This window comes from Drosophila miranda, chromosome XL, assembly GCF_003369915.1.
Source record: "Drosophila miranda strain MSH22 chromosome XL, D.miranda_PacBio2.1, whole genome shotgun sequence".
NCBI classification, from domain to species: Eukaryota; Metazoa; Arthropoda; class Insecta; order Diptera; family Drosophilidae; genus Drosophila; species Drosophila miranda.
Genome location: NC_046673.1, coordinates 1,857,497 through 1,994,561, shown reverse-complemented (window position 1 = coordinate 1,994,561; position 137,065 = coordinate 1,857,497). Strand labels below are relative to the sequence as shown.

Below are 137,065 nucleotides of genomic sequence, written 5' to 3'. Positions count from 1 at the left end.
TGCTACAAGAATGACTGTTGTATTATTGCAAGCAGTTAAAAACGCCGCCGCAGTCACCAGATCTGAGCCCCATAGATCATATTTGGGATTTGCTGGAAAAAAAAATTAGGAAGCATAAAATTTCCTCCAAGGAAACCCTTAAAACGGCTCTGATGACGGAATGGGAGAAACTTAATCCCAATGAAACCAATAATTTGTTGAAAAGTATGTCCCGACGTCTACAAGCTGCTTTTTAAGCTAAGGGCGGCCCCACCAAATATTGAAAGCAGAAAAATAAGTTTTTTTCGTATAAACTAAAATGTGTCCGAATAATTGTTGTGCTTAAAAAAGTGGCCTTTTTTTGTCTGGCACACACCTATTCCGCAACACACAATCTTTTATCAATCTTTTATTTCCTATGACGGACGGTTTAACTAATATGTTGCTATTTGCGCAATGTTTTTGTAACCACTGTAACGCTTGGATCAGCCGAGAGAGCTAGTTCGCAGCGCCATCTAGTGGTCGGCACCGTAATGGCCGTGGCAGAGCATACACCCTCTATGGGCTAGGTTTGGGAGGTCACGAAAAGGGGCATAGGAAAGGGTGATAGATTTAACAGCCCAGATTGTCAACTTTCTCTGGCATTTCCCTTGTTCTATGAGAGGGCCCGAAGGTTCTAGCATGTTGAGGGGCTTGGCTTCGGTCTCTTCCCGTTTTGGCGCTCGACCCGAGCATTCGTTTTCTTTTATCAGAAAAAAAAAATATATTTTTTATCTAAGTGCTTCAGAAACGAGAAAGTCTCGAGTTAATCCGGCGTTAGTTTTTCCAAGCTAGGTAAGATGGAGAAGGGGAGAAAGTAATTGGTCAAACTAGTTAGATGATTTCATCCACATAGGACCGGCTATTGGCGCAGTTTATACGGCAGAAGAGGAACGCCGTGTCGCCGCATTTTCATTACAATACCGACCCGGTTCAGCTTCACGGATCCAAAGACGCCGAGGCGTCGAGTAGATCGAGAGGCCGAGGGACGCAAAAGAGGTCCAGAGGAGCAGCCGAAGCTGCGGTGGAAAATTTACAGGCCCAAGTACCCGGGCACCAACGACGCTAGCGGGAGTTGAGTGGTTTTTGGAAGAAAAAAAAAACTCCATTTTCTGGTTGGAGAGCGAGCCAAGGAAGGGCTACATAGCGCAGACTGAGCGCGATCAAGAACAGTCTGAGATTTCGAGGGGCGGCGCGAGTGGTCGTCGAAAACAGCCCGATTGCGGAAGGTCGGGAAGGCAGAAATTTGAAAAGAATTAATATGTGTATTGTCGAGTGTTTTATGTTAATTTAAATAATTTTTTTTTGTTAGTTTTTTTTGAGAAAGACATCGGCAGTCGGCAAGGGGCGGCGCGAACGAGAAAAAGAAAAGGGGCGAGAAAGTTTTTTTTTAATGTAATGAGTCGCTCAAAGTAAGTGTGGAGAGAGGAAAGTGGGGAATTTGTGAGTGAGTTTTTGTTGTGCTTTATGCCACTCCCTATCGGAGTTCTCGTTCCAGGTCCGATTCTCCTCCGGAAAGCGCTTTCGTCGGTGGACATGCGGATCTGCGGGTGAGTGTGAAAGAGAAATGTAAAAGACTCAACTCGAACGATTTGACTCGAGTCCCACTGAAAAAGTAAAGAGGAGAGGGACAAATACTTTATATGCTTCCCCCCTTACTGTTTCTATTTCTTCCCCCCTTTTGGTTTGGCCGTTGTTAATCTTTTTTATATGTGAAATAATTATTCATTTTGTTTATCACTATTATTAAGTCATTTTGAAATTCCATCTATTTTATCTGTTTTATGCGTACCTATTTTTGGGTTAGGTTTAGTTTTAGTTTAGAAATTTGTTTATGTAGGGTTCAATAAATTTTAGAATGTTCTAGAATATAGTTTTTGTTTGCCTTCGGCTAGCCAGATGCCCCTGAGAGCCCCATGAGAACGCAGAGGGGTCATTCCGTGAAAATTGCGACCTAGGGATGGCCAAGGAAGGGAGGGTCAATCCGCTTCAACGAGATCGGAGGCGAGGAAAAGCGTTCGGGAACAGGTAGAAGAAAGAGCCAATTATGTGTTCAGTCGAATTTTAGGTCCAAATTAACTCTCGTCGTAGCACGCACAGATTATAACCTTGTAATAATGAGAATAGGCATTAAGTGAGAGGAGGGAAAGATCACCACCCCACCTAGCCGACGAGCCTCCCAGCCGGGAATATCTGCGTGCCCCCTTCTCTCACTCCCCGACACCTGCCAAGTTCGTTACAGTTATAAGTAATTATTAATTTCATTATTATAAAGTTAGTGGCGCCCAACAATGGGACCCAAAATAATTGGTAGAACCGCATCTCGATGTGGTCAACAATATCGCAGGAACACACATCAAAAACACTTTCGATTTTTCTGGCAAACTAGATACTATGTAGTGAGCTTGAGAAGAGAAGCATATACGTTGGTCCGCTTTTATTCTCAAACTACGGTTGCTGCAGCATCTGGGCCAGAATAACGAGCCTCACAGTCAGCTAAATTTTGCAAATCAGTCGCATAGGAGTTATTGTTGAGAAGTTGCTAGCAGCGATCGACAAGCCACGGCTGAAGACGTAGAGCTTAGTAGGCGATTAAATACCCTACAGTAATGGAGTCCGTAGCCCAACTAGTTAGACGTTTGGAAAAGCAGGGAAGAAGTCTTTAGATAAGTCTACCCTGACCACGGATAACAAGTTTTGGCAAAGACCCATCCACTTTCAGCAATAGTATGCGGCAGAGCTAGCCATCAAACGCTTGGAAAGACAGAACAATCTCTTTATAAAGAGTTTGCCTGGCCACGGGTGATGGAAAACCAGCATACCTGTCCGCAGAAGCAAGAGTGCGAAGGAGAGTAAAGAAGACGAAACTGATTAGCTTCGATTTACTCGCACTTTAGCTTGCAGTCGTTGTTTTTGTCTTGCGGATCGGCGCGCCAAAGCAACAAAACGTTTGGTTGTTGCGAGGGCTGATTAGCACGGCACAAGTAGCGGTAAATTATGTTTGTTCTTTCTTCTCACACCAGTTCCAATAAGATTTTTTTTCAGGGGAACTAAGCTATGCTTGAAGGCAAATAAATGTTTTTGTATTTCTTTATATATTGCGGTTTTTACAAAATATTATTTTTATTTATAATTTGTTTTATGTTTTGTTTTCAACAATAAACGCGTCTCAATTCCTCAAGCGGCAAACAAAAAAAAAAAAGTGTCACAAACGAAGGTGTTAGGAGAGAAAAAGGGTGATAAAACGCGGAACAGCTGGTTCAGTTGAGATAGGTCATTGACCGGCAGAGAGTTGTGAGCGCTGAAGAAGGAAAGGCTAGTTGAAGTACCGAAGGGAATTGAGCGGGTCAGCTGTTTTGAATCTCGAATCGTTGAATCTCGTTGATAGTGAGTGACAGAGTAAGCGGAAGTTAGCAGATGGAGATAAAGGGAACGTATTAATAATGGAGGGAGAACCTGTAGATCCGTCCGTCTGCATTCTGTGTGGAGAAGAGTTTGGATCTCAGCAGTTATACAAGACCAGGTGTGGCCACGAATTTCATAAAGCTTGCATAGTGCCATATTCGAGGGAAAATGCCAAATGTCCTAGGTGTGGAAGAGTCACTTTTGACTTGCAAGGCGGCGCATCGGGCTCGGGCATGCAAACCGCCAAACAGCAGGCAGGAGGCAAAGAAAAAGCTTCAGGCACCCCAGCGGCGGGAGCACCCGTTAATAACCCAGGGTCGGCTCCAGTGGATAGCGGGAATATAGGGATCATGATTACCCAAGCAGTGCGGGCCATGCAAAACGACCTTTTATCCCAGTTGTCGGAGCAGATGGCGCAAATAATACAAACCAATGTCGCTGCTCATCTTCAACTGACTGGCCGAGATCATCATACTTGAAACTTAGCTCAGGACCATAGTTCGCAGGGTCAGGAAGCAGGCGGAGGCCGAGAATCGACAGGATTTTACAGAGAGGGCAGAGACACTCCTAGAAGTATAGCTTCCGACCTGTCCCAAAGGCCGGACAAGGTCGTACACATTATGAATGGTTGGAAGCTACGATTTAGCGGGAATGCGGAAGGAATTAGCGTTGATAATTTTATCTATAGAGTAGAAGCTCTTACCCATTCAACGCTGGAAAGCAACTTCGCGGTGCTATGTAGCAACGCTAGCATCCTCTTTGACGGAAAGGCTCGTGAATTCTTTTGGAGGTTTCATAAGTCAGTGGTAGTTGTACGATGGGACTTGCTTTGTCAGGCATTAAGGAAACAGTTCCGAGACACTCGCACGGACGTGGACATTCGAGAAGCGATCAGGGACCGGAAGCAAAAAGAAAAGGAAGGGTTCGATGCTTTTTATGACGCCATAGTTCAGCTAATGGATAGTTTAGAGTCTCCCTTGTCAGAAAAGTCTGTGGTAGACATACTGCGAAGGAATTTGAGGCCCGAAGTAAGGCACGAGTTGCTTAATATAAACATAACTTCGGTTGGGGAGCTCAGGGAAATATGCAGACGAAGAGAGAGTTTCCTGGATGACGTGAGACGGAATTATGGTTATCAAAAGAGTGTCCCTTTCCGTAGGCAAGTGGCTGAGTTGGTGGAGGAGCACATGTCTGATGACGCAACGGAGTTTTCCGAAGGGGAGGGCGAAGGCGAAATAGGAGCGTTGGCCTTGGTATGTTGGAACTGCCATAAGGAAGGACATCGGTACCAGGATTGCGAATCCAAACGCAAGATCTTTTGCTATGGGTGTGGCATTCCAAACATTTACAAACCAGCTTGTGAAAAATGTCAGAAAAAAAACGGCAGGGCGAGCACACAGCCTCGTCAGCTTCAAAGTGTGCTTCGCCAAAAATCCGCGAACCCAGACGCCAGCCAGTAGGAAAGCAACACCAGGCAGTTATAGATACAACCATTCCAGTCCAGTCCGTCAGTAGTGTAGCAACAAATTTATGGCACAATTTCATTAATTCTCATTCAGATGCAGAGGCTGCAGAAACACTGTTCCGTCGTAAATCCAATTCAAGACACTCCAAACGGATGAGATCATTTTGGAAGGCAGCTAAATCAATAAATGCGATTAGGTACAAAGAGCTAGATAAACGTCCGTACGCAGAGGTAAACATTTTTGAGCGGCCAGTGCTTGGGTTGTTAGATACGGGGGCAGCGATGAGTGTAGTTGGTGGGAATTTGGCTAAACAAATAATCACCAGTAGGATTCCATTTAAACGGGGAATCTCAGTTGCTCATACTGCAGATGGCAAGCGGCAGGAGGTTCTGGGGCGATTGAGAACTCCAGTCACCTATGATAAGGTTGTGAAGGACTTGGAACTACATATCATTCCGTCGCTTAGCCAGGACTTATATCTAGGAATCGATTTTTGGTCCACGTTCAATTTATTACCTCCGGAGATGCAGGTAGCAGAAATTTGTCAGGAATCGCATGAACTAACTCTAAGCCAGAAAGAGGATTTGCAGAAGGTTGTGTCGGGATTTCCATCCTTTGCAGTCTCTGGTTTGGGTAGAACATCGGTTTTGTCGCACTCGATCGATGCAGGAGATGCCAAGCCCGTAAAACAACGGCATTTTCCCGTGTCACCAGCAGTGGAGAAATTGCTGTATTCTGAAGTGGACAGGATGCTCAAATTAGGAGTTATTGAGGAATCTGATAGCGCCTGGTCCTCTCCAGTTGTGATAGTCCAGAAACCGGGAAAGGTTAGACTTTGCCTAGACAGCCGGAAGGTCAATGCCGTTACACGAAAGGATGCCTATCCGTTGCCGCAAATAGACGGTATACTAAGTCGCCTCCCCAGAGCAATGTTCATCTCAAGTCTGGATCTCAAGGATGCTTATTGGCAGATACCCTTGGATCCGGAGTCTCGGGACAAAACTGCTTTCACAATTCCGGGTAAACCTCTATATCAGTTCAAGGTCATGCCGTTCGGTCTCACCAACGCGTCGCAAACCATGACCAGATTGATGGACAAGGTGATCCCGGCGGAACTTCGCAATGAAGTCTTCGTCTACTTGGATGACTTGTTAATCGTTTCCGATAGCTTTGAGTCGCATCTAAAGGTATTGAGAGTTGTAGCGCAGCATGTTCGATTGGCCGGATTAACGCTTAACGTGGAAAAGAGCAAATTCTGTATGCGTTCGGTGAAGTATCTTGGTCATATCGTCGGGGAGGGTGTCATTCGAACGGATCCCGGGAAAATTTCGGCCATGATGGACTTTCCAGTACCGAACTCTCTGAAAGCCTTACGGAGATTCCTTGGAATGGTTGGATGGTATCGTAAATTTATAGCAAATTTTGCGTCGATAGCTTCCCCTCTCACTGACTTGCTGAAACCTAAGTGCAGATTTGTCATGACACCAGAAGGACGTACAGCGTTCGAGGTACTTAAAAAATTGTTGTGCTCTGCGCCAGTTCTTCGCAGTCCGGATTTCAACCAGCCGTTCTTTGTGCATTGCGATGCCAGCAAATCAGGAGTTGGAGGCGTCTTGGTTCAAAAGACTCCAGAGGGAGACGAATTTCCGATAGCTTTTGTGTCGAAAAAACTTAATAAGGCGCAAAGAAATTATTCTGTGACCGAGCAAGAGTATCTGGCGGCAATCGTTTGCATCAACCGTTTCAGAGCCTACATTGAAGGGCATGATTTTACGGTTATCACCGATCATGCATCTCTGAAATGGCTCATGACTCAGACGGATCTACATTCGCGGCTAGCCCGATGGGCATTAAAGTTACAGGGCTTTAACTTCAAAATTGAACACCGGAGTGGTCGTTTAAATGTTGTACCCGATGCCTTGTCCAGAGTCAATGAAGAAGATTTGGCGGCCGTGGATGTTGGTTATGGTCAAGCAGTTGATCTCGAGTCCCCAGCTTTTAAGTCCGCCGAGTATGTAGAACTGGCAAGCAGAATAAAAGCCAATGACGTTAACCTGCCGGATCTGAGGGTGGTCGAAGGTCTTGTGTACAGGAAGTGTGATTTCGCCACAGGGAGTACTCTTCATGATAATTTTATCTGGAAGTTATGGATCCCACAGAGTCTTATTCCAGAGGTATTAGCCAATGCTCACGACCATCCCTTAGCATCGCATGGGGGAGTTCATAAGACTTTAGAGCGAGTGCGACAGTTTCTCTATTGGCCAAGTTTAGTCAAAGATGTAAAAGCATATGTACTCGCGTGCGACACGTGCAAATCTACTAAAGCACCGAACTCTGTCCATCGACCCCCGATGGGAGTGGCACCTGAGTCGCAGAGGTTTTTCCAAAAGCTATACGTCGACTTTCTAGGCCCGTATCCACGCTCAAAAAGCGGTAACATTGGTATATTTATAGTGTTAGATCACTATTCAAAGTTCGTCTTTCTGAAAGCTGTTAAAAAACTAACGGCTGATCTTGTGATCAAGTATCTGCAGCAAGATCTGTTTCATACTTTTGGCTTTCCGGAGATCATTGTATCGGACAATGGCTCTCAATTTAAGTCGGAAGTTTTCCAGAAGTTTCTCAAGGCGCACAAGATATCACATACGGCCACAGCAGTATACTCTCCGCAGTCGAATGCGTCAGAGCGAGTAAACCGGTCGGTAATTGCCGCCATTCGCTCATACGTGAGGGCAGATCAGAAAAATTGGGACGAGGAGCTGAGCAGTATCTGTTGCGCATTGCGAACCGCGGTCCATTCCAGCCTCGGAACTTCGCCGTATTATATGGTATTTGGGCAACAGTTCGTTAGCTCCGGGGAAACATACAAAATTCTGAGAGCTCTTCGATTGTTGGAGGATAAAGCCCTAGTGTTTTCCAAGGAGGATTCGTTAGAGTTGGTACGTAGCAAGGCTTTAACGATAATGGAGAAGCAAAGGGCGAAAAACGAACGGATTTACAATTTGAGATCAAGGGAGATTTCGTATCAAGTGGGCCAAGAGGTGTTCAGAAAGAACTTCAAGCAGAGTAACTTCCAGGCTGGCTATAGTGCCAAACTGGGCCCAGCATATGTGAAGGCCAGAATACGCAAGAAAATAGGGAATGCTTACTATGAATTGGAGGATCTGCAAGGACGGTCTATTGGTCGATACCACGCGAAAGACTTAAAACAATAGCTGATCCGCGCAGTTTGGGATCCGACTTGTGTGATACCACTAAGTCAGATCTTCGGCGGGGGGTATTTGTAACGCTTGGATCAGCCGAGAGAGCTAGTTCGCAGCGCCATCTAGTGGTCGGCACCGTAATGGCCGTGGCAGAGCATACACCCTCTATGGGCTAGGTTTGGGAGGTCACGAAAAGGGGCATAGGAAAGGGTGATAGATTTAACAGCCCAGATTGTCAACTTTCTCTGGCATTTCCCTTGTTCTATGAGAGGGCCCGAAGGTTCTAGCATGTTGAGGGGCTTGGCTTCGGTCTCTTCCCGTTTTGGCGCTCGACCCGAGCATTCGTTTTCTTTTATCAGAAAAAAAAAAATATATTTTTTATCTAAGTGCTTCAGAAACGAGAAAGTCTCGAGTTAATCCGGCGTTAGTTTTTCCAAGCTAGGTAAGATGGAGAAGGGGAGAAAGTAATTGGTCAAACTAGTTAGATGATTTCATCCACATAGGACCGGCTATTGGCGCAGTTTATACGGCAGAAGAGGAACGCCGTGTCGCCGCATTTTCATTACAATACCGACCCGGTTCAGCTTCACGGATCCAAAGACGCCGAGGCGTCGAGTAGATCGAGTGACCGAGGGACGCAAAAGAGGTCCAGAGGAGCAGCCGAAGCTGCGGTGGAAAATTTACAGGCCCAAGTACCCGGGCACCAACGACGCTAGCGGGAGTTGAGTGGTTTTTGGAAGAAAAAAAAAACTCCATTTTCTGGTTGGAGAGCGAGCCAAGGAAGGGCTACATAGCGCAGACTGAGCGCGATCAAGAACAGTCTGAGATTTCGAGGGGCGGCGCGAGTGGTCGTCGAAAACAGCCCGATTGCGGAAGGTCGGGAAGAGATCGGGAAGGCAGAAATTTGAAAAGAATTAATATGTGTATTGTCGAGTGTTTTATGTTAATTTAAATAATTTTTTTTTGTTAGTTTTTTTTTGAGAAAGACATCGGCAGTCGGCAAGGGGCGGCGCGAACGAGAAAAAGAAAAGGGGCGAGAAAGTTTTTTTTTAATGTAATGAGTCGCTCAAAGTAAGTGTGGAGAGAGGAAAGTGGGGAATTTGTGAGTGAGTTTTTGTTGTGCTTTATGCCACTCCCTATCGGAGTTCTCGTTCCAGGTCCGATTCTCCTCCGGAAAGCGCTTTCGTCGGTGGACATGCGGATCTGCGGGTGAGTGTGAAAGAGAAATGTAAAAGACTCAACTCGAACGATTTGACTCGAGTCCCACTGAAAAAGTAAAGAGGAGAGGGACAAATACTTTATATGCTTCCCCCCTTACTGTTTCTATTTCTTCCCCCCTTTTGGTTTGGCCGTTGTTAATCTTTTTTATATGTGAAATAATTATTCATTTTGTTTATCACTATTATTAAGTCATTTTGAAATTCCATCTATTTTATCTGTTTTATGCGTACCTATTTTTGGGTTAGGTTTAGTTTTAGTTTAGAAATTTGTTTATGTAGGGTTCAATAAATTTTATAATGTTCTAGAATATAGTTTTTGTTTGCCTTCGGCTAGCCAGATGCCCCTGAGAGCCCCATGAGAGCGCAGAGGGGTCATTCCGTGAAAATTGCGACCTAGGGATGGCCAAGGAAGGGAGGGTCAATCCGCTTCAACGAGATCGGAGGCGAGGAAAAGCGTTCGGGAACAGGTAGAAGAAAGAGCCAATTATGTGTTCAGTCGAATTTTAGGTCCAAATTAACTCTCGTCGTAGCACGCACAGATTATAACCTTGTAATAATGAGAATAGGCATTAAGTGAGAGGAGGGCAAGATCTGCGTGCCCCCTTCTCTCACTCCCCGACACCTGCCAAGTTCGTTACACCACTGATGTACAGTATGTCTATTAATTGTTTGCAAAATGTAAAAAGGCACATAAGTTTGACTTCAACATGGAAAATATGAGTAAAGGCATAAGTTGGGGGACTTTTTTTATTAACTGTTATCAAAATGTGTTTAAGCTTTAGGTATGACGAAAAAAAGGGCAAAATTTCAATAAAAACGTCAAAGGAATTAATTCTTTGCAATATGTAAACACTGATTGAAAGAAGACGAAGGAAAAACGAGGGGGAACGTTGTGAGTTGCTGCGGACACCGCAACTCTATAGTTATACCCGATACTAAGTAAGCATGGCTCTCCTCCGGCAGACGCTGCTAATATTAAACGACACGACAAAGAGTGCGTGCGAGAGAGACAGAAAGGAGACAGGGCTCAATCGACTCGGCTATTGATGCTGATGCTGATATACTTTATGGGGTCGAAAACAAATCTAATATACCCCAATACTCATTTTGAGTATCGGGTATAACAAACGGGACATCAAAATCAAAAACGACCAGACGCGTGCTTTTCTTAAGTCTTCTTTGCAGTCATTCGTTTACATGGGTAACTTTAATATTCGGCATTTTTTTTTCCAACTTCAAACGCGAATAAAATGCATTAAACTAAAAAAAAATAAAAAAATTGTAATGAGGGAATAAAGCTTGAAGTTTTACCTTTTCAGAGGGGTATATATAATAATGATTTTATTTTAAATGAATAGAGAAAATATAATAAAACAAAAAAAAGCTCAAAATTTGCGTTACTTTAATATTCGGCATTTTTGGGAAATCGCATTATAAAACCCTGTGGCAACTCCAAATAGCCCCAAATGGCACAAAAAATGGGTTTCCCCGAAAAACAAACACTTGACTTACATTCATGATCAGCAAGCACACCGCTAAATCGAATTGTTCCACCTAAAATTAAAATGGGCCGTATAGGGATTAATTCATCCTTGGAGCAGCGAAAACTTGTGCTCCAGTTGCATTTAGAGGGCAAGACCTACAAAGAAACTGCCCAAATTCTGAAAATGAAGCTGAATACGATCGGTGACATCGTCCGCAGCAATCGCATCAATTAAGCAAACCGGACAACCGAACAAGTTGACTAAGCGCGAAGAAGCCGATATCATAAAGAAAGTGAAGAAAAATCCACGACTATGTGCACCGGAATTAAAAGCTGAATTATTTGTCGACCACGGAAAGACCGTTTCAGCCCAAACTATCCGACGCACCATTAAAAAACAAGGGTACAACGGCCGAGTTGCACGAAAAAATCCTTTACTCTGTGAGCGCAACCGGAAAAAAGGAAAACGTTTGCCCTGGAGTACTCCAAAAAGGACCAAAACTGGTGGAATGATGTTATATTCTTAGACGAGAGCAAGTTTAACATTTTTGGCAGTGATGGCAAGACCATGGTTTGGCGAAAACCCAACACGGAGCTGCATAAGGAACACCTAAGACCAACAGTGAAACACGGCGGTGGGAGGGAGCGTTATGATTTGGGGCTGCATTTCGACAAAAGGAGTAGGGAATCTGGTTTTTATTGAAGGGATAATGAACCAGGAACAATATCTAAAAATTTTGAGAGAAAATTTAAAGCAGTCGGCGCAGAAAATGGGCATTTCCGAAACATTCAAGTTATATCAGGACAATGACCCGAAACATAAGGACCATAAGATAAGGTCCTGGCTGCTTTACAACTGCCCAAAGGTCATAGATACGCCACCCCAATCACCTGATCTAAACCCCATCGAAAATTTGTGGAGTGAGCTGGACCGCCGTGTGCATAAGACACCAATATCGTCCATACCCGAGCTGAAGAAACGGCTTCAAGAAGAGTGGGCCAAAATTGGTCATGAATATACACAAAATATAATAAAAAATATGCCAAAACGCCTAGCCGATACCATAAATAATAATGGCTATCACACAAAATATTAAATTAAGTTATTTTTCTAGATTAAGTAGTTATTTTTTAGTTGTATAAGGTAATGCCGAATATTAATTTAACGCATATTTTGAGGCTTTTTTTGTTTAATTATATTTTCTATCTTCATTTAAAATAAAATCATTATTATATATACCTCTCTGAAAAGGTAAAACTTCAAGCTTTATTCCCTCATTACAATTTTTGTATTTTTTTGTAGTTTAATGCATTTTATTCGCGTTTGAAGTTGAAAAAAAATGCCGAATATTAAAGTTACCCACTGTACAAATTTTCTTGCATTCAGTTGAGTTTCTTGTGTTATTTGAAGTTTTAGCAATGCCCGGTAAACGAACCGAAGATAATCTGATACAATTGGTATATTTTAATTATGGCAAAGGAAAGACAGCTAAAGAGTTGGCCAAGATGTTCAATATTAAGTTGAGAACAGTCTATAATATTATTAAACGTGCGGAAAAAGAAAATAGGCTGGAATTGCAGACCTCTACCGGCAGACCAAAGAAGCTTTCTCGGCGGGATTGTTCGAAAATCTTGAAAACTGTGAAAAATAAGCCACAAACAAGCCTCAGAGAGTTGGTGAAAGACATACAAATTAATCTTAACAAGATAGTTTGCCCTGAGACTGCGCGAAAAGTTTTAAATGTCCACAGATACTCATCACACGTGGCAAGGAAGAAGCTGTCTACATACAAGCTGTACCAGGACAATGATCCAATGCACAAATCTTTCCTGTGCCGCACTTGGCTGCTTTATAATGGCAGCAAAGTGATTGACACGCCCCCCCAGAGTCCGGATCTTAATCCTATTGAGAATTTGTGGGCCTTGGTAAAGAAAAGGGTGGCCAAACGACGCCCTACCTCAAAAAATAATTTGATTCTTTGCATAAACGAGGAGTGGCTAAAAATACCCGAATATTACGACATAAATGTCCTTATATCATCGATGTCGCGACGTCTCAGAGGAGTATTAGATGCTAATGGAGGGCATACAAAATATTAGCCAAATAGAGCTGAATCTTTTAAAGATATACATTTTTTTTAATTACTGTTTTCATTTTGCAAAGAATTAAAAGACACACGATATTCGCTGTCTTTTTTTTGTTTTTATGACTTGTTTATGTTTATGTTTGTTTCTTTTTCATTTTCTTTTGTTAACTATTTTATTAAGAATACACTAAAGAAAACCATTGCATAGGACAGAACATGAAAACAATTTCCAATAAATAATTATGTTTAAGTTGAACTTGCATGCCTTTTTTCATTTTGCAAAAAATTAATAGACATACTGTATGTACATATGTATATATGTACATATGTATGTATGTATGTACATATGCTCTAAGCATTTCCATCCTGTTCTTTCTATCGTCTCCACTCCGTTAGGCTTCTTTCTCTCTCTCTCGTTTCTTTCTAGCCCCAATTAACTTTGCCTCTGAGGGCGAGCCTCTACGGACCGGTGCTCGATAATTAAGTACCGGTGATCAGAGAAGAGGAATCCGTGGCTGAGCGCAAAGGAATGTGGCGGAGCATGAGGACACGGGAAGAAAAAATTAGGAAAGAACAGCTAAGCTTAGCTCGACCTGCCTGAGCCGCACGTTTTTCGTTAAACTTTTTTGTACTCCAAAGGTTTGTCACACCCAATAAGTGAGATAAGAAAAAAGGGTATCAGAGGTCATAAATGGTTGCTCTCCTCTTGATTGTCTTTTCCCTGAGTGTCTCGTCTATCACACCGTTTCTTTTGTGGATCGCTATGGCCAGCTGGGTCTCTCATTACATTTTTTATTTGCTTTAAATTTTTTTAGTTTACATATCTCTTCATATATATTTAAATATGTACATATATCTACACCTTAGCCTCTTACTTAATTATTTTACCTTACTCTACTTGTTTAGAATTAAGTCATATTTAATACCCGGGGGGAAAAACTCATGAATACTTTGCATTATTGGTGTTCGTGAATAATATGCTCGAGTGATTTTATATTAGCGGACTGTGTTTATAATGTTCTTGTCCGGTTCGATGTCTATTTGGTACTAAAAATGCCGTCGCGGCGGCATTGAATTTGTGTGTGTACAGATTTTGCGTCTCTTCCATTTTCTTCTTAGTTCCTTTTCGAGATTGATTCTTCGCCTAGCGATGGACTTATTTCTAAATATGAGAAGTCAAGAATATCGTCTCCGTTCCTCAATAATTGGGAACCTGAAATATTAGTCATAAGCAATTAATCAATGTTTATAATGTTTGAGAATATGTTTTTTTTTGTCAATTCTTGAACGGACATCGTGTTATGTTTGTGGATTAAGGCTAATACCTTTTCATCAGTATTTTGATCCCTTGGACCCTTTTTTCTTCCAGTTTTTGGAAAATCTTTTAATGAACATGTCACTCCAAACTTAATTATAATATTTTTCCCACTATTAACACTAACTTTGTAGCGTTTAGATAATTGTCTATACACACCTTTTTCTGCGCAGTAATTGGGCACAATTTTTTTGCGAACTTGCTCTTCAATTCGAGGCATCGTTGAAACTGACAAACGAATAGTGAAAAAATAACAGGCAAACAACGCAGAATTAGTCAAGCTTTCTAACGGTGCATCGCACGGCATGATCGAAAGCTCGACTGGGAGAAATTGAGTCAATTTAATTGACTGATTGTAAGTGTGCAGTCTCTTTTCGGAAGCCGAAAACAGCCCTCCAGTTAAAGAACATTGCATACTGTTAAATTTTGCAAGCTTTCATTGATGGTTTGGGGCTGTATTTCTTCCAAAGGTGTTGGAGAGCTGCGCACTTTCACGGATATTATGATCAAAGAGTTTTATTTGCACATTTTAAAGAAGGAACTGACGAAAAGTGCGCAGAATTTTGGCTTCGTTGATCCACAAAACACCAGCAAACTAAAATACAAGCTGTACCAGGACAATGATCCAATGCACAAATCTTTCCTGTGCCGCACTTGCCTGCTTTATATGTATTTGCAGGAAAGTGATCGACACGATACAGACATACTGTATTTACATCAAAAACGTTTTAATTTCACTAATAGTTGTCGCAAAAGAACCACTTTGGTTTTATTCCATCACCGATTCCAGGTCGTTTTAGTTCACGGCCACGACCACTAGATGTTGATGCTTTCGCTATATCATCCTCATTGTCAACTCCTGCCAAGGGCATGCATTTGTTTGTTCCCTTCATTGTACACGAACTCGATCTCGTATTGCCCTTCAATTTGTTGTAATGATGACGTCAGAAGCGCACGTAGTCGAAAGAGAGCGCCAGCAAGAGCACCGTCATCTGATCCAGCAGCAGCCGAGCGAATATCGCACAAAGCACAGATCGAAAAATAATGTTTTGTTGTTGTGTCGAAGAGGATTGCTAAAAATACAACAACGGGCTGTTGCTCATAGCAAAAAGGCGAAAAAGTGCGAGCAGAATATGTTGTGGAGAAGCGGCGATTATAAAACCAGAGGCGCTGCTCACTGGGTGTTTTTTGAAGTGGATAGAACTGGAGCTTTCTGAGTAGCATTAAATGTCATCACTGTGGCAAAGAAGGGCACATTAGAAAGGACTTTTACCATTTTATAAGGATAAATAAATATAAAGAAAATGATAAACATAATAAACAAGCTCAGCTTGCAACATCGAGCCACGGGTTCGCGTTCATGATGCGGAAATTACAAAAAGTGGTCAAATAAACAACGAGCTCGGTTTTATACTCGATCGGACACGGACGCTACAGACGTTACTGTCTGCGCGTTCTCCGAGGCGATAAGTTCGGTTACCGAATCTGCATCACTAGCAGCTGTCGTTGCCCTTGAAGCGGCCAACGAGATCAACTGCTGCACACTTGGAGTGGTCGGAGTCAATTTTTCGGCAACCAGCGGCTGAGTGAGGTTGGCACTTGCAGATCCCGCGGAGTGACCATTTTTCGAATCGGAAACTCATTAAGCAGTTTCAAACGGCTAAACTGAGACTCCATGGCTACGAGCCGATCGTACTGCTTTTTAATGCTTTTTAATGTCAGCTCCTTAAAGCCCTTCCACGCAGAGCCAGCAGGGGATACTCAGCTGATCATGGGTGATCTCTTTCCTAAAAGTTTTTTTGGCACAAAACACAGTAAACTCCATAAAAAAAAAATAAAAAAAATCAAAACAAATAGATATCACACCAGTGTGCCAAACAATCGCTAATATCGGAATCGGTATGAATTGAGAGAGGAGCGAAGAGCAGTTGCAACCGCAGCTAATGAGAGAGAGCGCTACTGAGCAGAAAGTTTCGAGAGCGAGAGAGGGAGAACAGTTATTTAAGTTTCGGTGATAGGGAGAGAGTGATAAAGCAAAAAAAAAGCTGCAAGATGAGAGGGAGCTGTAAAGCAATGTAATGCGTACTTACAAGCGACAACCCAAACACGACTAACCGACGCACAAAAATAAATATGTAGTTAAATTATGTATGTTTTTACCAGGGACCGTAAATAATGATTTTATTTTTTTTTATATAAAAAAAAGTCTTGCTTTTAATGGACCTAGAAAAAACATTATTTACACCAAAATCTTTATTTATGTACAATCTCTGCATTGCCGCCATGATTTGTAAGTTTTGATTTTTATTTTTTACGTTTTTCTTCACTGATAATCATTATTTTTGAGTAATTTGATAAAACTTAGACTTCATAATTTTACTTGATAAAAAAAATAAAACTCAAAAATTTTGATTATTGATGGTTTTTATTTTGTTCGCTTAAAATAAAACTCAAAAGGAATTCACGGCTTACCACAAAACTACTTTTTTATTTTTGTTTTTTACGTTTAATTAATAAATATAATTTAATTTTACAAAAAGTAATTTCGACAATGATTCGTCCACGAGGTTTTGAGTGCCGAAAATTATCTCTCAACACTAACTTGCGTCGCAGCAACTAAGTGCTCCACTTTGGCCAGCTGGTATAAGTTATGGAAAAGGTATCATTGCTCCTCCCAATACTCCATAATATTGGCTTTGTGGTATAGCCGTTAATTTCGGCATATCCCTTCTTATTAAGGTCTGCTCGCTCTCCATCCTCAGTTTCGTCTTCTGATGCTACTTCAATAGTTTGCGATGTACCGAACGATGCTGACGCGCTTGAGCTGCTTGTGCAAGGCTGAGCTATTGCACTAGTCTGAAATATTAATTTTGTATATGTTATATATAGAAGTGATATAAATACTAACGGGTTCTTTCAAATTAAAAAACTGCAAAACAAAGCTGTTTTAATTGAGCTCTGGCAGCAATACTCGTCTTATCCGTGGATTTAAGTAGATACTGCAAACGATTGCATCGCACCCCAAAAGGCTCTCCTCCCTGTCACGTATGCACTGGCTCAAAGCGTGGCTTTCACTGGTATTTGCTGCTGCCACAGTGAGCTTGAGCTCCAGCCATAGCTCAGTCACCCATGAATAATTGAGTGCATTGTAACTTTACTGCTGCAAGGTAGGCCGGTTCCAGGGTATTAGCAAGCCTTTTCAAGTCACTCCACTCAGCTGCAGTTAATTTTAATGAGCTTTTGAGGCGCCTCTCGCAAAAGTCTTCGAAATATTGCAGCTTGCTATTGTATGTTAAATTCCAACGAGTCGCAACATCTAGCACTGGTTGTGGCAATGACTCCTCAGTTATTAAATACCTACATCGCAGTGAAAAACGACATAGTATAAATACATTTTTTGATTTTTCTCTGAGCTTATATGTTAATAATAGGCCAAGAAAGTTACCTTCACACCGGCGTTCTTAAAAGCTTCACAATTCGTCGTGCTTTGTCAATAAACTCAACCGATTCCAGGTGAGGTAAAGAATCCTTTACAGCAAGTTGAAGGGTGTGTGCTGCACATTTCATGGACTTAATGCAATGAATTTTCAAATTCAAGTTTTGACCATGTCGCATCTAATTTGGCTGTACTTTTTCTCGACTAAGCTCATAATATTTATTAACGTTACAGTGCGCATATCCAAGCCGCTAAATATGTGGGCTGTTAACGCCTTAAAGCCCTTTGAGTCTAGTACAGAAAAACGGAACTTTTGCGGCAAACACCAGGTCAATGCAGGCAGTCATGACATCAGTTTGCCCCATTATGTACCACCGAAAATTTATTTTTCTTTTCGGGCACTTCGGCTTCTTTCTTTTCGGTTAAGGTTTCATATTCGGCTTTGTGCATCTTTTCTAAGTGCCGCTTTAGATTGCACACATAATTTCCACTTAAAGTCGATCTGCTAATTTTACACTAAGAAACATTACTTTCCGCGTGGAATGTAAAAAAATTGCGCGCAATACAATTACGCTTGCGATTCATCTTAAAACGCGACCTAGAATGATCACCAAAAACTAAGTATCAATGCATCAACACTCGCGGCTTAAGATAAGCGATTCTAAAAATAGATCAAACAATTGCATAAGCGTAGTCAAGCGCAAGTAAGTCTTCGTAAGTCTTCTTCCCCCCTCAGGTACGACTTTGAGTAACTAGCTTTCCATATCTTTTATTTGTTAGTGAAACAGAACAGCAGCTGCCGATTGGAATCTGGTGTTTGTTATAACTTATTTTCAGTAAATAAATAACATATAAACATAAAACATAATAACACAAATAAATGAAGCGATTATATACAATTTAATATAATATAGATTAAACCCAAACACACAAACACAATAAAAGTCATAAATAATCATTATTTTTGAGTTTTATTTTTTGTTAACAAGTATAATGATTAAGTCTAAGTTTTATCAAATTACTCAAAAATAATGATTATAATCACAAGTTTACAAATTCGGGTCAGTTTTTCGACCCGAGCAGATGAGAACGAAACTCAGATCTTCAATCCGTTTGTCAAGATTGGTTTTAGTTTTCAAGTTCGCGGATGATGGCGGTACTGCATTCTTTCGGAATTTGTTTTTGTACTGTAATTGTGCTTCGGAACGTGTGAAAATGCCGAGAAAACGTTGCACAGTGGATCCAGTGTGTTTTTGTTACGTTTGTGGCTTTTATATGCTCCGAAAACGTGGGAAAATCGAGCGACGAGCAAGGAGAGAGGCGATACCAAGGATTTTGGACGAAGGCTTGATGAGCGACTACTGTTGGACCCTAAAGGGTGAAACAGATCCCAAGAAATATAAAAGACGCTGTTCATTTCGGATTTATACTTTTCAATTCAATAAATGGCCCTTAAAGGTCAAGAATACTAAAATAATTAATTTATTGAATATTTCGAAAACTAGAACCAATTTTAAAAAACGGGCTGCTGATTTTGATTCAGCCTCCGAATCTTCATTATAAACAGCTTTTGATTGCTCAGGTCAAAAACCGTGTAAACTTGATAAACTGATAATTATCAGTGAAGAAAAATGTTAAAAATTGAAATATAGAATGTAGTCATTACCAAGTAATTTTTATTATATTGCTTATAATGATTACGGTTCCTCTTTTAAATAATACATTTTGTTTTGAAATGATTTATTTGTTTATTTTTACAGAAAATAACTTTTTGCATTGACTTCGATGAGAGGTTGCCTCTCAAAAATGTACTAATTTCAGTGAATCGTGAATGTACACTTGTGAAAAAAGTAAATTTTGAGTTTTAAATATACATACGAACAACTGGACTGTATGCAAAAATATCGGGCTTTTTGACCTCAATGCACTGGGTGGAAATGGGTGTCTTACACTCCCACAAAATCAATCTCCTCGATATTGAAAATGAGAAGGATTCTTGGGAATGGCCCACCATGCTGACCCCACAGCTGACACGGCTTGGTCTGACTCCTGTGCTTCTCTGTTTGTGCTCTATTTCTCGCTCTGATGGCAGAACCATCTTTCCTGGCCCTTTCCAATGCGAAAGTGAAAACAATCGAAAGGCCAAGTGTGTGTCCCCACACACACACACACACACACACACACACACACACACACACACATAAACTTTAACAATGCCAATTGTTTTCCTCGCCACCGTTGTCCTTTTTTATAATTTTATTGCTTGTTTACGAGCTTCTTTTCGATTTTGCCCAGCTCTTTCCTCCCTCTTTCCCACATCTGTATCACTCCAATGCAAACACCGCCGACAAACACCCAAAATGAGAGGTTTAGCTTCCCATTCGAAGCTGTTGTTGTCGATGTGCGGCTAAATTGCGGTTCGGTGTTGTCCCACCACGACGGCAGGCGGCTGACGGCTGCTGCAAGGGAGTGGTTGCTCAAACACCGAAAAATGTTCGCAAATCGAAAAAGTTTCTCCTTTTTGGGGTACAAAATCTTATGTTGCCCATGTTTGTTGTTGTTAGTGTTTGTTAGTTGTAGTGTTTGTCGAAAACCGAGTGTTGACATCGACAGTCGCACCGCACGGATCCATGCAGGTAGAGCTGCAAGTCAATGCAAATGGTTCTGTCTTCTAGTTGATTCTATCCGATAGTTGTAAAATCGTGAATCGTGGTAGATGCAAATATTATCAATACAATTATAAATGTCCCACGTAGCCTCGAAGCTAATATTGCGAATACCACACTGCCTTGTTCGTTTTCAGGGCAAACTTTGCAGACATCAGACAGATGTTCCGTTGTTAATATATTTACTTAGAACCTGTCCTTCAATATAATAATACGAGCTCCGTACAGGTAGCTGCAGCCAAACATCGCGATGACATAGGTGCTTCCAGATATTTCGGCCCAATGGTGATTGTTTCAGACTGAGTTGAGTAAAATTGTCTCAGATAAAGACAGTTTAAAATGTTGCGTTGTTATGCCACTTGGATCATAGTAACCAATTAAGTCGTTAATGACTAGGATTTATGAAATTTATCTGGAACCAATGAATAAATTAATTTCCTAAGAGCGGCTGAAGTTTTGCTTTAGCGTGAGGAAATCCGGCTCTAGTGTTCCTTTTGGCTGGAGTGCTGGCACAGCATCAGAATGTTGCCAATTAAGTGACCGCAGGCTGAAGAGGTGGCAATGATGATGATGCTAATGGCATCCAATTTACAGCTTATTAAATCAAGTGGCTTAGAGTCGAGAGTCAAGTCGAGTCGAGTGGATGAAACCCAGCGGATGACCTGCAACGAAACCATTTGGGAGTAGAGCAGAGCTTAATGCATTTTCTCACTCCAAATAGACCAAATACTCTCAGCCCGCACTGGCTCTGTTCTACTCCTGCAGAAGAAGTAAGGAAAAACTTGGCACATCCTTTGACTTAATATTTATTGCAGTTGACTGCATGTTGCACTACACAAGCAAACTAGACTAAAACAGCATCAACAAATGCAACTGCAGCAGACGGGCCATTTGAAAGATAAGAATTCCATACATACCCTAAAAATTTCAGTGAGAGGGTTGAGCAGGTATAAACAAGTGTTTTTTCAAAAAAGAATCTAGAATATTCCATTTAAATACCAAAAAATAGACCAGGCAAGAGATACTGTAATAAAAAGGATCACTGAAGACAGAAAAGGCAGAACCCACAAAGAAGATAGATGCCAAAATACTGAATCAGTAAGAATAGGATTTCCAAAAAAAGCCTGGCTCTAATTAAGGAATTCGATGCTTTTATCTTGACTTAGGATCCCATCTTTGACCACATATGTACATATGTATGTACGTGCAAATGCAGGATGTCGTATTTCCTCGCCATACACTCGTATTCGACAATGCCCAACTTCATCCGTTAGCTATAGGACCCAGCCTACGTGGAACTAAACGAGCTATAAATGCAGGCAAATACACATATTAATGTGTGTGTGTGTGTGTGCGTGTTTTTGTGTGTGTGTGTGTGTGTGTTGCCAACTGAAATGACAAATTACTTTTGCTTTTGTTTTGGCTTCTTGTCGGTTGTTGGTGCTTTTGTAGTTGCCCCAAGTTAAGTTAAGCCAACAAGAAAGTTAAACACTGACAATGAGATTTATGATGGAGCTCGCCCACACACAGGGAGAAGCAGAGGGGCGGACTCGGAGGGGGGCGATTGTCCTGCCTGGCTGCACGTATGTTGATATGCATTAAAGCATGACTAACCTAATTCAATTGTGCCCCAGGATATGCACACTGATGTGATGTGCTTGCACATACCCACAACTGCCCGTGGTTGCATTGGCATCGTTTAAATAATGTCTTACCGCAATCATGGGTGGCTGCTGGGCTCCAGGGGGGCTCCAACTTGCCAGGGGCTACCTGCCAACTATCAGCTCTTTGCCGACACTGGAACTAACCTAAAATTCCCAAATCAAGATGGAGTGTCTTTAGTCCTAAGTATCTTTATGTTCATCAAATTTGGATAGATCAAATGAAAAATTATTTTTGTTATATGCAACTGCTCATGTTTCATCCCTCTCCTGGTGGGTCTCTGACCCTTTCAATCATTCAAACAGAGCTGTTACGGTGCTAGTATTAAAGTTTCAAGTCTTCACCAAAGATTCAAGTCCAACTTACAAGATTTTCGATAATAATAGACATAGTAAATTATGAAATCCGATCAAAGTGTTTTCTTTGATCGAAAAATTACTTAACTTAAATAGTTGGCAACTTGGCAACCCATAAATAGTTGGCAACTTGGCGCATTTGTTCAATATTTTTCTAAATTTTTCTCTGTTTCTGTCTCCCACCCCATATCTATATGTAAGCGCTCTACATTTTCTGGCATTCAATCATTTGTTCAATCATATTTCCAGCCATCCCAGAGGCGCTCAAATAATCGACTTCATTTAACTGAAAAACACTGCTCTGGGCTACAGCTGAACGTAAACCATTACAAAGGGGACTGAGGCGGATTGGAGGAGATTGCCGGAGTGGATGTGGAGGCATGCTTGGTGAATGGTATTACGATGTAATATTGCATTAGATGATAGATTTATTCCCAGCACAATTTTAACTACCACTTTTGCTGTTTTCCGTTATTTCCGATTCCCCTGACCCCTGTCCCTGTCCCTGTCCGCTGTCCCCGCCCTGTACCGACCGAACCCCAACCTCTTGTTCTTCCATCTAGTTCCTTCGGTTTCCTCCTTTGGCCGGTTTACAACGTCCGCACAGTTTTTGGCCCAATGGCCGATTATGTCCTTTGGGTGCATTTTGCCATTATTCCCCCATCCCCTATCCCCCCGATTCCGGATCCCACCACATCACTATTTGCGAGAATCCTCGTTTGGCTAACGCTTTCCTCTTCCCTTCGCCAGTTGGTTATTTCTTTCGGTTTATTTTTTTATTATTTCTCTTTTTAACACTCGTTTCATGGGCAGCAGAAGGGCATGCTGTGCTATTCCAAATGTATAGCGAGTGATATTACTTATTAAATGTTTAGATGTGTTGTGGGCAGTATTACAAAATCACGAGGAACAGTACACTTATAATCGGTGATTTCATTGACTACTGGTGCCATTTCATACGGTTCTCTTAGGGATATGCTGTAATCCAACTACTGGGTATATTCTAGTTGAAATTCATTTTGTTCCGTTTCCACTCTCGTTCCATTTCGCTACTTCATTTCTGTTGCTGCTTCTGATTCTACCACTTTATCTACTTGCGAAATCTGTATGCAGAAAATATTTTGTCCATCACCCTCGACGACATCCACTCTTCGAGCCAGCTGTCCCCCGCTGGAAAAACTTTCCGAGTGAAAATGATAAACATCTTTGTGAAAATTCTGTGATTTTTCGTTTCATTTCGTTCGTTCTGCTTCTGCTTCAGAGGGTATTATTATTTTTTCCAGATGTTTGCAACGTATAGTAGAAATAATTTCCAGTTCTATAAATACTCGTAGGGAAAAATTAACAGTCGATTTATTATTTCTGAAATCTAGTGAAATCCTTGAATAGAATATAAATTTTGTATCCACTAGCACTAGCATAACTAATATGTGAAATATTTTCAACCGCACAATCGGAATAAAAAATGTTTCTTTATTTAAATATTCTAATCGATCCCAGCAAATGTCTGTTAAAAATGCATTTACCCAATATCTATGAAATATATCCTGTAGATGCCATAGGAAAAACCAATCGAAAATCAAATTAAGACTACTTTATATAAAAAAATGCAATAACAAAATATACTTATACATATACATACATGTACATATACGAGTATGTCTGGATAACATGGATACCATCGAAATTTTGGATGTGCAAGGGTAGCTGTGGGTTCGGCCTCAGAACCTATCCATCCTTCCTTTCCCATTTTTCTGAGACTTTTTCACCAGCTGACGTAGTTTTTCCACACACACACAAACATACACACTCGCTAACACATACAAAACTTATAACCATCTCGCTCTAACCATCAAGTGCCTGTCCATTCTGTGGCTTGTTTCTCCCCCAGTTCTTGGGCCCCTTCTTCAGGGTCGCTTCATCAATGGTTTGGTGTGAAATGTAACAGCCACTTATTGTGATTGTGTGGGTGGGAGGGAGATAGCGCATCAGGCGTATCTGATGGGAGCAGTCTTTCTCCTGCCTCCTCCCCCCCTTCGTCCACTCCCATGGTGATGCTTCAGTTCGACTGGCTTGTAATTTTTGGTGTCCCTTTCTTCGATTGCAACATCATTTACACGCTCTGCCGTATTTATCAATCAAATTGAAATCTGTTTGTTGTTACAGCACCGCCTCACACTCCAGCTCCCAATGTGTGTGCCATAAAATAATTGAAAAAGAAGGAAAAATAAGAAGAAAGGCAAAAGGCAGAAAGAAGGGAAAGGAACACGATTGAAAGGATATGTGGGGCATCAGAATGAAACACGGAAATGGAGTTACCACTGTGATGCCTATTTTTAAGGCTCGTGCGAATAAATATCGTGGAACTTTTCTAGTTTCTATTAACCTTCGATGTCCTCTTCAACTTCAAAGATAAAAATTTCATGCTTGATTTTCAAGTGATCGAAACTGAATATGATATTTAATACACATATGTAGGTACATATAGTATATATGAACGTACATAAGCTCCAAAAGTAAACATAGCTAGAAAGTTGAAGCTTTGAAAATTTCAGTTCATTAATTAGTGAATTTTGCATTGATTATGTGACAGGTTATATATTTTTTAGAAGACTCTTCTTCTTTGCATTTACATATATTTGAACTTTTGATTATTCTATCCTAGCACTAAAATCATATTACTTACTTTCAAATTGGGGCGCTAGTCACAGCATTTGATCTTGCACGAGAACATGGTGCTACAATGTCCAGAAGCTTCGCAATACATGGTAAAAGTTGGTCTTAAAAATTAAAATTGCAAAATTGTATTTAATTTCATTTTGTGTCGATATATGTACGTATGAGCTCTAAGGTGGTGTACAGCCGAGGTATAAATGCGATATAACAGATACATTTTTAGACTCGGGATAGGGGTCTTACTTACTTACTAATCCCACGTTTGTATTTAATATCTTGAAGCTGAGGCATGCTGGGTGTGTACGCATGTATTTGAGATCACAGGATTTATCTGGAGGAACAAATTTCACAATCGATAAGTTATCGATAAATACTTTAAAGCTTGAAAAAAGCAGTCCGTCACCTCAACACTGATTTGGCTCGTCTATCAGATCCAAAATTTAATCGTATATTTAGAATTTATAATAAAAGCTTTTAAAATCAACAATCAACAAAACACATCATATTTCTTTTTCTTCTATCGAAGTACAGAAGCCGTGAGTTCCAGCTCCCAGTGTATAAGAAATTATTTAAAACGAAAATAATTTTATTTTAAAATAAAATTAGAGAATTCACCTTGAGTAAATAAAAACATTGCTGGTTCGCTTTTTGTCTCGTAAGGATTTTGTGATCCCCCACAAAACTTTTTGCATTCGGCATCGTTATGCAGTATTTTAATATGCAGCTCCATTCAGCAACTGTTCCTTTTCAGGCATTAAAATATTTTTTTTCCTACCTGCTCTCAATGCAAATCTCTATTTAATACCTGTCCCCAAAATAAATGCCTCTTTTCATAATAAATAGCTTTAAAAACGTGTCCTGGAAACAATTCTTGCTTTATTAACAATGAATCAATCTATGCAAAAAAAATTGTTTCATATAAATCGGTAAGTTGGTTAAAAAGATATAGTGGTTTGACTTTGGAAAATTGTTCAACCTATTCAGTTGAGCGGCACTGTATGTACATATGTACATATTGTAACGTACATACATATATGACCGAAATGATTCGTTCTTATGTTTAGTCATCGAAATGTGTCGGTATGGGTTGTTTCTCACCTCATCTTTGTAGGCCAGCACCTCTGCCCAAAACTTAATAGTATTGTCGGTATTTTCCCAAATTGAAAAAATGCATTTTATCGCACGACCTTATACTATCAATGTCGGTGATCTTACTATCTTCCAAAACATCGATAATATCGCTGGTATTTTGTGCCGCAGCACGTTGCCAACGGAAAATATATTGAGTTTCTTAAGAACTTCAAAATTATAGGGTAGTTTGAAATTGAACACAACCAAAATCTTGCTCTTATGACCAAGCTAGTCCTCTTTTAAAAATGCTAGATCTAGCCTGAAACGGGATGAACTGGCAGCACTGGACCGTACCAGAAAAATGTCTAAGCATGCTTTGCCTCTATCAAAAAGGGTTTAATTTTTTAATGACATTTTCTTTGGTAGCCATTTCATTTCTCTCAGTTGATATATCTGTAAATATAATAACATGGTTTTCCCACATAATTTATCTATTTGATTATTAGGTTTTTTCTATTTATTTTTGCCTTGGACTGACTTTTCTGTGTGTGCTACCGTTACCGTTACCGTACTCCACCTCCGATGGGAGTGGGGAGTGGGTAGTGGGTAGCTGTTGGGGTGTGTGTGCTTTCATTTGATTTTCCAAGCTGGCGCTTTCAGTTTTCATTTCTTTGTCAAACACGTTACGCAAATATTGTTCCAGTTCCACGGCGACGGCCGTGCAAACATTTGGCGCTTGTGCGGTTGCCACTACGGGAAATGAATGAAATCGGCGAGTTCCAGGGACCGGGAGTACGATTGGGACTTTGCCTACGCCATTTGTTTGCACACTGTCCATCCTCTGCTTTGTACCTCATACCCCATACCATACCCACATCGTCCCTGAAAGATTGCACAGTCGATTGCGGGCGTGGGCGGGGCAGCGCGTTTATCGGATAGGTGACAGTTTTTTGAGCTCAGGGCGCGAGTAGTCTAATTCCACTGCGCTTAATTTCCATAATTCTTTCACAACTTTCACAACTGGTCCATTGTCATCTGGGGCTAAATAGTGCAAAATGTTTCTTATGTTTCTGTTATAATGAGCACATATGTATGTATTATCATCAATGCTCTTATCCATATTCCCAATTGAGTAATGCATATATCTAAGTACTGTTCCACTCCATTTAAGAAGCTTTTCCTATTAATTTCTTGTTTACGCCATACTGAAAACAAGTTAATTTGATAACATCGTCCTTCGGCAAAAGTCTTTTTTGGATGGTTTCTTCCTGTTTTCCATTCCATTTCCCACTCTATGCCACACCGTTTTGTGGCCTCACCCAACCGAGCTGTTTTGGTTGATCCTGTTCATCCCAATTTAATCATTTCCCGGGTACATTTGCATCATTCGATGTAGGCAAATTACACAGATGCCTTCTCATTGGCTTAGCCTCTCATCCTCCCATCGATGCACTCCTCATTCAGGCCAGCCAGCCATTCTCCGGGCACTCCACATCCGCCACATCCTCCCCATCTCTGATCATTTTCAATGCATGCCACAACGCGGTTTTTCAGCACGTTCCGCTTCCACTCGTTCCAGGCGTTGCGTAGAAATGCCCCATGGCATTTGTTCCGTTCTGTTTTTTCGCCACTCGTTGCTCTCCGCCACAGTTCCTCTCGTCTCTGATCCCTCCATAAATTATTCCAGTGCTGCAAATTAAGCGTACGTCATCGCCTTTTGATGGCCGAGGGTTCTCGGCGCGTCGTCCCTCTCACAGTCGATTTCTGTTCAACTTCGCTTTTTTCGTTTCTTTCTATTTTTTTTGTTTTGTGTGTGTGTGTTTTTTTTTATCTTGCTTGCGGTATACGTGTGTATGTGTGTTTTTGGCTCCATGGACATTCAACAATTTGGTTTTTTCTCTCCCTCCGACCAAGCCCTGGACCTGGTCCTGTTTCTGTTCCTGTTCCTCTTCCTGGATCAGATGCGGATGCTGGTCCTGTGGCTCGGCCCACTTCATGTTGTCCATTGATTTTACATGTTGTGAATAAATAATGAATGGCCATGATGTGGTAAATTGAATATGGCGTGAAATTAGCTTAAGTAAATGGAATTAAGTGGATTTCACAGCCGACTGAGTGTGACACTCCCAACCCCCATCCACCAGCCACATCGTTCTCTCTAGATTCCGGTAAAAAAAAAATCTGTAGAGTGGACAGGGGAACCACTGATTTAGTGGCCTATAAACTGGGGAAACTTCGCTGCGCAAGAGCCCAAAACCCAACTTTAGAATTTTCGATAGACAATCCTCGTGCAACCATAAAACTTGCTCGAAAAAGTCGCAAAAGGAAGCCAAAAGGAGATGGGTGTATAGTGTGAGTTGTCGTGTTATGTCATGACCTCCTGAAACATTTTATGGCCCAAAGGGAGTGGGTTCCAGGCTCCAGGTTCTGGGCTCTGGGCTTTGAAGAGTCCTAAAATCCACTCAGCAAATCGCATCGTATTAACCTTCAACATTTTCATTTTCAGCATTTTCAGAGACAGGAATTCATTTCCGCCCAGGCAATTCCCTTTTCATCCTTCCCCCTCCAACATCTATCCACTTGATCCGCATTTGATTTGTCAAATGTTCGGCTTGGCCCAGTCGTCAGAGGTTTTGGTATGCAAAGAGCAAAAAATGTTGAGAGAAAAAAGGGGTCTCCACATCGGGCTCACGAGCAATGTAGCCGACAGAATCCGAATCGTGTGTCTTTGGTTTAAACACTCTAACATATTCAAAGTTATTAGACTTCAAGATACCCTATCAAATTAGCATAGAATAACTCTCTATAGTTCTTCGGACCAAAGCAAATATTTCGAGGTTTAGAGAAGTAAAAGGATCCTATTTAATTCTGGCTTCAATCACAGCCCGGAAATCTGAATGTGCGAAAACTGTCTAGAAATGGACTCACAGCGAAAGGTCAGCTTATGGCAACATCAGATACTCGGTCAAGTATCACACCCCTCGTAGAGCATCGGGTCTTCGTTGTGCCCAGAGCACATCCGATTGTTTCAGTTTGAAAATTTCCAGGCATGTGGGCTCGTCAGGGATGTGGAGATAGAGCCGAAGGATGCGGGACCTTGGGAATCAAGTGTCTGGATTTTGACTTTGCCTGCGACTCCGACTCTGACTCTGACTCTGGCTCTAGAGCTAAAATGACATTCACTGACACTGAGCACTCGTCGCCAGGGAGTATTTGCAATAAAAATAAAACGTTTTTCAAATAAGCGCTCCGGGAGTTTTGCCACTGGAGCGGAGCTGTCCTTTCACTGCCACAGCTCGCATATCTTGTCAGCTTTTCGCCAAGCGATAGCTTTATATACTCGTACCTGGATACATAAGACATACGACATACGACATACGACCTACGAATATGCAGATCGAGAGGGTGTGTTTGGGACGAAGTGTGCCACAAGGAGATGATTACGTCGAGAGCCTTTTAAAGTTCCTCAAGTGCTGGAGCGTATATGCAGAGTCTACTCCGATCCAGCTTTAACCTAATATCGCCTAATCCCAGGCTCTTCGTCTCAGTCCTCTATCCAACCCATGTGAGGACGGGTATTCACTTGGCTCGCTTAAAATGCTAATTATGAAAACAATTTTCAGCTGATGGCAGGCTATGACGCCGGATCTCGTTGCTATGCATGCGCTTTTCCACTCTTAACAAGTTTCTTTTGCTAATTTGTCAAACACTTTGCATAATTTGGCATGAACGCCCATCGTCTCTCTCATGGCTAGTGCGTGTTGATGGGGATAATGATGTGGCAGAAGGATCCGGAACAGGAACGGGAACGGGAACGGGATCCGGAGCGAGGACGGAGGTCGGAGGACGTAGGACGGAGGAGAAGCCGACGTAGCAGCTGGGCTGCTGCGTGTTTGTTAATTATTAATTTTTTCAACCCAGTTTGAAGTTGGCTTCAACCCGTCGCATACTTCCATCTACCGTCGCTTCTCCTTCTCCATCTCAAAAGGAAAATTTCAATTTCCAAAACTGTTTGGCCCTTTAGCTTTAGGAGCTCTCTACCAGATAAAAGCCAGCGCTAGATCCATCGATCCATTGTAAAATCGAAAAATGCAAATAGGGGGTTTCGGTTAGTATTTCATGTTTTGCTGCTGTTCATTGTCCTTCCCTCTTCCTCGCCCTGTTTCTGTACTTTATGTAGCTTCTTTTAAGTTCCATAAGTAAAACAAAGTTCCCATTTCATATTACCATCAGTAACAGATCATATTTCAACCTTTGTCTCAGTGTTGCCCCGAAATTCGGTTGAATTTTTAATGAGCTTTCCTGTCAATGCCGACAGGGTCCAGCTCCTTCAAATCAATTACCATTGCCTATATCCTATGCCTATTTCTATCCACGCAAATCCTTAAAGAAAGTGTTGCATTTTTCAAAACTTCCGACTTCTTCAAAAATGAGTTATGCCTCAAACATGCGGTAAACGAAAGTTTTTCGTTTCGGAGTTCGTGGTGGTGTGGGGTGTGGGGTGTGGGGTCTGGGGTCTGGGGGATACGTGTTAATGTGTGCACTGCGAGAGCATTTTCCACTCATAAATTAACGTGCGCGCGAACATTTATTTTGTTATTAAATTTAACAAGTGCCGCCCCAGAACCCCTTTCCGCACCCATCTAGCTCCCCTCTTTTATTTTCTCCTTCCCCTAGCACACACACACACACACGCATATAGAGAGAGAGAGAGAAAGAGAGAGTCTGTTATTAATTTGCCGTTGCTCAGTTGGGGGTCGCCTTTTTGTACCCTTCCAGCAGGTACCCCGGAGAAGTAAGCAGTTTCAACCAAAACCATAGAGTACAATATTGATAACTGTAGATGTATGTATGTAGCTATGTTCGGGATCGGTTCAATATATACGAATATGTATGATAGAATTTAAATACCCATAAATTGATCTATCATTATTTGCTGTTGTTAATAGTTAATTCAATTCATTCGTTCGAGTAATGTGATGAAGACATTGAATGGCTTGGTTGAATAAATGATTGAGTACGCCGGAAACTAGGCGGATACTTTATTTTCGTTTGATTACCGACCGTGGAGCTGCGTTTCAATGGATCCGGAAGGGTATCTATAGCCTCGGCCTCGAAGGTGGCCTTCCTCTTGTGTTGGCATCTTGGCCAAAGCCAAAGCTCCAAACTTTTTGTCTTAAATTGCTCAATTTCGTTTCGTTACATTTCGCACTTGAATACAAAGTTGCCAGACGCCTCAACACCTTCCCCCGTACAAAAGGGGTAATTGCCAGTGAATGTGTGTGTGTGTGTGGGTGTGGGTGTATGTCTACGCGTGTATTGGGTGGAAGGCACTGTTGGAGGAAGATGGCATCAGAGGTAGTCCCTTTGGCGTTATTAAGCAATTTACAAGATACTTAAACAAGAATTATGTGAAACATTTCCAACAAAATGATTCGAGGAGCTGAATTTTAAAATAAACAAAACTGACTTCTGAAAATGAGATCCCACCCCCACATTCCGCGTGTGTGGCCTTCGTTGGGTGAAAGAAAATTAAAAATAAATGCCTTCTTCCTTCCGCCTCTCGGCCGACCTTCTTGAGGTTTCTGGTCACGTGGGCGCGCAGACAAGGACAGCTCCAAATAAATCTAGGACATTTTCGCTTATTTTTGTTTTTCATTTTTCATTCTTTAATCCTATTTCATGCTTCTTTTTAAGCATTCATTTAATGTTTCTGTTTATAGACATTTAAGGTATTCAAAACATTTAAATTATGGCATTTGCAAGGTCAAAGGCCAAATCGTTATGTACATTGCACATACATACATATGTACATATATGCATATGTATATCCTCAGTGAGCTTACTACAAGTCAGTAGTAATCCGCTCCAGAAACTCCTTAAACAAACACGCCACATGTCGTTGTATTGAGTTATCAGGTATAATATTTATTCCTGGTTTCAAATAGGTTACTAATAAGTTCCTTCTTCCGAGGTCGAACTCTTACTATCTTACTACCACTATCGATATATCGACTATCCATAACCACAGATCGGTACTCATCAGGTGGTTAAATGGCTGCTAACCCTACATGTATTTGTATGTATAGTGGGTACACAGAGAACATCTAGCTCCTAAGCTATTGAATAGAACTTAAGTCTGGCCTTACAGAAAGATGTAGAAGTTTTTTGAAAAAGAAGAAGAATATTAAAAAAAAAAACTTGTAATTAAGAATAAAAAAAAAAAAAGTTTTGCTAAGTTTTTAAATAAATCCACAACTAAGTCATACCAAAAACAATGTTAAGATTAATTATTGTCCCTGTGCAGACCAGGATACCGCATTGGGGTATCACTTGTTCGAATTGCCTGGTATTCCTGGTCCTTAAATTTATTTTAAATGACGACGGAGAAAACACTTCTTCCTGCCACTTGCGAACCATATGTTAGGTTCGATAGCCAAACAAAAAACCAAAATCTCTTGGAGGAATTCTGCATTCACAAAATAGGTTTTCTTCTACTAGATTGGTCATTTCACCCACTGTACAATACAATTTGATAAATTCCATAGTAATGACACATTAATGCCTAATCCATTTTACAGCATTCTTAAAGACTCTGCACGTTTCTTTACCTTTGGTTACCTATAAATATTGAATAAAGTCAGTATCGGAATAAGTACCGCAACTGCCTCTCACTCATCTTCCATCGCAATCACCAGAGGCTGTCGCCGAGTCTTCAGGCCCTCATTTGCGCACTGTGCACTCATGCACTCATGCGTCCTCATGCAGGAATAAACGGCGGACCACAGCACCACTTCTGTTGCTGTAATACGGCCAGGCTGGATTGGAAACATCCTTGAAGGCTCCGGATAAGCACAAGGTTGACGCCTCATTTATTAAAAGGGAAAACGATAAAGTAACTGACATTTATGTACCATATATTATACTATATATAATTATAATAATTCCACTTAAGACATGTCCAAGGTATCAAGTAGTATTATTCAAATTTAACATATGGGGAAAATCTACCAATTGTAGCAGGTGATTTTTTTACAGGGAATCTTCAAAGCTTACCAATTCTTCAGCAACTACTCCACTCATCTCGATGTCCTTATGACTACTGCCAGGTCAAAGCTCTGCCTTTGGAGAGCTTGCGAGTGCGTTCCACTATTTTCATCGCTGCACAATGAATCAATTAAATGACTTCAGTCCAGGCAGACCACCCGCTATGGGGTGTACACTGCACAGGGTATACATATTAATATTACATATCATATATGTACATACGTGTGTATGTATGTTCTGAGTTGGACCACAAAAACTGCGTGACAAAGGCATAAAAGTCGGCCCTTGGCTCCACTATCAAACTTCAGACCAATTGAAAACTCAAAAGCCCGTATTTTTCATATTAAATGAAAGAAAGACGATCCCCTGCCAGTACTCCTGCCCTGCCCTGCCCTGCCCTGCCCAGCCCTGCCCCGTGAACTACTTCAGCCCCTACATGCTCTGTGCCTGTGCCTGTGCCTGTGCCTGTGCCTGTGCCTGTGCCTGTGCCTGTGCCTCTGCCAGTGCCGGTGCCGGTGTCGGACTTTACAGCGGCAATAAACAAACAATTGCGACGCGAGTGCCATACGAGTGCCGGGCAGGTGGATGATACGAAATGGGACAATCAGTGGGTGGCATCAGGACCAACCAACCAAAGTGTTGAAAAACTTCGAACATTACCCTGCCTCATGTGAGAGCGGTACCCTGTAACTGGGGACCCTAGAGAGTCCAGATAGATGCAGAGACAGATGTATGTACATATAATTATGGAGGGGCTTTATAGTTCAGCCGCTAAGCCGCTCTTTTAACGCCTATCTATAATCGGATGATCGGAATATGGTTTCTTTTTATCGGATTACCTATCGCAGGTCATGTGTACATACAAATGTACATATACATACGTATAAGTAACATTAGTGTAAAAATTAAATTTTTTAATACTGTTATTGAGGCTTTTCAGCTTGAATTTTTATTCGTGTTTAAGTTACAACGGCAGGTGTCAAACAGCTAAATTCTTTATTCTGGATTTCCATTTTGAATTTCTAAGGGGTGTAGGGGGTAGATGTCATAAGCATGCTGTTAATTTACGGGTTTTATGCCAATATATTGGTTTTTTGCTTTTCGAAAAGCGCCAAAAGAGATCAAAAATATCGTAATCTGTAAGCTTGTATATACATTACATGAAAGCCGATTACCTTTGTTAGATTTTAGCTGTAAGAGCACATTAACAATAAATGGACAGACACAACGCAACACGCAGCATCAGAAGAAACTAACACGCAGCATTTATTTGCATGGCTGTACGAATATTCTGCATATCTCCAATTGGATTTCACTCTGCAGGAACAGCCCCAACAAACTTTCAAAGTCTGCCAATATTCGTGGCTTATTTCCGATACATTCATTCAGCTGATTTTAATGGCGCGAAAATTCTAAAGCGACACTGAATTTAAATTTGTAGATATTTACAGTAGATGTAGACAGTTTTATAAATAAACTATATTTTGGCTTTTAATAGTATATATCGGGTGCTTCAATATCATAGTGCTTTAATATATAATTGACGTTCAGTACTGTGCTGTACTTCGAAATGGGTACCGTTTCCCTTTCCCAAGATATCATTTGGTAGAAAAATCCGCGAAACTTGCAACAACAAAAGAATACAGAAAGTCACAGAAAAATGGGACAATCCCATATCATACGGAATATCAAATGTACATATGTACATCCGCGTGTTCATATACTGTTGTCTGACAACTTAAAGTTTCCCCGTCTTTGGCCATGGCCCGTGCAGCTACCCACGATCCCATCGCTTCCCTTGTAACCCCCACTGTCTTACCACGCACTTTGACAAAGTGCAGTAAAATGTGCAAATTCAATTTTCTGTCAATTTCGTTGCCACGTCCGCCACGAGTGGGGAGAGGCTTGAGGCTTGAGGGTTGGCAGTGGTGGGGCTTGCGAGGAGAGGTCTTTAAGGTGCAGACTTTGATGCCATAACAAAGTCAAACAAAGCTGGCAGCAACAGCGCGAGATCCACCTCCAACTCCAGCCATCGCTCCAGCCATCGCCTCGTCTCCGACTCCGACTCCAGCCGGGCCATAACTCACATGAAATCTGTAAGGGCACACGCATCCTGCAGCGCTCGGGCAGCATTAACATTAACCCGAAATGAACTCCTGCTCGCCCTGACTCCTCCACTCCTGGCTGCTTCGATTCCCTCTCCGAGCAACTCAAAATCACGCGGAACATCTTTTGCCTGACTTAGCCGGCTGGATAAACATTATGCTCCAGGACCAGGACATCACCCGAGACAGAAGCAGGAGCGGGAGGAGCAGCCTGGCGGGGGGGAGGTCTGGCATCGACTTGACATGTTTGCTTATGCATAAAACGATGCCAGGCAGCGGCAGCAAGCGAAACGCGATGCTGCCACTTTCCACTTGAGGCAGCGCCGCAGCCCGAGAGCGACCGACCAAGTTATCATTTGGCGCCCAGGCATCGGCATCCCAGGGCATTTTCGGGAGCTTGGAGCACATCTGGGAGGAGCCGTGAGTAGCCAGTTTATTGCATGTCGCCCCGTTGTTTGGCTTTCAATTTTTATTTTAGTTTTATTTATACATTATTTTTTTACTGACACAACGCAACCGAAACGCGGCAGTGTCGCCGAGATAAGGGAAGCGCCAGGCATGCGGCACCACCACAAGGCATAGGGAGGGAGAGGGCTTCGAGGCAAGCAATGGGTTGCACAGGCTCTATCTCTATGTGGCTAGTTCAACACCCTTAAAATTCCATCGATTTGCTTCCTAGGGATAGGTTATTGGAAAAGATCGAATATACATAAGTACATAAATATGTGCCATGAACGTACATATATATTAAGACATACATATATGGCGAAAGCTTACTCTAATAAATTGAGTGCATCCAATTTAAAAAAAAAATCCTTCGATTGAAGACTTAACTCACATGGAATTGAAATTTACCGATCGGGCCAAGAGAAAGGTAGTGTATCAATTTCAATATTTTTAGCCAAATAGACTTCAGCAGAACAGCCCGGTCGCAAAAAAATGCAATCCAATTCCCGATAAGGCCACCCTCTTCTCCGCTGCGCGCGGATTGCAATTAATTAGACGGCCGCATCGGAAGCGGTGCCAGGCACACAGATACGGGCATCAATAAATATTATTGCAGCGTTCGACTTTGGCTTTGGCTTTGGCTTTGGCTTTGGCCGTCAAAGTGCAAGCTAAACAAAAGCCAAAAGCTGGATAAACACGGCGGATCTAAGGCCAAAGGAGTGCGCTGGAATGAGCCCATTTCCCAGCCACGTCCCACAACCGCCATTCTCACGACCAGTCCGCAGCCATTCCCCATTCCCCGTCCTCTCTCCAGTCTCCGCACTCCATGCAGTTGCAAACAAACGCGACCGCAGTAATTCGGGGAGAGACAGCTAGAGAACTTATGTCGTAGCGATGTTTACGACTCTTGTTCTTTCCGTCTCGCTTCGGTCTACCTTTGGCCTGCCCACAGATCGGCTTGATTCCTCATTTGCTCTCTTTCGCTGGCAGGGCAGCGTCGAAGTCTCGCAAAGCGAAGTCGACCACAGAAATGCAGAAATAGAAGACAAAGACAGAGAGAGAAAGTTCCAGCCGGGCCAGGGAATCAGGAGATCAGGAGATCAGGAAATCAGGAGATCAGGAAATCGGGAGATCGGGGGGCGGCTTCTCTCCGACTGCCTATTGTGATCGCAAAACTGGAATTGGGACATTTGAACATAATAGATAACAACGTGGCGCTTTTCGATGCATTCGCCAATGCGAAACCAAAAGATGACCTCGGCGGTGTTGGGTGTGTTTAACCAGTGCTTCACGAACGGTAAGGTTCCAGTTCTATCACCCTTTTTATCAGTATAGCCAATTCTCTGACGAATTGAGAGAGCTGGTGCTGGTGGCGTGTCTCCAGAAAACATCGAGCTGAGGCCTTGCCTGAACAAGAAGCCTGCTTACAAGTCCCGATCCCTTTGAAGCTATACTCGCCATATTTTCGTGTAATCAAGTCAATGCGCGCTGAAGCCTCACTTCAGTACACTTAGTATAGCAGAGTTCTCTTCACAAAGCAAACCACAGGAGGTGAACTTGAGCAAATATCATTCAAGTTAGTGTTCATCACGCAACAGCAGTGGGGCCTGTAGATTGGGAGGGGAGGGGATTCAGAAGAGAGAGAGAGAGAGAGAGAGAGATACCTTCAATTAAAATAAATGCAACAAAATGTGTTAGCCGAGGAAAATAGCACAAAAGAAAATAGGAAGGGAGGAAAGAAGGAGAGGAAAAATGAAACAATAAACTTTGACTTGCTGACGCTGGCATTTGTGTGATGCCCTCTTGTGTCCCATGTCGCCCGTCGCCCGTCCACCGTCCGCCGTCCGTCGCTCTTCGTTCTCTCTCCCATCTGGTGTGCTATCCTAGTCTGCCGCTGTGTCTATTTGCACCTGCATCACAGATCAAAGTGACGCAGCATGACCCACTCTCTCACACACCCCTCTCGTCCTGGTCAAGTGCTGCACTCGTATGTGTGGACCCGTGATGAAAAAGCGGGACGCGTATGCTTGAGAGCGGGCATCGTGGTAGAAGGGGGAAAGAGACAGAGTGATAGTGAGAGGGTGAGAGAGGGTACTATGTGACCTTTCTTTTCTTTTATTTTTCCTGCTCCTGTTGCCACAATTTCATTTTCAATTTCAATTGCTAATCCACCCTCCACCATACACCCCCCGCTCTCCAGCCACTACTCCTCTCCCTGAAGCAAGTCCTAGTCCTGGTCCAGGTCATCATGTATAATATTTGTATTGTATGGTCAAGCGCTGACCAAGCGGAGCATTCGCCTCCGCATCCGCGAGCTGAATCCTCTTTGACAAATTGGAATGCAATTTGTTGGGTTTGTTCTAATGCAAATAAAGAAAAAGTCGCTTACACTTATTTACCCAGCCATTTCAATCCAATTTACGATGGGAAAAGTCTGTCGCCACGACACTTATCGGATAGATTGGGTTTATATTAAACCGGTCGCTTCACGCAGAGGGGATTTCGAAGGCCTCACTGATCCTATACGATTAATGTAGAGGTGTGTACTGCATGACGGCACCATCGGAATGACTTCGCATGGAAGAGAGTGAGAGGTATTAATAAGAGAGAAAGAGAGACGGGGACAGATTTCTCAGAAGATAACCTGATGTACAGAAGACTTCCGCCTTCCACCACATTGGCCGCCCCTTTCAGAATGTTAGCACATCATCAGGGGAAGCATCGATGGATGACCCTTAGATTATCAATACGGATATACCGCATAAGAAACGAGGGGGAACGTTGTGAGTTGCTGCGGACACCGCAACTCTACGGTTATACCCGATACTAAGTCAGTATAGCTCTCCTCCGGCAGACGCCGCTAATATTAAACGACACGACAAAGAGTGCGTGCGAGAGAGACAGAAAATCAGTCTGAGCGTGACGTCGGGGGCTGCGTAGCCAGTGCAAATTGATTTCTTGCTTTTGGCTATAAAAATGATCTGATCTGATCCAGATTCAGCAATCTGATAGATATGATCATTATCTATGATTCTGCGTTTTTAGTTTTCTCGTATCCTCAATATTGTGGATGCAACAGATTTTCGTCCTTTGTGGGGGCGGAAGTGGGCGGGGCAAAGTTTTGAAATATTTTTGTAGCAGTGACATATCACAGAAGTCTGGATCCAAAACATCGTTGCTCTAGCTCTTATAGTCTTTGAACACTAGGCGCTAATAGGGACGGACAGACGGACGGACGGACAGACGGACAGACGGACAGACGGACGGACGGACAGACGGACAGACGGACAGACAGACAGATGCTGATCAAGAATATATATACTTTATGGGGTCGGAAACGATTCCTTCTGGACGTTACACACATCCACTTTTACCACAAATCTAATATACCCCAATACTCATTTTGAGTATCGGGTATAAAAACCACTGCAGGAACCCCTTATGTCGAAAGCGAGCGAAACTTTGTTAGCTAGTACTCCCTCAGCTCTTGATTTATGTCACCTATAGAAAATATTGTAGACGATACTATACATATGTAAGCGCTTTAATAGGTATCGCAACTGATTATTGCCGCATGCGCTCCCTTTATCCCTCTTTTTCTTTTGGTATCGCCCTGCCACCGCCCCGTCGAAAAAGCCAAAGAAACTTAAACATTTTGCGGCTGCTTTCACTCTCCATTGGGCGGAATTCTTCCATACATTTCTTATCCACGCAGCTGGAGAGGGAAAAGAGAGTTAAACAATTTCCAACAATTTCCTCGAATCTTTGCACAACACAGCGCAGCTTATCTTTTACTTTCTTTCTTTCTTTCTTTTTCTTTCTCTGGTCATGCGGGGCGTATGAGTAATTTGAAATGTCCGTTTTGATCTCTACTGCTGCTCCGATATCTGCCAATCTCCAACATCCAATCTGCATAATTAGCTAAACAATTGTCTGCCCTGGCGCATTTACCATGAGATTAATGAGCATCCATCAGAATAGGATGGAAAGTGGGCGTTCCATCTCTCACTCTCGGAAAATACGTCCATATAAACCTGTATACATACATATGTATATCCATAGTTATAGCTGTGGACAGCGTCCTCTGGTTTTCGAAAAATTAAAACCAATTACCTACAGCCCCATCGACGCATCGGGGTCCCAGACCAGACCAGACGACAGCCACAGAAGAAAGAAAGATGAAAAAACGTTCTACGAAGTTGTACCTTATATTTAATGCACTAGGCACAACAAAGTTTAATTTAGACTGATTAATATATTAAATATTTCCTATATTCCTATAATTTTGATCAAATGGACACGGTTATTTTAGCTTAATTCTAAACACATTTGTTAATATTTAAAATTCTCCTAAACATACTTCGTATTGAATCTATTTATTTATTCTAAGTTTGATTTTAATTAAGAGTTTTTAGTTGAGTAGTTAGCTTAGTTTTGAATTATAATAACGTCTGCAGTGGTTTTAAGCTATTCGGTAGTTGGTTCCATAGCCGAAGAGTGTAAATGAAAAAGTGTCTTTCGGAGCTATTTAGTCTGTGTCCAAAACATACCAAAAAAATTTGTTCTCCGTGATGCGTTCAACCTTAGCATGTCGAATAAATATTTAGGTTCTTTTTATACCCGGTACTCAAAATGAGTATTGGGGTATATTAGATTTGTGGTAAAAGTGGATGTGTGTAACGTCCAGAAGGAATCGTTTCCGACCCCATAAAGTATATATATTCTTGATCAGCATCAATAGCCGAGTCGATTGAGCCATGTCTGTCTGTCCGTCTGTCCGTCCGTCCGTCTGTCCGTCCCTATTAGCGCCTAGTGCTCAAAGACTATAAGAGCTAGAGCACCGATGTTTTGGATCCAGACTTCTGTGATATGTCACTGCTACAAAAATATTTCAAAACTTCGCCCCGCCCACTTCCGCCCCCACAAAGGACGAAAATCTGTTGCATCCACAATATTGAGGATACGAGAAAACTAAAAACGCAGAATCATAGATAATGATCATATCTATCAGATTGCTGAATCTGGATCAGATCAGATCATTTTTATAGCCAAAAGCAAGAAATCAATTTGCACTGGCTACGCAGCCCCCGACGTCACGCTCAGACTGATTTTCTGTCTCTCTCGCACGCACTCTTTGTCGTGTCGTTTAATATTAGCGGCGTCTGCCGGAGGAGAGCCATACTGACTTAGTATCGGGTATAACTGTAGAGTTGCGGTGTCCGCTGCAACTCACAACGTTCCCCATCGTTTAGTTTTAATTTTGCACAAAAAGTCAATCCATTTTGTTAAACTTATCTCAAAAATTCTGCCTGTATGAGAAGTTACAATGTTCTGCTTTCTTCTAATATTGAATACATATCTTGCTATACTATTAAAGACCAAATTCAGTTTTTGCTTACAACTTCTATTGCAGTTTGCAAATAACTCTACTCCATGGAAAAGTGTTGGTATTTAGATTGTTTTAGCAACTAAAAGACGAATATTTTCTGGGCGGAAAAATTATATCATGTTTAATGTTCTTGGCAAACCATAGTTTCTACATACGACTTTGATGACAATCGTTCCAAGTAAGCACTTTTGCTTTTGTTGTGGATGTAATGGCGCTGTGATTAATTTTTTTTTCTGGTAAGTTAGTAATTACTACCTTCTTTTTTGATACGACTGGGAATTTGGGTTTGCTTGGGTTTGTCCCTAGTCCGTTGGTAATTGTTTGTGCAATTGTTTATGTTTGTTAATTCTCTATTTTTTAATATTGCACACTCATTTATTTTACTTATGGGACGGCACACATACATTTGGACGTCATCAGCATGCAAATGGACTTCACACTCAGACACTCAGAATAATGGTCCAAGGATAGATCCTTGTGGAACTTCTCGCGTGGGAGAAAAAATGACGAAGACCCAAATTTCGTTATTACGGATTGTATTCGATCTGTCAAATAAGAATGAATCAGTCCGGTTTCAGTACAAGCCGGTTGCACAAGCCATATACATAATCTTTAAAGTTTTGAACACAGAACATCATGACTGACGGTATCAAATGCTTTGTTATAGTCTAATAATGACAAGAATCCAACCTGGCCTTCATTTGTTTGTTTTTACGAATGTCTTCAGTAACTTCAAAAGAACCACTATTTTTGAATTTTGTATACAACTCCTGTTTTTTATTTAGCAGTTTATTACTACTCATTTCATTGTAAATTTGGGTGGATAACAATCGTTCAAGAACTTTTGAAAGGAAATGCAAAATAGCATTGGTCTGAAATCACTATTTGATTTCGATATTGGGAAATGTTGATCTCATTATTGCACTATTGATGGCATGTGGTATGTATAGCATAATCTGTGGTAATAGTAGCTTGAGAAACTTCGGATTTATATCATCTGCTCCTGTTGCATTTGATTTAATTTTAAGAATCGATTCAACAACATCACATTGGGATACTCATGCGAAACTAAATCCATTATCACAGTAAAAATCACAGTCAAGGTTATTTATCACTCTAGGTGCAGTAGAATGCATACTTTTTTTCAGATCAGTCTTAAGTGCCATTTTTGGTTTGTTGACCAAAACTTCCCCCTATCCTTCGCGATATTTATGTAAATCTCGATAGGGCCTTCGACTTCTCGTAATGCTCTCAACGAGCCGAAGGACAAAAAAAAAAAAAGACGCCTTCTATTTTTTAATCATCTCCCTATTTGCAAAATTATAAAATTATAAAGAAATTGTTTTTCCTGAAAGATTAAATTGAATCGTATAACGCTTTCCAAGTAAATTATGCGACCAAATTCAAGAAAGACCAAGGCTTCACAACAACTTCGAAAAGTGGTGCTGCCAACCAGAATGACTTACTTATTATCCAGGCTCTTATAGATCTCAATAAACCTTCGACCCTGATGGAGATAGTAGAACAGCTGGGATTTCCAATCAATGTTAGTAAATCTACACATATACATCTGTACATATAAATGATTTTAATAGTTACACTGATATATAATTATACACATGTATGCCTTCTTCCGCAGTCGCAAGCTGTCCAGACTGATTTGATGGATACCGTGTCTAACGCCCTCGAAAAGGCGGTAACATGTGGATTTATTTAGATCATAAACGAAGGCTTTTACCTCTTTCCCACAACCGTAACTGAATCTATAAAAACTGAAAGCATGCGTCAAGATATTGCCAGGTACATACGTTCTTTTTTTTATTAAACCCAGGCACACAATAATATGAGGTAAATAGTGTTCGCACTCATGTGTTCTTATTTGGGAGCAACACAACTCGCGACAACTATTGGATAGGGATGTAGCCTGTAGTTAGACATGCCGAGTATATGGCGGAAAGCCATGTGGTAATTACCTCTTTGGTCACCTGCATCATGGCTGGGAATATTCCGTCCAGTCCAGGTGTTTTTATGACCGCGAAGGAATCTATAGCCCAATGGATTCCCTTAGAGGTTATTAGATCTGTTGGGGGTTATTGTTCCTCGGTTGCTTGGTCCTGATGCTCTTTGGCATCAGTGCTTTCGGTACATCCAGGGAAAGGCGTCTTCATTAGTGCTGTTAGGGCTTCTTCACTGCCCTCTGCCCCCTCTGTCCACTGTCCGTCATCTAGCTTTAATTGACTTTGTAAGATGGGCTACTTTGAAAGCAGCTTTCGGAGTCTTGAAGTTTCAGGTTTTTTCTCGATGTTGGAGTAGAATTTCCTTCACGAGTTTCGTTGTTACGTGTTTCCTTCTTGTAGCTCCTAAGTGGGAGTTTGTATTCCTCATAAACGATCTCTTCGTTCGCTTGTTTGGCGATCTTATAGAATTCCTTGAGGTTTTTCCTTTGGAGAGAAAAATCCCGGTTCCACCAGAGTGGTTTCTACCTCTTCTTTATTCTTGAGGGGTAGCACGATACGTGGTAGGCATCCAGTAACTCCTTGGATTGGGTCTCTAGGGACTTCTCTATATCCTCCGCAGATTTCACTGAGCCCGGTTTCGCGAGCTTCGAAGTAACTTTCTTTTTAAACTTTTCCCAGTTTGTATTCCGGGGGTTTCTAGAAGCAATGTCCACCACTCTACCAACGGCGTCGATCGTGGATCTAGCCTTGCGGTAAGAGGTCGCCAGCCTCCGCGATGGATCGTTCCTTTCGTGAGGATACCACTTTCTCAAACAGTTTGCCCGCTGTGTCGATCATGCAGATTGGCCTATACGACGACGCTCTCCCCGGCGGCTTGAGCTGCTGACGAATGTGAGGTCACCGATCGATTCGATTCCTGCTCTGGAGAAGGTATGTTGCACACCCTTATTGAGGAGCACGATGTCCAGAGGTATATTGTAATATGTCACTTGTTCAATTATAACACGGGCACGTCTGTGCCGTTTGAGTTCGGTTTTTAGAATATCTTTATTGAATTTATTCTTATAACTCAGACCGCATAGCTGCGCTGCCGGTTACGCCAACAGCGGAGCGGCTTCATACATATTTGTCTTATCAGCATAATCGAGAGGGCAAGAGCCGTATGTACATATGTATGTGTATATATATATATGCTTCAAGTGGGAATGCTGACTTAGCTTAGCGCATAACCGGCGATCATATTGCACGCTCACTTGAAGTGGTTTTGTTTGTGTACTGCAACAATGTGTTGCTGATACATTTATTGTTAACCATTGGGTACAGTGTACACTCAATATATGCACATACTACAATATGCCCACGCGTCAAAATCGCCTCCTCTTGGCTAACACTCTCAGAGCTGAATCCTGGACAAGACGACCACGTGCCGCTGGTCGTTATCCTTTTGACCAGCTCATTTTCCCGAGTACCTAAGTTTTTTGGCAGCTCTAGTGGTTCAGAGTGCGGTCGCTCCTTCTCCTTGCCATCAGGTCCGAGCTGGAACATGCTTTCGATGGTACAGACGGTGGTGGGGATCTGGTAAGGGTAAGGATCTATCTCTCTATTATGGATCTCGAGTCGAGCTCGTTGTTCCTGACCGCAGTGCGTAGTCACCGTCGCGATTCCATGGGTGCCTTTCCGTCGAGTGAGGTCCATGCGAGGGTTGACCTTGGGCCTTATGAGACCCAGGGTTCAAAGCCAGATAGGTGCTAGTTGGGATATGGATTAACCAAGCCTACGCATCCACCTGGCACGACCAGGAAGACTATGAGATAGTATAGTATATCGTTTCCATCTGGGCTAATGGCACCAATGGTTCACTATTTTAGCTTATCTCGGGCGTCCAGCGACGGCCGGGAATTTATTCCGGACGTTAGTCGCGGGGAGTTATAGGAGGCAGGAGGTCAGATCCGGGATCCGTAGTGTACCCGATTACCCCAGAATACGCCGTTGTGGATTATGTGCCTCTAATGTTCTGCATCAATTCTGCCTCATTATATAGGACCGTGATGGAGATATAGGAGATCGAGAAGTCGTGGCCTACTTCTGGGATGTTTGATTCCGCGTCTTGTAGCCATGTAGCCCTGGTTTGCAGCTGGTGCCGTGGCTAGGAAAATAAACAGGCAGAAAGAACGCGCGGTGCTGGCAACTCAGTTGCGAGGCCCGGCAACCTCGTCGCCAACCATCTTGAGTCGAAGAGAGGAGGAAAAACAATCCCCGGGAGCTTCGTGAGTGCGGCGAGTTTTGAACGTTTGAGTGACAAACCACAAATAAATTTATCCATACCAGATTGCTTTGCAATCCTGTTTGTCGAATTCCTTGGCTTTTGGAGGCACTGGAGATCGCGCCCGCAGGGTAAGAATGGGTGGACGTACACTCTGACTCGCTTTCCCGTGCTCCACGACAGACCAGCCCCTATTTCACCCCCGGCAGCTTTCGCTGACCCACGGAACGCAGCGCAATAACAGGAGCCACGGAGCGCTCCACCGACCCGTATCTGCACTCAACTCAACTCACATACGTACATATGTATGTATGTGTGTGTACACATGTGTACAGATAGCTGACAGAAACGATCGATTTCCCAGGGTATCGAAAATTTAGGCTCCAACTTTAACTTTTTCTCATTTCCCTGCATTTTACTGGTTGTTTGCTTTTAATTACATTTTATTTAGAGGTTATTTTACGTAATTGCAGTGTTTAAAACTGTCAGTGGCTTTCAATATCACACATTCTTCTCTCCCTAAGCTCATGTGTGAGTGCGACATTGAATGCAATGTCAGCAATAGGACAAACGTCAGCAGCAATGTCCCGTCGCCCCCTATTTCCCAGCCCCCGTTCCCGTTTCGAATACCCTTTCCGCCCCGTTCCCCGTTGATAGTCCATTCGTTGACGCCACACGCATCCCATTCTGGGGCCGCACAGTGGGGCCATTTCGTTTACCGCGGAATACCGTTCAGTACCTTGGAAATACAACATTTCTATATTTCATAGACGGTAGGTAATCTTAAGCTTTAACGTTTTCAGGACCGATTGATAGTTTTTCCTGGCATACTCAAGTTAAGTTGCAATAATCAAGCTTACCTCTGATAAAAAACTTTGCAAAAAACACCGTTTAAAAAAAACCTTAACATAAAATAAACATGATTATGTAACAAATTTGGAGTCTCAAGCCTATCAGAAAAAGTCGGGTTTGATGACAGGGTTTTTTTTTTTGTCTATTGCAAAATGTTAAATATACATAGATAAGAATATATTTAAGTCCATGATTGAAGCAAAAAAAAAGTGATGTTTTCCTTACTCTGGTCGCGTACCTATTGTACAATGTAAAATCGTGTTCATGGTTTTGTCACCAGCAATATCTATTGCTATAGTTGATTATTTCTTTAAAATATATAGTAGTCTTTCAATAGATTTCAACAAACTTTGGTAGCTGATAGCTCTGAATGCATCATTTTACCATAGAGAGAAACATTGGAAGAAATGTTGTCAAAATTTTTTAAATTGTCCTTGAGATTGTGCGACTTAACGAGCTTATACTGTGGCTTCGTTACTTGCCTTTAAAACAACCCAACAAGAATTGGCCTTCAGCAGCACATATGATTCTAACCCTTGCTGATTAAGTGGAAAATATGCCCCTCTTATATCAGCTGTCTTCTTTGCCAGTCACTTGTACACGTAAACGATTGTGCCAAGTGGGACCAATGTCATTCGCGAATGCGGATGACGTGTCAAAGGAATCAGGAGGCTTTGCACCGCTGCATTAGCTTTTTTCATTTCCCATGTCCATAGGAACAGGGTACATAGTTTTGGTAGTCACTGTGCGCCAAAACCAACTGGGAGCAGAGTGACGGAAGTGCGACAGGGATAAAGGGAGCAGCGAAGTCACTGACTGGCTGACTGAATGACGACAGCATTTGGCTTACTTGCTGACTGTCAAGTTAAGTGCGGAACATGCACACACGTACCAGAAAGTTTTCAAACAAAACGTCCGCCAACGCCCCCTGTCGCTTGCATTGGTAGAGAGGGGTTTTCGGGGGTGGTGGCGAAGCGTTAGTTTCGGGAGGATATGGCATTGGTTAGGCGGCCGCAAAACACAGTAGAACGCGCAAATATTTATAACGCAATGCTCAATTTAAATTCCCATCAATCTTGGTCAAATGCCACACGCACTCACACACATCAAGAAAGAGAGATAGACACTTTCACGCAAACAGACACCTACAATCGGGCTCAACATAATAGCAGTGATTGCCATACTTTTTGTGTCTTCCGAAGCCTAAAATACTGAATGCAATCTCTTCCGAAACGTTGAAAAGCTTCTTAGCAAAAAAATATGGAATATGGAATATTTCATCATCAAACTTAATAACGCATATTCGTGCAATCGTAAAATATACTCATTCGTTTATAAAATATGTTTAAAATAAGTATGTAACATACTTTTATGAAAAAAAAAATTCCGAAAATTCCAAGATATCACCAGAAATACCGCTAGATTCATGTGTGATCCCTATGAAAACGAGCAGGAACATTGTGTATGTAGGCTTATGATTTATGTAACTTATACTTTCCGTCCCCATAGTGTACATATATTCTTGATCAGCATCAACAGCCGAGTCGATAAGCCATGTCTGTTTATCCAGCCGACTTGTTTGGGACTCATTTTTACAGAAATATGTACGGATGGACGAACTGCAAGAATTAAAATTCTCTGTTTATCACTATTTTTACACCAATCATGACAATTGAAAGAGATTAGCGCGCATTAGTAGATCGACTAGTTACATACATATGTACATAAAGTATACTATAAAGTTAGTTAATAGCTTATTATTCAGAAATTAAATATTAATATGGAGCAGAGAATATTATTTAATTTATTTAAGTATCCCAATCGGTTCAAACCTTCTTACGTGTTTATTTGTATAAGGCTGTTTAATTTTCGTATGAGCATTAAATATTGAACTGCTTTTTTCGCAGAACGAAGCACAGACGTCTGCTCGCTTTAGTATTCGTATAATTCAATGTGTAGTGTTAACACACCCTTGAAAATTGTCAGATCTAATGCCTTTCTGTACAAATTTCAGTGGGTATGGCTCCTATTTATCATGAATATATGTGACGAAACATAATATCTGATTTTAATACGAATAATTGTTTTTATATTACATATTTCAGTGTTAGAAATAGGGCGTATTAAACAGGTCCACGGTAGCTGTCCTCACTTTCCGTTTTTCGTTTCCAGTCCACTGCTGCGACCGCCGCACGTACCGGCTCGTTACTCGCTACACTTAACGTCTCGACTATTAACACACGCTGCTTGCTCTTGTAAAATTTCGCTCTTTCTCCATACTTCAGAGACTACGATCTCGCTAGGTCCAAACGAATCCGGCGCAAGCTCCCGAAAACCGGCACCACTATTGCGGGCCTTACGTTCCGTGATGGCGTCATCATTGCCACTCTGGTCGTTCAAAGAAGATATTTCGCCTGCACGATAACATCTAGTGAGTATTTCTTGGGTCTGTTATTTAATTTAATTGCCCTAAAATTCCTTTGTGAATTTATAGTGCAGCTGGAGCTGGCACCGCCAATCATATATGTAGATGCCGTTGCACGTCTTCTTCGTGCACAGCTTAACCATCTTCGGATGACAATGTGCACAGAAGTGCCAGTTGTGTGTGCTAAACATATAATTAAAAGGCTGTTTTACCGCTTTAAGCACGTAAAGAGGATGAACTGGATAATCGCCGGCGTAGACAGGGGTCGAGCCTCGATTTATAGTATCCGTTTTAGCGGCGCCAGTAATCCTGCCCCCTACGTATCGCTGGGATTGGGAGAACCGGGGGCTACTGCTACGCTAGAGTCGCGCTGGGAAGAAACCCTGGACGAAAAGGAAGCGACGCGTTTGACTATTGATGCGGTTCGCGCTGCCATCCAGACCGATCGTGGCACACAGAGACAAGACGGGTAGACCCCATTTCTGCGTCATCCGCAATGACTACGTGGTAAGGCAGGGATACAAGGTCGTCGTCGAGATTGCCCACCGTATACGGTACAAGAGGGTGTCGGGAAGTAGTTCACAAACAATGGACAAAAAAAACCAAATGAACAAAAAACAGTTTCAGCCGGATTCGGTTAACTAATAAAATTGGGGAAACTTCAGTGGTTCATTAGTATGCATTTTATTGTTTATTTATTTTTCCTCAAAACTCAAAACTTATTATTATTGTTCAGATCTTACCAAAAACTAATTTATTTTATAATCTGGTTAGAGAAAAAAAAAACCATCATTTTAGTTTCCAGATAAAGCGGGTTTCCAATCGAATTGTTTTTAAAGTATTACTCGTGGACGGCTTTGTTCAGTTTTTAAATGGGATGGTTTGGATTGTTGTTCCAAAAGTTTTAGTTTTTAATTGTAATGCTTTCTTTTGCTCGATTAGCATACCCTTTCAAAGGTTATTCTGATTTTTATTGGGTGTTAGAAATCCAATAATGTTCTATGAGTACACATTCTTGAAGAGCATCACTGGCCAGTCGATTTAGCACCTTCCTGTCCTCTGATTCTATGCAAAATATTCCCAAAGCATTAAAGACTGCACGCAATACAAATACATATGTACAATGTACATACATACAATGTACAATGTATGTATGTACATACAATTTTTTCATCGGTGTACATACCAAAGAGTCGATGGGTGAAGATAGTCTTACTTTCTTGTTGTAGTCTTACACAGGGCCAACGATATAACCAGGGGCGAAGAAGGAAGATTAACTAAATGCCGGCTAATTTTCTAAATTTCGCAATGTAATGTGGTTGATTCCTGTTTGGGCACAGGGAGGAATGGAATTGAAAGTGGCAGGAAAAGAGCTCAAGGCTTCCGAGGATGTGTCTGTTCTTTTTATTGCTTTAGGCCGTCTCCCTTTCCCTGTTTCCCTCTTACTGTTTCTGGCTCAAATTCTTGCAGAGCGCATTAAAAATAATTATGCTTATGCTGCTGGAAAATGTGCTGACTTACATACAAGCATTCATATGACCAAATGGGTTACCCACCCATAAAGGAGTACGTTGTATGTTACATATACCCACCCATATACATATGAGGGCAGTCAAATGACCACACGAGAGGACGAAAGCGGGAGGAACCGAGCTGCAAAAATATTTGTACAACATTCTTAAGCTCAACCGAAACGAAAAGTTATGAAAAATGTTATGAAAATTTATCTTTGGCTGTCCTCTCCCACACTACTCAGCGGACACTGGACTGGTCCGGACTGTACTGGACTGGGAACTGGGAACGAACAGCTTCGCTTTCGCCTTGGAAGCTCCTTGGCCTGGGCTAGGGTATCTAGCTGGCCTGCGGTTTATGTGGCCACATTTTAATTGAAATAACTTTGATAATGTTGCCAGCAGCTGAGAAAACAGCAAAAATAAATGCAATGAAAATAGCCAACAAATTTAAAATGGTTTTCCGTCGAAATTAACTTTTCGTCAATGCATACGCAATCGAATGACGTAACAGAGCGAAAAATTCTGTACTACTGTGTAGGTATGTAGGTAAGTATTTACATACATATGTATATTCAATTCAACTTTCAATAATTAGCAGAAACTGACTTTATAGCAGAATCTGATCGAGATGTGGGTCTCTCTAATTTATGGTGTCCATACATGGTTCGATAGGACCTCAATGATTCGTCCCACTACCAAATATTTATTGTGTTTGTGAAAAAAATATATATTAATATTCTCCAGTTGAAACTGAGCCCAGCCTAGAGCAGTCTCTTGGTTGACGAACTCCAAAAGATCGAAGCAGCCCACGTGGTTTTTGGCGTTGGTCCAGCACAGATATTGCATGTGGCGCTGCGTCAACGGGAAGAGGAGCATGATACCGACGTTCGGACTTTCGCCCATGATCCTAGCGATCAAATCTTCAGTCAGGTGCCAGTCAGGAATCCATCAGCTGTGTGGTGATGTCGACGTGGCCGTTGGGATTGTTTAGCGATAATCGTAACCAGATGAAGATGTTCCCGGAGTCCAGGTTCAACTGCTGCATGTAGCTGAGGCTCACGAAAACGGTGCCGGCCCGGAAGCAAGTTAGCTTTCATCGCCGGACCAGCCTCGTCGGACGTACCAGCTCACAGACCATGTTGTAAGCGCCAACTCCCGGAATTGTGATTAGCGAGCGTCTCCTAGTTGCAAACTGTCGAAGCATATACAATATGTAGGCCCAGAGGCTGCGAGTCCCAAGTTACCTTAAGCACATCCATCTCTGTCCCCACAGGGGGTTGCCCATCGTTCAATCTGATCTTGTTCTACAACCTCAATTTTTTCCACGTCTTCGACGAGCTCTATGGATTCAGTATCCCCATGCGGAGTGTTCTTAATATTAAAAATATCTTGACCAGACATTTTTCGAATATTGGTCGCGTTCACCAGAACAACTTATCCATTACTGGATTGCATACGATACTGGCGACTATTAGTGATTTTCATATATCTATTATATCGATATATGTACTCCTTTGGATCTGAATTTATGGAGATAAATCATGTTTCACAAGGTAGTGTAGCATCTGTAGTGCAGTTTTGGCGCCTTCTAGAATGTGGCAAAGCAAACTGACACAAATCTTAGTGCGTAATATTATTAAAAAAGCCAAGACGCATCATTTTTGTTTCTTAACCTTTTTTTCACTATGTTTCTGCAGTGTGGGCTTAGAACATGCTATCTGTGTGCTAATCGTACTAATCGTATGTACTTAAATTTAATTATTTTGGTCTAAAAGTACAACGGAGAACAAAATGTCTTCTTAAAAACCTGTTTTTATTATCGAACATTGGATTTCGAGCTGAGTCGCAGAACAGAACAGTCTAATCGTAATCCGATTAGATATAAAAAAAAAGGACCAGGAATCTTCAAATTTATTCTACATGGAATAATACTGCTAGGCAGATGGGACTGACTTGCAGTTTGGGTTACTTAAATCGTTTAACAGAAATATCAGATTTGTGTAGTTTATACAGTTAATACTAGTCTGAAGACAAACTATGCATAGTTGAGGGTGAGGACGAAGTCAATGTCCATTTTAACGGCCGGTTTGCGCACGACCACGGCACCCCCTTGACGCGTGACCTCAAGCGCCTGTTGTACTCCGTTGACGGTGATCTTGGCACCGCTGGGCACACGCTCAAGTCCGGCAATGACGATGCGTTCAATCCAGGCATCGGACTTGTACTTGGGCTTGCCAATGAAGCTGTTGGTTAGCTGATTGTCGGCAAATTCGTAGCTCACATAGATGTATTGGCCCTCACGATAGGCGTAGGATTTCTCATCGTCCAGGTAGAGTGTGCCGACAGCTTTTCTGTCGCGATCCAGGCAAATGATCAAAGTGTAGGGGTCGTGTAGCATTAGAGTAGATGCCCGACGCTGGCGCTCCTTCTTGGCCAGAATGCTGCCACCGCGCTGCCAAACTGGAATCTATAATGAAGAAAAGTTACGAGAATGGTGGAGATGTGTATACAGAAAGATGCAACGTGATACAAAAATATTACCTTGTATTCAGTAACCGGAACAGTCACATAACCGACACGGTCCTGACGCTCATACGTTTCCACATCGTACCACAAGTCTCCGTTTTTCTTATCATCGATGGCCGGAAAGTATACATCTACCTTGCTGACACCCTGCTGCATGACCGGTTTGACCAGTAGGCGATCCTGTACCAGCAGTTGGTTGTCGATGCCAAAGGTCTCCTTATCGAACGGATAGTGTGTGAGCAATGGGCGTATCACCGGCGCCCCAGTCTGCTCTAGCTCGAAGAATGCGGTGTACCAGAGCGACAGGTATGAGTAGCGCTTCCTGATCGCGTTTTGAATGACAAGACGAGTGCGCTCGGGGTAGAGCCATGGCTCCCGGCGCTTGGTGTCGATATGAGCATGGGCACGGAAGAAGGGTAGAAAGGCACCGGTCTGATACCAGCGCTCCAGCAGCTCGCTATCGGGATTGCCGAAAAATCCCCCGACATCGGCACCGCAGAAAGAAAATCCGGCCACGGCCTCTGTCAGGCACATCTTGATCGAATGCTGCAGATGCGTCCAGTCGGCCAGGTTGTCACCCGTCCAGATGGCCGCATAACGCTGGGAGCCAGCAAAATGGGCCCGAGTGAGAATAAAGGGACGCTGGTTCGGATCGCGCTGCTGGAGGCCGGCAAAGGTGCCCATCAAATGCATGTGGCCGTAGAGATTGTGGACATCGCGGTGCTCCCAGTTCCCATAATGAATTAGATCCTTAGGCGCCGTTATCTCAGGACCATTGAAGACGGACGGCTCGTTCATGTCGTTCCACAACATCACATCTGTGGTGACCGTCTGGAACCGGGATGTGTCAAACTGGCTGGCATAGTACTGCCGCACGTCCGGGTTGAAGAAGTCCGGATAGCTGGCAGATCCCGGCCAGCACCAGCCCTCGTAATCGTTGCCCTCCCGCGTCTTTACATAGTAGCCCTTCTCTGTGCAGTCTTGGTGGAAGAAGTAGCCATTGTCTCGTTTGATATGGGGATCGATAATAACCACCAGATGACGGCCCAGCTCGGTGAGATTCTTGATCATGGTCAGCGGCTGGGGGAACTTGAATTTGTCCCACGTGAAGTAGCGCTTACCATCGGTATACTCGATGTCCAGCCACATGGTGTCCATGGGTATATTAAACTCATCGAACTTGGCCGACACCGCGGTCACATCTCGCTCGTCATTGTAGTTCCAGCGACTCTGGTGGTAGGCCAGTGAGAAAAGCTGCGGCAGCTCATGGGTGCCGGTGAGGGCCGCGTACTGCTTGAAGACATCCAAAGGCTTGGGACCCAACAGGATGAATGCATCGACTATGCCCGATTCAGATATGAAATGAGCCCCCGGAGGAGGTGTTTTCCTGGAGCCGGAAACAAAGTTAACTAGCGAAGAGACAACATTTGTCTCTGACGTCTGGATGTCCACCCAGGTCTCTGCTGCATTCTGCCAATAAACGCCAGCAGTGCGTTGTGCTCTGCAGATAAAATTATTATCATAATGATTACTTGATATTATAAATAGCACATACCCATGGCCGTAGATCACCGGCACTGAGCCATACAAGGCCATCTTGCTATCCACAACGTACTCGAAAACATCTAGGTTGTACAGACGATAGGGATCCGTGCCAGACGTCGATTTCAACACAAAACTGTCTGCATGCTCGGGTATGCCAAAGAGAATCTCAGCAGCGGGGAAGGAGAAGTCTAGGGCCACTGCCTCTGGGCCGTAGGGCTTGGAGTCGTGATGCGATTTAAAGTTCTCCTCCCAGGCGCCGGGGTCGTCGATTGAGTCGGATAATTTTGGTGTCTCGACAGCACCGTCCTGGTCCTCCTGATCGCCATCGCGGTGCTCGGTCGGCTCTTTGGGCTTCTGGCGCAGATGCTCGAAGTAAAGCCAGCTCTTGGAATTGACGGACACAACCAAAACATCGTTCTCGTAGAAATCAATATGGAAGGGATCTCCGTGTATGACAGCCTTGGTGTGTTTTGAAGTGATGGTGATCTCACCATCGGTCTCTTTGTGGACGTGAATGCGCCCGGCCTCGGGCTGTCCCTTCAGGGCATGCTCAACCTTATAGCGGGGTCGCAGCGGCTGCTTTTCGTCGATCTGCAGGCGGAAAGAGCTGCCCGCCAGGGCCTCCAGCTTGAAGGAGAACAGATGGTGGTTTTCCTTGTTAATCAGATCGCCCGTCAGTGAGTCCATGTAGGAGTTCACGGTGCCTGGTATGAGAGCATACTTGCTGCCCGTGCTCTGCACCTTCCGCGAGCGGCTGCAATCAAAATATGAGTCAACAATGAAGATGAAGGCCAACAATTGATGGTCTTGATACTGACCGACAGAAGCTGCTTTGTTCGCATGTCTTGAAATTGCTTGGATCGACGCCAGATGCATAGGCGGCCAAGGCGCAGGCAACGGCCAAAATACAGAGAGCGTAGCCCATTCTGATGTTATTTTTATTGCCCTTCGGGCTCTTCTCTGATTCTTGACCGCTGAGAGATAGATTCAAATCGCTGTGCAAGTTGTTTTCGTATTCGACCATGAAAATATAGGATACATTTAATTATGACATATGTATATATGTATATATATATATACATATAATTCTAATGCTTTCAGGTTAAATCAACTGGTTCATTGACCTACTAAGTTTGTAAAGTTATCTAAATGTACACGTCAGACAACAGCCCAAGCAATTGACCTCCAATTGAGAGGCAAATGTACCTGCAATACCACCCAATCACTGGGTGACTCCTATGTAACCACCAAGCCAGCCACTTAGCCAGAAAATGTTTGGTGTCTGGCGCGACAGTGGTCTCTAATGACACTTGAGTTTAAAAATGCGTGGAAATGGCAATTAAAATATGGTCGCCGGTTAGTATTTCATGTTACTCTGCTATTACTGCAATAATGATGATTTTATGCTACCTCCTTTTGAATTTAGTTCTATATATTAATTTTAGATATAAACCCAGCACCTTTTTGGTGGAAACAAACGCGTTTACCGTACGAATTATTATTTAATAAAGTGCACTAAAAACGGCAAGACTGGTGCTACACGTACGTAGAGATGGCCAAGTAGCGATGACACTTGCATCGAATAGATATCGGCTACGAGAGTTTTCTCTGTTATTATTATTATTATTAAATAATGCTAATAGCTAGTTAAAACTAAATATTAACAGAAGTTGGAGCTATAGCTACTGAGGCCTTAAGCTCAATTTCTCTGTTAATATTATGCATTGATTTTATTGCAAGCTAAATTATAATTTTGCTAAAAATAAAATACGTCACACCTACTGGTTCATATAATTTCCTGCTTTTATTTGTTTTCCTGCTGCACACCAGTCAAGTCGATAGTTGCAGCAGAGCTGCCAGATGTCTATGACACTAGAGGTTAATTTGAATGTAAAGTGGCACGGCACCAAAATATATGTAGCAAAAACAAATCGCAGAGCATATCTGATGTAAATAAATGTACTACTACTGCTTCTGAAAATTTATGTAATACATTTGAGTGCAGAATAAATGATTATTGCAACCTAGAGTACACTTTTCATAGATTTTAATAGCGAATCAAGTTGCTGACTGGGAAGGAGCGACGCAGACTCATGCACTTCTCCCGATCGATGAACAAGGCATTGACCTTGTTGCGCAGGTCCACTTCCAGAGTGCAGCGGGTCTTCAGCAGGCCCTGGTGTGTGGCCTCCGACTCCTGAAGCTTGTGGTGGAGAGAATCCACAGCGCCCTGAATGTCGTACACCTCTTGAACCAACCGATCCTGGGCATGATCCCTAAAAGGAATTGAATCACATGAATATATCAGAGGTGCCAAATCCTAAACTGCACTTACTTGCAAAGCTCGACACCCTCGCGATGGCACCGCGCCTCGAGGCGCGTCTGGGCCACCTTAAGCGGCATAGACTTGTCCTGTATGGCCTTCTGGAGCAGAAACAGGTGCTTCTCCATATCGAACAGCTCCTGCTGCACCTTCTGCAAGTGCAGCTGTACGCGGTTCTTGGCCTCGGCCATCTCCTGGGCCCGTCTGTCGAACGCATTGTTTGTGTTGCTCCAAAAGTCCCACACGGTGGTAGCCACCGCATTAACCACGTTCTGGGAATCACTGCGCAACTGGGACAGCTTGGCGCGCTCAGCCTGCGAACTGGAGTGACAGGAAAAAACCTTTATTAATGTCCAACCCGACCCAGACCTTAGCCATCTCACCGTCTAACATGCTCGCTGCTGGCCTGAGCCCACGACTCCTGGGTGCTGATCGAGGGATCGTACTTTTCGATGCCGCCGTAATAGGCGATGCCACGACTGTAGTTGTTCAGCTGGTGACACATCGAGTCGATGCCTAGAGACGACTCCTTGTGTGACACATCGTCCTCAAGCAGGTGCTGGGCGCCACGGCAATCGAGTGCCTGCTTGGAGATCTTCTCATGCAACCCACTGAGCCGATCACGCGACAGCCTCAGATTGTTAATCTCCACCAAAAGGGCCTTTTCCACGATATCGTGTACCTTCTCGGTGCCCTGGCGCGACTCCCGGTGGAACAGACACTCCTGGGCGATGTGAAGTGGTATTTCCAGATCTAGCAATGCCTTGCCGCACTGCCGCTGCAGCTCGTTAATGTCGGCCATCTCGGCGATGAGCTTCTCCAGCTCGGCATTTAACTCGTTGCGCCAGAAGGTCAGGTCTGTGATGCGTTCGCCTAGGCGGCGGCCTGCATCTCGCTGCCCTGAGGTGGCCTTCTCGTCAGCTTCGCGCATCAGGCGCACTGCATCATTTCGCATCCGCTCCGACAGATTGCTAATGGAGTACAAAAGGACAGCGTTCATACATATTTGGACTGCACCGACTTTTGAAACCATATTTAAACCATATTCATATGACATGTAGCTTTCTTCAGTTACTCACCGGTTCATGTTGGACTCGGAGTACTTGGTCATGTTATTGTTATACCACTCGTTGTTGGTATATCGCGTGTAGAGGGCAGCCCGGGCGGCATGTTGGGGATTCCGATCGAAGCCGGTGACCAGATTTGGAAAGATCATCCCGTCGGTCTTCATGCCCTTTGGCACAAAGCATTGCTTCGTCAGCTGATTGGTCACCGGCTGCTCCGGCAGATGCTTCACCTGGATCAGCTCGAAAGCCATGGCCGGGCGCCACGGATGGCGCTGTGAAGTCTCGTAGGCGGTGCCGACACGGGGTGGTATTGTCGGTCCGCTGACTGGTTCCATGCAGGGCGGGGCACCCGCATGGCTCCAGGGCTGCAATTGGGAATACATGATTGTGGTTGGCGGTACACCGGAGCTGTTGCCCGTATTGCCATTGTGCTGTTGGCTCATCTCGATTGAATCGGGAGCTTAGGTTGAGTGCGCGTGAAGAACTGGGAATTTGTGCCACTTGTAATTTTGTTGTAAAAATGTAGGAAATGTAAGAAACTACAAATTTGTGATTTTTCTACGAAAACTGAAAGCGTAACAATCGATCTCGATGTGTGCTCGTGCTGTGCTGTTTGAGGAATGACTGAATCTACTGACAGAGCCTGAAACCAAAGCTGCAACATTTCCTGTGCCTGCTTGATGGATCAGACTTTGTACAGCAAAGTCACCCAGCTGGGTGTGCTGGGTGCTGGATGCCAAGGTGCAAAATTATATGATATGATATGATTTGATTGAGTTAGATGGTACATAGGACTCCATGAGATTGCGATGATCCTTGCGCTCGTGGTACTCGTTCATGTCAGCGGTGGGCCATTTGTCCAGCAGATTGTCCTTGACCAGGCGATGATCGAAGATGCGATTTTCGAGAAAAGAGTGCTTGTGGAACTTGGTGACCTCTTGCCCCTTCAACGGTGCCATATCGGTGCTGTCTACCCTGTCACTCACAATGGGCACGCTGGAACGCAGGAGCAAATTCTTGAGCGTCTCAGGTGCCTTTTGCTGCGGATTTGGATAGCGTTGGCTCAAAAAGTGATCCTCGTTGGCCCAGCAGAGCATCGGTTAAGCTTGAAGGTATGTATTATGTATGTTCGGTCCCGGTTGGCGTTCTGGCTGGAGCAAGTACGGTCAGTGGTCTGCTCCGGACTGCAGTTGCGCGGAGATAAGGCCTCGCTAGTCGCTAGTCGCGCTTTGCTTTTGGCTTGTCAATTAATTATTGATTAAACTTGGTTGCTGTAGCAGCGGCTTTGGTTGGCATTGGTTTGCTCTCTGTTCTTGTAGAATCAATGGCAATAAAACGGGTTTATTGACCCACTTGTGAGGTGGTGGCGGGGGGTTTGGCTTAAACTGGGACAAGGCGCGTTGGGAGTATGCAAATTATTGACCTTGCGCAGTCCCCAATCGATTATGCACCGCTTTATTGTGATGGCAGGGAACCTACACTCTGCTTGGATGTTGGGGCTCTAGACGAGCAACTGAGAACGAACTTACCTCAAAGAATTAAAGCTAATGGACTTACATATGTGTATAACTAGGATTTTACTACAGAATTAGCAACGCAAACATTATAACAACAGATCGATGACTAATTGGGGCCACCGCCTATGCCCACCGGCGCCCCAGCGGGCTCCTTTTGTTTAAGATTCTTTTCAAAGCGCTCGAACTCCTTATCGGCCATCCTGTCGACGTCGTCGAAGACCTGCTCCACGGACTCCACCTCAGGTATGTAAAACTGCAGCATGTTCTGCACGCCGTTCTTTAGGGTGACAATCGAGCTGGGACAGGATGAGCAGGAGCCCTGCATCTTCAACTTGACGACACCGTTCTCGTAGCTTATGAAGACGATGTCTCCACCATCCTCCTGCACTGTTGGTCGGATGCGTGTGTCAAGCAACTCTTTGATCATCATTACTGTCTCGTCGTCGTCGTCGAGTATCTCCGTATCGGCATTGGGTCGAGCCTCATGCAATATGGGCAATCCGCTGGCAAAGAAGTCCATAATGACGGCAAATACCTCTGGCTTTATCAGACTCCACTCGGCACTTTCTTCCTTGGAGATAGTGATGAAGTCAGAGCCAAAGAACACTGCCCGCACGCCCTCAACGCGGAATAGCAATTTGGCTACGAAAAAAAAAGAGTGTTGAGATGGTTACTTGCTTTGACCGTCCTTCAGTTAGTAGTGGCACTCACCCAATGGACTGCAGTGGGCAGCCGTTCCACTGGGGAAATCATAGGTATTGCCCTTGCCCAGCACCTCGACACCGGGCAGAAACTTCAGACTGTCTGGATTCGGTGTGTCCTGCGTCTGAATGAACATGCTACGCTTCCCAACCGACGATACCACCTTCTGGCGCAAGAGTCCTGGTACTGGCCGACCATAAGCCGGCTGCGGCGCATTACGTTGCCCTGACACGAAACCCGCAAAACCTCGGACACCTTCCTGGCCGCTGCGTAGGGGAATCGAATAAAGATCATCCATGGTTGATGGAAACGCCAAGGAACACTTACAGCTGCCTGACGGTGATGCGTGAGTTACGCAAAGTAATTCTTGCTGTGTACGAGAGTAATTTCGACATTTTGGTAGTTTTCGTCGTGATTATGAATTGAAACGTAGAATCAGCTGTCACTGGCCATCTGGCTATGTGGCAACTCTGTTAGTTTCCTATCGAATGTGATTGCCACCACTAATGTTGTGTATCGAGAATATAGAGACAGGCGCTGCCAGACTTCCGTTACTCTTCGGTTTGGCGCATAGCTCAAACGAAAATTATACAAATTGAACTTTTCTGTGCCATTCAGTCATTATCTTTGTATTATTATATTATATTTTCGAATTATGTGGAGTGGATGAGTCTGTAGTATACGTGTACATGGTACATATATTCCTCTTCATGATGCCGTGATGCCGATTTTATCTGGCGATGTAACTAGCGACAGTAACTAAGCAAAGGAACAGGAAAATAATATAAAACATAAATAATTCTTCAATAAACATTCTTCATTCATGAATCTGCCTTTGGGCTCCTCCCAAAGTCTTGCGAAAAGCACCCGTAAATAGTCGTTTGAGTCGTATAGGAGGTGCAGCTGGAGCTTAACGAGTGGTATTCACACCAAAGGATTACCTTTGTGTTCATTAGAACACATGAACAAACACATGTTACAAAACATATTTTGAGTGACAATTTTCGTCCAAGTGCCATTCAATTTGGGCATAATCTGAAGACATTCTGGTTCCAGTAAAAACAAAATAAGCCCCAAAAAATCTTAATTGGATACAAAATTGGTCATTTACCATTGCATGCAGCTGAAAGCTCCAGCCCAGTTACCCGACAAAGGTCCCATGTACAGTATTCGTGGAACTTTGGAAAAAAGGATACGGAAACTCAAAAGTTAATGGAATAGAAGGAATCGTTGGCACTGGTTTTCAGTGGACCCATAGGAGAGTAACAACAGTACAAGTTCAACAGATAGTATAAATGTTTATCTTGAATATGACATACATTTGTTTTGTTTAACTTATTCGTACAGGAGATTACAGATCAGATGGTACAACTTGAATGGATACATTTTAGACTTGCTGTAATTGTTCGATAATGTTCAATATACGGTCCTATGCTGATGGATGATGGATCGCGATTCATCCAGAGTTTAGCTTTTGACGAAAATTAGATTTAAATTTAATTGAATTGAAGAACAGAAGCATATTGATGCACATATGTACATCGAACAATTACCTAACTTACTATACATAGTAGTTAGTCTGCGTTAGTCTGATGTAGCTTAATACTCTTCATATGTGAAATTGGTGCCGAACAATGTGTTGCAAACATTCACGGCAACATTTCGACGTGCTATTTTCTTTGAGCGTCCATTGGCCGTAAACTCCTGGTTGTCAACGATCACACCGAGACACTGGGGCACGTTGGGCTTGTCGCCAGCGGTGCCATAGTCCTCATACGCAATTCCAGGGCGCATCTAAAAAGGTAACAAAAAGAACATTGGTCTCGTAAGTTCGAGTTTTACTACGTTCTCTGATCTGAGTGAACCTACAATGCAGAGCAATGTGGCCGGGTGCATGGTCTGCCAGTTTGGGGGCAATTCGGCACGCACTGGTGGCTTCTTCGGCTCCTTGGGGACGACGGGAACTGCTGCATTGGCGTCTCCCTGCTGCGGCTGTGCATTTGCCGATGGATGCATTTCGGGCACAACGTAACCGTCGCGCTCCCACTCGCTGAATAATTTATATATTGCAAACGATGCCAAATTGAGCATTGGCAATTCGTCTTCGGGTGATTCAGTGTCGCTTCCATTGGTGTCCATGGGCTCTGGGCCAGTCGATGCTTGGTTTTCCACAGCATTATTCTTCGGTTTGCGAGGCTTTGGCTTCATTTTGGCAATGATATAATCACGCAGTGCATGCTCACAGGCCAAATTTTTCGCCGCCATCTTGGAGAGCCCCTTTCCATGGTACTGGTTCGAGTTGACCGTGAGTATGGCAGTGAATCCGCCATCAGGATTGCTATTGATGGTAAAATCACTTATGTTAACGCCCTTGAGTTCGTTGAGAGCCATTAGGGCATTTTTCGGCAACATCGACTTGCGTAGCTGGCGATTCTGGCGTTGCTTCTTATCGCGAGTGCGTTCTGAAAATTCAAAGCGTATCACACTATCATTAGATTGCAAGTGAGGTTGAAGACGTGTCGGATCTGGGATGCCGGTGCTTACCCGATGACTTCTTGCGCTTCTGGAAGATCTTCTTGAACGGGATTTTCCCTCCGTTGCCATTATCGGCGCTTATGTCGATGTAAAACCCTTCGCTTGCGCTTTCGATGGGCGACGACTCGTCCTCGGCCATGGCAACGGGTTCATCCTTGACAAATATTGGAATGGGCAAGGCACTAACTGATGGCGGTGCATCTTTTTTCTTTGCCTGCACCTCTTTGACTGCAACTGGAGCCGGCACTGGAGTCGGGGTAGGCGCCGAGACTGGAGATGCCTGCGACAGAGGATTTGCCGGCGGTTGAATCAAGGGCTTGGCCGCGCCATTCGGATTCTAAATTATTGAAAAATTTCATTAATCATCAAGAAAAAGCAAAAATGGGAAGCAGTTTTGTTTATTTTCTTTTGTATGTGGTTTGTTCTTCTAAGAAAAAGAGAGTATCCAGTGCCTGAGCTAGATTCCCGGGAAGCTTCAACAGTGATGCTGTGAGGCTGCCTAGGATCAACCAAAAAAACATATCTTTACCAATCAAAATCGTCTTACATGCCAGTCAATCGATCTACTACATCAGAAGTGGGTGGCTCGCGGGAGACTCACGGGAGCTCGGTCCTACTAAAAACCATAGTTCAGGAATTAGCCATGACCATTCCTGCAACCAAAGTGACCCAAAACGAAACTCGGCCTCAGCGAAACCATATGCCGATCAAAGGATGGTTTCTCTCGTATCTGGCCAAGGGCCTTCCGGACCCCAACGCTGGCGTTCAATGCGACTTTTGTGCGTATTGAACGCCATGTCGGCTCATTTGGCCCTTGGCTACTGGTGTTTCGTCTTGGGTACTATCAGTGAAGTAAATGAGCATTGCTATCTAGCGCAAAACTAATAATTTTAAGTTACAATTTCGTGTGAATGAATTTTCAGTAGCCATAAAAGCCTGCGAAAACCGCAAGTCCAGCTGAATTCTATTGTAATTGCTGGCTCCAGTCGATTCGAGTCTCTTAAATGGAACTCTGTGGGTTTACTTCGGATACTGCTATGTTTGTCGAATTGGATGGGATGGGATTGGACGGGACGGGATCCGATACGGATTTTGATTCTGGTGCTGATACAGCTCGGTGACCGGTCTGCACTTTCGATTAACCCGCTTTTATGGCTATTGCAAATAAATTCACAATTGGGGGCTGAACACACACATTTTCATATTGTGCGCTGCAAATTATATAAATAAAAAACAGAAATACAGTTATTACAATAAAGGTTTTCTTAAGTTTTTAAAGGAATTCAACGAAATTATTTAAGCACGTATGTATGTATGTATGTATGTGTGTATGTATTTGCGTGTGCATGTGTAGTATGGGAGTAGATGTGGGTTTTTGTGTAAGGATGTATGTATCTATAGATGTGTTGGCGCTTGTGCAAAGACTTTACCTTGACAAATTATGTACATATGTATTTTTAATGCACACATTTTTCTCCTCAGAAGCTACATATGTTATTGTCTAGAACGCAGTTCATTTTTCGACACCGCTCAAACGAAATGAAACAGCATGATCTATTATTTAACTCGCGACGGGTTTGCCATTCCAGCTGTTTCCAGCCCAGGTCAAAGAAAAACAACTTTTCTAACTTGAAAAACGGTAGCTATGTGTGCATATATTTAAAAATGCACATTTGCATGTATCTATTCTGTATGTTTACATGCATACATATGGATTAGAGGACTGCATAAATGGCAAAACCCCGGCATTCGGATTACCAATGCGCAAAACGAATTGAATGAATTCGAGTGCTACACCGATAGAGTTTGAGTGAGTGAGTGCGGTGACATTCGAGTGCATTCTATATTTTTGCCTGTAAATTTGGGCGGTAATCAGTGTCCTCAACTTTTGAGGAACAGAGCTTAACAAATATATTGAGTATTCAGCTTTCCGGTTAACATCAATTTTCAAATTTGTATGCAAGTCGAACTTTTAAAATAGCCAGAATTAGCTATAAAATAGCTGATTTGGCAACGGTATAAGCAATAGCCTTTCAATTGTTGTTGCTTTGCTGTGCGTAAGGGAACAAATAGCAAGAAGAACGAAAAGCCCAAGCAACGAATGAATGCGCATGCAAAAATTCGGGTAATCCGAATGTTTGAGGCTATTCCGTCGCATTCGTTTCGTTTTTTTTATTGGACTTACTTATGTTTTGAATGGAGCCATGCAATTGTCTAATAAGTGCATATATATGTATCTACTTAACACTATACTCATATACAAATACCCTTTGTCTAACCAATTCTGACCCTTTTTAAACGGCTGCAAAGCTGAATTTCTGGCAATTGATGTTGAGTGCGTAAGTTGGTGTTTCATGAGGCCATCACACTAATACACCAGTGCAGCAGTGGGCACGCTTTTGAGCTTAGGATCAGAAGCAGAAAAAACAGAAAATAACACTCATGAGCGTGACTTGGTATTGTGTTTGCAATCTTGGTCCCGAGCAACGTACACGCACACTGTTTATTGAGTTTTTTCTTGTTTCTTGTGCATCCATCTGGCCTCTTAGGCCTGCCCACCCCTGAACCAGAGCATTAGATTCTCTAAGTCATTTTTGGGCAAACTTACATAAACTCCTCCGGAAACAAATGCTTTGCTATTAGCTGAGGTGGCTCGGCGAGAACGGTTCATCTTGTTTTTTTATTTTATCTGATCAAATCGTAGTTGTCGAATGAAATGAGTCAATTCTGTATCTGCTCATCAGTTCGGGCTTATCGATAAAATATACCGCCCGAACCTCAGAAATATACTAAAATATACCGTCTCATTTTAAAAATATACCGTAAATATACTGACAAATTCAAGTTATATTTTACATATTCCTCGTTTTTGATATTCCGTGGAATATTACTAGATATATAGCACATTTAGCCATGCCCACATAATTTTATCCGATTAGTGAAACTATTTCTACTTGACGGATTTACACCTGGATTCTGACCCTCAGAAATATACCAAAATATACCGTCTCATTTGGAAATAATTATAAAGCTGCGACACGCATCTAAATTTTTTTCTTTGCACATTCCCATCGGAAAGCGCGCGATTGACCATTTATTTGAAATGTATGTACATATGCATAATGTATGCATATTTATTTTAGTATATATATATTTTTTGTAGATCGCATATTTAAAAAATGTCATTATTTTAGTTCAAATTCCTTTTTTATACATATGTGATAAACAAAGAAGTCGAAGGCCGACGGCGTTTACATAATATTTGTATAATTTATAATCAACCTGTCTAAAATAAGGATATTAATGTGTATTTTGTATTGTAATATTTTATATTGTGTAGTATAAACCAAAAAATAACAGCTTTTATATTTTTTCCACGCTCAAGTCTCCCTCAAGCTGACCCATCCTGCCCATTCTTCATTTATTTTTTGACGGTCAGGTCTGTTCATCAATAAGCTGAAGACTCAAAACATAAAGCCCAAATCAAATTAAAACGAGCTGGAAGCACAACAGAAAACAGACATCAAAGCAGCATTCAAAGCTCTGAAAACGGAAAAGCATACAATCAGATATTTTTGTGAAAACATATTTTGCGTGTTATGCTAACACATTCAAAGCACTGCTCTGCTGGCTGGCTCATGATAACGCGGCGGTAGCCGAACGTCAGAGCCGTAGACCCTGGGATTTAGTTTTCTGTGTTCGCTTTTCAGCATGTTCGTAGTATGAACTGGAACATTTATATACTGTTTAGTTAGTGGCTACACACACACATGCCACACTTAATAGCTAACATGAGTTATCCATCGATAGTTGAGCTAAACAAATCAGAACTCGTGCTTACACTTGTACAAAGTCGATTTATTCAGTTTGAGCACTGATACGTGTTTTTCCAACAAAATTTTATAATTCAAACAAATTGTTAAAATGGTTGATCTACTAATAAAATGAGTTTAAAGTATTTGTTTTAACGATTATATGTATATTTACACCACTTCCCCCAACCATAATATTTACGCGCCAAATCTTAATTTTTGATCTAGTAGTATTTTTTGGTACTAGTGGGGATAGTTGCGACGATATTTTGATATATCCCCTATATTGACAATATATCCCAAGTCAAAAAACAATATATTCGAATTATTACTTATATCTACATGCTAATTAAATAATTGATTCATATTTTATATTCCATTTTGCACCAGACTTCAAGACCAATCTACAGTTAGCAATCTAGCGATAGCACGCAACGAACCGATAAATTATTGGGGCATCTGGTTACACTGACGGGTACACGTAGAAAACAAACAGACGACGTTTTATGTTTAAAACCAAGTATCGCAATGCAATAACGTGCCGAAATCAGCAAAAAATCCCCACCCGCCGGCTTCCAAGTGTCCGGGAACAGGCGACACATTCGTGTAACTGCGACAAAAGCAGGCAAGGGCCAGCGACAGCTACGACGATCCGATCCGGACACCAACATGTTGGGCGGCAAGCGGACAAGCTCTCGTCATGTTGCCGTTGTATTGATGATGTGCCTGTTCTGGTACGTCATCTCGTCAAGCAACAATGTGATTGGAAAAATGGTGCTCAACGAATTCCCCTTCCCCATGACCGTCACCCTGGTCCAGCTCTGCAGTATCACGCTGTACAGTGGTCCCTTCTTTAACCTGTGGCGTATACGAAAGTACCAGGAAATTCCGCGCGCCTATTACATGCGCCTGATCGTCCCGCTAGCTATTGGCAAGCTCCTCGCCTCAGTCACCTCTCACATATCGCTGTGGAAGGTCCCTGTCTCCTATGCACACACTGGTGAGTAGCCACATCCATGCATATCCAAAAAAAAAAAAAAAAAACCTCGTTCAACACGTCAGCAACACTGGTGCCAACATTAACTTTATCCTCTCACACGCACGCAACCGCACGCACCTCTCGACGACCCAGTCAAGGCGACGATGCCTCTCTTCACCGTTGTGCTGACGCGCGTCTTCTTCAACGAGAAGCAACCAACCCTTGTGTACCTGAGTCTGCTACCCATCATCACTGGCGTTGGCATTGCCACAGTCACGGAGATCTCATTCGATATGCTGGGCCTAGTTAGTGCCCTCATCTCCACCATGGGCTTCTCCATGCAGAACATCTTCTCCAAGAAGGTAAGTCTATTGCCACTTCTCAAAGTCCCATGCTAATGAATTCTTATCACACTTTCAGGTGCTCAAGGACACCAACATTCATCATCTGCGGCTGCTCCATCTGCTGGGAAAGCTGTCGCTGTTCATTTTCCTACCCATCTGGCTGTACATGGACAGCTTAGCTGTCTTTCGCCACTCGGCTATTGTAAGTACTTCTTGGTTCGCTTCAGTGTGGAGGATGGCAGACATAGAGAGCGATCTTTAATAAAGCAATCAATTATCTTATCTTAATTGAAGTGGTTTCTTCCGTTTCGTTGAATATTTTAAAATTGAACTCCCGCAGAAATATGTACGAGGACGGAAAAAGTTCATTTTAATCAAGTGAAGTAGAACATCCAGCAAATGCTGATGTTTCCAGCTCGATTTTCCATTCCATTCCCGTTCATTTTGACCATTTTAAATTTCATATTAAAAAAATTAAAAATTTTCAATTGCAGAAGAACATGGACTACCGCGTGATTGCCCTGCTGTTTGCTGACGGCGTCCTGAACTGGCTGCAGAACATTATTGCGTTCAGCGTACTGTCGTTGGTCACACCGTTGACGTATGCAGTGGCTAGCGCCTCGAAACGGATATTCGTTATTGCCGTCTCGCTGGTCATACTGGGCAATCCCGTAACGTGGGTCAACTGTCTAGGCATGACGCTGGCCATTGTCGGTGTTTTGTGCTACAATCGCGCCAAGCAAATCACAAGGTCCAAAGAGCCGCCGACGCTGCCGCTATCGCAAAGCAATCACATTAAGTATACGCCGCTACAGCAGCAAACCGATCCGTACTACCGCGGTGCCATGAACGGCAAGATGTCGAATGGACTGCACAAGCCGGGCTCGGCTTTGAGCGGCAACAGCCTGTTGGCCAACGGGAGTGGAATGCCCAGCGGGACGGCCACACGCTTGCTCTTCGTTTAGTTATTAGTTAGAGAATCTATTCCCCACTCCCCCTAGGCTAAAAGCTAAATAGTCTAGTAGCATTACCATAACCAGATTTACGATACCGATCCCTGTCAAGTCCCCACTCAGCTCTCTGTTCCCCCAGCTATCGACTATGCGTGGATATCCACAGCCGTAGTCCCTAATTAATGTTGTAAATTGTATTTTTGATAACTTTTTGATGCGTTTTTTAGTGTTTTGTAAATAAGTAGCATGAGACCCCTCCTCCTCCCTCCCTCCTCCTCCGTCTTTTGATTTTTTTTTGTTTTTGAATTTGATGCAGCCTTAAAGTGTATTCAGAGAGCGTGTGCGCATGTTAAATGCCACAATAAAATGTTGACCATGTACATACATAGGCATAGAAATTGCAAATCACCTTGTGTCCTCATTGAAAAGCTCCGATCCCAAGCAGAACCGAACCTCGGTGCACCGCAACAAGCGACCCTTGGCTTACGATTAGCATGATGTCTACATAGGAACTAGTCACTAAGCAAAACAAACACCAAAAGCCCCGAACAACCCAACAGCAACCCTCGGCCTCTCCTCCTAAGGAACTGGCTCCAGCTTGATCCACTCGTTGATGACGTCCTGGTGGTAGCCAATACGCTTTAGTAAAGCCTCGGAGCGCCAGTTGGTAGCCACAATCCAGGCGGTCAGCGTTACCTGCTCGACTCTGGCTATCCTTCTGGTAATGGCAGCGGCCAGGAGTCCCCCCAGGCCTCGTCGCTCAGCCTTCGGCAGAACCTGCAGCATTCTTGAATGAAGAGAAGCAGGCCATCGTCAGTCGATGGAGATTAACCACGCAGTTTGGGGCTGGACTTACCCCAATCCAGATAAATCGTTCTGAAAGATCCAGGCTATCAGCTCGCCCGTGTCGCTGCGACAAGCGCCAATCGTCTTGTTGAATTTGATGAGGGCCCTCAGGTAGGCCAGAGAGCCCTCCCCCTTATTGGGCCATATGGCGTGTACCATGGGGGCGTCTTCATCCCTCAGCGGACGCAGCTCGAACTCCGACAAAAGCTCGGGCACCTCGGCAGTAAGAGCCCTGTCGTGGGACAGCACCATTCCGAAGCATTGACGGGCATTGATCGTGGTGACGCCTCTCTGTGCGGCCAGAGCCTTGACACGGTCGCAGAAGGCAAGGTCTACGTTGGTGAGGAGAGCGCCCCGCGTCCACTCAATCCGTTTCGTCCGCTCCAGGCATTCTAACAGCTCCCGAGCACCCTCCGGCTGCCAGCTGAAGAAGGACACGCTCTGCACTATGTCCCGATGGAGGCTCACGTAGGTTCCAAACCGTCGAAAGTCCCCCTGGCGATGCGTGTAGAACTGTTTCCTCAGCGAAATGTAAGCGGGATCGTTCCTGGCTATACCCGCCGCCGCCAGCTGGCAGTCCCATTTGCGCTGATTGTAGAGCAGAAGATAGTGGAAATTCTGGGGCCCGTATTTCCGCTCGTACAGACCGAGCAGCTCGTCGACCTCGTTATCGCTGAGTGGCCGCAAAATATCGATATCCTTATCTGCATTGATGCCCATGCTGGTTCTGTCACCTCTGTGTGGTCTGATCGGACTGCCCGCTCGACTTTCAATGTCTCGATGACGGCTTGCCCCGCAGCTAAAACGTCGCAGTTTTCTAATTTGTAAGTCAAACTACTAAATTCTAATTCAGCTGATTAGATTTCTCTCGCTCGGCCAGGTGCGGACTTGAACGGCTCATGGGGCTCAGCAAAAGCAGAATGCAGCACAATCGTTTCAAATACATCGATATGTTCGAGTGGTCTGCTCAGCATAATGTATGTAGAAATATACTGTAGTATTACATAGGGGCTCATCAGAAATGTAAGAATTTCGTTTAAGAATAAGCTTATTTTCTGTTTAAATGGAGGATTTTCGTAAAGCCAGCCCTTGTTCGTTTTAGGATGATATACCTACTCACATATGTATTTATGTATGTACACATAAATCACATAAATGTAATTCTTAATGTGTTCCGATTTTGGATTTGAACATTTGATAGAACCTTGCTATTGGCATACATTTTCCGCTCCACTTTCGAAAAGAGCTCAAATACTTGTGATCGTGTGTTGGAGCCGCAGACGCTCGTGGTTGTGGGCTATTTATGATACAGTCAACGCTAAGTTCAATAGCATGCAAATCATTGCACCCCGTATAGTGTTGTGTTGTGTCGCATATCGAGAATGGCGCGCAGTTATAGTTATGTATGTTATTCGGTATAAATATAAAAACCTTATGGGAAAGCATAGTGGTATACGGCTATTGGTAAATCTCATCATGATCTCCAACTGCTTGTTGTCACAGGTAAGATGATGCGCATGATACACAATGAGCGACACAAAGAGATATCGCTGCACCATATGAGGACGTCCTCCATTGCAACCGGAGAACCGGAACAAGCGACCGTACACCATCAACACTTCCATACCATACGTGAACCTTATCAGCTCAAACCTGAGCCGCTCATCAAGGCGATCATTCAGATTTCTTACAATCAGGAGCAGCAGTGAGCGTTTACAGATCACCGACACACCGACAACGACAGGACCATAGTTCATCAGACTCTACTCAAACAGGAGAAGGTCAACAAAAAGGTGGCCATAGCGTAGTCCGGGCAAGGGGAAAGCCACGGCATCCATTTCGATGTCTGATCCAGGTGGTCTTACCGAATCTCGCTGTTTCTTCCCCCGTCTAGGTCCAGGAACCAGAGTCGAATCCAAAGTCCCTCAGCCGATCACCGGATTTGATTAAGACGCAAATTCGTTATTTAAAAATGGTTTATTTAAATATTTGTCTGTTTGGTTTGTTTCTTTTATTTTGTTTCGCCCACCTCTGATGTGCGACATCATACATCATACCTTTTCTTTTCTTTTCTTTTCTTTTCTTTTCCCGTCTCGTCACGAGTCGTCACGTCACGTCACGTCTCGTCTCGTCTCGTCTCGCCTCATGAATCAATCAATCGGCGTCCTACCATTCCTAGTTCTCCTAGTGCGCTTGGTTTAACTACCAGCCTGGTACAGATGTCTATATACGATGCTATGTGTGGGTGTTTGTGTATGTATGTATGTATGTATCTATATAAATGTTGTATCATGTCCATAAATCAGTTGGATAATATAATAATGAAATAAGTATAACAAAAGCAGAGAAAGAAATATATGTACATATATTTATGTATGTACATACGTACTTATGTATATCGTATGTATGCGTAAGAAAGTAATACATATGTATCTGTCTGATCTGGGTTTTCTACATGCATGACTGTTGAATTTTTTGTTCTTGGAAACCATTTTGCAAAATCAATGAAGATGTTTCGTACAAAGTATCAAAAACGGTTCAATCCGATTACAGCATCTCTTTATGATGATTTTTGTGTCTTTTTCTTGTTTTGTTTTGTTTTATTGTGAAGAGCGGGAGGAGTAGTGTTGTTGTATTTGGTTGATTCAGGGTGTAGGCAGGTATCTTACATGTCTATAAAAAATCATGCGCTAAGTCTTGTTCAAAAGTGTGTTCTTATTTTTTTACTGGCTCTGATTGTTGGTTGGAGTTTTTGTTAAAAAAGAGTGGTTCCATATTGTATTTACAATACATGATCATCGGATTACACGGTATCGGTATATCTAACACGCCTTCCGCAATATATGTATATGTATAATTATATATATATATATATATATCTATATATATATATCTATATATATATATATGTATATATAAGTTGTGAAATTGCTATAAATTGCAAGTTGCATAAAAAAAGTCATTCGATTCTTGTTTGGAGAAGTACACAGAGACGTGGAGGATTATCTGTGGGAGTCTGTTGGGGTTCGAGTGCAAAATGGAGGCCCCAAAAGCTACGCAACGGCATTCAGTCTCTCTCTCTCTCACTGCTGTTCGCTTCCATGCAGACTGCCTGCAGACTCGCTGAGGCAGCGAGAGATTCTCACAGTTGCCCAGCAGTATTAGGAGGCGACGCTCTAAAATTTGTCGTCCTGTCCTCTCACGAAGGATTCTTGCCTCCTTTCCTGCTTATTCACGCTGCGAGAGCCTATTACATTTACTTTTGCAGCTCTCGTTGCGGGGCAGTAGTGTGTGTGTGTGTGTGTGTGTCTGTGTGTGTGAGTGTGTTTGTGTGTTGGTGTGATAGGACGATGGCGAGGGCTGTTTGAAAAGTCTGTCTTAACGCTTTACTCTTGAAATTATCATATTTCGCTTGTAGTTTGGTTTCTCTTTATCTTTGTGTTTCGTTTGTGTTTTTTTCTTCTTTTTCTTTCGCTTGGTAAATGGATATAGCAACAATCTTGTATTCTCTCTCGCTCATATATTTCGGTTTTTTTCTCGTTTTAATTGTTTTGTATTTGCGTTTGCTTTAGTTTGTATTTTAGATAGTATTGTGTTCTAGCTGTGTGTCGTGTGCATTTGGTTTTCTGATTTCAGTTTTATTCGGTAATATATGTAAGTATCTTTTCGCTTATTTAACTTATTTGTTTTCTCTTCTCTTCCTTTTATTTTGTTTTGCATTTGCTTAAGTCCATGGTTTTTCTTTTGCTGCTGTTTTTCTTTCTCTTTTTTTTTCGGGTGTTTGGTTCTCGTAGAATTCGTACAAAAAAAAAAAGGAACGAACAAAGTAAACATATTTCGAAAAAGCTTTTTTTTCTTTCTATTTTGTTTAATGTGTTTTTATGTGTGTGGTTGTGTGTCTGTGTGTGGGTGTGTTGCTGTGGCCAGACACATCAACGGTAACCACATTCTGTGTGGGAAAACGAGGTAGGACATTGTTTTTTCTTTCATTTAAATAACTGTTGGTTCGTTTCTTCACTCTCTTCTTTATACTTTTCTTTCCAAATTATGAAATAATTGGAGGCGCCTCAATTTGATTTGTTCTGGGTTGCGGGCATATGGCCTTTACCAATATGACATTTAACTTTGCTAACTAGCTGCGGGCGAAATATATGCGTCAGCTGGGAGCAGCGCTGCGGGCAGAGATAGCCGATTGTTATACGTTTTAATGACATTTTGTCCCAGTGCCTCGACTGATAGTCGGGAGAGATGTCGTGTCTGGAGACGGCTACGAATACTAGTTTTGCGATTTGTCTCTGATGCTATCTCTCTCTCTCTCTCTCTCTCCCTTCGCAGATAAGTTAGCAAAGTCGAATGTCATATGGCTATAAGGGAGGTCTCGTCAAGGGTTAAATAAACTACAGTTAGAAATACATCTTTTGGTTATACCTTATAGATTCCCGACTTATATACTCGTATAATCAACTAAGCTAAGATATCTAAAAATACATACATCATCCAGAGCGCGACGCTCTCTATCTATCCTTCTGTCTCTCTCTTTGCCTCATTCTATCCCTCTTGTTCACACTATCTCTCTCTCTCTCTCTCTCGCTCGTTCTGGAACAAGGCAAACGACAGACAAAAGCTTTGAATTAAACAAGTGACAGATGCGGAGAACCCAGATTTAACATAAATCCACTCTTACATAGCCTTCACTTCAGGTTCATCCGAAATACCAACAGCAAATGTGTGTGTGTGTGTGTGTGTACATGTGAGGGTGTGTTCTGCGGATGTGTGGTTCTTGTGGTTGACTGTGCGTTGTTTAGCAATTACATCCAAGTGCTTTAGAGCCACAGCCACAGCCAAAGGCAGGAGGCAGGCAGGGACAAAATTGACTCTTAGACTCGGAGGATCTCGCACGCTTTGTTGTAGCAAATGGCTATCCAATCGGGCTGTGTGGCGCCCCATTGAATCTGATTGACTTCGCCCTCGGCAGCTGTATAGGCTAAAATTGGATCCTCGATTGCGCGTGGCATTTGTTGTATATCCCAGATCAGTGCTTGGTGATCATCACCGGCAGTGCAGATGTGACAGGAACTGCAAGCAAACAAGATCAAATTAGTGGGGGGAAGCCCAGTCGAAGACCGAAGGGCCGACAGTTCTTACCTATGCGGCGCCCACGCAATACCGTTGACGCACGCTCTGTGATTGCTCAGTCTTGCAACGGGAGTACAAGGAACACGAACATCTAAAATAATAACTTCGCACGAGTCCATGGCAACTGTGGCTAAGTAATTCGGATCTTGTTTGTTCCAAGCCAGACGCAGTAGCGCCGTGTGGGCAGGATCCTGCAAAAGACAAGCAAGGGCATGACGTTAAATGGGATTCTTGCCGGCCGTTCCACTCAGGTCCACGTACCTCATAAATAATGGTCGAATGCTCCAGATGCCTCAAATCGAACATGCGCACCGATCCATCGGCACCCACGGAGGCGAACATGTCCCGTCCACCGCCAGCCCGTGAGAATGCGATGTCATAGACCTCCTTGTCGTGGGCTATCAGCTGCGTCTTCACATGTCCCGCCACATAGACGCGGGCGTGCGGTTGGCCCGTTTCGAGGCCCCAGATGGTGCATGTTGTGTCTATGGAGGAGGTGCCCACCAGATTGGGATCCACCTCGTTCCAGTCGAACGACGTGAGCGGGGCACAGAAGTCGCTGTTCTTGTTGTTGTTCAGAACGCACTCAAGTCTTGTGTCCGGCTCGCCGGCACGCCACACGCGCAGATAGTCGCCGCTGGTGGCTAGCAAATCGGGATAAACGCCTTTCGAGTCCGGTATCCACATTATTTTTGTCGTCGGATATGGATGATCAAAGGTGCTGAAGGAAACAAGATTATCAATCGTTCAGCGGAGAGTAGCCAAAGCCAAGCCAAGCCAACCTTTTAGCACTAAATTCGCTGGTGTCCTCGTCCAAGCTGATGATTTGCACTTTATTGTTATACTCCTCGATGAAGCTGCCCAGGGCAAGGCGGAACCGCTTGTCCGGTCGCACACTCCAGTTCATGGAATAGAGCGGCCATGGTGCGAGATATTTGTAGATCTCCTTGCGTTTTGCGGCAGTCGATGACATAACTGGAAAAGAGTCGTATGGGTCCATGAATACGTCTGTTCTTGGCCTGGTTTTGGGTTCCCCCAAGGGAACGGAACGCCTCACTCACCTGAACAGTATATTGGAATATGACGACTGAGAGATGCTGAGGAGATGTTGCTTGAGGTGTGGGGCTCAATCAATGCTGCACTGGGAACAGGGTTCTGCCAAAAGGTGTCCCCCACAAGACTGTCGAAGGTGGTGGGAGGGTCTGAGCGGGTGGTGGGCGACAATTGACAATGGCAATGACGATGACGATGGCGAGATGACGACACGAATCAAAAATTGCGAAAAATTAACAAAAAGCCAACGTGCACTTTGGTTTACTGCCAGAAACATGGAACAAAAATAGCAATCAGTATTATATTATATGAATTCGAAGAGTTTTCTTTTGTAGTTTGTGTTTAAAGCAGACTTTTCTCACTTCATTTTGCCCGAGTATTGTGTCGGCGGCGGCTCTGGCGACTGCAGTGTTGCCAGTTCAGCCTTTTTCCGGCTAGAATTGGGTGCTTGAATGTCCAACAAGCTGATTCGGTCAATTTTTAGCTGGCCAAGACGGGTAGCTATAAAAGATCATTTCCAATTAGTGTTTTGCCCATTTAATGCACCCCAAGCCTCCACTTCAGTGTAGCCAACTTTTCGCATTTCGCGGAAAATCTTCAGCCAGCTATTCCCCGAGTTGGCAACACTGAATGTAATGCGACGCGACAATTTGCGGCCTGCGATTTCGATTTGTTTATAAAATGAATGGTGCTGTGACACGCCGGCAGGCACTACCTGACACGAAGGGCATCAGAGATGCGGTAACATTGCTTTTCACTATCAAATCGTTTGGGCACAACTGCAAATAAATTGCAAGCGAATTTTAGAAAGAAATTTTCACACTAGATACCAGAGAATAAATTTTCACTTAGAATGTATATACTAGAGATGAACAGGTCTATCGATAGTTTGATGGCCGACAATAGCGATGATTATAACAGCTAGAGTTGGTATTTTGGTAATAAACATTAATTGGCATGTTTTAGCTATTTAGGACGGTCACACTGGTAAAAAAAATCATCAGATTGTAACGTAATTTTGGGTAAACATCGTAAATGTAATATATTCGTTTGTTTTCATTGAGCGAACTAAGCCATTGTTTTAGTTCGTTCGATTTTGTTCCCTCTCTAGGTCACATTCCTTTCCATTTCTTAGATAGTATCGATAAACTAACATAATATTGGACAAAAATACTACAAAACGCGTTTTTGGAGTAGTCAATGCACCTTGCAAAATTTGCAAACGCCTGGGGAAAAAGATGATATTTATCATCTTATAGACTTTTCACACTGTTTTGATAATAGCTGTTTTGTGTGTTTGATGACGAGGAAAGTAACCGAATTTTGGAAATCAAATTGTGTGCTATTTTTGTATGTTATTAGTGGTGATGGCTGCGCGGATAGCGCATATTTCGAATAGACCTATTGGCGTTCGAAAAGGTCGCAACTTTTTGTCACCGCTAGGCTTTTTCTCATGTATGTATCGCATCCCAAGTGCAAAAAGCCTATAACTAAGGCAGTATATATATATCATTTATAATTTATTAATTTGATTAATTTATTTGGGAATATTCAATGAATAAACGCAATTGTTAAGGAAACTGAATGTAGGAGAGTTGTACTAGATACTTAAGACGCTTTTCTCTACTTCTTTAGGTACTCCTCCGACGATACCGAAAAGACTTTCAAAATGTGGTTGAACTCCTCCTGGAATTGACAAACCAAAATCTCGTTTGAGCTAATCATGCAGTTTCCGTAATATCCAAAAAAACCTGTAAATGTCCAGTTGTCAGAGCCGCTTATTACTTTTGTAGGGTCGTGGTTATTTAAGATCCTTGAGTTCCAGAATCTCTTGCACTCGGGCCACGCCATCCATCACGCAGATCTTGTGGTTAAACCACGGGCAAACCGCAGGCAGCCAATTCCAATACCTTCGATATCTTAGAATAGGCCATTTCATGATCGGTGATAATGCAAATGGACACTCCCCGCTCCAGTGCTCGCTGCATGGCCAAGAATAGATCCATAGAAGTGAATGTGTATATGGCTATATCAATAGAGTATTGAGCCATATCGATCAACTTTCTGAAGCTGTCCTTGTTTACACATTCAACAGTTGTGGCGGCTGGCGCTCATGCTTCTTGTAACAAATTACTCCAAGTTCGTTGAAAAAGAGAACCTCGTGGACTCGACGGCGTTCATATTTTATTGCTTTCAGTATTAGCTTTGAGGCTAAGGTGGTGCTAGCAAAACTTGTGATGGTGGCCAGAATCGGTGGCCACTTTACCAAATCAAACATTGCAACAATATCCAATATTAAATATTTTTGTTCTTGCCGCTGTAAGCGAGTCCGCAAAACTGGCGTTTCGAAATCTATACTTCCCTTCTGATAAAGTTCCTCATAGTTCTAGTTCGTAAAACTAGAACTAGTTCGTAACATTAGAACTATCGGACGATAGCTTGTATCGATACCTATTCTGATAAGTACGATATTTCATACAAGGTACATAGTAAATAATTTTGTATGTTAACACTAATAATCATAAGTTAGCAGCAAGGTAAATAAAAATGTAGGGTTATAATACTAATACAGACCAACAAATTTAATATCCCTACACTACTGTAATGCGGGTTCTGTGGCTGTGCTGAAAACGGATTTTAAGTAAATATATGTAGTTTGTGTCGTGTAAATTGACAAAGCTTATAGTGCAACATACAGACAAATATTTCATATTGTTTTTTTTTTACCCTCGCGACCTTGTTTGCTCGTGATATCTGCTTTGCGTTTTAATTTTATTTGGCTCCCGCTCCAATTTTAGTCGAGTCCGCGCTCTGGTTTTGTGATCAGATGGTAGAAAAATTCACAATAGCAATCGTCACTTTTCCACTTTCCATTTTGAGAAAGATATTTGACTTTGCGTAATTCGTACATTGCCTGTTTGCCTATGTGAGTGAACGTTTGTGTGTTTGCGCGAGAGCTCCCGCTCAGTTGTGTGTGTGACGGTGTCGCCAATAGTGCTATCCTTTTCGCTCGTATACGCTCATCGGCGTTTTTACTACTGCCGTCCCTTATTCCCCGCTCCCCATTACCCGTTCGCTTTACTCATTTCACTGTCAAACCGACAGCCCCAACACACAATAATTTCATGCGTGTGTGTGTGTATGTGCTTTTAAGCGCTTTTATAAATAGATTATATTTCGTTTCGTTTTATATTTTGTTGTTGTTGATTATAAATATTTCGATTTTTGACGTTTGGTAAAGCATTGAAAACGTATATTTAATCCAAAAGAAGCAGATATCGCAAATTGGTGAATAATTAAAACGTGGTAAACGATTGGCAAAAAAGTTTACAACGTAATGTGCGTATGAATGTGTGTTTGTGTGTGTGAACTTGAAGAATTTCATTTATTTCTTTTCGAAAAGGCATTGCAGTGCGTGCGCGTGCATTTGTATGTGTATCCAATGGAAACGGTGCGCCTAGGTGTGTGTGTGTGTGAATGGGTGTAGTATTTTATGAACGAAAGATCGATTTGATAGTGTGGCCATGTGTCGCGGCGGCCCATTTTATAATAGTTAAGCCCTACCACTACCCTATGAATAGTTGTAGGGAATTCAACGGTATCCTCGGCTACAATGACATCGTGTGCTTTGTATTGTACTGTAGACAGCTTGGCGGCGTTACGTTACACACACTCCTACACGTACATATAACTTCATTTTAGTGTTACCGAATACCGAATTTTAGTGTCCCCCCATACATATATGTATATGCACAAAAATCATAGGTTTACAAGTGTTGCCGCTACTCCACACGGTTCGACTGGTTTATTTATTTATGTATTACGAAAATGTTCGTTTGCCAATTTTGCAAATAAATATACATATTACAATACAATAGCCCAAAAGATGCGGAAAACATGAATAAATAAACATATACACGAAAAAAAACTAAAAACACTTTACTCAGACACTTTTTTGGTTCTGCTCATCTAAAGACACTTTTGCTGTGAGCGCTTGACCAAAGTGTCTCTCTAAGTTGTTATTGTGAGACACGATCGTGTGTCGGGCTCAACCGAAAACACGAAACACATAACACAAGCGAAGAGAAAAAAAGTGTTCTGCTCAGTGAGAGACCGTGACTGCGGGGTCTTTTTCTGTTTTGTCAGTGACGAGACAGCAAAGGGAAAAAGTGTTGACCGTTGTTTGCGAGCTATGCTCGTACACAGTCGCCTCTTCAGCTTCACTGGTCACAGCTATCCGGATCCTCAGATGTAGCACTTAAGCAGCATTCAAGTCGATTGGACAAATACAAAGGAATCGAATGCGAACGAAATACAAATAGTCTGGAAAACTGAATAGAAAAGGTTGGTAAGGGCGTCTACTTCCTTTGTTCAGGATTGATCAGTTCTTAATTGGTTTATTTTTTTTTCAGCGACAGTAAAACGCGTGGAACCACCAAACATCAAATCAGCCACTGCCACCTTCAAAAAAGCAGCCAAGCAACGACGGCGCGCACGGTCTGAGGAGCCCAGCCCAATTGCGGTTAGATCGGATCACTGCTGCTGCTACTAATATGCGTGTCATCGCGCCGCGTGGATCATCAACGTCAGCGGCGGGCAGCGGCAGTCTTTACGGCACATCGTCGTCGACCACCGGCGGCAACGGCGCCGGCAACAGCAGTTCCGGCTCCGGTGCTACAGGCAGCGCTTCAGGTGGGGCCACCACCAACGGTTATTCGCGCTGCAACACATACTACGATCGCGGCAGCAGTCACTCAAAGTTTCTGCCTCCGTCCGGCGGCTCAGTCTCGTCCACAGGCTACAGCAGCTGCTACCCCAGCTCGTACTTGGCCGCGTCCTATGCGCCGCGTTCCACCTTGCATCGGAACAGCGTTGGATCCACATCAGCGTCTTACCTAAGTGGAGGGTCGGTCTCGAGCCCGTCCTATCGCATTAGTTCAGCGTATTTGAGCGGATCCACCTATGATTCACCTTCTTACGGCAGATATGGAGTGAGTTGATACGTAGGCTAAGCTAAATATATGGATTTGATCCCTTCACACCACCTCCAACTATCCCCGAACGGATCCTTGAATTGTGATCAGTTACTTTTTGGGTTTAATGTTCCATTGGTAGCTGATCTATCGGTTCCCCTCTAGATATACGCACACATCTGTATCTACTCGCACCACAATTGTCCCTGTCACACACCATTCATTTGTATCTATCCCCTTCACTATATCTCATGATGTCCATAAGATTAAGCCAAACCAAGTTCGTGTTCCCGTGAGCATGCGGAGAGCTTACACGCAAGTCACCGATTTATATTTAAGTCGTAGTCTTAAAGTACAGGCTCAATGATTAGAACCCTCTCAAGATTAAGCTCTACAGTAAACAGTAGTGCCTGAAATAGAAAACCCCCTTTAAAGCGCCCGCACACAATGGTGAAAAGAAACATTTCTAAAAGCTCCAAGAAAAACAAACACCTCACCGATGCTAGTGCGGACACGAAGCTTTGAAATATTACCTCAGACAAGATACGCTCTGCTTTATTTGATCGATGCATCATTTGATCAGCTGAAAGTGTGTCGGATATCTACCATCAATATTGCGCAACGAGCCGCTATATGGTTATCCGATTCGCACCAAATCTTTGCAAGTATGCAAAAACTTGTAATTACACAAACTTTTGGTTAGACCCTCTTAAAAAAACTTTAGTTTGGTTTAGATTGCTGATCCGTGAATCCGTGATTCCGTCAAATGAGTCGATGGTGACTAAAAAAAGGCTCAGATTTACGGCTACGGCCTAACCGTAGGCTTACCTGACTTCCAGTGGATGCTGAGGCTTAACCGTGAAGACTTCAGTGACTGAAAAATTTAAGATTTAGTTTCAAGCTCTACATTATAAGCCTAAAAATGGAACCATCTTAAGTTGAACAGGCTGGTGGTGGACCATATATTATCATATATTGGGGTGACATATGTACAATGGTTGTGGAAATAATCAAACAGTCGGGGATTCAAGCTACACAGTTCAATGGTAGACAATCTGGTAGTCTGCGACAGAGGTGCAAATAATACACCAATATTTAACTGAGATCGCCCGAAATGTTGAAAGAAGGCTCCAAATAGACGCTCCATATAACAAATAAGAGTAATCTCGTATTGAGGTATTGATCTGCCACAGAAGCTAACAAAATATACCAACGGCTCTATGTTTCCTACAGTAAAAGCTCCAATATTAAAACCTATTATTTCAAACGCTTTAAAGGCAAGAAGCGCGCCTCATTGTCTCATCTCATTTCTGTTGCTTTTTCATAATTTACGTGTGTGTTTTTCATGACTATATGCATACAAGTATGTACGTACATCAATGCATATGTACATCAATAGATATGTATATTTATAGCTTCAAAAATAGTCTATATATCTGAATGTATCTATGTGTGTACCTATGCATATAGCCCACTTTCGGTTATTGGCATTGCCTACCTCAAAGAGTCATCCAAACCATGGTGTATTGATACAAGGTGAGGCATTACCGGATAGCGCTCTCAAGATTGCAGTGCCCGCGAACATATGTAGATCGCGGGGCTGAGCGGTAGATCGGGAAGGCCTCATTTTGCCACACAACTACACCCCCATGTCGCATATATGATGTGTATGTATGAACAACCACACCCTAGTTTTGTGGTGATGCTCTTCCCCCTTAGCACCCTTTAGTGTAGCCCTTTGGCAGTTTTCGGTGGCTTTTCGAAGTTTCATTTTGGACGTTTTTCTTTTGCTGATTGTCGTTTTTATGTTGTTTGTGATGTGTATTTTGTCATTGCAACAACGAACCACCAACCCACCACAGTCCACGAATCAAACGCCCACCTATACCAACCACCCACCCAGCAGCCCAGCCAAGCCATCCCATTTCACAACACGCCGACACACGACAATGCAGCATTCTAACATACATATGTACATGCGATAATACACAGATGCCGATACAGATGCATACAGACACTGCTCAAGGTATATTAATCTAAGGTAAGGCCGTTTGAGAGGTAGTATCATGTAGTATGCCAAAAAAGTATGCTACGTGGAGAGCCGGATGGGGCTTACCTGATAATTAGTATACCTTGAGACAGAGTAAAGGCAATGGAATGCGTTGTGTGCTCTTGTGGGTGTGTGTCAGTGTGTGCTCGAGAGCGAGTGGAGCCGAACCGACCCGCGCGAACCACTTGTTGGCACCGATCCAACACCAACGAGAGCAAGGGAAACAGCAGCAACTGTGTCATCCCCTTAAACTTGCTGTAAATTAAATTCGCAATGAGGTTAATGGAATAGCATTGTCGGCATATACATATGTATGTCGGTTGTGCAGTTTTGTCCGTCTGTCAATGCGTGTATTCACGCTGCCTGTCATCATTTTCTCGAATGTTTAACTGATATATACATAGTACGTATACACGCATGTATCAAAGATAGATCACGATTTTCATATGAAAATCGATCAGGCTTATCATCATTTTAACTTTTCACCAATTCTTCTGAAATGGTACTAGGCACAAGACTTTCCCGTTTAGAAAGTACTGAACTTTAGAGCTGTCATAGGAGCAAAAATATACGCACATATACATATACATATGTACATATGTATATACATATGTATATGTGTGTATGTACATATTTACCTAACATTAAAATTTGAAATTGGGGAAAAAGATAAGGGTGAGGGTGCGGCATCCCCTTATAGCGTGGGCACCTTTTGCCTCACGTTCAGCCGCGAATCATCGTTATTGGGCTTTGGCCATGCTTTTGAACCCCCTCTCCCTCACTGGCAAACAGTGTATGGGATACTGGGTGTATTCGCATAGTCGTAATATGGCGACTATATAGCATAATTTTGTGCCTTTAATTTCATTTATTTTTTCAAAATTTAGTTACGTTTTCGAGTGTTATTTCCGTCTTCATTCTGTACAAATCAGTCATAAAACTCATCATTGATGTTTCTTTTATTTTGTTCTCTGTTACTTTTGACATTGGTTTATGTTGCGACACCATGAAACATGAACAAACTTGTTCACCGTTACCGTTAACGTTATCGTTACCGTTACTGCTACCTGCTACGTTCCCAAAACCAAAAACTAAAAAACACCACCGATTGTGCCATCTCGCTCATTGAAATTCAACACTTGTAAATGTTTCGCCAACCACCAACGCCAACCACCAAATCAAAACAACAACAAATCAAAATTCGAATTCGAATAAAAGTTGCCGCGCAAGACAACAAAAGGATCCGTATCCGGATCTGGATCCGCCACCAATGGCGAGAACGGATTGAAGAAGAACGACTATGGACTGCGGCGTGAAGCTAAGAAGCCGCCAACAAGTGGCGGTGGCAATTGCAGTGGCAGTGGCAGTAGCAGCAGCTACAGCGAGAGCACCATTAGCAACGGCCATTCGAAACGCCTGTCCAGCTCATCCTCATCACCATCCCTAGCACGTTTAGTGGCCACCTCGGGGCTGGACATGTACGAAAAGTACAGTCCGGCCAACTATAAACCCAACAGTGAACCATCGTCACGTTCTAGATCGGGGCTCAGTGAGGCGCCGTCGGGCGATGTGGACGGCAACGGTAATGGCAATGACACGACCACCTGCACGGTCACCCTGGACCGCTCGCGGACCAGTCGCTACAGCCGGCTCTACAGCAACAACAGCGACGCCGGCGACTCCACGCCAGCCACCAGCACCGGGACAAGCACGAGCACAACATCCTCATCGCGGCTGGGACAGCGCAACGGGTCGGGCCGGTTCACGTTGAGTAGCAGCAACAGCAGCGGGGACGTGCCCACGGCCACCTTCACACTCAGAAGCAACAGAACGCGGCGCAGCATTGCGGATGCATCGTCGGCAAGGGATACAGAAGCAGCAGCAGCAGCCGCAGCCACAGTAGCCGCAGTAGGATCAGTAGCATCTCATACAGCGCCTCCGCCACCGCCGCCGCCACCTCCACCGTCAGCATTAAAATCAATCAATGGTCATGGGGCGGACAGCAATGGACTGGACACAAAGCTCAATGGCCTGTCCTTGCTGTCGACATCGCCGAAGAGGAACGCAATCTACGAAAGTCGTAGTGGGAGTAGCGTGAGAGCCACTCTTGATACGACAGATGATGCGGGAGCGGACGTGGAGGATGCGGACAATGGCGATGTGAGCGCGACAGCTACATTCAAGTTAACGGAAGCCGGCAGCAAGGTAAAATATCGATATGTGCGACGCAGCGACAGACAGCGCTGCCAAGACTGCCCAGAGTGCCCGACTAATCGCATGACCTGCCAACCCGATATACCCTGATTAAGCGACTATCGATAGCAGCCTAACCAGCCCACCCTCTAACCCTGAAATTTGATTGCCGAAATTCGTATGTGTGTGTGAATGCCGCAGGCTCCGCTTTGCCAAAAACACTCGCAACAATCCAATCAAATCAATCCCCACATTGCGCCACTCACCCTCCAGCAATCAATCGCCCAACCATTGCTTGCACCGATACATGATTCTGATACTGATACTGATATATGTACATGCGTTATTTCTTTTGGTATCGTTTCATTTCATTTGATTGAGTTTGAATTGAAAATGTGATTGATCTCTCTGTGCTCTCTGTATTTGTGCCTAGGCCGCCGCCATTTAATCCAATTTACATTTCTATGTATTTTTAGCTTAACTCTTGCAGATTGCGCCCCCTCTAACTCACTTAACCAAAGCAAAGCAAAGACAAAACCAAAGCAAACCAAAGCAAACTCCCAACTCAACTAAACTAAACTCTAAACTCAACTAATCGAACTACCGAGTACCGAAAAACAACAATAACTATAATCTCTGAATCGCTGACTAACCCCGACCCACGACCAGTTCAGTCCCAGCCACACCCCCTATCCCCAGCAATCGCTAGAGACACTACATGACTAGGACTAGGCGAAACCCCATTGGCTAGGAGAACTCTCCTTCGGCCTCCCCTTTTTATTCTCGCCCAAAAAAAACTACAGCAAAAATAAGCAAATAAAAAAAAAACAAAAAAACACTGCCCCCAGTATATAGGGCTCAGTATTGAAAAAATAAAAAACTAAGCAGGTCGTGACTTTAAAAATCCTCAAAATTTGAATCCCTTTCGGCCAGACCTCAGTTAAAACTCAACTATCAAACAAACAAAAATATACTACAAGCAAACATTAACTGAAAGTCGGAACTAGCAAAAAAAACACCAGTCCAGGCAGATTGGACAAGGATCTGGAAGTGAAGGGAGAATCCAGATTGTGCAGACGACTGTCAGCTGATGTTGAATGATGTTAGACGTTAAGAAGAACAGAGGTTTCCACAAGACTCCAGCATCCAGACTGCAACGCGGAGGTGAGCCAGCAGTAGTAGCAGTAGCAGCCCCTTCCGCAGCAGCAGCGGCAGGTGCATCCACAGTAGCTGCATCCCATCCGGGAGCAGGAAAGGTAGCAACCGCCACTGGTACCACATCAGTGGCATCCGGCAAAGGAGCAGGCGGCTCAAAGCGAGGCATCCATAATAGCACGGCACGGGGCCGGGAGGGTAGATCGAAATACTCCACGGGACCAGGAATCCCAACCGGAGGAGGTGCTTCAGTGGGAGTGGGCAAGGGGCAAGGTAAACACGGCTCATCATCAGCAGCAGGAGCGGCAGGAGGAGGAGGTGGCCGCTCAGTGACGACGGGAACAGCGGGCGGAAATCCCGTGCGGACGGCCAATCAGCGCTACTTCCTCGTGCCCAGCTTTAAGGACCCCACATTCCTCAAGGAAGAGTGCGAGCTGGCCCATGCCCAGGTGACGGGTGCTGGTGCGGGCAAGTCCAAAGCCACCCACGGCAAGCAGCGCTGTAGGGTGGGTGAGGATAACAAAAACAATAATAACCAGCACAGCAGTCATAACAGCCACCAGAACCACAATAACCACAGCAGCCACAAGGCACAGGGCCATGTGGCAGGTGGTGGACTAGGACCAGAAGGAGCATTGAATGACATGCCGCGTCCGCCGATGTTCAATGGCAATCAACAGGCGGCACCAGCAGGAGCAGCAGCGACGACGACGACGACGTCGAGCTACAACAGAAGCACCATTAACGGTGGACACGGTAACGGGCCCGTCCACAAGCACGGCAGCATCAGGGCCTCTGGCACCCAGGAGCAACAGCTAACGGCGGGACAGAAGGCGCTGCAGGCAGCCACAGCCTCACACACGGGCAGGACCCTTGGCAAGCTGAAGCCACTGACCTTCGGCAGCGGCTCCAATAACAATAACAACAGCAACAATAACAACAGTAACAACACTAACAGTACCAGCAACCACAGCAACCACAACCAATATCAGAACCACGGCTACACCAGCCACACGATCATGAACGGACACAATAATAACAACAGCAACCACAGCAGCAGTGTCAACGGCAGCAACAACAACATGCAGCGTGGACAGAAACTGAAGCAGCAGCCACAACAGAAGCAGGAGGCGCAACATCAGTTGCAGCAACAGCTGCAAGACGATGACATCAGCTACATAGACAGCGACGATACGCCTTTTCCCTCCACATCGGGAGCAGCAGCAGCTAAAGTAGCAGCTGGTTCTGGTGGAGCAGGAGCGGCTACAGCTGCAACTGAAGCTACATCTACAGCTGCAGCCAATCAAAGCGATCCCATGTTCAGGAACGTTGGCTACCACAAGCGTCCTAGGTCCACGATAATCACATCCCACTCCAACTTTGCCGCCAGCTTGGAGAAGTTCAACAACCCGAAGCTAGTCAATGGAACCCCTTCGGGAACAGGGAGGACAACTGAGGCAGGCGGTGGCCAACCACAATCCGTGCTATCCAGCAATGCACGTTGGTATGGCATCGATTCAGTTAGCATTAAAGCCTCGATTGAAAAATTCAACAATCTTAGCTGCCAGAAGCAGCGTCAGGGGCAACATTCGGGCAAGGAGACGACAACTGGCTACTCCACGTCTCCCGCCGGAGGAGCCAGAGGAGCCATGCCACGAGGTACTCACATAGCGCAGACCTCGTCGATCGGGAGCAGTGGAAATCTGCAGCAGCATCGCTACAGCGGCGACCTGGAAAATGTTCGTTTATCGGCGGGCCATAGCAGCTCCCTGACGCGGGCCGCCTACCGAACCACGGCCCCCATGAACTGTGTCGTCGCCCCGTTGCCGCGAGCAGTGCAGCCCGTCCTAGTGGCGTTCAATCCACAGGTAAACGACTCCAAGACACAATCAACCACTGCAGCGGCCACAACAACACTAGCTACAACCACATCCGCCACATCAGCCACATCGGGCACTGTTTCCGCTTCCGCCTCCGGTTCGTCGTCTTCCGTCTCCACAGCCACGGGCACGGTCACGGTCACAGTCACGGGCTCGGCGGCAGCCAACGATAGTGTAAGTCGTCCTCTGGCAAGGCTCCTTCAAGGTGCACTCCCAGTGCACTACACAGGGCAATGCAGTCGAGTACAGTACAGTTCTGTTCAGTTTATATTACTCTCTCTCTCTCTCTCTCTCTCTCTCGCTCTCTCAATATTTCTAAATATCTCGCCATTCCGTTTACTTTGTATACTTTGTTCTCGTTTTCCTTAAGCGGGCTAGATTTGTTAATCCAAAATTGTTGTCGCTAGAAATATGAACATTCAAAAAGATGCATTTTATTCATCATCCTTCGCCGATCGCGCTCGGTTGCACGCCACTCTATTACGCCTTAGTACTCCCCATCCTCCTAGTACTCCTGTTGTCTCTTTATTTTACGTTACCTTTGTTAGTTATTTGTTATTTGTTTTTGTTCGCTCGCTGTCTCTCTTTGTCCCTGTCGCACTTGCAACGTTTTGTGTTCAATTTTTTATTGTATTTCGTTTTTAAGCCCCCGCATGATACAGAACTCACCACAAAAACACATGCATACTCACCACATATCAGATATCACATAACACATAGCTCCGCCACCTCCTCTCCTATCCTCTCATCCTCCCATGAGCATTATATTATTGTTATCGTTTACTCTTCTAACTGCTCGATTGCTAACTGTGCTTTGATTATAATTATCGATTACTAATCGAGTCGCATCGATTTCCAACTGTCGGAGAACGCAGCTGCTCTCCTGCTCTGAACAGCTGGCCCCCTCCGGACAGTTGCCAATCGACGGGACTTCGGACACACACTGATATCAGTCGAACTTATATCGCCATCGAATCTCTTTGTTGTAAAAAACGTAGGCCAGGAACGTGGTCAGCACACGGAACGTCCTGCCGCCCGTGTCGCCAACACCCAGCCGCTACTGGGAACGGGATAGCAGCAACACCACCAGTCGCCAGTACTCCTCTTCCAACTCCTCAGCTCTGAGCGGCAGCAGCAAGTACAACACCGACGAGGGCTACCGGAGCGCGGCGACGCAGCGCGAAGAGAAATCGGAAGGTGAGTAAGTCGACAGGCGTGCCCCCAACTGGCCTGGCCTGGCCTGCCCTGAATGGAGTGGAGTGAGGTTTGTCGGATCGGAACAGAGAGGAGGCTGCGAATTTTGGGGAACGTGGGAACAAATCAATCGTAGGAAAACAGCAGCCGAGCCCCGATATTCATTTAAATTTTGAGTTTACAATTTTTGCTAACAAAAACGAGAAACGAGGCAGGAAATTCTGCGGGAAGAGCGGGAATCGTCGCTAAGCCAAGAACTAAGACTTAAATCAGAAGAGGAAAGGGTTGGTGGATTCGTTGGCACTCGCGAATGACATTGCTGAAGCGCCTCTGGAGCCAACAACATTCCGATGTATCCGAATTGGGGAGTGCCACACGCCGTTGCCGGCCGGGCGCATTATCACTACCAAGTATCATTAATCTATCCCGTTTCCGAATGCTATTCCACAGGTCTGTGCGGCCTGAGAAACATCGGCAACACCTGTTTCATGAACTCGGTCATCCAGTGTCTGAGCCACACGACTGAGCTAACCCGCTTTCTGCGCACACACCATGGCTCGCGCTCGTCCGCCACCAAAGATCAGCTAATACTGTTCGGTAGGTCGCGTCTAATCATACAATACGATACGATCATAAGCTTATGCCACTGCTGCCCTTGCTGCCCTTGCTGCCATTTCTGCAGAATTTGCCAAACTCATCCAGGAGATGTGGACATCAAGCGTGCACACCGTAACCCCCATGGACCTCAAGCGGGCCTTCTCTGCCAAGCATCGCATGTACAGCGACTACAATCAGCAGGATGCGCAGGAGTTCCTGCGCTTCTTCCTCGATTCGCTGCACTCGGCCCTCAACTCGGGCATCAAGGGCGAGACCCTCAATATTGACGATAATCTCAGGTGGGTTTTTCTCACGGCCTCCCGATCCCCCACCGCCAATGGCTAGGCTAATCACTATCCCCCATCTGCAGTGACAATAAGAAGGCCGATCTAACCTGGGAGTGGTATACAAGGCATGAGAACTCCTTGGTACGCGATCTCTTTGTGGGACAGCTGAAGAGCACTCTGAAGTGCACAACATGCGGCAACACGAGCGTGACCTTCGATCCATTCTGGGACTTGAGCGTGCCGCTGCCCTCCTCATCGCGCTGCAAGCTGGAGGCCTGCCTGGATCTTTTCATTCGCGAGGAGATTCTAGATGGCGACGAGATGCCCACATGCTCTAAATGCAAGACGCGTCGAAAATGCACCAAGAGCTTCACCATTCAGCGTTTCCCCAAATATCTTGTCATACGTCAGTCAAAAAAACATCAAAAGGATTGTAGATGAGAAAAGTCTAATATGTGTGTCCCGATTTCAGATCTGAAACGCTTCTCGGAAACGCGCTGGAGCAAGCTGTCGAACATTGTCGAGTTCCCCACTGCTGACCGCGACCTCAATATGGCCTCCTATGGCGCAAACTCAAACTCGAATGTGCATTACTCTCTCTACGCGATATCGAATCATATGGGTGAGTGGCAGAGAGTCGGAGCGTATCAGTGCATAGCTCATATTCATATATCTTCATATATCTGCAGGATCAACTGCTGGAGGTCATTATACGGCACTTTGCAAGCATCCAGTTTCTCGCAAGTGGCATGAGTTCAATGACAACATGTAAGTGCAGCCGATCTCCAGCTTTATGCCAGCCCGCCGTGTAACTTCTGCCCATTTCTCTCTTCTCCACAGTGTGAGCGATTCCGTTTCCGAAAACTTTCTCGTTTCATCCAGTGCTTATATACTTTTCTACGAGCGTACGTAAGGCTCAGTTCTCAGTCCAAAAGGAGTCCTTGATCTGTGTGGGGTGGCTTCTGGGCAGGGACAGGCAGGGGACAACAACAACGACATCAGCAAACAGATCAGATCAAGGAGGGAACAGGGACAGCTTCAACCCCACTCCCAGGGCAACAAACAGGGACACCAGTAGAAACGCTTCGTAGAATTGCAAATGAACAGATTTATTTTATATCAAAAACAAAATATTACAAGATCAACGCCAAGCTGAAGAAAACAGACCCCAAGAACACAAGCAAGAAATTTCGGAAAAAGTTTAATTGAAAAAAAAAATAAATCAAAAGAAAAAGCAGCGAGCCTGTACCCGGTCCCTGGTCCCTGGTCCCCGACATTTAGTGTATATAAAAATCCTGAACTTCGTGGCCTGAAAAGCGGTAGAAAACTAAAAATTTGATTCAACAACATACAAAGAATTTTTTCAAATACAAATATAACTTTCGGCAAACTTATCCCCTGTGCAGAGAACTCTCAAGCAAATTCTGCTCCTTTAAAACAAAATTAAAAAATTAAATTAAGTCCACACATCCATTACTCAGTGTGTCGATATTTCTTTATTATACTATGCATGTGTGAGTGTTTCTAAATTCGATAATTTGGACTCAATTATTGGTTTGCCGGGAGAGGTCGATGTGTCCATGTGGTTGTGTGTAAAAAAAAGAACAAAAACTAAAAAATAATAATTTAAAAAGAAAGAGAAACAAGAAACACCAAAACTTACAGCGAAAGCGAAGTGAAAACTAGTTCTATATTTAAAATTCGTCTTTCGTGTGCAATATATTTCATCTAGACAGAGAGCAACAACACCAATACTACTTAACGATAATCGCGATTAACGATAACGATAACTGATAGCTGGAAAGGAGGTTATCGCCATCGCACCATAAAAAATCACTTAAAAACAAACTAAATACTAACTTAAATTAAATTAAAGCTACGAGCTACAAACGGCTTTTTAGAGACTAAGATGAAACCCCACAAATAAAATAACTAACATAATTGAACCATAAAAAGAAGATGACGAACACAGAAGGGAAACAACGCAAAGTGAAGCTGAATGCTGCATTGTGAAAACGTACTTATGATAAATGCTAAATATTAGTCAAATTAAACAAAAACCAAACGAAAGAACAGAAACAATTACACGTGTAAAGAAGGCAAGAGAGAGAAAATGTGAAAGCGATATACGAGAAGAACACCAAACACCAAACAAGTTCCACATCTACATATGTTGTTCCGTTACCCAGCGAAAGGGGGAATACCCTAGGGAATTATTTGTCCTTTGTTTCCTTCTTCAGATCTTTTGTTGGTCTGAGAAAATCAGAACTAGTCTCAAAAAGTTTTAAAAAAGGCAAAGGATCTACTTAAGGCCGTCCAAGCACCACTCTTCTTCAATCTGGGGGTGGCGGTGCTGGACATTGGCAAATAATAAATATCTCAAATTTGTTTAATTTTGTGCGTATTTTCTAGTTTAAGTGGAGGATCCCCTGACTCCTGCCCATGCACATCAACCATTTCCTCTTCCTTGCCCACGATCCCCCTGCCACCCAAAAACAGCGAAAGCCAACCAACCAACCAATCAATCAACCAGCCAAGAAATACTTGCTATCTATATATATATGTATACTTATGATATATATATATACTTTTTGTTGCCTACATTGTTTTTATACCTATATATATGTATATGAGATATATATTATGTAACTTATTTATTTATTGTATTTATGTAAATGATATATTAACCAAACACACCCAAACATACCGCGCCCCACACACATAAACAGACTGCGACAGTACGAGGAAATATGTGTACATAACTCAATTTGTTTCCAGCAGAAAAGCAAAAGAAACAGCAACAAATGTGCAAATAGCCACGCCCACACAAAGAAGAACAAATTTTTGGAAATGCAACGTAAATACCAATAAAAGTGTAAAACAAGACAAATTATTTATTTATTTGTAAATGAGAACAAAGAACAACCTACTATATATATTTCTTCTGGCTTAACTATTAGTTAAAATTATAATTGTTGGATATTTTACTAACGTTAAAAAAAGCAAACAAAACAAACGCAAAAAAGGCAAACAAAAAAAACAGGAGAAAAAACGAAAAATAAAATGCAAAAATAAAATTGAGAACAAAAAATTGCAATCCTTTCTTTTGGCAACAAAGTGCCAGCATCGGTGGTAATCCTTTCAAATTCATAGCCTGTTCACACTAGGGCTGCGTCATGCGTCTTTGTGTCTAGTCGGAGACGCAGTCTCCTGAGGCCATAAAGAAACTGCTGGATATATGGGAGGAGATCGTCGAGGGTTTTCATGGTGTGCGGAAGAACTGCCACACTCTACAAAGAAATGGTTGAAAATAATAGCTAAATTTGAGCTCCGGCCATTTTCCCGCCTTTTTCCATAATTTTGTTGATTTCATCTTCAGCTGACACGTAAATCAGATATTCTCATGACACCATAACCTACGGACGCCCGTAGAAACGGTTATTTTGTACCATTGTGATTTCAAAATCGTGGCAGTGTAAACAGGCTATAGATCTGCACTGAAAGACAGAGACAGCATGAGACAATTCGATAAATAAGTGTTGGTAGACTGCACTGATATCACTTTAAAGTTTAAGCACCATCGACCTTTAGTTAAACAAATTGTTTTACTTGCAAAGCACGATTCTGGCGCTTCGGGAGCGTTGAACTACGTTTATTTATCTCACCCTCGCTGCTTTTCCCATAAGGTTTTCACCAACTATCAGTTAGTTTTACTGAAGTCTAGTGGAATCCGAATGTTTGCAACAATCGGATTCGTGCCAGGGATCTACGAAAAAAATCTGGGAATATTCAGTTTGGCTTTCATATATTTTGATTTTCATTTAATAAAAGTAAACTTATTATTGTTTTGCGACAACTCACTCTTACATCTAAAAAATATATAACTGCTAAATTTTATTTACTGACGCCTGCCTTTATCTGTCTACACATGTGTGTGTATCTGGGGAGGTGTGTCTGTGGGTGCCTCTGCGGCGACCTCAAACGGTTTCATAACTAACAGAGAACTATGCAAATATATGTAATTACAAAATATTTAATTTTGAACGGCTCTAAGCGTGGTGGCGAGGAGTGTTGGGGGTATTAGTATTAGGCCTCATTTTAGGCTGCCACCTGGCGACGGCTCCCCGGATGAGCAATCATTAGAGGGTGGCTTTTGTGTTATATGTTTGGTTTGGGCCGGGCCAGGGCGAGGTAAAGTTAAGTTTGTAGAGCACCGGTACCCCCGTCCGCGTCTGCCAAGCAAAAGGCAACAGTTTAACAAAAAAGGCAACAAGTCAACTGAGCGCCACTTGCATGCACCGAAACGTTTCGAGGTCGTCAAGGACAATGGCAACAGCTGACAGAAGGCAGCGTTGCCACTGTCCAACGATCATTTGTTCCCGTCCTTCTCAGCCTTGTCCGCCTTGGCACTAGCTCGCGTTGCCTTCTTGTCCTCGTACATCTTGATCAGTTCATTCTTGCTGGGAATCGGCTTGATGTGTCCCCGTTGCACCAGATACTTGATGGACACCGTCGTGCCGCCTGCAGGTAAAAAGAGTAAATAGATTAATGGAGCGGACCTCCAAATCGGGACTAGCCTTACCCAACGTGAGAGCGTATCGCAATGGAGTAGCCACTTTATAGCACAGATAAGCGATGGCATAGTGTCCCATGTCCGAGGACTGTACCTTCTCAATAATGGTTTCGCTAAGATGCACGTACTGCAGCAGCGAGGGCACATCCACTCCGCTAAGACGAGACAAGACATTTACCATCACTGAGTCCTGAGTTTGGGGAATTATCCAAAACGAACCTCTTCGACAAATAGTAGAAGCCGCCGAACCAGCCGATCGAGGTCACGCAATGGACCGGGATCAGCACATACCAATACTGCTTGTACATGTGCCTGAACTTTGCGAACAGCCCCTTGCTTGCTGCATCCCCAAAGAGGTCTGTGGCCGTTGTGGATGAAGCGTTGCTGTTCGTCTTGTTGGTGGCAACTGGAGCTGGCGTCGGCTGTGTGGACTTGTGACCAAGGCTTCTGCTTCTTGTGAATAGACACGGGCTTTGCAGGTAGCGTGTAGCTGGCGTTGTCGTGCAATGAGGTGGTGCTAGGTCGCGGTTCCTCACGCTCCAGTTGCTGCCACCGAAAAGGCATCTTGTGTTGGATTTCGTAGTCAAGCTATGCGTCAAAAAGCGAGCAAATGTGCGCTGCTGCGCGCCATGCCCAATGAGTCGTGTGAGCTGTGACATGGTTGCCATGATTGAGCGCGTGTCTTCTGGTCAGGATTGACCTGAAGCGTGCAATGCTACCAAGTAAAGTACGGTGCCAGCAGATGCTAGCCGTTGTTCTATTCACTGTTGAGCTGATGAATATTCTCGCTCGTTCCAAAAAGAACGAACTGTTTGATGTTGTCGACTCGACGTTCGCCTGCTTTTCGTCTAAACTTCACACAGCCACTTCCACGACCGGCACAATATAATATATCTCCTGATGATGAATATATGTTGATTTATCGATATATATGCTATTCAATAGTGTGGTGTAAGGCAAATAAACGTGCGTTTTTGGGCGCAGCACGTAGACCATCAGATGGTGATGGCCGTATGACATTAGCTGGCTGTTCGTGTTGGAAAATATTTAATTTTGTCAGAAATAGTGTCACAGCTAATCGGGTTTTGGAGTAATTTAGCGTTTTGTCCCATGCAATCTCTGTGTCCTACAAAGTTCTACTTCCTGCATCCGTCGTCCGTACCTGCCATTTCGGTTATCCACGTGGCAACTAAAATATACTATAAATAATGTCATACGGCCACAATGATTTCGGCTATCGATCTCAGTTAGTTCACAGCTGATGCTGGCTACCGCCAATACACGTTTTTTTTAGCTGATCTTTAAAGATAGCGAACAGAAGAGCCATGGAGGCCACGGAACAGTCCCAGACGCCGCTGCAGCCGGCAGTCCTCAGCCTAAACAACTGTCCCGGAACTACGCCCAGCACCCCGCAGAGCAAGAACCAACTGAAGAAGCAGAAAAAACTGGCCGAGTTTGCGGAGCTCAAGAAGTTGCGTCGGGAGCGGGAGCGGCAACGCAAGAAGCAGAAGCGTCGGGAGGCTAAGGAACAGGGATTGCCCGTGCGAGTAGGACCCTCGCGCAAGGAGCTGAAACGGCGCCAGGTGGCCAGCGCGGAAAACGGGTTGGCAACCTTCAGCGTGGCCATCGATCTGGACTACGACGACCTAATGCAGGAGCGGGACATAGCCAAGTGCGTGAAGCAGTGCTTGCGAATCTACACTATTAACCGACGGAGTGCGCAGCCGGGACGCCTCCACTTCACGGGGATTAAGCGGAATGGACACATCCACGAGTGCTTTAAGAAAAACGACGGCTGGGAGAACTGGAACGTGGAATACCACTTTGATCGCACCCACGCCGACTTGTTCGAGAAGCAGAAGCTCGTGTACCTCACCTGCGAGTCCGACAAACTGCTGGACAAGGTGCAACCCGACTGCACCTACGTTATTGGCGGCCTGGTCGACCATAATCACTTCAAGGGCCTCTGCCACTCCCGGGCCACGGAGGCGGGCTTGACCACGGCCCGCCTGCCGCTCAGCGAGCATGTAGACATGAAGACGCGCGCCGTACTTAGTACCTACCATGGTGTGTAGTTGCATTTCCTATTCCCAATCCGCCAGGTTCCATTCTTAACACTATCTTTGCTTTTCAAGTGTTCGAGCTGCTTAACAAAGTGGCTGCTGGCCAGGACTGGACCTCGGCCATTCTCGAAACGATCCCATTGCGAAAGGGCGCCAAGGCCAAGACGACGACCAACGAGCAGGAGCTGGATGCCAACTCAGAGTCAGAGACCGAAACCCAGGTCGACCTGAAGGCGGACAGTTGACCCCGATCCAAGCGTTTTGAAGTCTTTTTTGATTTTTATTTTAGTTTCTCTTGTTTTTATAAAATCACATTTAGTTTTGTTTCGAAAATTAAATTACAACTTAAAATACATAGTGCAAATAATAGTTATAATAAAATATATTTTTACATTTCGTTCTACAACGTGCGATGATGGCCTCAGCGACAAACATCGCCAGTGAAACACTGATGTTTTCCTAATTTGCTCCACTCTTCCACTTATGTGTTTGTATACCCTTGCAGAGGGGACGAGTTCAATGTTACATTTAATTGTATAAGCCTCTTTTATCCAGACGGTTATAGTAGGGCAGTCCAGAATCTGCACAAATGGGAGAATAGAACTCTGGTGAGGATCACCCATGACCCAGAAGGATGGATCAGGTTCGCTCCATCAGTTTAAAAGGAACAGACAATTAGCACGACAGATTAATTGATCAGTTGTTTTGAAGAAATCAAATATATGACTCAAAAAGTAATGATTATCAAGAGTTTCTATTTTTTCGCTCAAACAAAACCCGAAAAGGGGAGAAATTATGTATACAAATCATAGCTGGCGAACAACGGTCAACACTTTTCCCCTTTGCTGTCTCGTCACTGACGAAGCAGAGAAAGACCACGCTGACAAGGCTCTCCCTGAGCAGAACACTTTTTGTCTCTTCGCTTGTGTTATGTATTTCTGGTTTTCGGTTGAGCCGTCACACGATCGTGTCTCACAATAACAACTTAGAGAGACACTTTGGTCAAGCGCTCACAGCAAAAGTGTCTTTAGATGAGCAGAACCAAAAAAGTGTCTGAGTAAAGTGTTTTTAGTTTTTTTTCGTGTTTATGTTTATTTATTCATGTTTTCCGCATCATTGGCAAACGAATATTTTTGTTTTGCTTTTCACGATTCATATTAAGCTCCATATACACCACGCGTACATACATACGCACGCAGGACACTTTTTTCGTTCGCTCGCGACAAGATGCTCAGTGAAAAACAGGAACAAAAGTGAAGTGAAAAAAGAGCGAATTGAGCAAAAACAGATTTGGTCTTTTCGGGTCTTTTCTGTCCCTTTTATCAGACACGCCGAAAGTGTCAACCGTTTTTTGCGAGGTCTGAAAATAAATCAACCGTCTTTGCTGAAGGATGGACCACCGAATCCTCTTGTTTTGTCTATTGCCACTGCAGCCGACTTTTGCAGATCCCTTTTTTACAGAACGGTTGCTCGTCGGCAGAGGCTTTAAGGATCCAAGGCCCATCACATCACTACTTTTGATTTATATTTATAATAGCAATCCATACTGTTTATGTTTGAGCAGTTAAAAGTAAAGCTCAATAATAATGATTATCGCACAGGCTATATATTCCTTTTTTAGCTGCGTTTATCAGCCTTTAATAATTTCAAGTTAAAAATTTGGTGTAGCAAAAATGTAAAAAAAAACACTGGTTTTTTGTAGATTGGTTCTGGGTAAAAAGTTAAAGGGTTGAAAATCCTTTCGCGATTGGCAGGTTGGTTAATAAAATAATTAATTACACCCTCTGTATTCATATTTAATTTCTTAGTAATATGAATTAATTTAATTTCAAAATATCTGCTTAAATTCGCAAAATGATTTTCGCCCCCACGTCAGTTTTAGTAAATATTTCAGGCTTCTGAGCGCTCTCTTTCGGCTGATCAACCAAATTTTACAACAGCCTGGAGCCAGCTCCAAAGCCAGCCCTAAAAAAAAATCGTGTACCATTGTAAAGTTTGGGCGTTACCCAACTGACTATTTGTATTGTCTTTGGTTGTGCACATTGAATATGGTTTAATACATCTAAGACGAATTTCATTTAAATCGGACGACCCTTTCGAGTGATTGGCAAAGTAACAAGCACCACTTTGAAATTGCGGAAGATGTTTCCATCGAATTGTACAGATTGCAGTTAGTATTATTAGTTATTATAGGCATTACTAAACCGATTAACAAAGTAGAGACCTGCAACGACATGGATTTAAATCCAGATTACAATATTTACTAATTTGTTCTGGTCGTCCGACTGCAAGGGTATATATGTAAGCTTCGGGGTGCCGAAGTATTCTATAAATTGCCGTTATTTTCGTTGGTTTTATTCTCTTTTCTGTGTATTGCATAGGTATATGTTTGTGCACGTACATGTATATGGGCCTATAGAAAGCAGAGGATCTTGAACTCAAAAATAAATGTGACACGGGTGTAGAAAGTGGGCTTAGACTGTCCCTAGCCACTGTGTCTGGACCTGCACCATTTTTTTCTTGCTCTTCTTTTGATTAATATTTTGTTGGTGTGTTATTTTGTTGATGTAATTGTAGATTGGGTTTTTTTTGTGTTGTTTTTTTTTGTCATTTCGAATCGGAACACAGATTAAGTAGCTTAAGGGCCTTACATTGTCATCTACAGATATACATATAAGAAACATACATATATATTCATACATATACATATACATATGTGTGTGTCTGTGTGCATGGGGTGGATATGTACATACATGTGGCATACTGTCTTTCCTGTCCCATCTCTGTTTCTGTTCTAGCGTTTAGCGTCGTTAGCGGGCGGGGAAGGGGGTGGTGGCAGGGGGAGGCAGGAAAGTGAAACACAAGTAGATGTACGAACTAAACATAATGTATAATAGGGTAAGAAGTAAAAGCACATCTTATTTAGTGGACAAACAAACAAATTTGTAAATGGCCGTCGAAAAAGGCAAAGACAAAATATTAAACGTTGCAACGATTACGCTTAGGGGTCGCATTTGAAGGACCTATCGAAAGTAAGCTTGAATCGAAATTCGAAACAAGATTCTTTCTGTTCCGATCACTGGAAACTGGAAACACTAAAATGTAATTGTACATACATATACAAATATACTCGTACGTACATATGCATGCATGCATGTGGCTGTATAGTATATAGCAGTAGCAAAATATATATGACCATCAGATCTGTAGATCTGCAGTAAGAAATATGGCATGCCAATTTCCACCAGGGATATATCTTTTCCATCAGAGTGTGTCTGTTTCTGAGGCTGTGTCTGTGTGCATTTCTGTCCGTTCCGTCTTGCGTTGTCTGTCTCCTGGTTGTTTGTGTGTCAGTGTTTATGTTCGTGTATGTTATAGTATATGCATTTAGTTACTGTAATAGCTTTATAATACGGCAAATCGGTGCTGGAGCTGGAGCTGGAGCTAGGACCGGAACCGATAATTACTTAAAGTCATCCGTTTCGAGTATCTCAAAATCACTCTCGTCGGACGAGTCCAAGGCGGTGACTATGCGCCGCTGCTGCTGTTGCTGAGACCCAGCATCCACGGCCTCCACAGCATTGTTGCCACCTGCTCCCCACTGCACCAGGCCGGAGACAAGGCTAGGCAGCAGCTTGCCACTGCTCGCCAGTAGCGCCTGGGCCTGGCTTTTAACGGCCAAAGCCACCAGCTCGCTGGCCGGGTCAGAGATCTGGTGTGCGGGCCCGGAGGTGAGTTGCCGCAGCTGGGGTCCGCCGCCGGCATCGACGGTGGTGTGATCAGGGAACTGCAGGCCCTTGGAGAGACTCTCCTCCGACGAGGTGGTGGACAGCGAAGAGTCGCGCTTGAAGTGGCCCTTGCGGAAGTCCATGTCTGAGGAGGAGCTGGCATCCGACTGGCCCCGTTTGGGGTTGGCTGCCAGAGAGGAGACAGAAGCCCCCTCCCGCCTCTGCTGGGCGAGCGGGGCCAGCTCGTCGTCCTCGTCCGTGGAGTGCTCATCAATCTCGGGTATCACATCTGGTATGAGCAGCTCCGAAGGTATGTCGTCACTGCGCTCGTCCTCCTCCTCGACATCGGTGGGTGAGCTGATGGTGGCCACATCGCTGGCCCGTTCCAGAACAAACAGATTCGACTCATTCACATCGGGCAGGAACTCGTCCTCCACCTCCGCCTCCAGGTTATTGTAGTTGAGCTTTTCTGACCACTGGAAATCTGCAAGGATATTTGGTTAAGTCAGTTGCTGCATTGCCCCACGTCTACCTACAACCACTCACCTTGCACCTTGTGCTCTATCTTCAGCAGCTTAAAGTTATACTTGGTGGAGACCAGTGCGGACAGCACTAGAAGCGTCAGCACCACCGTGGAACCAGATATGATGTGGCCCAGCACGGCCAAGGTGGCAAGGCAGCCAGTGCTCACCGCGCAGAACATGCTCGGGCTGTTCCTGCGCCAGTCGTCTGCCCTCCGTCCCCAACTCTCGAGCTTGCTGCGCACCTCGGGCGTAAGTACGATGCGGAAGCTGCAGCGCGTCCAGTACAGCCAGTAGCTGAGAAGGCCAAGGAAGAGCACTCCAAGGGGTCGAACCCTGCAAGTAATAGGACTATCAGTGCCAGTGGAAGAGCAGTGGAGCAGTAGGAGTGGGAGATCGTTTTCCGATTTCGACTGTAGATGCCAACGACTCGATCGGAACTGCACAAAGAAGCCCGAATATCTCTCAACTCTATTATTACGTTTAGGGCAATATTTAATAACTAATGTGTCTAAGCTTATACTAGATTCCGTATGTTATGGGTTGTGTGCTGTGTTGCGTTCGTGCGAAACATGTTCTAGCAGGAAGCATACCCAGTCTTGTTCCCCAGATCTGGTCAAACCTGGTTGAGCCAGCGAGCGTATTTTCGGATACTTTGGATTGTGTGTTTTTTGGATTGTTGATTCTCATTAGCCGTTCATGTGAACCCGTGTGTGAACTCTGTGGCGGCTGCTGGTGGCGGACCAGACTCGTTCGCAACAGCCGGAAGTACCGGTTGCCTCCATAGTCGATATCGACGCCATTTGCTAGCCAACAGATGGGTTCGATCCCTGACGTTGATGCCCCAGTCAGTCTGGTATTCTCTACAAAAAATACTAGAAAGCTATCGATACTTCGATAAAATGGGATATCAATTTTGTAATTATTTAATCTGATTTAATTGGGCAGAGCGAGGGTTTATTTTACAATACCCGAGATACCCGAAATCCATCGATTATTTACTTTAGATTTAGATTATCGACATAAGCCTTATTATACGAATTCTTCCCTATTCAAAACATACATAAATATGTACCTATTATGTACATATGTACATATATGTACTCTATTTATAAGTAATAGAAACATATTCAATATCACTCGAGCTAAGATTTGATCTGGCTTTATGGGATTACTACCTAACCTTATTGGGAATAAGGTATTAAAAATCCACCTCTATAAAAGCATTCTGCAAGCCCCCTAACTTTGATTAACTTGTATCGCATTCCGTCTAGTAGGTGACGGAGACAATCGAATCGATCTGTCCTCTGTCCCTGTCTGCTTCTCTGCTCACCTCAGACTATAGGGGCTACCGTAAGGGAACTTCCCTGTTACGGGGCTCCACTGCCTCTAGAGATTCATCAGCTCTCGGTACTTTGAACTGTACGCAGCTCCAGCTGTTGGTTATGATACCCGGTACGTGCTGTGTCTGCCATGTCACCCATGTTCGTCTGTGCTCCCTACCTTCTTCTACCGTTCTGTACCGTTCGTCCCAACAATATTTGATATGTGACGATATTATTTGGTAGGTACTTGTATTACTGATATCGTCTAAACAATATGAACATATGTTGCCGTGTCATCTGCTCTCCCTTCATTGAGGCGAGAGTTACATCACACACCTGACCTGCTTGAAGCCCAAGCATCGAATGATCTGAGTAGCGGCTATCTCACAGTCGGAATGTATGGATGGGAAGCGGTCTTACTTCTTTTCGGTATTTGTTTTGTTTTATTGGGCGCTGCTGTTTTGTTTGTTTATTTGTCTTGCCCTACCAAATGCTGACGGCTTGTTTTGTTCTTGAAAAGCGACTAATTTATTATCTCTCGCGATTTCTGACTTTTCCCCCATTTGATTATCGCACTGCAAGCTTTGCGGAAGTGAAGAAGCGGGGAAACGGGGAAGCGGGGAAGCTGCAGATGGAGATAGAGCTGAATAGATGGAGCATTCTAGAACTGCTGATGCGATCGACTGATTTACGGCTGTTGCAGATACATACAGAATAGAATTGCTGAGTTGCAGCAACAACAACAAACGCCGCACAATTGTCCCGTTTAGATACGCCAGCAGAGAGTGCTAAGAACTGGCCAAACGAGGAGGCAGCTGCATAGGAGCACCTCCACGGCCTTTAGCTTCAGGCGTTCAAAAATTGTTTAATTCGAGAAGGGTCAAGCTTAAGTGGACTAGGACCACGGATTATCAGCACATTGATGACGCTGACAAGGCTGGGAGGACAAGTGAAAGGGCAACGGAATCTAACGATAAGAAGGAGAGAGTTGGTTGAATACACCAACAATTTTAATGAGATGCGTCATCTCTCTGCGTCCCAAAATCTTTTGTAGCACAAACATATGATGCAAGCTAGAGATTGAGCAATTGGCGGCATTATATTAGCTCGCCATTGGAAGTGGACACCCTATTAAGTCCGTTTTCTATCACCCACTGCTCACACACCAAGCCCCAACATAATCTTCTTTTTAAATTAAAGTGTTGACCAAATAGAATATTTAGTTTGAAAGGTCTATTTAATCCTTGCAAAATATATTCAGGCAGGCTCCGGGTTTCACTTTCGCAAAAACTTTCCGATCTTTTTGAACTCTTTTAACCCAACCCCAAATTCTGCTTTGAAATAATTGGTCAATGCAACAACACACCGATTCGCTTATCAATCCATCGGTAAAGACAAATAGCCACTAACCATATACTCCGAATTCTGTTTTTACACGGTAGATTAGTTCCTGAAGAAACCGCGTAAAAAAGACATTGTTTCGTATGCAAAAATAGGTGATTGTTTCCGTATCTCTAAAACCTGCTAAAATTAGGGGGAAAATTAGGAAACGTTGCGAAAAACGAAAGGGAAACAAAAATTTACATTTCTTTCTATGTGTTGTGTTATTTTGAACCGTGCTAAATGGAATAAAGCCGTGCAAAAATATGTACTGTTTTTGATTTTCAAACCGTATTATTTCTAAACCGTCTAAAAAAGGGACCGTTTAAAAACAGAATTAGGGGTATACTGTTAACAGAGTATTTCCTGCGTGCAATACACTAAATTGTGCGCCTAACAGCACTAAAGTGTGACAAAAATTGCGAAAGCAGGATCGCCTAACAAAGAAAACGAAACGTTTTGCCTGAGCACGCAAAACACAGCTATTAAGCTGACCAAAAATTAAATCCTCGTTTCGGTTAAGTCGACAGAAAACTGACTTAATGAGATGCCCTATTCAAGTGGCGTAGATTGTATGTAATGAGTAAATTCTTGCCTGGTTTACCCAGTACTTAACAAGCCATATATTCACGTATGCAGTATTTTTTTGATCACGTATGTCCGTAACATGCATGCACGTATGTGTACATGGTGCTTTTGTGTGGCGAGAGATCTAGATCTTCTCTCTGTTTCCGTGCAAATCATTCTCTGTTTCATTTCATTTCATTTAATTTTTTGGTTAATTGCGCCACACAGAATGCTTAAAATGCTCAACGCGATGCCTTTCAAAAGGGGCTGCTCAGTGGAGGAGGACGATGCATGGAATGACATTTATGTACATATGTATGTATATAAAAGGCACTCATACTTACTGCACTCTATGGTAATGTGATGGCAGTGGACTGAGAGGAGGCACTAGCCAGACCGCCAAAATGAAGGTGCAAGCACGTAAAAAGAGATCAGGCATACATATATGTACATACGTATGTACATAAGTACATTGTAGTGTGCATTTACATACATTTATTCTTAAAATAACACATTGCAACTTTTCATACATATGTATGTATATTTTTTTCGGAATTGGGCACGCGTCGTTCTTTTGGCTCCATTCCTCCTGCCGCCTGCTGCCAGCCCCTGTTACCGTAAGCGTTTGTGTCACCGGCTATATAACTTATTTTCGTCATTCTGCCGGCCCCTCCTGCCCACGAGTGAAATGCTCGAAGCGTCTAAATGGGCGGAGTGGTCTAACGGGGTGCTGCATGACCCACTTAAAAGTTGAAATGTTTACTTATAAGTGCGTCGCGAAGCGAAGCGATGCGACGCGATTCGAAGGAATTATATTGAGTGACCAGAATGACTTTTATTTTCCGTCTTTGGGATCGAAGTTTTCTGAGACTGTACATTGGGCAGACTGGGCATTTCCGATTGGCATATATGTAATTGCATTATCTTTCTGCCTATTCAAATAGGCAAAAGTTGTTTACTTTTCGGTATACAGTAGACGCTCGGAGATTAGAACCACTTTGTAAATGACGTGGTCCTAATTCTCGAAAGGTTATAGTTTCTGGACGGAACAATACAGAAAAACTACTCTTTTTTAAATTATTTGTATTGTACATGATACAATTTTCAGTGCTTCAGTTTTGTTTCATATAATCTAAGATACTGGATTGTTATTTGGGCTGATTCAAATTATACATCACTATATCATTACGAAGGGCCAAGAGATTGGATATGTGTTTATTTGTGTATGTCTTTTTGCACCATTTTAGTAAGTTGTTTGCGCTTTCAATAGCATGGTTATGAGAAATTGGTTCTTCAATATCAGCACTTTCGTCATCCGAAGAAAGCAAAAGTAAATTTCAAAAATACGCTCTGAAATTAGAACTACTGGTTTTAATTTTGGAGAGTTCAGTGCAAAAAAAAAACCGGTCGGCTCTAATACCTGGAAGATTATAATTTCTAAGATTTATAATTTCCGAGCGTTTACTGTATTTTGGTATTTGTATAGTCATGTTTTCTTTAGCTATAAATAATAATAATAATAAATAACTTTAACTTTTTGAATTTAAAAAACACCAACAGAGATATTTTTTTGGGTAAATACTCGATAGAAACCTACACTCATCTTTTTTTTAAAATAAATTAATCGTCAATAAACCTCATATGTCAACCTTTTGTGAAGGATTCTGCAGTTTCTGGATTATATACCTATTCTATAATCCTATGTCTATCCTATTCTATGCCAGCTACTTTCATAAGTATCTACATATGTACATACATATATTCCAATAGTTTTACCAAAAATCCACTGAAGAACTTTGATTCGATTGATCAAAAGTTTTCTCATGTTTATCTATGAAATACAGGGACGAAAAAGGGATCCTCAAGTCTCTCCGCTACATCATATTTTTGTGCCTGCCTGAAAAACAGAACTCCTGTGCAACATTCAGTATGTACACCTAATAACAGGCTAACGGACCCTCGGACTGGGCTGGGCCAAATCACACGATATGTGGTTGTGCATTTTGGTATGCTTTTGTCGGGAGAACAACTTACCAGGTCATTAGCAGGACTGTAACCAGGGCGGCCAGACCACAGTGCAGCGTCGACCGCGATGGACGGGGAAGCTGTAACATTTTCCCTTTGCGTAGTGTTTGTGTTCTTTGGGGTGCACTCTTCTTACTCTTCCGCTCTCCTTCTTTCTGCTTTGGTATTGTTTCGTTGCTTCCTGACTTCTCCCGCTATTAGCGGGGGATGAGGGAGTTCTCTCTTACAGTTTTTTGTGGTGATTACGATTTCCGTTTCGATTTTGATTGGAGTGGAGGAGAGTCAATCCGTTTGCCGTTAGGAAAGGTTCTGAATCATCTGTGCGCATGGGCGTAGTGTTCACTTGATTCCTGATATCGATACCGTTACCGTTACCGCTACCGTTAGTTATAGATGCTGGCTCACAATGGTCTGTAGTGTGGCACCCAGTTCACGTTCACAGTGAGACCCCTGGGATGGCTGCTGCGTAGAAATGAAAATACATAAAAATATGGCATTTTACCAAAACAACAAAAGTCCATAAGCGTCCGAGGGAGAGAGGAAAAGCAAAAAAAAATTTGTTGTTTTTATTTAAAGGGGATTTTGTGCAAAAATAATGAAAACACAAATCCATATTTCGAGGGCCCGTCTCTCACACAGTCACACACGCATACACAAATGTACATGCATACATACATATGTTCAGTTGTGGTGGGGTGATTGCAATTTTCTTTTTACGCGAACGTCGACATTTTCTTGGAAAAACAAAGAAACAACTGCGTTGTGGCACCATCGAAGGTATAATGTTATTGCGATTCTTCAAGGACTTGTGAAATGATTAACATTTCCCCTTGTTTTTCATTTGTTTTTTTTCTTATTTTTTGTTGTTGTTGGTCTGCTACGTTTAACGTGGGAAGCGGGGTTGGGGGCCGCGGCCAACGCAACGCGTTGCTGTCACATTACACCGGCTACGATTGAGTGCAAGGTATGTTAGTTAAAGGCAAGGCATTTCTGGGGGGGCACTGTGGCGATATTCGCATACATATTTTATTTTCGTGGCAAACGTGTTTGGGAGACGAAGAGAGTGAGAAAAGCAGTACCGTCCATACCTTCCAGTGAATATAACTTGGGTGCCGCCTGTGAGAGAGTGAGCGTGCGCGCGTACCAAGAGTAGAAGTAAAAGCTCTCTCGCAGAGCCCTAACCAAAAAGAAGTTGTGATAATAGCAAAAACAAAGGAAACTAACAAAAAAAAAAACAGCAACAACATATGTACATATAAAAAGCAAAGTTGTTTGGCCTTCGATGTCTTTTCAATTGCGTCGCAGAATATACATACACAACCATGCAAGTGTGTGTGCCTGTATGCATACATATATCCAAGTATATACATATGTATGTGCGAAACTTGGCGCTTCTTGATTTTCCTTTTTACACTTGGGAAAGCGTTCCATGTCAAGTGACTATGACTTGAGTCACCCGCTCGATCGAAGGGAGGGGGTATTGCGTCCATGGAACGCATCTACTAGACAAAGAGCATTTTTGCGAAACTAAAGTCAGCAAGACCCCCAATACCCGCACCCCTTTTCACACACACATAGAGTCACACGCACACACAATGGAGATACAGTTAGAACGTAGTTTACACCTAAAACTCCCCGACAAACAAGAGCACATGGGACAGTCCATTTTTCCAGCACATGTGGGTGGCAATTTTCTCTCTCTCGTGCTAGTTTCATTTTGTTGATTATTTGCTTGGGTAAATTTGTTTGGGATTCATACATTTGGTTTGGCTATTATATGCTTATATACACTTTATTTGGGGGCAGTTCTGGCGGCAGTATTGGAAATATACATAATATTCGTAACAGCAAAATTCGCGCAAAAACAACAAAAAAAAAATACACTTCGCCACAACCGCGCAGTTCAAAAGTTATTGAAATATTGAGACAATGAAGAAATACGAATACATTGACGCTCATCAGTGAACCGCGAAATTGAGCAAAAACAATGTATGTAATCGATGTGTGATGTGTTCGGGCTATCGAAAAGTGAAAGAGTACTGAGCACGTATTTTTCTACATGGATGAACTTGTGATCTTTTTATCAAATGGTATATATTTATAGAGAGAAAGAGCTAACAGGGAAAACTCATGTTGTGGGTAATTTTCTGTAGGGTGTGCGGAAAATAAAGCGCGCCCTCTACACTAGAGATGGCGTTTGGAAAATATGCTCTCGATTGTAATATTAGCATGATATCGATAGCCCATGTAAAAACATTATGATCGCGAATTCAAATTGAAATTTGAAATAAAATATGTTATCCTGTCCTCCGGTCTTGCTAACCCGCAATAAGTGTGAAGGCTTACTAAATGGTTAACATGCAAGCCAACGTTTATAATAAAAAGCAGACCAAATGCCTATTGAATACAAATTAAATAATTAATTGATTTTTCAACGTAATTCGCCGCCCATTCATCTTATCGATATTGTATATGTTTTCCATCGAAAGATTTCCATATCTAGTAGCAACTGAACGAAGTGTTTTGTTAATTTTTATTTATTTATTTTTTTTTGTTCAGTTGGCTTAGGTCCGGAGTCGGTCGATTTAGTAGTATCTCACAAAATTTAAGTAGCTATAATTTTAAGTTAATTTTCTATCATGGATAGTACTCGGTAAGAAATACAAAAATGAAAAATGAAATAACTTGGTGATATACTCCTCGTCACGGCATTGATTGTCCCCGCGCAGAAAGGCAATGGAGAAGCTGTTGGCAGAGGTCGAACAGAGCCAGACCCAGAGCCAGGAGGGGACTGAAACCACAGCCACGACCCCAACTGAGACGACTACCATATCCGGTCCCAACACACCCAGCCAACACAGTCCAGATGCCCTCTCTGGAGCGAGTTCTAACAACAGCATTGGCTCTAGGTTCCACATCGATGGTCAGCCCATTCTGGCGCCTCTGGTGAGTATTTACATATATGTGTGTTTGGAGGTGCGGCGTTGCTTAAGCATGACTTTGCCCCCATCAGATGACGGAGACTAAGCGGAGCGATTTGCAACTGTCTAAGCATATGGCCCTTCAGCTGGAGAAGAAGTTGGAAACGGTCAGAGTCCCTGGAGGCCAAGAGGATAGTGAAAATATCGGCAATGCTTACACCCCCATGGGAGCACGGCGAGTTGTCCCGCTTCTGCAGCAGACGAAAACGTACATCTTTGACCAACCTCCTAGCACCATCAAAATGCCGCAGCGTCCCCAGTCCCTCGGAATTGAAGTGACAGATGCTGAAGATACGAAGGATGCCAAGATACCCACCATCCTGGTGAACCCGCCCACCCCTCAGCAGCAGGAGCTTCAGCCGGGGGATCTCACGTCGCTTGGCTGTTCAGTGCTGACGGTCCATAACCGCAGGTTGAACAATATCACAAATCGTATCCTCCACTTTGAGCGGTCGGGTCTGGGTAAAATGCTACCATCTACGTCGACCGAGCCGGCAACTGTGATATGGCACGGCCAGGACATGGAATACGACACAAGTGCTAAACCCTCCCTGACACAGACCCTGTCGAGCCTTACGATAAAATTGAATAACGAAAGAGCCGGTGCTGGTAGATGTACCGTTCAACGATCGCGATCGTTTACACTGGAAGAGCCGTCCCAGGTGCTTGTGGAGCACATGCAGCGCACGGCGGATGCAGAGGCCCGAGCACTGGCCCACTTTCAGCGAGAGACGGTAGAGTCAAAGGCAAAGCGGGTGAGCCGCAGTCCCAAAAGCCGCAACAGCATCCCGAGCAGAGGCTGCCTTCGGATGCGTCCCGTCAGTCCCAACAAGCAGGAGCAACCACCACGCCAGGTGATGGAAATGTTGCTTCAGGATCAACCGAACCTGGACCAAGAAATCGACCTCATGATCGAGCGCACCTTGAACGATCACAAGGTGGCCGCCAACAATGTGGATTGGCTGAGAAATTACCTCCGGACCCACAGAGACAGATTCAACCAGCTGGTTCAGTACCAGCATGACGAGCGCCTGCGCATGCAGGAAGAGTTTGAACGCCAGCAGAAGTTCCTCATCAACCAGATTTGCGCGGAAGTAGACTTGTCGGTCTATCGCGACGGGCTCTCCAAACAGGTGACGGTGTACACCAGCACCCAGTCACTGCAACAGCATCTGGCCAGCAGCTCGCAAGGCGATGAGCTCATTAGCAGTAGCATGGCCACCACAAGTGGTGCCACCTGCACGTCGCCGAGCAACACAATAACCATCTCACCCACAGTATTGTCGCCGCGCACCCCAGACGATTCGTACGGTTCCGTACCTATGGTAGACATCTGCATCCCTAATCTCCCTCCGCCCCAACACTCCTCTCGCAAGTGCCTTTTCGGGACAGGCGAGGGGCTTCCCAAGAGTGTGAGTCTGAGTTCCGACTATGAGCCGCAGCCACTGTCCGGAACTAGTGCTCCGAGCACGCCGCGCTCCGGCGAGATGCCTCTGCGCAACAGTAATCTGAGCAATAGCAAGCGTCCAGCAGTCAGCGCTCTTGCGCCCCGAACCCGGACAGCATCCAATGCCCAAAAGAGCAACAACGGCAGAGCCAGCCTAGGACCGGGATCCACCAAAGGTTTAGTCCAGCGCGTCGTGGGTGGCGGTGGAGGAAGTGTCGGCCGCGCCGGTCCTAAGAAGACTCCCCCAGGAAGCGGCAATGGAGCCGCAACAAGGACCCACAGCACTGCCCGCCGTCTACCTAGTCGTGCTCTGCCCCAGGGGCAACAGCAGGGTAGCGCATCAACAGCTAGGAAGACAACGTCAACGCCCACGCGCGGACGCAATGTGAGTTCATACAAGAAGACGGAGAAGAGAATCTCAACTTAGTTGGCCCGGGAGCGAACCGAACCGAACCGAACCTAACCTCTTTTTCCGCCACCAATTGCTCTTTAATCGATACACTTTCGCATGCAGCGCTGGGCGGGCGAGAAGCCATAAGAAATAGCGGTAAACCGAGAGAACCACGTGCCTTAACAAATACTGCCGGAATCAAAGGGCACAAAAATTCTGATCTAACAAAAACTTTGGTTGCACCTGCTAGCAAAATTACTAACCAATAAATAGTATATATTTTTAAATCGATCAATCAGGTGCCTAAGTAGCTAGCAAATCTTCTTTTTTACCCCACCCCCAAATTTTTTATATGATCCCCGTTAGGAGGAGGAGGAGACTGCTGCGGCCAGCCGCATCACTGCCGGTGTGCGGGGGTACCTCGTGCGCCGTCTCTTTCGCACAGAGCAAGTACAACGTGTGGTCCAGACCATACGCGACACCCTCATCTTTGTTCTTAATCTGCACCTGGAGACATACGGCACCAGTCTTGACGAGGAGGAGGAGCCCGGCAACATACGCCTGAAGGCGCGTCTCTTGCAGCAGGTAAGAGATTGATTCTCACTATCTTCTCGAATTTGTATTACTCTCTTTCGCTCTCGTCCAGCTCTGTTCGGCAAGCCGCACTCTGCACCTGATATTTTTCCAGACGAGCGTCAAAGAGCGCATGGAGATAATATCAAGGGACCGCAAACGCATCCGAACCAAGCTCCTGGCCATGCACCTCAAGCAGCGCTGACCGGGTAAATCCATGGCGAAAGCCTACTTCGAGCGTTTATCATTTCAATCTACATATGAACACATGTACGTATATACATATCTCCTCAGATCACCGCATCAGAAGAACTCAGCAGCTGGCGTTGTTTCGAAGCTTTCGCTTGCCGCCAAACTTGCGCAGCGGCTGATAGCTTTCGCCTCCCTACAACCGCAGCGCAAAAAGCCATGCGCTGAATTCGCTTTAAAAGCTTACCAACACTTGTGAAAACATTTGGCAGCGCGGACGTCGTGTGCGTGCAAAATTGTATTCAATTAATAGTTTTTAATCCCCGAACCCGCCTGCAACACACACTTGCATCACCACTACCCCCCGCCGACCCACATGATTGTTCGCGTGGCGGCTATCCAGTAGTAATAATAAAATCGTTAAAAAATGCACAACAAAACGAAATTCTTTCGTAACTAGAGTGAAACGCAACCAAAAAATTCAACAACAAATAGAGTACAGAGAGGAGCAAAGAGAACCAATTCTATTCTAGAAAATCGAAGGCCAAACAGAGAGGAGAGTGGGCTTTCATTATTTTTGTGTGAAAAGAAACTATTAAAAGAAAACAAATCAAAAGAGAGAAGTGAGGAAAAAGATTATTAATAAAAATACAAAACACATTTTAACACGCGACAAGTGCGTGTGTGTGTGTGTGTGTGAGAGTGAGTGCATTAGGGCATGCGAGCTGTGCTTGTCCAATTTGATTGTGTTATTGTGTGTCTTCGTGGAAGGTGCTCTCCGAGAGATTCTGAGTGCGTGGGTGTGTTTGGTCTCTGCATTGCAGCAGAAAAGCCGCAAAAGCTGATGTAGTGCAGAAGCAGCAGCATTATTTTCCCTGTCTAACCAAAACGCCTACGCACTAACACTACACCAAAATCCACGGTAAATTCATCATAATGTCCTACACGGAGTTGGAGTCAGGATACCAGGACTTGCGTCAATCGAGCCAATGCAGCGCTGCTTCAGCAGCGGCCGCCCACTATAAGCAGCACGCTGTCCCGGAGCAACAACAGACGCAAAACCCAACGCAACAGCAGCAGCTTACCCAACCAGCTGAGAATGGGCAGCAGCAGACGCAGCAGCATCGCGTCGGCTTCTATTTGGGTCAGGATGGAAATGTATGGGTTTTTCTTAAAATCTTAATAATATACAATTATATATATCCACTGTTATTTTTTGAATGCTTTACATCATTATGTACATATGTATATGTGTATGTAGAAGTTGACCCTGAACTTTTGTGAGTTTGTTGCAGCAGCGGCAGCACCTTCCTCTACTTCTTCCCACGAAACAGCTGACTGGTCAATGTCAATGTCAAAAGCTTTCTCGCTCTCGGAGGGTTACTCTCCCACTATACCACTTTCCCTCTGACTTCCCATTTCTCTCACTCTCTCTCTCTCTCTTTATCTGGTTGTGCGTGGGTGCGTGGTGTGCTTGAACATAATTCATCCTTCTCCATCCCTCTACAGTTTTAAAAATGGGAAATAGCTTTGAGAAGTTTGCTGGCAGCGGAGGTGGAAGGAATGATTGTAGAGGTGTCAGCAACAGCAGCCGAAGGAGCAGCCTGCGTCGCCGCGGCTGGAGAAGGCAGCGCCGCTGCCCAGCGGCAGCAACGTCAGACGAAGTAACTGCAGCTACGTCAGTGCAAACAGCAGGAGCCCTATCGGATGGACGGGGACAGGGACAGAGACGTTGGCTGACGCATGTGAATTCAACGCCGAATTTGGGTGGTGCGTCTGTGTGTGCCCTGTGTGTATGTGTGTTTGTGGGTTAATTTTATCTCTGCTTCTTTCTCCCTTTCAACCTTTCTACCACGTCACTAGAGACAGACGTAGACGTCAGCGACCTGCCGATGGAGCCTCGCTCCTCTTCGTTCTCCCATCCGGTGATTTGAATTATTTTCTTTGCGTTGCACGACTGCCATTCTACCGGCGAGTTTTAGCCATCGGTGTACCTTGGCATTCACACGTTTCGCATCGGTTTCCCTCGTAAAACTAGGCGGAATCAGTTGTTACAGAATATGGTAAACATTTTCATTGGCTGAAAGGAAGTGCAGACTAAAACAGTATCGTGCAAACATATACATACATACATATGTACATCTGTATGTACAGTCAACTTCAAAATTTCACTTATATGTACATAGTCCGAATAGCGGGACAGGCGTCTGAGCAATATGGAAATTATTATGTATTTATTTTTTAGTTTTTTTGAAGTGAAATTTCAAGTAAAATTTAGCAAACTAAAATTTTACCAATGCAGTGATCAAGGGCGTACCCATTACTTTTCGAAGGGAGGAAGCCGGATTTTTTTCCATGCGTGATTTTTACGCGTAAGATGATTACGTTACATTTATTTAGAAGGATAGCTGCGGAAAATCATATCAAGTCGATTAAGCAAAAACATTTTATTTTTTAAATATGCAGCGAAAATTAAATGAAAATTTGTTTTCTATCAATAATCATGCTGAACGGGGTGGGGCAGCTGGCCCCCTTCCTCCCCCTGGGTACGCCCTTGGCATTGATGAGTGACAACGGATTGATTTACGCCCGGGCAGCGATGGGAATAGTGCGAATGAAAAAATGGACTCGAACTAAAAAAAAAAAAAGTGAAAAACGTAACAGTGTTATTATCTCTTATGTTCTATTCATTTTTTTAGATATACATTTACATTGTCTTTGTGTTGGGCTTGTGTTGTATATTAAACCGCTTCCGGCTGTTTTATTTCGTTTATTTGTTTTCGCTTTCCTTTGGTAATCCCATATTGATACCCTGGCAGATGTATCTATGAATGGATATATAACGATGCCTTGCCATCCAGAGAAGTAATTAATTTCCAAAAAAGCGCTAAGAACCGATCATAACTGCCCATGATACCCATGAGTAGGAATGTCCGTCCGACTAGTTTGTAAAATTAGTGTGCCATTTGCGACTCTTAGAATAATAGGAGCCAACTTTTCAATATTCTTGAGAGTGATTTGGGTGTGCTCTTGACTTTCGTAGCATTTTGTGGAACAGCTGTTTCACGTTGAAGGTTGTACAGCCTGGTTCGCCAATCAAACAATAGTATCGGTTCCATTTTGGATTGTTTATTACTTAGTTAAGTCTTGGTTTACATTAAGCAGTAAAAAGATCATCCGACCAGCTGTCCGGTTAGCTGTTCACCTACACAGCTGTTTAAAACGAAGTGTGATATTTTCCTGAAAAACCATGATTACCGTATATTTGGTTTTTGCTATTAGAGATATGTAAATGAGTCGAACCTTAAAAACGTACTCGTTCTGCAAAAACTAATCTGCAAAGGTATCTTAGACTTCGGCGCCCGAAGCTTGATTTTCTTTATAGTTTTTTTATTTGCTACTGTTTTCAGTGCGCTTCGATTGTTTGCTCAATTGGCTGCCGCCCCGAAATCCAATTAACTCGTGTTATTATGCATTAATTAATTATCTCGTTATTTGTTCAATTCGGTTGTTTGCCTTTGCTTGCTAGATTTTGGTTTGGATCTGGGTCTCTGGGCTGCGAGATAATTGCACTGCTCTTGGCCAGTGCAGATCCCAGTTGTGGTCCGACCTCTTCGCAGAGCTGTAGGCGCTCTCTGCCACTCTCACGCGTTCTCTTACCGGTTGCCGATTGTCTTTTTTTGGGGTAAGCTTTAATTACATTGTATCCAAGTTCCTGATTACCATCAAAAAGGATACAAAATAACAATTTAATTTACCAACAATTCTATAGCCAAACTGACCTGACGACGCATTCGATTCAGTGAACTCGTTCGACACATCAAAAATCTTCTGTAGTTCTTTTCAAGCGATTCGGATTCGATGCAGATGGGAAATATGTATTCCTACATGAGCGGCAAATGCTCCAAGTTTGTATGTGACTTTCGGCAGAAGCCCCAAAAGCATGCCCCAAACGAACAAATCACAAAATTGGTTCGTGTCATTTACTACATTTACTTGCAAAAGTTGCGGCACCATCTACCGGTAAACGAATGAGTTCGGAAACACCGTTAGGACCGTATGTCTACTCAGCTTATGGTGCCTGCCCCCTGCTAGTGCGCACACTGAGAGCTTCGAAAGCTCACCGCAGATAAGATAAGCTCAGCTCTGTTTGATCGATCAAGCATGTTTTATTTTATCGCCCATAAACATTTTACTAGGATACAGTGATCAGATTTGTCAGTTATGTGCAGATACGTATGTACATATATATTAAAACTTTTGTTCGGATCATCTTAAGAAAGGAAAAGTATTTAATAGAAACAGATGGATTCAGATCGGTAAGATTCTTTCGTATAGCTGAAGATAAAGATATGAAGATAAGTAGATAAATATCTACAGAGGCACTGCATAGATACAAATAGAGAGACGTACCAGTTCGTTACTGGGAAATGGTGTGGTTGCATAGATACACACATATATAGAGATAAATTGACTATAGATGCTGAATGCTTAATGATAGAATGATAGAACTTAATATTTTATTCGAATGATCTATTGTTATCCATTTCGGGATTTCTCCTAATCTACGACCCCCCTTTGCTGAGGGCTCTGCCTTGTAAGGGCACGATTTTTGGATGAATTTCTCGTGTAACTTGGAGGCTGACACCTCCATTAACGACTTGTGGTGTGGAGTTTAGTCATGAAATGAAAATTACTCTGGTTATACCCGGTACTCAAAGAGTATGGGGGTATTTTAGGTTCGTGTATACGTATGTAACACCCAGAAGGAAGCGTTTCCGACCCCATAAAGTGTATGTTTATAGTCTGTCTGTCCGTCCGTCTGTCTGACCTATTGACATTGACGCCTATTTCCCAGAGACTATAGAAGATCGCTCGGATCATTATCATAGTCTGAATGAAGCAACAAATTTCCAGTGGCTCACTCCCACGACGCTTCCCGGCGTAGTGATGGAGATATAACTGCCGGATAGTACGTCGTTGGTGGGAACAGAGACACATAGACAGAGAGAGATGGAGATGGAGAATATGCAAGAAGAGCTGGAAAAGGATTAGTCGGATGTACAATTTACATATGTAAAGCATAGAGACTGAGTACTGGGTATCATTGTGTCTTCCAGCTTCAGGGCTAGGTTTTGTTTATATGGGCGGGCAGAGTCGAAACTATACCTTTTACTGTATTCCTGATTATCTTTTCACACACATACATACAAATGTAGACTTTACTTGAGCAATTTTGTTACGGTGGGATTGCTGGGATATCTCTTGCTCCAAGCGTACCACCGCCTATAATTCTTATCACCTGGCACTGAAATTCTTATCGTATTTGCTTCTCTTTGCACCTTAACGATTCCACCGTTTTCTTTGTGCTGCTTGTCCGTTGTCGTTGTCCGCCGTCCGCTGTCCGCTGCTCGCTTTCCGCTTTGGTTACTGTTCGTTGTTCATTTAGTCTCTGTCGGGGCCGGACGTGTACGCTAAGTTGTCGTTAAGTCGTTTTGTCAATAATGGAAACGACAACAACAATGACAACGACGACGATGATAAGACGGACGCACGCTTACGCTTCCAGTATGGCGAAACAATTACACAAAGAGAGCGACAACGACAGCAAGCTGCTGGCGCCTCTCTGTTGGAGTATCTTTGCTGTGCTCCTCTGTGCTTCTCTGTGCTCTGCGAATGAGTGGGCGCAGACCAATTGGCGCACTCTGGGACCTCACCCGACCGTCTCTCCACTCTGATCCGTCCGATACCATACGATCAGATCCGATTCTATACGATTCCATCGGATCCGCTGTACGAGTACTCACGTCAGTTGATTGCCGTACACGGAACAGTTCGCGACCCCCGTCCGGCCCACGTCGCTTGTAACGCTTCGAATTGTGTCGGAATTTACGTGCTTGGGCACGTACCGTACCGTACCGTGTCGTATCGTGCCGTGTCGTGTCGTGGAGTGCCGCTCGAGTGGTGACCCCGACTCGTAGTTTCCTAATGGAATGGACCTGGTTCAAGGACTGGTGGCGCCTCAAAAAGCTACGCTCGCGTCACCAGCGCCACAAGAAGAAACTCGAAGCAGCAGCGGCGGCGGGCGCCGCAGTAAGCACAGCCGCCGTCTTGCCCGGATCAGATCCAGTGGCGGGTGGCGAGGGCCTGAGTCAAGAGGATCGCCGGGCCAAACGCCGTCATAGCCTGGATGCAATCACAGGGGCGGACTTAGCGCATGCGCAGCGACGCGGTCGTGTCCGGGATCGACTGCGCCGCAATCGCTTGCTGCAGTGTCAGCGGAGGAGCCAAAGCGCAGGCGTCCACGCCAAGCAGCTGGACAATGGCAAGGATACGGCTAAGGATGACGATGACGGGGAATACGGACCCTTCAACGTCAGCGATTACGAGGACTATGGACCGAGTCATGGCAGCGATGGGGAGAGCGACGACTTCTGCTACTGCGACATCTGCCTGAATGTAGGTCTCATAGGCCTCGATAGGTCCCAGCATTACCTCTTACCGGCTACCGGCTGCCGCTTGCCACACAAAAAACGACAATGAATGAGTGGCTGAGAGGGCAAAGCGATAGAAATACATATGTGTTGTATTTGCTAATTGAAATGTTTTCCAGGTGACAGAACTGGTTTATTTGGTTAAGATTTTAGTGTATGTATTTATTGCTTTTGAGTATTTCTGTCTCTGCCTATGGAAATTATAAAGAAGAAACTTCAGGAGGAATAACGCAAACTCTATCTTAACCGATTAAAAAAAAAAACGAAAGTAAAGGTTTGAATATCAACCGATTCGATGTACTACATATGTATCTATGTATGCACTATGTACATTTTGAATCGGAATTTGAATTCTGATGAATAACCGCTTAGGTGAAGTACAAGTGTCCACTTACAAATACAAAGCTGTTTATGCGTTTAGCTCATTTCGGTGAAACTGGTGGTGGCTCTGCCTCCAAACCGATCTGCTACAACCGATTTATACTTGCACCGAACTGGGATCAGTTCCCACATGACGCGACACATTGATGCTCGACTCAAGGCGCAAAACATAACGCCTGAGAACAACATACATTGCGTGTGCTTGATGAAACTTCATGAATACCATATCTCCTACAAGAAAGTTAATTATACACATAGTCTCCCATACTTAATGAACTACCTATGGAAATTCCTAGAATAATGAATGGCCCAATATTGGCTATCGGTATATTTGTTAGACTGTTAGTACATATTTGTCTATATGTACGATTTCCCTTTAATGGAAATACCACAACACAAAATCTGTCAATAATCACGGGTAATTTCCGATAAGTCAAGCTTGCATTTAATTAGCTGGCTGAAATGATTGGATACTCGTTTGTAGGAGGGCAGCTGTATTTCATCTTGTGTATGTACAATGTACATGTCAAATTATAAAGTAAGCTCGGTTTTGTGTTTTAATAATACATACTTTTGTGTGTGTGTATAATATACATATGTATATACTCTATACCTTATACTCTTTGACCATACCCTCCTTTTGACCATAGTTCCATGGTCTTAGTTATGAGGCCTTGGTCATAAACGTTTTCTGTCCGGTCTATGTACATAGACTGGTCCACTGTTAATAAACCCTCAAAGCCGACTCGACAGGTGTTTGATTCTAGTGTCGACACTAGACTCTAGACAAAAACAGACAACAGACTACAATAAGTACACCCAAAAAAAATTTTAAACGGCATAGAGCCAACGTGGAAAGTGGGTTTCTACAGGCGCGCATATGAGTATCCTTAAGACGTTCGCGACGCCCTCCAGGTCCGTGTCCGTGTCCGTGCGCCCAACGCGCCCAAGCCCAAGCCCAAGCTTTTGCCTGCCGTCCCGCACCGCCCCGCCCCACCTCTAACGCCACCCTTTTAGTTCTGAATTGTTTTGTTATTGCTTTTACCTTTGCGAAATGCTGCGGAAAGTAAAGCTGGCAAACCCAATAATCCATACACGGGTCTTTATAAATTCGAAGGGCGACACGGACTTCGGGGAAAGCAATGACGGCATGGACTCCGACACAAGCACCTCCTCCAGCAACAGCAAGCAGGTGATGGTCGGCATCTGTGCAATGGCCAAGAAGACGCAGTCGAAGCCGATGAAGGAGATCCTCACGCGGCTCGGCGAGTTCGAGTTCATCAAGCTGGTCACGTTCGAGGAGAACGTGATACTGCGCGAACCTGTCCAGAACTGGCCCACCTGTGACTGCCTGGTCTCGTTCCACTCGAAGGGATTCCCCCTGGAGAAGGCCATCGAGTACGCCCAGCTGCGTAATCCGTTTGTTCTCAATAACCTTCACATGCAGTACGACATCCAGGACAGGCGGCGGGTCTATGCCATACTCGAGAAGGAGGGCATCGAGATACCACGCTATGCGGTCCTCGATCGCGACTCTCCCGATCCCAAGCGTAAGCATCATGATTATTTCGCATTCGACGATATACACCCTGAAATATCTGCCTTTTCCATTTCCATTTGACAGATCACGAGCTGATAGAATCTGAGGACCATGTGGAGGTCAATGGCATCACCTTCAATAAGCCGTTCGTAGAGAAGCCAGTCTCGGCGGAGGACCACAACATCTACATCTACTACCCGACCTCGGCGGGGGGTGGAAGTCAGCGTTTGTTTCGTAAGATCGGCAGTAGGAGCAGTGTCTATTCGCCGGAGTCGCGGGTGCGCAAGACGGGCTCATTTATCTACGAGGACTTCATGCCCACCGATGGTATGCAACTTGCTCTCTATGCTCCCATGCTCTATGCAGCTGTAGGTACTACCCGAGATCCTGAATTCCTGCTCCCAGATCCCAGATACCAGATCACACATCCCTGTCCCCATTCCCCTGTCTCCTCTCCTGACACGTTAACCCCGATATGGATGCCTGTTTTTGTTAAAGGCTTTGTTTGGCTAGCTTAATCCCTCCCACCTCCAGCTTAACAAATCGCCACCGCCAAACATATCTCATTTGACCATTGTCTTGCGTCTTCCCACTTTCCACTTGCCACTCGTCACTCGCCACTCGCCGCCACACTTCTCGCCGCACGCCGCTGTGTTCAGCTCAGTTCAGCTCATCATACTGGCCGCCAGTCGAACGCACTGAATCCAGCATTACCTTTACAACTTAGTGTACTTTTCAGGCACCGACGTGAAGGTCTACACCGTGGGACCGGATTACGCGCATGCGGAGGCCCGTAAGAGTCCTGCGCTAGACGGCAAGGTGGAGCGCGACAGCGAGGGCAAGGAGATCCGCTACCCTGTGATCCTCAATCACTCCGAGAAGCTCATTTCCCGCAAGGTATGTCTGGCCTTCAAGCAGACGGTCTGCGGCTTCGATCTCCTGCGGGCGAATGGCAAGAGCTACGTGTGCGATGTGAACGGCTTCAGTTTCGTGAAGAACTCAAACAAATACTACGATGACTGCGCCAAGATACTGGGCAATATGATCCTCAGGGAACTGACGCCCACGCTGCACATTCCCTGGTCGGTGCCCTTCCAACTGGATGATCCGCCCATCGTCCCCACCACCTTTGGCAAGATGATGGAGCTGCGTTGCGTGGTGGCCGTGATCCGGCATGGGGATCGCACGCCCAAGCAAAAGATGAAGGTCGAAGTGCGGCATCCAAAGTGAGTACTATACAGCCCTCCTTCTGCATGCAAACACATGTCACTGAATCTGATCTGTCTGCCGGTTCGTTGCCCAGGTTCTTTGAGATTTTCGAGAAGTACGATGGCTACAAGCTGGGCCATGTGAAGCTGAAGCGGCCCAAGCAGCTGCAGGAGATCCTCGACATAGCCCGCTTCTTGCTCAGCGAGATACACACCAAGGCCCACGCGGAAATCGAGGAGAAGGAGAGCAAGCTGGAGCAGCTGAAGAACGTCCTGGAGATGTACGGCCACTTCTCGGGCATCAATCGAAAGGTGCAGATGAAGTACCAGCCCAAGGGACGACCCCGCGGATCCAGCTCCGACGACAGTAAGTCTCTTGTAGTCCCCAATCCTAAACGCGGTCTTGTGCTGAAGCCCGGCGAAGCCAATCTTCCAGCGGAATCCCCTGCAGAACCGTCCCTGGTACTCATCCTCAAGTGGGGTGGCGAGCTAACGCCGGCCGGACGCATCCAGGCCGAGGAACTGGGCCGTATTTTCCGCTGCATGTATCCAGGAGGTCAGGGACGATCCGATTACTCGGGCACCCAGGGATTGGGTCTACTACGGTACACATATTCGTCCTGTCCTCCATTTGTTCGCTCATTAAATCGAAAATTCCTTTCCAGCCTGCACTCCACCTTTCGGCATGACCTGAAGATCTATGCCTCGGACGAGGGTCGTGTCCAGATGACGGCGGCTGCCTTTGCCAAGGGTCTGCTGGCCCTCGAGGGAGAGCTGACTCCCATTCTGGTGCAGATGGTTAAGAGCGCCAACACGAATGGGCTGTTGGACAACGATTGCGACTCCAGTAAATATCAAAATCGGTGAGCATTCAATTTTCATTCGTAATATGCTGTTATGAAGGCTTGAAACTGGATTTCTGGATTCGCAATGCAACGCGATCATCATCTTTTCGCTCTGATGGATAGGCAGTCTCTGAGTGATCTTTCAGGTCATTTCTACAATTCGGAAGGTTCTTTATAGTCTGTCGCTATTCTGTCTGATGTTATGTTTGTCATTGCTCGATCGCCTAATGATCTCTCCCTCATTTGAACAATCTACGAGCAATGTATTCTAATCCTGTATCCTCTACGCCAACAGGGCCAAGGGTCGCCTACACGAGCTAATGCAAAACGATCGCGAGTTTACAAAGGAGGATCGCGAGCATATCAATCCGTGCAACAGCAAATCGATTACTCAGGCCCTGGACTTTGTGAAGAATCCCGTGGACTGCTGTCACCATGTGCACCTGCTGATCCGCGAGCTGCTGCACATAATCAGCATTAAGAAAGACGATCCCAAGACCAAGGACGCCATACTGTACCATGGCGAAACCTGGGACCTGATGCGGTGCCGCTGGGAGAAGATCGAGAAGGACTTCAGTACGAAATCAAAGCTCTTTGACATCTCCAAGATACCAGACATCTACGACTGCATCAAATATGATCTGCAGCACAACCAGCACACGCTGCAGTACGACCAGGCCGAAGAGCTCTATATCTATGCCAAGAACCTGGCCGACATTGTCATACCGCAGGAGTACGGTCTGACGCCACAGGAGAAGCTGGCCATTGGGCAGGGTATCTGCTCGCCGCTGCTGCGCAAGATCAAAGGTGATCTGCAGCGGAACATCGATGAGGTCGAGGACGAGTTCATGAACCGTCTGAACCCACACTACAGCCACGGCGTGGCCAGTCCCCAGCGCCACGTCCGCACCCGGCTGTACTTCACCAGCGAGTCCCATGTCCACTCCCTGCTCACCGTACTCCGGTACGGTGGCCTTCTTAACGTGGTCACCGACGAGCAGTGGCGCCGCGCCATGGACTACATCTCCATGGTGTCCGAGCTGAATTACATGTCCCAGATCGTCATCATGCTGTACGAGGATCCCACCAAGGATCCCACCTCCGAGGAGCGCTTCCACGTCGAGCTCCACTTTAGTCCGGGCGTCAACTGTTGCGTCCAAAAGAACCTGCCGCCAGGGCCCGGGTTCCGGCCCCACTCCCACGGCGACAATGCCTGCAACGTGAGCCTGCAGTCCTCGGACGAGGCGAATCCTGCCCGAATCGAGGAGGAGAACGACAACTCCGGGGAGGAGCAGAACACCAAAAAGGCAGGGGTTAGTCCAGTATCTCTTCCCTAGAATCTTATACACATTCAGTGAATACCTGAAGCAAGCCTCTGAGCATCTGAACAGACTTTGTGTGACCCTACTGTTCATCTCTGCATCTGATCATGAGTCCGCGCGTCCGTTAATCCGTTCATAGTATATGGACAGACATACTTCTGGGTGTTTTGCTTAGCTCGGCAAATGTTCTCATCAAATCTGTACTGTCTGTAATAGAAATCTGCGGAGTACGCACACAGAACACTCATTTGAAATGATAAGAGTAGCATAGCATATAATGATTAGCATTGCAATCCTTAAGGATACTTTGGCAAAGGATCTTGTGGACATTTAGTTTCAAGATGATATTTTTTTGATCTGTAGAAAGGCAGAACCATTTGATCAGACAGAAGTTACGGTACCCCGAGGCTGCTTGCTTTCCTTTTTGATTGGTAATAACTGCTTTCCCCCGCTCTCCCGCAGAGCTGCGAGGAGCACATCTCCGCTTCTGGCTCCAGCAGCAATATTTTCAATTCCGGCTTCAACCGGCTGGAGCTGCGCACCAAACATCTCAAGTCGAAGCCCATTCCTATCGGCTCGCACCACACGGTAAGCGGGCACGAGGCGATGGATCTGGCGAAGCGGCTCAACGAGGAGCTCGCCTCCCAGCAGCACCAGCTCTCCCATCAGCAGCAACAGCAACAGCAACAGCAACAGCAGCAGCAGCAGCAGCAGCAATTGCGCCCCATCAGCCCCGATATGCGGACGGTGAGTCCGGACTGCGAGCCGCGATCCCGCAGCTTCGAGCAGCGTCCCACCGCCGGAAACTGTTGCAAGGAGACGGGTATGTATACGAGGATCGGGGGTGGACTAGTGCTCTTGCCTGTGTGTGTGTGTGTGTGTGTGTGCGCGTGTGAGCGCGTGTGTGTTCAGCGCTTGCAACAGCCTGTGGCTCAGCGCTTTTACTACTTCTCCTTCAAACTTAACAGGGGACGTCGTGCTCGTTTCCGTTTCCGTTTGCGTATCTGTTTCCGTTTCCCGGCTTCCCCTTAACATAGCTTAAGTAACACTTCATCACCGATTGGCCATTTGAAGTTTTCACACTGATACGGTTTCCATCTCGCTGCTTAGCTATAACCTGGAAGGGGACTTTAACTGGTGGAAGATGGCAAGGGTTAATTGGAAGGATATACATATGTACATATGTATACGCAGAAGTCTGGGGAGACTCACTGGGGGAACGCAAATAGGAGGGACAACACCTAAATAAATCATCCAGAGTGTTCTTGTCATCCATTTCTTGTCTGCCAGTGAAAAAACATAATAAACTGTGAACATTGAAGAGTATTGGATCCAATATCGCTTCATCTGTAAATTGGTGAGGCTATCAGTACAACCACCTCTCAGACAACTTCAATATCAGTCCGGGCATCTATCCTTTCATGAATCACTCCACACTATCTATCAATGATCAACCCATCTACCCATATCAGTCGCTGATCGCGGATCATTTACATATTTATAGTTTTTTTTTTTGGGTATAACTTCCAAAATCTTTTATCGTCCGAACAAGCTTTGTTAATAACATATTCAAGGAAAATAGCATAAGTTGGGGATTAGTTTTGATGGGTTTCCAAATGATCTTCCTACCAGGTTATACCATCTTCGGCTGTTCCGAAGCTGCGCTTCCCTTTGCACTTACAAAAGTTAAAATGTGTTTCATTTCTTTCCATATTTTGTGGTGTTTTAATTTCGGCTCAAGCATGCGGTTCCGTTCCTTTTTGTTTTATGCCTGCGTTTCATGGTTTCCTTTCCGCACTGCCAGCTACATGATGCCGAAAGAGAACCGATCCCCCAACCAAGCCTTAACCCAAGAGAGAAATCCCTAAAACTTCCCAGAGATCACGCTCCCAGAACCCAGAACCCAGAACCAAGAACCCTTCAACCCAGAGCCCTTCCAAAGTTTTTATAAAATATTTATTTGATTACGTTATTCGTTGCCTCTCCGCCCGATTGTATCTGTATCTGTATTGAATTGACTCCCATTTTTCCAAGTATCTTTAGATAATATAGCGCTATCTCTCTTTTTGGAATGGTAAACGAAAAATTTTTAGTTTCATAATTTATCAACATGTATTTTGGAATGTAGAAGTGACGGAAAGTTTCGAAGGAAGTTTCATGCCTTTTTTTAGACTTCTCCCACGAGCTGTGCCCAACATTTTTGGTTTTCACTTTTTCTGTTTCAACGTTGTGTCGATGATATACATATAGTGTGGACGATCGATGAGGTGACATATGAGACATGCTCACACATCCACATCCACACCCACACACACACATCTCGCCCTCTCTCCCAATCTCAATCGCAATCGCAATCTCACTCTCAATCTCACTCTCACTCTATCTCGCTCTCAATCTCAATCTCGCTCTCTTTCGCTCGTTCTCTACTTTCCACATGAGAAAAACGGAAAATCTATAAGCATCTGGCCGCGGAATCCCGTGTACTTGGCAATGCTGGTCACACTGTCTCAGGCACACAGCCACTCTGGTCAATCTGGCGCGGCGTTGACCTCGCCCTCGTCCTCGCCCTCACCACAACCGCAACCACAACTAAAATCAGCCCCCGCAGACAGCTGGGCCTCGGGAAATGCCTCCGAAGCATTTCCTTTCGTCCAAATACAAAATTCGAAAGAAGTGGAACTATGTTGGGAAGCTTTTGCCGGGCTCCAGCTGCAGAAGGGTCACACTTTTTCTTACCCCTGCTCCTGCTCTATATCTCTGTTTGTATCCTTCTCTAACTTTCTTTGTGTACATAACCCCTGTTTCCCTCTGTTCCTGGTTATTTGTCTGTCTTCCCCTGTACCAACCTTGTCTGCCTTGGTCTTCGTGCATGAAAAGCGAAAAATTGAAATGAAGAAAAAGAAAAGAAAAGAAAAGAAAACTTGTCAACTCTTGTAAAGTTATTGTCTGTGACTGTGTCTGTTCGTTGCTCGTTGTTGTTGTTTGCAGAGCCCGTAACCCATAACCTTTAACCCGTACCGCCAAAGCCAGCCAACAGACCCAGAACAATCCGAATCCTAACACACGCAGACACGCCGAATCACCCACACACGCGTACACAAAGACCTAACCGGACTCGCCTCAATACTAAAAAAGAACACAAGCTTTTCCTAATCCGCCGCGAGCCGCCCGAATGCTGCCTGACAGCTGTTGCAGCCAAAGCTTGAAAGCTTAGAGCTTTTTAAATGTTCTTGCAAGAAGGGGTCTATTCCATGATCATTGAAGTACGAATGTATCCATCCGTCGTACGGCAAACTCTAGATACGTCCGCTCATATGGAAGTTTCAAAGAAAACAATCTGCGAGGATCTACACATATCAACCAGAAAATTTCAAAATATCTTCTTTACAATTCGAGAAGATGTAGGCAGCAACTAATAAAAATGTTAATCATTGGGATGTATTTGAGGAGACTTGGACTACTTCAGGATGAGCTTGGTTCATCATTAAAACAGATTTAGGAGAAATTTAGAGGATACTGCCTGCAAGAGCATTTTCCATTCGGCAAGCCGAACTTTCTAGTTGCTCCTTTTTTTGTTTATGTTTTTGTTTTCGAATTCTTTTTCTTGCTTTTTATGAACCTTGATTAAGCGTTTTCTCTATTCGTCCTCCAATTTGTTGAGTATACCGGCTAATGACTTTTCTATTTGTACACCCACAACAATACTCCGATACTACGATACTCCAAAACACCGACACACACCCACTCTGACACGGGGCTGACTCTTGACCGACGGAACCCTATCATCCGTACTAACCCTTCATTATCCACCGACACGCTTTGCGCCCACAACCACCCCAAAATATCGCAGCTCCTTACTCGAGCTTCGGAGAGATAGACCATGCCCGGGTCGGCACCGGAGAAGGGGCTTCCAAGGGGGGCAATCGCACGGCCTTCCAGATACGCGTCACGGACAGTCTGTCCTTTTTTAAGATCGACTCGTCCACGAACGAGCTTCCCCTGTCTGACATTGATTTCTCTTTGAACCCGGGTACACCCCAGTGCGGCCCGGCTTCGCACAAGCGACTCCACGTACTGACCATGCGCCGCATGGAGAGCTGCGATGAGCCGGATGACCTGAAGGCGGGTCGCGAAGTGCCCCAGCACCTGCAGCACCTGCCCCAGATCTCGCCGCTGGCCACAAACGAACGACCGCTTAGCTGCAATTGCACCAGCTCTTCGCCCCTGGCGCTCCATTCCCAGGCCCACTCACACTCAAAGAGTCTGATGGATCTCGGCCAGGCTGTGGGCAGCACCGAGGTGGCACACAGCCCGGCGACGGGCACCGAGCGAGCAGATGCCATCGAAGTCGGTGGCAGCAGCTTCGACGATGACTTCCAGCTCTCCAGCTCGGCTCCGGCTTGCCTGATGACCGTCCCATACGGGCGGCGACTTCCTGCTCTGGCAGCTCTCTCGCCCATGAGCCATGCCACCACCTCGCCCACCGCCTCTACACTGAGGCTGTGCAAGGACATGGACGCGACCCATTCAAAGGCACCAGCTGCCGCTAGTGCTGCCTCCAGTTCTGGCCACCGCAGGGCCACCAGCCACTCGTGTGGCCAGCTCTCGGTGTTGCCCAGCTCGGCGCCAGTTCTCCAGGAGAATCCCCTTCGCTTTTTGGCCTGCTCGGTGCCAGCTCCGCCTGGCGGGTGTTTTGTGAGCTGCTTCGAATCCATAGCCGAGAATGTCAGTCCCAATCTGAATCCAACACCCACACCCACACCCGATCCCGAACCACAAAATCAAACCACTATTGTACCCAATGAAAGACCGTCAGAACAACAGCCACAGATACAGCCACAGCCTCTGGTGGTCTACAATCTGCCCACTTTGCTTGTTACTGCCACAGCAAGCCGAACAGAACTTAAACCAATAACTACACCGACAATTACACCAACTCTAGCTATAACAACAACAACAAACAGAACAACAACAACAATAGCAACTTTTTTCAATAATAATACAGCAACAATGTCTTCTAATCAAACATTTACTAACCAATTCAAATCGATCGATCCTTCCTCCTCTGACGCACACCAACACCAACACCAACATGAATACGCAATCTCACCAATACCAACGACAACAACAATTCTACCAATACCAATATCAACTTCAACAACAATCACACCAATCATCAATCAACCGATCATTCAACATAATGACACTAACACCAATACCAATAACAACACCACTACCAACACTGATACAAACACAACAACTACCACGACCACCCCGTCTTGTTGTACCAATACCATCGCCACAGATAGCACAGTTTCGGTGTCGGTATCGGCCTCGGCCTCGGCCTCATCGGCCAACTCGTCAACATCATCGCGTCGCCAAAGACACAGTATTGCCGGCCAGATGTCCTATATGAAAATGTTGGGTTTCGGTGGTTTTAGCAAAAAGATGGCCACCAGCGCGAATAGCCTTTTCAGCACGGCAGTGATAAGCGGTAGCTCATCTGCCCCCAATCTGCGGGACATGATACCGGTCTCGTCTTCCGGTGAGTACTACACATAGTCGTAAGCAAAAGAATACCGACGTTGGGTTTGAATTAAGAGGGAGAGAGATCTCAATCCTTTGAAGGAGCACCATCAGTAGTTAAGTGAAACCCTAAAATTATGTAAAGCCCCTCAAGATTTTCATCGACTTTGGACAAAATAGAGATGGTAGAGATCAAAACTATTTAAGGTCCTGCAAGTTTTAGAATCGACTACTAAAAGGGTGATATAGGCATATCAAGTGTAGCGAATTCAAAATAGTTCAAAATAGTAAATGTACTTATGTAGATGGACATAACAGAACCTTTTTATGGGCCATAAAAACCAGAGGATAAACCTTTTCTTAACAAGATTCTGTAGGAGAATAATTCGGGATCCCAGAAGGATCCCAGAAATCGATATTACTTCTCCAATGGGTGTGTAAATTGAAAAGCTAACATTCAACACATGAGGAAAATTCTTTGGTAGTTTTGAACCAAGCCTATTGATGTGGTTAACCTTCTTTATGTGTACATAGGTAACCAGGAAAGTATTGAATGTAACTTAACTATTAATGCCGTAGAACTTCTTCAGGTGTTCTTTTACTATAAGGAAACCCAAGTCTTGGTTTAAATTCTTAACGGAAAATATCTATTGGCGAAAATCTCTAGAAGCTCGTTACGATTCGAGATCCTCTATCTCCCACCCTTTAAAGTCCTCTAATTGGATGTCTTTCGGTTATCTTCTTTTTTCTGTTTGTTCCGCAGAGAATCCTTCACTGCGGCGAACTTACCTTCATTTTAAGTTCTTACGTTATTTTATTGTTTTTATTTTGGGGAGGGGTCATTGGCTGATTTCCATTCTGCGTTAATGATATTTTAATGCTATTTTTTCTCATCTCAACCCCAACTTGGGATCGTACAGGATTTGGCGATGTACCACCAATACGGCCCCTCGAAACGCTCCACAATGCTCTGTCGCTGCGCAAGCTGGACTGTTTCCTGCAGGACATGATCCTGGCGCAGATATTCAAGACACCAACGGGCTCTCCGCCGCGCGTCTTCGACCACGGCACTATGCCGGCCGTCTCTTCAATGACGCTCGCTGCACATGTGGATGTCGCCGCTTCAGTCGGTCAAGGCATTGTCGGCGCTGGGGACAACCCGAGCACCCCGACGGGGGTGGTGGTGAAAGTGGATCAATCGCCCCTCAGTGTGACCTTCCAAGGAGGCTGTAGCGAATCGGGCTCGATTAACGTGCTCTCGGAACGACGCCAGGAGAATAAGCTTCTCTCAGAATTGGCGAAAGAAGAGCTAAATAAAATCCAGGATGCGGATGATCGGAGGCAGTGCCGAACCTTTTTGGCCGCCAAAAAAGAGCGTAAGTCAAAGAGCACAAGATCCTGAATGGATCCCATAAAAGATCTATATAAAAATACCCCAGGAGGTTTTTGGCTTGAAATTTTTTTTTGGATAAGCTGACGAAATTTCAAAATATTTAAAGCGCACATTCATTTGATTCAATTAAATTTTTTAAATTATTTCGTGCGAAAAATAGTTTTTTTTAATTAACAGTATTTGTCTGTGGGGAAGAAAAGGCTCAAAATGACATCAGAGCACTGTGCTCGTTGTTTTCCTCAATGTTTATCTGTTGAAGAGCGCAAAATTGTATAATAAACTCTTGCTTGAAAGTGTGACAAAGTACCAAACCACTAGCTATAGTATTTAAAGAATCAAAATAGCTTTTTGAGGTGTTAAAGGATGTACACGTATCTATGATTTTGCTAATCCAATCTTTTATTTGCCTGGAGCCTGACTAGTACTCATTCAAAATCAAGCAACCTTTCTACTGTCTGAGTCACTCGCATTTGCATACATAATCGTGTACATTGAACTATTTTCGTCTTTGGGGTCCACAGCTTAAAATTTTGTTTGTTAAAACACCGTCCTGTACCCTGTGTGTAAGTTTATCCTATCGGAGTACCAAAGAATGGAGCTGGGAACTAGGAACTAGGAGTTTTGCAATTGGAATTTCCCGGGCTGTAAACCCATGCCCAAATGTCTGTTAGTCTTATTTGATTGCACTTAAAATATCATTTGATTTATTTATGCGTTCTTTTTGTTCTTAATATTTTCAGTGGATTGAATTGAGCCAAGCATTTAGAGAATGCAGCTAACATTTTGTTTACCTCTATATATTACTATATTTTACTATGTATGTCCATAACCGATTAATACGAGTCAATATACATAGCTATATGCACATACATATACACGGATAGATATATTTTTTGTGTCATTTGTGATTTAATTTCAATTAATTTTTAAGTCTTTTGCTCAACATTGGAATAAAAATGGCGAGAAGTAAACACTTTTCGATCGATAATATATAGATCATAAATTCATCATGAATTGAATCGAAGAATCGCTTTTCAATCAAAAATTTCTCACTCGCTTTTTGATCACTCTTAATTTCCTTACATTTATTCCCTGTGCCCATTGTCCCTTCTCCATTTTCTTTTCTCCACTCGCTCTTTGATAACTCGCCTACTCGCTTGTTACTTTTATCTCGCAACCATTTCTCACTCGTCACTCATTCTTCACTTGCTTATTCTTTCTTTCCTAGCTCTTTTATTTTTAATTTTAACCTCACTTCACTTTCACTTTTCAATCGCTCATTCCGCATTCGATTCGCCCATTCATGACTTGTTTTTGTATCATCTTTAAACCCTTTCGATTCCGCTTAATATGTTAACGGTTGAATTTAAAACTTTAACCATTTGGCCAACCCACAAAAGAAATCTGGCAGCAGCAGCAGGAGAGCCTCCAGGCAGCCGTGGCGGATGAGGAACCACAATCCGAACCAGAGCTGAAGCAGCTGTTATTGTGAGAATGAGGTTGCTCCACGTCCCTCCTCCATTAATAAAGATTTCCCATTCCACAGCGATCACTTTTCCGCTCCCATCACGCCATTTGCGGAACTTGAGGGACAAACGCCAGATATCTACCTGAATGTAAGTGGACAGACGCACAGCCTCACAGAATGCCACCCTCCCTTGAGTGGCGTGGGGATGAGCATGTCCGGAGAAGGTCTCTTCTTCGTCGCCTGCGGGGAGCCGGATAACGCCATCAACTGCCTCACCCCCCTGAGCTTCGGCAATGACCTTGACCTGAGCATGGTGGCAAACAGGGGCTCCATGACGCTCTCCATGGATGTGAGTATGTTATTCTTTTCCACTGTACTCTTCTAATTGGGTTTCAAATCTCCTCAGGGCTTCGAGGATGACGAGGATGCCACCCTTTCGGCAGCCACTACTCCATCACTGCCACCTGATGGGGAGCCCAATCTGGCGATTTGCCACTGCTGTCCCAGTCACGCCGAGGCTCCGCCGGACGTGGCTAGCGATGATCCCCGCTTCGGTTTCTCCCTGCCCGTCCACATCCAGCAGCCGTCGCCGGAACACACTCGTCCTCCTGTGCGCCGTTCTCACGATCCAGTCTCACCGCGCATCCAGAAGCAGATCAGCGTCTTCGAGGGCACAGGGCAGCCGGACAAGGACGGAGCGGCACTGCACGCCTCCATCAATCTGCCGGCTGCCGCCCAGCAGCTGCGCCAGGATGCCCGGCTGCGAAAGTTTGAGAACCTCACTCAGTCCACCTCCAACTCGAACTTTCCCTTCGAGAGCAACACCTTGAAGCGCGCACCTATGCAGGCCACGGGCGACTATGCAAACGTGTCCCACACCCAGAGTTGTATCAACCTAAAGAGCACCAGTGGATCACCGCAGCACCAGAAAGGAGCCGCAGCCGGAGCTGGAGCAGGACCAGCAGCAGCAGCAGGAACAAACCGGGATCGGCTACGGGGAGGTGGAACAGGGCACTTTGGGCGACTGCCCAGTGCACTATCCGCCTGCCACTCAGCCTCGGCATCCCCCTCGCCATCACCATCACCATCTCCTCGACCGGGGGCGTTGATCGTGAAAGAGCGGTTCATAGAACCGCCCAAGCGAGGCATTGTGCGGGGCTATCACCCTAAGACTCAGTCCATGGACGCGGACTTTTTGTTCAACGAGTTCCTGCTGCTGCCGGCTAACGCTCCCGCTAATCTTTCGTTCGATTGCAGCGACACCGAGTTCGAAACCGATACCGAGGTCGCTGTCGGTGCCGATATCGATGCTGGGACCGATGCAGGAGGCGATGCCGATCGCAATGACCGCGACGATAACGAGCAACCCTCGACCTCGTCTAGGAGGAACCCTTAGCTCTCAACTCTTTGCACTCGCATTTGCACTCGCAGCCTCACTATAAGCTAAATATTTCTCTGGCGCGTAAACGTAAACGTTATTGAATTCTTTAATCTTAATTGTACTTGTTGTTGTTGTTGGGCCAAGCAAATAAAACTATCCGGCAAATGTATATTTTTCTGTCCACAAATTAATTTGGTTTGGATGTCAGAAAATATGTATAGTTTCCATGTAGATCCAATTTGTACAGCTTAAGATAAATGAAAAGAAAAGGGAAGGAAAAGAGTAAAAGGAGCCTTCAGGAGCCACTAGAAGGCTCCTTAGAGGAGGATAGCTTCTTGCACATTCATTCGTGTAAGTATGCACAATTTGTTGTACTTTTTTAGCCAAATTTGTCTGAGTTCTTGTATAACACAAGTGAATGATGTTGTGTGTTGGATCTTGCCAGCTCCGAATCATGTATCTACTCATGATACATACATATCAGTTAAAAATTGATCAACCTAAAATATATATTTATAAAATATATATAAAATTCCACGTTCAAAAGTAGGAACATGTCAAAGACCTGGAGAAACCCGCTGCACAAGCGTAAAATAGTAAGTCCGAAAAGAAGGTCTGATTCCCCGCATTCAATCTGCAGTGGAAGAAGGCCTCGATGATTGCTCTCCTGGTGTACTATATGCAGCCGTTGGTGGATCTTCTGAAGGATATTCGGGTGCAGACACTACCCGGGATGCTGAAGACCGCCTATACCTGCCTCCTGGTCTTCGTCACTTTTATGCTGTTCCTTTTTCCGTTGATTGTCGTGCTCGTTTACTTTGGCACCTTCCAGTACGTCAGTGAGCAGCATTCTTGGTTTCACTTTGGCTAACCAAAGTACTCACCAATTTGTTGAACTTGGCTCTTCGCGGCGCTATGTCCTATATTTGGAGCTTCGAGGAGACCAACAAGATCAACAAAGTCAGTAAAGCCCTTTGAAGAATGCTTAGCGCAGGTACATAAGTGTTGATAAAGAGCCAATTTTTCACATTGCCGTCCTCTTGTATGAAAAATTAAAGAAGCATTGCCAATTTGATGATATCGATTCAGATATGTCCACACGTAAATCTATAACTTTAAATTCGCTAGAAAAAAGTTTTTTGAGCCGTCAACAGCGCATTATGCAGGTCTTTTTTAGGAGTCTTTTAAGGAGATCAAATATTAGGAGATATTTTAAGCCCCAAATGATGGAGCAAGTGTTGGCCACTTTTAAAGCGATGCTGGTTGACTACAGGCAGTCAATTCCAGAAATTAAAGACCCCCGATAAAAGCTGTCCACCGCCTGGCCATGTTTTCGCCGAGCTCGCCGAAAACAAATATAATTTATAAAAAACGAATGCAGAAAAAAATTTCGAATTTTACTATTGAACAGTTTCAATGCCGGATACAGTAAAAAATGAAGACAACACAATGATAATGCCACAATTCTTAAATGTTCAAAAACAGGTGTTATCTGTGATTCACTACAAAAGTAAACCACATGCACGCGGATGAACGCGCGCACCATCGAAGAAGCTCTACAACCTCCTTGTTCGAAAATAAAACAAAATTACCTTAACTCACCTTCCAGTAACGCAACCGTAGTATAAACGAGGGGGAACGTTGTGAGTTGCTGCGGACACCGCAACTCTACGGTTATACCCGATACTAAGTCAGTATGGCTCTCCTCCGGCAGACGCCGCTAATATTAAACGACACGACAAAGAGTGCGTGCGAGAGAGACAGAAAATCAGTCTGAGCGTGACGTAGGGCGCTGCGTAGCCAGTGAAAATTGATTTGTTCCTTTTGGCTATAAAAATTATCTGATCTGGTCCAGATTCAGCAATCTGATAGATATGGTCGTTATCTATGATTCTGCGTTTTTAGTTTTCTCGAATGTGCAATATTGTGGATGCAACAGATTTTTGTCTTTTGTGGGGGCGGAAGGGGGTGGGGCGAAATTCTGAGATATACGTTTTATAGTGAGATCTAACAGAAGTGCGGATACCAAATTTGGTTACTCTAGCCTTAATAGTCTCTGAGATTTGTGGATGCTCCAGATTTTCGTCCTTTGCGGGGGCGGAAGGGGGTGTGGCGAAATTTGGACACAAAACGGTCAAGGTCCGATATCACAGGAGTGTGGATACCAAATTTGGTTGCTCTGGCTCTTATAGGTTCTGAGATCCTTGAACTCATATTTTGCAATTGGCAAAGCCGACCATGAAACCTGTGTGTTAGAGAGAGACAGAGCGAGAAAGAATGAAATTGTTTTCTTGATTCTGGCTATAATAATTATACGATCTGGCTGAGATCTTACATTCTAAAACATATAGTCATCCTCTACGATTCTGCGTTTTTGGTTTTATCGTATCTTTAAAAATGTGGATGCCACAGATTTTCGTCCTTTGTGGGGGCGGAAGTGGGCGGGGCGAAGTTTTGAAATATTTTTGTAGCAGTGACATATCACAGAAGTCTGGATCCAAAACATCGTTGCTCTAGCTCTTATAGTCTTTGAGCACTAGGCGCTGAAGGGGACGGACAGACGGAAAGACGGACGGACGGACAGACGGACAGACAGACAGGGCTCAATCGACTCGGCTATTGATGCTGATCAAGAATATATATACTTTATGGGGTCGGAAACGATTCCTTCTGGACGTTACACACATCCACTTTTACCACAAATCTAATATACCCCAATACTCATTTTGAGTATCGGGTATAAAAAGGATTTAATTAGAAATTTGGGCACCTACAATATTATCACTGATTTAGAAAAAAATGTAAAAACTATAAAATACAAAGAAGTTGTCCAACATTTTTATTGAAATATGTTATTTAATTTGGGTTTAAAGAACTCCGCATATGGCAGCATTACTGTTTCGAGTATTTCGATATAGATATGCTGATCCATTATGGACTTTATCCAATATATTGGACTCACTCCATAGTAAGAAAAGCATGCCCATACCATGATGCTTGTCCCTCCATGTTTAATGGTTTGACACGTGAACCTGGGGTGTTATTCAGTATTTGGTGGTCTTCGTACATACAACCGACACCCTATTTCTCCAAACAAAACAATTTTACTTTCCTCGGACCACAGTATGTTCCTCCATTATTCCTTTGGCCATTTCAGGTGCTGTTTTGCATACATCATTCGTTTTTCCACATGCTTCACCGACAAAAGTGGAACTTTTCGTGGGCTATAAACACTCAATTTATTATCTATCAATTATGCTCTTACTGTACTGACTTGCCGATATTTTGAGATCATTTTTAAGCTCTGTAGCCGGCTTAAAAGGGTCCTTCCTGCTCTCACGAACCATTCGCTTTATCAATAATGGACGGCCATTGCGGCCTTTCTTCCGCGTTGTTGGGGCTTCAAAAGATATTTCAAGGCATTTCTTATCCTTTTATTTGAGCAGCCAACTAGTTGCCCCACCTAAAATTGGCTTTTTGATAACTTTCCTCTGCTCTTCAATGCCGTGCTTTCCACGATTCCAGTTCCAAAATTTTGTTGTTGAACTTGTAACAACGAACACTTAACACTGATTTTCATTGCAATCGAGAACATAAAATATCGAAAAGCTCAGAAAAGTAAAGCTTTTACGTAAAACAGTTACTAGTGCTATTTTTGTTGGTGCTGCACTTCGCTCTTCTTTCGCAAAGTTGAGAGAGTAAGCACGCTTCTCTCAGAGAGAAGGCATTTAAAGCTACTTGAAATTACAGTAAAGTGCAGCAAATGTGGGACAGTGGTCATGTTTTTAAAGAAAACGAAGGGGATCGTTGTGAGTTGCTGCGGACACCGCAACTCTACATTTATACCCGATACTTAGTCAGTATGGCTCTCATCGGGCAGACGCCGCTAATATTAAACGACACGACAAAGAGTGCGTGCGAGAGAGACAGAAAATCAGTCTGATCTGATCTGATCCAGATTCAGCAATCTGATAAATATGATCATTATCTATGATTCTGCGTTTTTAGTTTTC

At 44.0% G+C, this 137,065-nt stretch overlaps 14 protein-coding genes, 4 long non-coding RNA genes and 1 pseudogene across 53 annotated transcripts; 8 read left to right on the top strand and 11 right to left on the bottom strand.

Annotated features, from left to right (window-relative positions):
- The first annotated feature begins 2,510 nt into the window (after positions 1-2,510).
- Positions 2,511-3,114, top strand: LOC117194964. Its single transcript, XR_004474950.1, has 2 exons — positions 2,511-3,008; positions 3,064-3,114. It is a non-coding gene; the product is annotated as an uncharacterized LOC117194964 (long non-coding RNA).
- A 28,785-nt stretch (positions 3,115-31,899) lies between these two features.
- Positions 31,900-33,383, bottom strand: LOC117186025. Its single transcript, XR_004471196.1, has 3 exons — positions 33,121-33,383; positions 32,740-32,931; positions 31,900-32,685 (listed from the first exon to the last, which is right to left on the bottom strand). It is a non-coding gene; the product is annotated as an uncharacterized LOC117186025 (long non-coding RNA).
- Positions 33,384-36,748: 3,365 nt separating this feature from the next.
- LOC117195150 lies at positions 36,749-37,169 on the bottom strand (annotated as a pseudogene).
- A 5,197-nt stretch (positions 37,170-42,366) lies between these two features.
- On the top strand, positions 42,367-45,318 carry LOC108165460. 2 transcript variants are annotated; one of them, XR_004471177.1, is made up of 3 exons: positions 42,367-42,598; positions 42,692-42,852; positions 45,052-45,318. It is a non-coding gene; the product is annotated as an uncharacterized LOC108165460 (long non-coding RNA). The 2 variants fall into 2 exon arrangements; XR_001775963.2 differs by lacking the exon at positions 45,052-45,318 and having other exon boundaries at positions 42,692-42,856.
- LOC117186013 lies at positions 42,846-44,207 on the bottom strand. The gene is made up of 2 exons (XR_004471178.1): positions 43,026-44,207; positions 42,846-42,956 (listed from the first exon to the last, which is right to left on the bottom strand). It is a non-coding gene; the product is annotated as an uncharacterized LOC117186013 (long non-coding RNA).
- Positions 45,319-47,564: 2,246 nt separating the features above from the next.
- On the top strand, positions 47,565-49,215 carry LOC117186720 (proteasome subunit beta type-2-like). The gene is made up of 3 exons (XM_033387831.1): positions 47,565-47,587; positions 48,411-48,556; positions 48,620-49,215. The coding sequence occupies exons 1-3, from the start codon at positions 47,565-47,567 to the stop codon at positions 49,021-49,023; spliced, it is 573 nt and encodes a 190-aa protein (XP_033243722.1). The 3' UTR covers positions 49,024-49,215.
- A 2,643-nt stretch (positions 49,216-51,858) lies between these two features.
- On the bottom strand, positions 51,859-55,710 carry LOC108159841 (neutral alpha-glucosidase AB). 3 transcript variants are annotated; one of them, XM_033389448.1, is made up of 5 exons: positions 55,623-55,710; positions 54,954-55,130; positions 54,146-54,889; positions 52,606-54,091; positions 51,859-52,531 (listed from the first exon to the last, which is right to left on the bottom strand). In XM_033389448.1, the coding sequence occupies exons 2-5, from the start codon at positions 55,058-55,060 to the stop codon at positions 52,100-52,102; spliced, it is 2,769 nt and encodes a 922-aa protein (XP_033245339.1). In that variant the 5' UTR covers positions 55,061-55,130; positions 55,623-55,710; the 3' UTR covers positions 51,859-52,099. The 3 variants fall into 3 exon arrangements, with proteins under 3 accessions (XP_033245339.1, XP_017148921.1, XP_017148929.1); XM_017293432.2 differs by having other exon boundaries at positions 55,596-55,701; XM_017293440.2 differs by lacking the exon at positions 55,623-55,710 and adding an exon at positions 55,342-55,502.
- A 368-nt stretch (positions 55,711-56,078) lies between these two features.
- LOC108159855 (tektin-3) lies at positions 56,079-58,882 on the bottom strand. 2 transcript variants are annotated; one of them, XM_017293462.2, is made up of 5 exons: positions 58,314-58,882; positions 57,538-57,890; positions 56,842-57,429; positions 56,471-56,779; positions 56,079-56,411 (listed from the first exon to the last, which is right to left on the bottom strand). In XM_017293462.2, exons 1-5 carry the CDS (start codon positions 58,620-58,622, stop codon positions 56,183-56,185), a joined length of 1,788 nt encoding a protein of 595 aa, XP_017148951.1. In that variant the 5' UTR covers positions 58,623-58,882; the 3' UTR covers positions 56,079-56,182. The 2 variants fall into 2 exon arrangements, with proteins under 2 accessions (XP_017148951.1, XP_017148943.1); XM_017293454.2 differs by lacking the exon at positions 58,314-58,882 and having other exon boundaries at positions 56,842-57,478; positions 57,538-57,630.
- Positions 58,883-59,083: 201 nt separating this feature from the next.
- LOC108159869 (NFU1 iron-sulfur cluster scaffold homolog, mitochondrial) lies at positions 59,084-60,201 on the bottom strand. The gene is made up of 3 exons (XM_017293473.2): positions 60,072-60,201; positions 59,754-60,010; positions 59,084-59,684 (listed from the first exon to the last, which is right to left on the bottom strand). Exons 1-3 carry the CDS (start codon positions 60,137-60,139, stop codon positions 59,149-59,151), a joined length of 861 nt encoding a protein of 286 aa, XP_017148962.1. The 5' UTR covers positions 60,140-60,201; the 3' UTR covers positions 59,084-59,148.
- Positions 60,202-61,022: 821 nt separating this feature from the next.
- On the bottom strand, positions 61,023-65,025 carry LOC108164590. Its single transcript, XM_017300415.2, has 4 exons — positions 64,888-65,025; positions 62,289-62,616; positions 61,614-62,206; positions 61,023-61,538 (listed from the first exon to the last, which is right to left on the bottom strand). Exons 1-4 carry the CDS (start codon positions 64,948-64,950, stop codon positions 61,344-61,346), a joined length of 1,179 nt encoding a protein of 392 aa, XP_017155904.1. The 5' UTR covers positions 64,951-65,025; the 3' UTR covers positions 61,023-61,343.
- A 1,510-nt stretch (positions 65,026-66,535) lies between these two features.
- On the top strand, positions 66,536-68,574 carry LOC108159017 (solute carrier family 35 member E1 homolog). The gene is made up of 4 exons (XM_017291902.1): positions 66,536-67,091; positions 67,224-67,432; positions 67,491-67,616; positions 67,909-68,574. Exons 1-4 carry the CDS (start codon positions 66,761-66,763, stop codon positions 68,377-68,379), a joined length of 1,137 nt encoding a protein of 378 aa, XP_017147391.1. The 5' UTR covers positions 66,536-66,760; the 3' UTR covers positions 68,380-68,574.
- A 91-nt stretch (positions 68,575-68,665) lies between these two features.
- Positions 68,666-70,019, bottom strand: LOC108159019. Its single transcript, XM_017291933.2, has 2 exons — positions 69,224-70,019; positions 68,666-69,154 (listed from the first exon to the last, which is right to left on the bottom strand). Exons 1-2 carry the CDS (start codon positions 69,931-69,933, stop codon positions 68,947-68,949), a joined length of 918 nt encoding a protein of 305 aa, XP_017147422.1. The 5' UTR covers positions 69,934-70,019; the 3' UTR covers positions 68,666-68,946.
- Positions 70,020-72,676: 2,657 nt separating this feature from the next.
- Positions 72,677-76,273, bottom strand: LOC108159018 (DDB1- and CUL4-associated factor 7). The gene is made up of 7 exons (XM_017291918.2): positions 76,118-76,273; positions 75,765-75,903; positions 75,411-75,666; positions 75,132-75,324; positions 74,611-75,070; positions 74,359-74,540; positions 72,677-74,289 (listed from the first exon to the last, which is right to left on the bottom strand). Exons 4-7 carry the CDS (start codon positions 75,320-75,322, stop codon positions 74,091-74,093), a joined length of 1,032 nt encoding a protein of 343 aa, XP_017147407.1. The 5' UTR covers positions 75,323-75,324; positions 75,411-75,666; positions 75,765-75,903; positions 76,118-76,273; the 3' UTR covers positions 72,677-74,090.
- A 3,234-nt stretch (positions 76,274-79,507) lies between these two features.
- LOC108158773 (ubiquitin carboxyl-terminal hydrolase Usp2) lies at positions 79,508-92,733 on the top strand. Of its 7 annotated transcripts, none has more exons than XM_017291437.2 (10): positions 79,508-79,746; positions 79,815-80,393; positions 83,644-84,630; positions 88,652-88,850; positions 89,298-89,444; positions 89,530-89,743; positions 89,815-90,137; positions 90,204-90,353; positions 90,421-90,499; positions 90,572-92,733. In XM_017291437.2, the coding sequence occupies exons 2-10, from the start codon at positions 79,956-79,958 to the stop codon at positions 90,642-90,644; spliced, it is 2,610 nt and encodes an 869-aa protein (XP_017146926.1). In that variant the 5' UTR covers positions 79,508-79,746; positions 79,815-79,955; the 3' UTR covers positions 90,645-92,733. The 7 variants fall into 7 exon arrangements, with proteins under 7 accessions (XP_017146926.1, XP_017146937.1, XP_017146946.1 ...); XM_017291448.2 differs by having other exon boundaries at positions 79,508-79,750; XM_033386074.1 differs by lacking the exons at positions 79,508-79,746; positions 83,644-84,630 and adding exons at positions 85,095-87,277; positions 87,335-87,827 and having other exon boundaries at positions 80,304-80,393.
- Positions 92,734-93,524: 791 nt separating this feature from the next.
- Positions 93,525-95,217, bottom strand: LOC108158377 (uncharacterized protein C18orf19 homolog A). The gene is made up of 3 exons (XM_017290633.2): positions 94,524-95,217; positions 94,314-94,459; positions 93,525-94,252 (listed from the first exon to the last, which is right to left on the bottom strand). The coding sequence occupies exons 1-3, from the start codon at positions 94,970-94,972 to the stop codon at positions 94,101-94,103; spliced, it is 747 nt and encodes a 248-aa protein (XP_017146122.1). The 5' UTR covers positions 94,973-95,217; the 3' UTR covers positions 93,525-94,100.
- A 137-nt stretch (positions 95,218-95,354) lies between these two features.
- Positions 95,355-96,813, top strand: LOC108158366 (tRNA methyltransferase 10 homolog A). Its single transcript, XM_017290622.2, has 2 exons — positions 95,355-96,371; positions 96,440-96,813. The coding sequence occupies exons 1-2, from the start codon at positions 95,630-95,632 to the stop codon at positions 96,610-96,612; spliced, it is 915 nt and encodes a 304-aa protein (XP_017146111.1). The 5' UTR covers positions 95,355-95,629; the 3' UTR covers positions 96,613-96,813.
- A 1,543-nt stretch (positions 96,814-98,356) lies between these two features.
- On the bottom strand, positions 98,357-107,848 carry LOC108158350. Of its 4 annotated transcripts, none has more exons than XM_017290593.2 (4): positions 107,673-107,848; positions 105,923-106,375; positions 100,642-100,952; positions 98,357-100,579 (listed from the first exon to the last, which is right to left on the bottom strand). In XM_017290593.2, exons 2-4 carry the CDS (start codon positions 106,000-106,002, stop codon positions 99,831-99,833), a joined length of 1,140 nt encoding a protein of 379 aa, XP_017146082.1. In that variant the 5' UTR covers positions 106,003-106,375; positions 107,673-107,848; the 3' UTR covers positions 98,357-99,830. The 4 variants fall into 4 exon arrangements, with proteins under 4 accessions (XP_017146082.1, XP_017146092.1, XP_017146101.1 ...); XM_017290603.2 differs by having other exon boundaries at positions 105,923-106,372; XM_017290612.2 differs by lacking the exon at positions 107,673-107,848 and adding an exon at positions 106,589-106,887.
- A 578-nt stretch (positions 107,849-108,426) lies between these two features.
- LOC108157696 lies at positions 108,427-112,031 on the top strand. 2 transcript variants are annotated; one of them, XM_017289869.2, is made up of 6 exons: positions 108,427-108,566; positions 108,643-108,859; positions 108,927-110,726; positions 111,099-111,317; positions 111,379-111,514; positions 111,600-112,031. In XM_017289869.2, exons 1-5 carry the CDS (start codon positions 108,553-108,555, stop codon positions 111,508-111,510), a joined length of 2,382 nt encoding a protein of 793 aa, XP_017145358.1. In that variant the 5' UTR covers positions 108,427-108,552; the 3' UTR covers positions 111,511-111,514; positions 111,600-112,031. The 2 variants fall into 2 exon arrangements, with proteins under 2 accessions (XP_017145358.1, XP_033241963.1); XM_033386072.1 differs by lacking the exons at positions 111,099-111,317; positions 111,379-111,514; positions 111,600-112,031 and adding an exon at positions 110,856-111,027 and having other exon boundaries at positions 108,429-108,566.
- A 102-nt stretch (positions 112,032-112,133) lies between these two features.
- Positions 112,134-133,221, top strand: LOC108157604 (inositol hexakisphosphate and diphosphoinositol-pentakisphosphate kinase). 22 transcript variants are annotated; one of them, XM_017289844.2, is made up of 14 exons: positions 112,134-112,652; positions 119,487-119,919; positions 119,994-120,236; positions 120,649-121,135; positions 121,213-121,484; positions 121,542-121,722; positions 121,783-121,980; positions 122,258-123,275; positions 123,747-124,107; positions 128,590-128,829; positions 129,731-130,186; positions 131,604-131,691; positions 131,750-132,020; positions 132,078-133,221. In XM_017289844.2, the coding sequence occupies exons 1-14, from the start codon at positions 112,431-112,433 to the stop codon at positions 133,065-133,067; spliced, it is 5,460 nt and encodes a 1,819-aa protein (XP_017145333.1). In that variant the 5' UTR covers positions 112,134-112,430; the 3' UTR covers positions 133,068-133,221. The 22 variants fall into 22 exon arrangements, with proteins under 22 accessions (XP_017145333.1, XP_017145291.1, XP_017145325.1 ...); XM_017289802.2 differs by having other exon boundaries at positions 127,135-128,829; XM_017289836.2 differs by having other exon boundaries at positions 120,637-121,135.
- The last annotated feature ends 3,844 nt before the right edge of the window (positions 133,222-137,065 follow it).

What these genes read in the sequence shown, in the direction of transcription:
- LOC117186720 (XM_033387831.1), top strand. Translation starts at nt 47,565, where the DNA reads ATGAAAACGAGCAGGAACATTGT. An exon ending in AAAACGAGCAGGAACATTGT is followed by an intron (nt 47,588 to 48,410) that starts GTATGTAGGCTT and finishes TCCATACTTCAG; the next exon opens with AGACTACGATCTCGCTAGGT. An exon ending in CGCCTGCACGATAACATCTA is followed by an intron (nt 48,557 to 48,619) that starts GTGAGTATTTCT and finishes GTGAATTTATAG; the next exon opens with TGCAGCTGGAGCTGGCACCG.
- LOC108159841 (XM_033389448.1), bottom strand. Translation starts at nt 55,060, where the DNA reads ATGGGCTACGCTCTCTGTATTTTGGCCGTTGCCTGCGCCTTGGCCGCC. An exon ending in CCGGTGATCTACGGCCATGG is followed by an intron (nt 54,092 to 54,145) that starts GTATGTGCTATT and finishes TTTTATCTGCAG; the next exon opens with AGCACAACGCACTGCTGGCG. An exon ending in TTCCGGTTACTGAATACAAG is followed by an intron (nt 52,532 to 52,605) that starts GTAATATTTTTG and finishes TCTTCATTATAG; the next exon opens with ATTCCAGTTTGGCAGCGCGG.
- LOC108159855 (XM_017293462.2), bottom strand. Translation starts at nt 58,622, where the DNA reads ATGCTCTGCTGGGCCAACGAGGATCACTTTTTGAGCCAACGCTATCCA. An exon ending in GCAATCTCATGGAGTCCTAT is followed by an intron (nt 57,891 to 58,313) that starts GTACCATCTAAC and finishes TCCCAATTGCAG; the next exon opens with CCCTGGAGCCATGCGGGTGC. An exon ending in AGCAGCGAGCATGTTAGACG is followed by an intron (nt 56,780 to 56,841) that starts GTGAGATGGCTA and finishes CTGTCACTCCAG; the next exon opens with TTCGCAGGCTGAGCGCGCCA.
- LOC108159869 (XM_017293473.2), bottom strand. Translation starts at nt 60,139, where the DNA reads ATGTCGAAATTACTCTCGTACACAGCAAGAATTACTTTGCGTAACTCA. An exon ending in CGCATCACCGTCAGGCAGCT is followed by an intron (nt 60,011 to 60,071) that starts GTAAGTGTTCCT and finishes TCCCCTACGCAG; the next exon opens with CGGCCAGGAAGGTGTCCGAG. An exon ending in TGCCCACTGCAGTCCATTGG is followed by an intron (nt 59,685 to 59,753) that starts GTGAGTGCCACT and finishes TTTTTTTCGTAG; the next exon opens with CCAAATTGCTATTCCGCGTT.
- LOC108164590 (XM_017300415.2), bottom strand. Translation starts at nt 64,950, where the DNA reads ATGAACCGTTCTCGCCGAGCCACCTCAGCTAATAGCAAAGCATTTGTT. An exon ending in GAAGCGCAAGAAGTCATCGG is followed by an intron (nt 62,207 to 62,288) that starts GTAAGCACCGGC and finishes TTGAATTTTCAG; the next exon opens with AACGCACTCGCGATAAGAAG. An exon ending in CGGCCACATTGCTCTGCATT is followed by an intron (nt 61,539 to 61,613) that starts GTAGGTTCACTC and finishes TTACCTTTTTAG; the next exon opens with ATGCGCCCTGGAATTGCGTA.
- LOC108159017 (XM_017291902.1), top strand. Translation starts at nt 66,761, where the DNA reads ATGTTGGGCGGCAAGCGGACAAGCTCTCGTCATGTTGCCGTTGTATTG. An exon ending in TGTCTCCTATGCACACACTG is followed by an intron (nt 67,092 to 67,223) that starts GTGAGTAGCCAC and finishes TCGACGACCCAG; the next exon opens with TCAAGGCGACGATGCCTCTC. An exon ending in TCTTTCGCCACTCGGCTATT is followed by an intron (nt 67,617 to 67,908) that starts GTAAGTACTTCT and finishes TTTCAATTGCAG; the next exon opens with AAGAACATGGACTACCGCGT.
- LOC108159019 (XM_017291933.2), bottom strand. Translation starts at nt 69,933, where the DNA reads ATGGGCATCAATGCAGATAAGGATATCGATATTTTGCGGCCACTCAGC. An exon ending in AACGATTTATCTGGATTGGG is followed by an intron (nt 69,155 to 69,223) that starts GTAAGTCCAGCC and finishes TCTTCATTCAAG; the next exon opens with AATGCTGCAGGTTCTGCCGA.
- LOC108159018 (XM_017291918.2), bottom strand. Translation starts at nt 75,322, where the DNA reads ATGTCATCGACTGCCGCAAAACGCAAGGAGATCTACAAATATCTCGCA. An exon ending in AGCGAATTTAGTGCTAAAAG is followed by an intron (nt 75,071 to 75,131) that starts GTTGGCTTGGCT and finishes TGTTTCCTTCAG; the next exon opens with CACCTTTGATCATCCATATC. An exon ending in ATTGCGTGGGCGCCGCATAG is followed by an intron (nt 74,290 to 74,358) that starts GTAAGAACTGTC and finishes GTTTGCTTGCAG; the next exon opens with TTCCTGTCACATCTGCACTG.
- LOC108158773 (XM_017291407.2), top strand. Translation starts at nt 85,716, where the DNA reads ATGATGTTAGACGTTAAGAAGAACAGAGGTTTCCACAAGACTCCAGCA. An exon ending in CGGCGGCAGCCAACGATAGT is followed by an intron (nt 87,828 to 88,651) that starts GTAAGTCGTCCT and finishes TAAAAAACGTAG; the next exon opens with GCCAGGAACGTGGTCAGCAC. An exon ending in CATGAGTTCAATGACAACAT is followed by an intron (nt 90,500 to 90,571) that starts GTAAGTGCAGCC and finishes TCTTCTCCACAG; the next exon opens with TGTGAGCGATTCCGTTTCCG.
- LOC108158377 (XM_017290633.2), bottom strand. Translation starts at nt 94,972, where the DNA reads ATGGCAACCATGTCACAGCTCACACGACTCATTGGGCATGGCGCGCAG. An exon ending in TTCTACTATTTGTCGAAGAG is followed by an intron (nt 94,460 to 94,523) that starts GTTCGTTTTGGA and finishes GTCTCGTCTTAG; the next exon opens with CGGAGTGGATGTGCCCTCGC. An exon ending in GCGATACGCTCTCACGTTGG is followed by an intron (nt 94,253 to 94,313) that starts GTAAGGCTAGTC and finishes TTTTACCTGCAG; the next exon opens with GCGGCACGACGGTGTCCATC.
- LOC108158366 (XM_017290622.2), top strand. Translation starts at nt 95,630, where the DNA reads ATGGAGGCCACGGAACAGTCCCAGACGCCGCTGCAGCCGGCAGTCCTC. An exon ending in CGTACTTAGTACCTACCATG is followed by an intron (nt 96,372 to 96,439) that starts GTGTGTAGTTGC and finishes TTGCTTTTCAAG; the next exon opens with TGTTCGAGCTGCTTAACAAA.
- LOC108158350 (XM_017290593.2), bottom strand. Translation starts at nt 106,002, where the DNA reads ATGTTACAGCTTCCCCGTCCATCGCGGTCGACGCTGCACTGTGGTCTG. An exon ending in ACAGTCCTGCTAATGACCTG is followed by an intron (nt 100,953 to 105,922) that starts GTAAGTTGTTCT and finishes TATTACTTGCAG; the next exon opens with GGTTCGACCCCTTGGAGTGC. An exon ending in GATAGAGCACAAGGTGCAAG is followed by an intron (nt 100,580 to 100,641) that starts GTGAGTGGTTGT and finishes ATATCCTTGCAG; the next exon opens with ATTTCCAGTGGTCAGAAAAG.
- LOC108157696 (XM_017289869.2), top strand. An exon ending in AGCCCATTCTGGCGCCTCTG is followed by an intron (nt 108,860 to 108,926) that starts GTGAGTATTTAC and finishes TGCCCCCATCAG; the next exon opens with ATGACGGAGACTAAGCGGAG. An exon ending in AGGCGCGTCTCTTGCAGCAG is followed by an intron (nt 111,318 to 111,378) that starts GTAAGAGATTGA and finishes GCTCTCGTCCAG; the next exon opens with CTCTGTTCGGCAAGCCGCAC.
- LOC108157604 (XM_017289736.2), top strand. Translation starts at nt 117,483, where the DNA reads ATGGAATGGACCTGGTTCAAGGACTGGTGGCGCCTCAAAAAGCTACGC. An exon ending in CGACTCTCCCGATCCCAAGC is followed by an intron (nt 119,920 to 119,993) that starts GTAAGCATCATG and finishes TCCATTTGACAG; the next exon opens with ATCACGAGCTGATAGAATCT. An exon ending in CAGGGATTGGGTCTACTACG is followed by an intron (nt 121,723 to 121,782) that starts GTACACATATTC and finishes ATTCCTTTCCAG; the next exon opens with CCTGCACTCCACCTTTCGGC.